Source organism: Heterodontus francisci, chromosome 6, assembly GCF_036365525.1.
Source record: "Heterodontus francisci isolate sHetFra1 chromosome 6, sHetFra1.hap1, whole genome shotgun sequence".
Taxonomy (NCBI): Eukaryota; Metazoa; Chordata; class Chondrichthyes; order Heterodontiformes; family Heterodontidae; genus Heterodontus; species Heterodontus francisci.
This window is the reverse complement of record NC_090376.1, coordinates 51,920,726-52,064,904: the sequence shown is the minus strand read 5'-3', so window position 1 is coordinate 52,064,904 and position 144,179 is coordinate 51,920,726. Positions and strand designations below refer to the sequence as shown.

Here is a 144,179-nt window from a genome sequence, read left to right as displayed (position 1 = left end):
ACACCAAGGTCTAGGTCATTCATATATATCAGGAAAAGGAAGGGTCACAACACTGATCCCTGGGGAAATCCACTACAAACCTTCCTCCAGCCCCCCAAAAAATATTCATTAACCACGACTCTTTGTTTCCGGTCACTCAGCCAATTTTGTTTCCATGTTGCCACTGTCCCTTTTATTCCATGAGCTACAAGTTTGCTCACAAGTCTGTTGTGTGGCACTGTATCAAACGCCTTTTGAAAGTCCATGTACACCACATCAACAGCATTGCCCACATCATTTTGTCCTGCTTCCTTTCAAACATCTATTCTTAAATGTTGAAATGGTCTCTGCTTCCAATTACTAACTAGTGCATTCAACAACCTCACATACTACTCCAGCAGAAAATTCTTCAAAAGGAGTGCATTACATTTGGGCATCTAAAGTGGGGTGTAGAAAAGGAAGAATGTTGGGATCTGGAGAGAAAAGGAAATCTTTGGCAACAATTCCTAAAGAACAACTTACATTTCTATAGAGCCTTTAAAGTAGTAAAATGCTCCAAGGCACTTCACAGGAACATTTCAAACAAAGATTACAAATAACTCCAAGATATTTTTTTCCCTGTAATTGTTATGGAAGCTTTCTCTAGACAGAGATCTTGGCTGGTAATACGAACAAAGGAAACCAAATCACAGAATTTGTAAGAAGGATGGATTCAACACTGTTGTGTAGCTAGAAAGGAATGTCCAATATATAAATTGGAAAAATGAACACAAAATTCATGGTGAAACTGGAAATGCATAAGAAAAGAAGGAATTCATACTTGCATTTATTGCCACAGGGTTGCAGGGGTGGTGGGGTAGCAGTGTGTGTGGTTGGATGCGGGTTTCTGCTACTACTCTATTCAGTTACTGATTTGAACTATGCTGAATTGGGACGGGTCATACATAGACTGCATATCTCTAGTCAAGATGAAGGAAAATTGGAAGGGAGAGCAGTCTCTGATTCTTCTTCCTGACCAACTGCAGGGCATCAACAGTAGCCCAACAGTAAGATTTGCATTTGTCCTCGGCTACAGCCATTTGACAGTGTTGAAGAAGTAAAACTAACGAGTACAAAAAAGTAAACACACACATATACATACCTCTATAAAAATAATGTAGAAATTATTAAAAAAAGTTAATTTTTCCAACTATGTGTAGTTGGGTGGAGACCTATCATGGCCAACAAAGGACAGATCAAGCATGTGATTGGCTCCAGTTGTTGTGAATGGGACTTTTAAAAAAAGACAGTTATGTAAGTGTAGATTTTTTGATTGGTTTCAGCATCCTTCATGTCCTACAGCTACATTGAATTCCATGCCCTGTGACATGCTGTGCAGGCAAGTGCCAGATACCAAATTTTAATTAGAATCATAGTCATTTATGGCACAGGAGGCCATTCAGCCCATCAAATCCATGCCAGGTCTCCACAGAGCTATGCAGTCAGTCCCATTCCCCAGCTCGATCCCCTTTCCTCTGCAAGTCTATTTCTCTCAGGTGGCCATCCAACTACCTCATGAAGTTATTGATCATCTCCACTTCCACCACCCTGGAGGGCAGTGAATTCCAAGTCATTACCACCCACTGCGTAAAATAATGCTTCTTCATATTTCCCCTACATATTTTGCCCAAAACTTTCAATCAGTGTCCTCTAGCAATTGTACAATTTATGAATGGGAAGTTTTTCCTTGTCTAACTTATCTAAGCCTGTAATAATCTTGTACACTTTCATTAAATCTCACCTCAATCTCCTTTGTTCCAAGGCGAACAAACCCAGCTTTTCCAACCTAACCTTGTAGTTAAAATCCTCTAACCCTGGAACCATTCTGGTAAATCTCCTCTGAACGGTCTCAAGGATGCTTACATCTTTCCTGAAGTGTGGTGACCAGAACTGGATGCAATAGCTCCAATTGGGGCCTAACCAGAGCTTCATAAAGGTTCCGCATAACTTCCCTGCTTTTGTACTCAACGCCTCTTATTTATGAAGTCCAAGATCCCATTTGCTTTACTCTCTCAATATGTCCTGCCACCTTCAAAGATTGATGCACATGCACCCCCAGGTCCCTCAGTTCCTGCACACACTACTTAGAACTGTGCCATTAAGTATATATTGCCTCTCCTTATTCCTTCTGCCAAAATGCATCATCTCACACTAGCTAGTATTAAATTCCATCTGCCACCTCTCTGCCCATTCTATTAGCCTATCTATGTCCTATTACAGGTGGTTCATATCATCCTCACTGTTTGCCGCACCTCCACGTTTGGTGTCGCCAGCAAATTTTGAGATTCTATTCTAACATCCAAGTCATTTATGTATAGCAAAAAAAAGCAGTGGTCCCAGCACGGACCTTTGGGGAACACCACTGGCTACCATCCTCCAGTTTGAAAAGCAACCATTTACTACAACTTGCTGTTTTTTGTCCTTAAGCCAATTTTTAAAAAATCCAATTGGATACTGCCCTCCTATTCCATGAGCCTCAATTTTGTTAACCAGTCTTTTATGTGGTACCTTATCAATGCTTTCTTAAAATCCAAATAAACAACATCGACCACATTCCCTTCATCAACTTTCTCTATTACTTCATCAAAAAATTCAATTAGATTAGACAAGCATTATTTGCCTTTTACGAATCTATGCTGGTTATCCTTAATCAACTCAAACCTCTCGAAGTGTCTGTTGATATTTTCCCTAATTATTGTTTCTAAAACCTTACCCATCATTGATGTTAAACTAACTGGCCTGTAGTTGCTAGGACTGTCCTAAAACCCTTTCTTGAATAAGGGTGTCATATTTACGTTCACCAATCTTCTGGCACCGCCCCAGTATCCAGGGAAGATTGAAAATTATAGCAAGCTATCTCCATCCCCACATCCTTTAGCGACCTGGGATGCAAGCCATCTGGATCAGGTGACTTACCTACCCAAAGCATAGGCAGCCTTTTTAGTACTGCCCTCCTCAATTTTTCACGTATCCATTGCCTCTACTCTCTCTGCTTCTGCTGATATTTTATCAGCCTCCATTTCCTTGGTGAACACTAATATAAATTACTCATTAAGTATAATAAAAGCAAAATATTGCAAATGCTGGAAATCTGGAATAAAAACAAAGTGCTGGAAATACTCAGAAGGTCTGGCAGCGTCTGTGGAGAGAGAAGCAAAGTTAACGTTTTAGGTTTGTGACCTTTCATCAGAACTGGCAAAGGTTAGAAAAGAATTAGGTTTTAAGCAAGTGAAGGGGAGGGGGTGGGGGAGAGAACAAAGGGGAAAATGTTTGATAGGGCAGAGGGCAGGAGAGATTAAATAACAAAGCTGTCCTATGACAAAGGCAAAGGGTATGTTAATGTTTGTGGTGAAAGAAAGCATTCATCCAGAGAGAGTGTTAATAGCAATGAGCAGCTCTGACTACACGAAAAGCAGACAGTTGGTTAAAAAATAAAATATTAAAAATATTTTTTTAAAAAAGGCCAGTTATGCTCTGAAGTTACTGAACTCTTTGTTCAGTCCTCAAGGCTGTAGTGTGCCTAATTGAAAGATCAGGTGCGTTGATGTTCACTGGAACACTGGAGCAGGCCAAGGACAGAAATGTGGGCATGAGAGCAGGGGGGGGAAGTGTTGAAATGGCAAGCAACCGGAAGCTCGGGGTCATGCTTTCAGACTGAGCGGAGGTGTTCTGCAAAGCGGTCACCCAATCTGCGTTTCGTCTCCCCAATGTAGAGGAGACCACATTGTGAGCAGCGAATACAGTATACTAAATTGAAAGAAGTACAAGTAAATCGCTGCTTCACCTGGAAGGAGTGATTGGGGCCTGGGATAGTGAGGATAGAGGAGTTAAAAGGGCATGTATTATACCTTCTGCGATTGCATGGGAAGGTGCCATGGGAAGACGACAAGGTGTTGGGAGTAATGGAGGAGTAGACCAGGGTGTCTGGGAGGGAATGATCCCATCAGAATGCTGGGAAGGGAGGAGAAGATGCATTTGGTGGTGGCATAAGACTGGAGGTAGCGGATATGCCAGAGGATGATCCTTTGCATGTGGAGGCTGGTGGGGTGGAAAGTGAGGACAAGGGGAACCCTGTCGTGAGAGCAGAAGTGCGGGAAATGGGTCGAACACGGTTCCAATTTCTATACTCACTTTCACGTGGTACTGGGAGTAAACCAGAGACTACTACTTTTGAGGTCCTGCTTACTAACTTCTTACCTAGCTGCAAAAATCAGTGCTGGAGCCTCAACTCTTTATAATCTATATTAATTTTTTTTAATTGTTTCATGGGATGTTGGCATCGCTGGCTAGGCCAGCATTTATTGCCCATACCTAATTGCCATTGCAAAGGTGGTGGTGAGCTGCCTTCTTGAACCGTTGCAGTCCATATGGTGTAGGTACACCCACAGTAATGTTAGGAAGGGAGTTCCAGGATTTTGATCCAGCGACAGTGAAGGAGTGACAATACAGTTCCGAGTCAGGATGGTGTGTGGCTTGGAGGGGAACTTGCAGGTGGTGGTGTTCCCATGCATCTGCTGCCCTTGTCCTTCTGGGTGGCAGAGGTCACAGGTTAGGAAGGTGCTGTCCAAGGAGGCTTGGTGAGTTGCTGCCGTGCATCTTGTAGATGGTACACACTGCTGCCATTGTGCATTGGTGGTGGAGGGAGTGAATGTTGAAGGTGATGGATGGGGTGCCAATCAAGTGGACTGCTTTGTCCTGGATTGTGTCGAGCTTCTTGAGTGTTTTTGGAGCTGCACTCATTCAAGCGAGTGGAGAGTATTCCATCACACTCCTGACTTATACCTTGTAGATGGAGGACAGGATTTGGGGAGTCAGCAAGTGAGTTATTCACTGCAGAATTCCCAGACTCTGGCCTGCTCATGTAACCACAGTACTTATACGGCTGGTCCAGGTAAGTTTCTGGTCAACGGTAACCCCCAGATGTTGTTAGTGGTGGATTCAGCAATGGTAATGCCATTGAATGTCAAGCCAACCGGATTCTTTCTTGTTGGAGATGGTCATTGCCAGTTCTTGATCGCATGTAGTGAGAGTCAAATTGGCTGAAGACTGGCATCTGTGAGGTTTTTCGTGACTCAGCTGGGGTCACATTGCATCAACCACATTGCTGTGTGTCGGGAGTCACATGTAGGCCAGACCAGATAAGGACAGCAAATTTCCTTCCCTAAAGAACATTAGTGAACCAGATGGGTTTTTTCGACAGTCAACAATGGTTTCATGGTCACCATTACGAAGACTAGTTTTTTCTTAAACCCGTGTCCCCATAGCATTAGCCTGGGCCTCTGGATTGTTCATCCAGTGACATTACCACTCCCACTGCCTCCCCGTTAATGGATTAGATGAAAAGTCCAAGAGTAATTTATCTAAGATTGCAGATGATACAAAGCTAGATGGGAATGTGAGCTGCTAAGAGGACACAAGAGGCTGCAAAGAGATATAGACAGATTAAGTGAAGGGCAACAAGATGGCAGATGGAACAGAATGTTGGGAAGTGTGAGGTTATTTACTTTGGTAATAAGAATAGAAAATCAGAATTTTTTTTAAAAGGCATGAAACTTTTAAATGTTGGTGCTCAGAGAGACTTGGTTGTACTCATACAAAGAACACAGTTAGCATGCAGGTAGAACAAGCAATTAGGAAGGCAAGTGGCTTGTTGGTGTTTATTGCAAGGGACCTGGAGTTCAAGGAAGTTTGGCTACAATTATATAGGGCTTTGGTGAGATCATATCTGGAGCACTGTATGCAGTTTTGGTCTGCATATCTAAGGAAGGATATTCTTGCCTTGGAGGCAGTACAGCTAAGGTTCACTAGACTGGTTCTAGGGATGAGAGTGTTGTCCTATGATGAGAGGCTGAGTAAACTGGGCCTATACTCTATAGAATTTAGAAGAATTAAAGGTGATCGAATTTAGATATACAAGATTCTGAAGGGATTTGACAGTGTTTTCCATTTTGGATTCCGGTGAGGGTGATAGTTCCTCAGAGGAGTGCAGTCAGATCCAAGTTTGTGGCACCACAGGTGGCTCAGCTGCACAGGAGGGGAGGAAAAAGAGTGGAAGAGCAGTAGGTTAGGGGATTCATTAGTTAGAGGAACAGATAAACATTTCTGTGGCCATGGATGAGACCCCAGGATGGTGTGTTGCCTCCCTGGTGCCAGGGTCAATGATTTCACGTAATGGCTACAGGACATTCTTCTGGGGGCTGGTGAACAGTCAGAGGACGTGGTCCATCTTAGCACCAATGACATAGGTAGGAAGGGGGATGAGGTCCTGAAAGCAGATTTTAGGGAGCTAGGAAGGAGATTAAAAAGCAGGACCTCAGAAGCAGTAATCTCAAGATTACTCCCAGTCCCACGTGTGAGTGAGCATAGGAGTAAGAGAATTGAGCAATTGAACACATGGCTGGACAACTGGTGTAGGAGGGAGGGCATCAGATTTCTGAGGCATTGAGACCAGTTCAGGGGCAGTGAACCTGTACAAGATGGACGGGTCACATCTTAGCAGGACTGGGACTAATATCCTCACAGAGAAATTTGCTAGTGCTGTTGGGGAGGGTTTAAACTAGATTGGCAGGGGGACGGGAACCTGAGAGGGTACTCAGATTGGAGAGAATCAAAACTGGTAACTGGTGTGGGAACCAGAAGCAAATATCAGAGAGGAATACCAAGGTGCACAGAATACAGGGGAATATTAAGTTATTAGGTGGGGTCAGAGTAAGGGAGAAAGTAATAAAGTCTAAATCAGGGTTAATGTGCATGTATGTGAATGCATGGTGTGTGGTTAATAAGATTGGTGAGGTACAGGCGCAGACTGCCATGTGGAAATATGATGTTGTGGCTATAACAGCGACCTGGCTCAAAGATGAGCAGGACCGGGTGTTAAATATTCCTGGATACAAGGTGTTCAGGTAAGATAGGAAAGGGAAAAAATTGTGGGGGGGGTGGGGGCGGTGGGGGGAGGTTGGCATATTGATTAAGGAGAGCATTACAGTGCTGGAGACATAGGGGTCGAGGACAAAATCAGTTTGGCTAGAGTTAAGGAACGAAAGGTGCAGTTTGTGTTGTCTATAGGCCACCAGCTAGTGTGCTAAACCTGGTTCTTGGGAATGAGGTGGGCCAAGTCGATCAAGTATCAGTATGAGAGCATTTTGGGTATAGTGATCATTGCATCATAAGGTTTAGGCTGACTATGGAAAAAGACAAAGAACAATCCAGGGTAAGAATAATTAACTGGGGGAAAGACAACTTCAATGGGGTAAGAATGGAGCTGGGGCGAATAAATTGGAGTCAAAAGTTGGCAGGAAAACCAGTAGATGTACAATGGGCTGCCGTCAAAAAGGAGATAGTTCGGGCACAGTCAAGGTATGTTCCCTCGAAGGGGAAAGGTAGGGCAAACAAATCCAGAGCTCCCTGGCTGGCAAAAAAGGTAGAGATTAAGATAAAGAATAAAAAGTGTGCTCATGACAGATGCCAGGTAGAAAATACTGAGAACCGGGCTGTATATAGATGGTCCAGAGGGGAAAAAGCAAATAAGAGAAGCAAAGAGGGAGCGTGAAGAGAGACTGGCAACTAGCATTGAAGGAAATCCCAAAGTTTTCTACAGACATATAAATAGTAAAAGGGTGGTAAAAGGAGGAGTGGGGCCTATTAGGGACCACAAAGGGGATTTACACATGGAGGCAGAGGGCATAGCTGAGGTATTAAATGAAAACTTTGCATCTGTCTTTACCAAGGAAGAAGATGCAACCCAGGCAATGGCGAAAGAGGGGTTTAAAATTGATAAAGAGGAAGTATTGGATAGGCTGTCTGTACTTAAAATGGATAAAGCATCAGGACCAGATGAGATGCATCCAAGGATACTGAGGGAAGTGAGGGTAGAAATCACGGAGTCACTGGCCATAATTTTTCAGTCTTCCTTAGACTCTGGGGTGGTGCCAGAGGACTGGAGAATTGCAAATGTTACACCTTGTTCAAAAAAAGGGTGTAAAGATAAGCCCAACAGGCTACAGGCCTGTCAGTTTAACTTCGATGGTGGGGAAACTTCTAGAAAAAATAATTCGGGACAAAATTAGTAGTTACATGGATAAATGCAGGTTAATTAAGGAAAGCCGGCTTGGATTTCTTAAGGGAAAATTATGTTTAATTAACTTGCTGGAGTTTTGTGAGGAGGTAACGGAGAGGGTTGATGAGGGCAATGCTGTTGATGTGGTATACATGGACTTTCAAAAGGCGTTTGATTCAGTGCCACACAACAGACTTGTGAGCAAACTTGTAGCTAATGGAATAAAAGGGACATGGCACTATGGATACAAGATTGGCTGAGTGACAGGAAACAAAGAGTAGTGGTTAATGGATGTTTTTCAGGCGGCTGGAGGAAGGTTTGTAGTGGAGTTCCCCAGGGATCAGTGTTGGGACCCTTGCTTTTCCTGATATATGTTAATAACCTCGACCTTGGTGTACAGAACACAATTTCGAAGTTTGCAGATAATACAAAACTTGGAAACTTTGTGAACTGAGAGAAGGATAATGTAGAACTCCAAAAGGACATAGACAAGTTGGTGGAATGGGCAGACAGGTGGCAGATGAAGTTCAATGCAGAGAAATGTGAACTAATTCATTTTGGTAGGAAGAACATGGAAAGACAATATACAATAAAGGGTACAATTCTAAAGGGGATGCAGGAGCAGACGGACCTGGGTGTATTTGTGCATAAGTCATTGAAGGTGGCAGGACAGGTCGAGAGCGCAGTTAATAAAGCATGCAGTATCCTGGTATTTATAAATACGGGCACAGAGTACAAGAGCAAGGAAGTTATGTTGAACTTGTATAGGACTTGTTTGGCCTCAGCTGGAGTAGTGTGTCCAGTTGTGGGCGCCGCACTTTAGGAAAGACGTGAGGACACTGGCGAAAGTACAGAAAAGATTCACGAGAATGGTTCTAGGGATGAGGAATTTCTGTTATGAAGATAGATTGGAGATGTTAGGACTGTTTTCCTTGAAGAGAAGCCGGAGAGGTAAATTGATAGAGCTTTTCAATATCATGAGTATTCTGGACAGAGTAGATAGAGAAACTTCCCACTCGTGAAATGATCGAGAACAAGAGGGCACAGATTTAAAATATTTGGCAAGAGAAGCAAAAGTGACATGAAGAAAAGCTTTTTCAAGCATCGAGTGGTTAAGGTCTGGAATGCACTGCCTGAGAATGTGGTGGAGGCAGGTTCAACTGAAGCATTCAGAAGGGAATTAGACCGTTATATGAAAAGGAAGAATGTGCAGGGTTACGGCGAAAAGGCTGGGGAATGGTACCGAGTGAATTGCTCTCTCGGAGAGCCAATGCAGACACGATGGGCCGATTGGCCTCCTTCTGCACTGCAACAATTTTGAGATTCTGGGTAGACACAGAGGTTGTTTCTGCTGGCTAGGGAATCTAGAACATGGGGGCCCAGTCTCAGGATATGGGACCCATCATTTAGGACAGCAATGAGGAGAAGTCTCTTCACTCAGAGGGATGTAAATCTTTGGAATTCTCTACCCCAGAGGGTTGTGGATGCTCCATCATTGAATATATTCAAAGCTGGGATCTATAGATTGTTGATCTGTCAGGGAATCAAGGGATTATAGGAGTAGGCGGGAAAGTGGAGTTCAGGCGGAAGATCAGCCACAATCGTATCGAATGGTGAGCTGGCTTGAAAAGTCATATGGTCTACTCCTGCTCCTATTTCTAATGTTCTTATGTGACTGTTACGGGGGCTCAAATGAGGAAAAATGGGCAAAGTCTCAAAGACATGTCTGCATGTCTATCATTAGACATACATTTATGGGTGGAAGCTCCATTTGAAGCAAATGGGAACTTCATAATAACATTTAATTGGCACAGAAGCACCATTCAGAAATTTGAAGGCCTCACTAAATTATGTAATAAAAGCAAAATACTGTAGATGCTGGAAATCTGAAATAAAAACAAAGTGCTGGAATTACTCAGCAGGTCAGGCAGCATCTGTGGAGAGAGAAACAGAGTTAACGTTTCAGGTCTGTGACCTTTCATCAGATTTAATTTATATAATTTATTATGTATATCACTTCAGGAGCACTCCGATCACAATGTGTTATACTTTACATGGTACAGCATGAAATGCCAAGGTGTTCACCATCCAGAAAAACCTGCATAGTCACAGCCATTAAGATGCCACCACCCTACTGTGGGCACCATTGCAGCCATCTGGCAATGACTATAGAAAAGTATCTTCACAGGGTTTAGGTGGAGAGCTGTACAGTCTTTAGTAACAACATCTCCTTTGAATTTGCATCACAGGCTAACACAAGTGAGAGCATCATTCAGATGCATCCTCAAGCCTGCATATGGGCTATGACGGAGATACATTTCTGTCCCTCCAAGGCAATTTTCTCCATCCTTCCTCTCCCACCCTCCTGTCATCTCCAACTATTTCTCCACCCTCCCTTCCCTGCTCCGCCTGCCTCTGCCATGGTCCAATTATTCCCCTATCCTTTAAGAATATATATTATATAATATATATACGTTTTTATATTTGTATTTTTTATATAAAAACAGAACAGCTTATGTAGCAATTATGGTTAAACCACATGATTAAGTCAAAACTGATTTGACCTGTGTGCTGGCAGATGTTACCTTTTGAACACAATGACCCTCCAGGACAAAAGCTGTAGTTTGGGAAGAACAAAGATAGAAAGCAAATGTTAACTGATATAACAAGGTAGTAGGATATTAGGCAGGACACAAAGTTCAATGATTGAAGGGTAATAAAACACCTAATAAAGTTAACTTCAGCACGAATTAGACAATTTCAGCTTTTTTTAAAAAGGGATTGACCCTGGGAGTCAATGTTGAGGACTTCGGACCCCATGAAGTCTCATGACATCAGGTCAAACACAGGCAAGCAAACCTGATCACTACCCACCGCCCTCCCTCAGCTGATGAAATCAGTGCTTCTCCTTCTCAACTTGGAAGTGCAGGGTTTAGTGTATTTTTATGGCTTATATTCATTGTTCATTTATGAATAATTCTGAAAGGCTAAATGTAATGTCAAGGTTTGACTGTAAAACATATGGTCAGCTTCGCAAAAATATGTCAATTTGTCAATATTGAGATGCGTGTGTGAGGAGCTGCACATAGCCCACACTGGAAAGGGGAAGTCATGCAGCTGGAGAGAGGTCCACATTGCAGGAGCTATAGGCTATGACATATTTTATGCTTGTGAAAGATAGAATGGCTAAACTAATAGAACTAATTATATGTTATATTACTATGTTGACGTCTGTTTGAGCTAATCATGCTTTATGAGCTTTATCATGAAATGGTTTTTCAAGGCTATACTCTCTTTAAACCTTTGTGTAAGAACAATGGGAGAGGTAAGATGGAGACCTCAGCACTTGTTCGTGGGGTTGTGGTTGGGGGTGGGGGGGTGGAAGATGACATAATTGCGAAACTGCAGAATTGAAAAAATAGTTGATATCAACAAGAACATCACCTTTAGGATCCTTGCTAAAAATAGAAAAAAAAGGAAACATCTGTAAAAGCGTGTCGATTGAACTACTAACTAGGGTCTAACAATGATGTCAACCAGGACTAATTCAGAACCTAATATGGGAAGATCCTAGCACCTCAAGAAGGATAAAAAGAGATGGGGTTACAGGACATCGTTGGCACACTTAGAAGAGGATGACAGACCAACAGAACACAGCAAGAGAAAAAGGAAGAGAAGATCATGTCCCAGTGAGTTCGGAAGGGAGAACTGTTGGTGCTAAGTGTTGCTCCATATCTATTGCCGTTGTTAAGTATTAACTTTGTAAATCTTATTTAACTTAATAAACTCTGACTTGATTAAACTAAGTCTCTACCTTGAGGGTCTAAATTTGTCAAGAATCCGAAGGTGAGACGGGTTGGGTATCTGTCTCACTTCTATTCGGGTAACATCAATCTGAAACTTACAGAAGCACTGAGGCTAACGGAGCACTGAATGTACTCTGGGTGGGGGACGTCAATGTCCATCACCAAGAGTGACTCAGTAGCACCACTACTGACCGAGCTGGCAGAGTCCTGAAGGACATAGCTACTAGACTGAACCTGTGTCAGGCGGTGAAAGAACCAACAAGAGGGAAAAGCCTACATGGCTTCATCCTCATGAATCTACCTGTCACAGATGTATCTGTCCATGACAGTATTGGTAGGAGTGACTACTGCACAGTTCTTGTGAAGACCAAGTCTTGTCTTCACACGGAGGACACCCTCCATCGTGTTGTGTGGCAGTACAAACATGCTAAATGGGATAGACTCTGAACAGATCTAAGTTCAAAACTGGGCATCCATGAGGTACAGTGGGCCATCAGCGGCAGAATTGTATTCAACCACAAGCTGTAATCTTGTAGCCAGGCATAATCCTCACTCTACCATTACCATCAAGTCAGGGGACCAATCCTGGTTCAATGTTGAATGCATGAGAACATGCCAGGAACAGTGCCAGACAAACCTAAAAATGAGGTGCCAACCTGATGAGGCTACAAGGCAGCACAGTGGCGCAGTGGTTAGCACCACAGCCTCACAGCTCCAGCGACCCGGGTTCGATTCTGGGTACTGCCTGTGCAGAGTTTGCAAGTTCTCCCTGTGACCGCGTGGGTTTTTGCCGGGTGTTTCGGTTTCCTCCCACAGCCAAAGACTTGCAGGTTGATAGGTAAATTGCCCCTAGTATAGGTAGGTGGTAGGGGAATTGAGGTGGGGATGTGGTAGGAATATAGGATTAGTATAAATGGGTGGTTGATGGTCAGCACAGACTCGGTGGGCCGAAGGGCCTGTTTCAGTGCTGTATCTCTAAAATAAAAAAAAAACTTTGGGCGGCACAGTGGTTAGCACCGCATACTCACAGCTCCAGCGACCCGGGTTCAGTTCTGGGTACTGCCTGTGTGGAGTTTGCAAGTTCTCCGTGACCGCGTGGGTTTCCGCCGGGTGCTCCGGTTTCCTCCCACCGCCAAAGACTTGCAGGTTGATAGGTAGATTGCCCCTAGTGTAGGTAGGTGGTAGGGAATATGGGATTAATGTAGGAGGGGATGTGGTAGAGAATATGGGATTGATGTAGGATTAGTATAAATGGGTGGTTGATGGTTGGCACAGACTCGGTGGGCCGAAGGGCCTGTTTCAGTGCTGTATCTCTCTATGACTCTATGACTACATGCATGCTAAACAGCAGAAGCAGCATGCCATAGATGGTCTTCACCTGAACCAGAGGGGTACCAATATCCTGGGGGGGAGATTTGTTAGTGCTCTTCGGGGGGGTTTAAACTAAATCAGCAGGGGAATGGGAACCTAAATTGCAGTGCCAGTGTACAGGCTGTTGAGAGTAGTGAGGTAGGGGATAAGGTTACAGGGACGCAAGAGGGCACTGGCAAGCAAGAACTTGGTTTAAAGTGTGTCTACTTCAACACCAGGAGCATCCGGAATAAGGTGGGTGAGCTTGCAGCATGGGTTGGTACCTGGGATCCTGATGTTGTGGCCATTTCGGAGACATGGGTAGAGCAGGGGCAGGAATGGATGTTGCAGGTTCCGGGATTTAGATGTTTCAGAAAGAACAGAGAAGAGGGTAAAAGAGGGGGGGGTGTGGCATTGTTAATCAATGAAAGTATTACAGCGGCAGAAAGGACGTTTGAGGACTCGTCTACTGAGGTAGTATGGGCCGAGGTTAGAAACAGGAGAGGAGAGGTCACCCTGTTGGGAGTTTTCTATAGACCTCCGAATAGTTCCAGAGATGTAGAGGAAAGGATAGCGAAGATGATTCTCGACAGGAGCGAGAGTAACAGGGTAGTGGTTATGGGGGACTTTAACTTTCCAAATATTGACTGGAAATACTATAGTTCGAGTACTTTAGATGGGTCTGTTTTTGTCCAGTGTGTGCAGGAGGGTTTTCTGACACAGTATGTGGACAGGCCAACCAGGGGCGATGCCACATTGGATTTGGTACTGGGTAATGAACCCGGCCAGGTGTTCGATTTAGATGTAGGTGAGCACTTTGGCGATAGTGATCACAATTCGGTTAGGTTTACCTTAGCGATGGGCAGGGACAGGTATATACCGCAGGGCAAGAATTATAGCTGGGGGAAAGGAAATTATGACGCGATTAGGCAAGATTTAGGATGTGTAGGATGGGGAAGGAAACTGCAGGGGATGGGCACAAACGAAATGTGGAGCTTATTCAAGGAGCAGCTAATGCGTGTCCTTGATAAGTATGTACCTGTCAGGCAGGGAGGAAGTTGTCGAGCAAGGGAGCCGTGGTTTACTCAAGAAGTTGAAGCGCTTGTCAAGAGGAAGAGGGCGGCTTATGTTAGGATGAGACGTGAAGGCTCAGTTAGGGCGCTTGAGAGTTACAAGCTAGCCAGGAAGGATCTAAAGGGAGGGCTAAGAAGAGCAAGGAGAGGACACGAGAAGTCATTGGCGGATAGGATCAAAGAAAACCCTAAGGCTTTCTATAGGTATATCAGGAATAAACGAATGATAAGAGTTAGAACAGGGCCAATCAAGGATAGTAGTGGGAAGTTGTGTGCGGAATCAGAGGAGATAGGGGAAGCGTTAAATGAATATTTTTCGTCAGTATTTACAGTAGAGAAAGAAAATGTTGCCGAGGAGATTACTGAGATACAGCCTACTAGGCTAGATGGGATTGAGATTCACAAGGAGGAGGTGTTAGCAATTTTGGAAAGAGTGAAAATAGATAAGTCCCCTGGGCCAGATGGGATTTATCCTAGGATTCTCTGGGAAGCCAGGGAGGAGATTGCAGAGCCGTTGTTGTTGATCTTCAAGTCGTCATTGTCGACAGGAGTAGTGCCGGAGGACTGGAGGATAGCAAATGTTGTCCCCTTGTTCAAGAAGGGGAGTAGAGACAGCCCTGGTAATTATAGACCTGTGAGCCTTACTTCGGTTGTGGGTAAAATGTTGGAAAAGGTTATAAGAGACAGGATTTATAATCATCTTGAAAAGAATAAGTTCATTTGCGATAGTCAGCACGGTTTTGTGAAAGGTAGGTCGTGCCTCACAAACCTTATTGAGTTTTTCGAGAAGGTGACCAAACAGGTGGATGAGGGTAAAGCCGTGGATGTGGTGTATATGGATTTCAGTAAGGCGTTTGATAAGGTTCCCCACGGTAGGCTATTGCAGAAAATACGCAAGTATGGGGTTGAAGGTGATTTAGAGCTTTGGATCAGAAATTGGCTAGCTGAAAGAAGACAGAGGGTGGTGGTTGATGGCAAATGTTCATCCTGGAGTTTAGTTACTAGTGGTGTACCGCAAGGTTCTGTTTTGGGGCCACTGCTGTTTGTCATTTTTATAAACGACCTGGATGAGGGTGTAGAAGGGTGGGTTAGTAAATTTGCGGATGACACGAAGGTCGGTGGAGTTGTGGATAGTGTCGAAGGGTGTTGTAGGGTACAGAGGGACATAGATAGGCTGCAGAGCTGGGCTGAGAGATGGCAAATGGAGTTTAATGCGGAGAAGTGTGAGGTGATTCACTTTGGAAGGAGTAACAGCAATGCAGAGTACTGGGCTAATGGGAAGATTCTTGGTAGTGTAGATGAGCAGAGAGATCTTGGTATCCAGGTACATAAATCCCTGAAAGTTGCTACCCAGGTTAATAGGGCTGTTAAGAAGGCATATGGTGTGTTAGCCTTTATTAGTAGGGGGATCGAGTTTCAGAGCCACGGGGTCATGATGCAGCTGTACAAAACTCTGGTGAGGCCACACCTGGAGTATTGCGTGCAGTTCTGGTCACCGCATTATAGGAAGGATGTCGAAGCTTTGGAAAGGGTGCAGAGGAGATTTACTAGGATGTTGCCTGGTATGGAAGGAAGGTCTTACGAGGAAAGGCTGAGGGACTTGGGGTTGTTTTCGTTAGAGAGAAGGAGGAGGAGAGGTGACTTAATAGAGACATACAAGATAATCAGAGGGTTAGATAGGGTGGATAGTGAGAGTCTTTTTCCTCGGATGAGGATGGCAAACATGAGGGGACATAGCTTTAAGTTGAGGGGTGAAAGATATAGGACAGATGTCAGAGGTAGTTTCTTTACGCAGAGAGTAGTAGGGGCGTGGAACGCCCTGCCTGCAACAGTAGTAGACTCGCCAACTTTAAGGGCATTTAAGTGGTCATTGGATAGACATATGGATGTAAATGGAATAGTGTAGGTCAGATGATCGGCGCAACATCGAGGGCCGAAGGGCCTGTACTGCGCTGTAATATTCTAATTCTAATAGACAGTTAAGCAATTCCACAACCAACGGATCAGATCAAAGGTCTGCAGTTCTGCCACATCCAGTCATGAACGGTAATGGACAATGAAACAACTAATCCCCATCCTCAACGATGGTGCAGCCAGCATGTCGGTGCAAAAGACTAGGCTAAAGCATTTTCAACCATCTTCAGTCAGATGTGCTGAGTAGATGATCCATCTTGGTCTCCTCCTGAGGTCCCCACCTTCATGGACACCAGTCTTCAGACAATTTGATTCACTGTACGTGTTATCAAGAAATGGCTGAAGGTACTGGATACAGCAAAGGCTATAGGCCCTGACAACTTCCTGCCTGTGGTACTGAAGACATGTGCTCTAGAACTAGCTGCACCCTTAGCCTAGCTGCTCCAGTACAGCTACAACACTGACATCTACCTGACAACGTGGAAAATTGTCCAGGTACATCTTTTCCACAACAAGGAGAAATTATTCCAATCTGACCAATTGCCACCCCATCAGTCTATTCTCAATCAGCAGCAAAGTGATGGAAGGTGTCATTGATAGTGCTATAAAGCGCTTACTCAGCAAAAACCTGCTCAGTTTGGGTTCTGCCAGGTCTACTCGGCTCCTGACCTCATTACAGCCTTGGTCCAAACATGGATAAAGGAGCTAAATTCCAGAGGTGAGGTGACAGTGACTGTCCTTGATATTAAAGGCAGTATTTGACCGAGTGTGGCGTGAAAGAGCCAAGGCAAAATTGAAGTCGATGGGAATAAGGGGGAAAACTCACCACTCGTTGGAGTCATGCCTAGCACAAAGGAAGACAGTTATGGTTGCTGAAGACCAATCCTCTCAGCCCCAGGACATTACTACAGGCATTCCTTAGGGTAGTGTCCTAGGCCCAACCATTTTCAGCAGCTTCATCAATGACCTTCCCCTCATCATTAGGTCAGAAATGGGGATGCTCGCTCATGATTGCAGAATGTTCAATCCCATTTGCAACTTCTTAGATAATGAAGCAGTCTGTGCTGCATGCAGCAAGACCTAGACAACATTCAGGCTCCGGTTTATAAGTGGCAAGTAACACATGTGTCACACAAGTGTCAGACAATGACCATCTCCAACAAGAGAAAATTTAATCATTTCTCTTTGACGTTCAATGGCAACACCAACATCCTAGGGGTTACCATTGACCAGAAACTTAACTGAACCAGCCATATGAAAACTGTGGCTACAAGAGCAGGTCAGAGGCTGGGAAATTTGTGTTGAGTACTTACCTCCTGAGTAACCCAAAGCCTGTCCACCATCTACAAGGCTCAAGTCAGGAGTGTGATGGAATACTCTCCGCTTGCCTGGATGAGTGCAGCTCCAACAACACTCAAGAAGCTCGATGCTATGTAAGACAAAGTAGTCCACTTGATTGGCACCCCATCCACCACCATAATCATTCACTCCCTCCACCACCGGCGCACAATAACAGCAGTGCCATCTACAAGCTGCACTGTAGCACCTCGCCACGTCTCTTTCGACAGCACCTTTCAAACCCACAATCTCTACCACCTAGAAGGACAAGGGCAGCAGATGCATGGGAACAACCCCCCCTCCCAAAGTCTCACACCATCCTGACTTGGAACTATATTGCACTGTCACTGGAACCTGGAAAACCTGAAACTCCCTTCCTAACAGCACCGGATGTACTTACACCACATGGACTGCAGTGGTTCAGGTGGTGGCTCACCACCACCTTCTCAAGGGCAATTAGGGATGAGCAATCTAGAGTACATGTCTTCAGTACTACAGCCAGGAAGTTGTCAGGGCCCATAGCCTTTGCTATATCCAGCAATGCTCACATCCCAAGAACAAATTTTTAAAAAGTATAAAGGAGAATCAAAGCTTCACTCAGTTGGAACTTTGGCTATCTTTAAGCTTAGCCATGATGAATAGCTCTTGATGGCAGTCGGTCTTGATTTCTGGGAAGTTTCTTGATGGAGGACTTCATGTACTGTTGATCAAATCTATCAAAATGGTAAAGAAATTATTCTCCCAACACCTTTTAACCTCACTTAACCTGAAACCAGCAATTAATCTTAACCACTCTTGTGCAATGCCATGGAAGACCGACAAGTTAAGTAAAAATGTTGAGCTAATTATTGTTTGCAATGTGGGCTTTTTTTAATGCCAGTTCTGGGAACTATTATTTGTGCAGCATTGAAGGGAAATGTTGACTAGGCGCTTTGATGCTGAGCTCAGACATTGTGACCAGATTCAGTTAGTCAATTGGACAGAACATGGCAAATGAGCTTTTCAAGTTGCAGGTCAGTGAAGATTCGTGGTGCAAAAGTCTCCCTGGTACAGCATTACGCCAGTCACAGCCGCTTGAAAAACCTGATCATTGTAAAGGTGAGAAAAAAAATCGTTACTCAAAAAAACTAAGAAAAGGAAGGATTTGGGGAAGGAGAATGCAAGAATAAATAAATATTTTCATGTTAAAAAAAATGCTGAACATTGACTCTAGGGACAGAGTACATAGAATAATGCACATAATTGAGAAGAATAAATACATTTACATACATCTTAAGAAAGATTATAAAGGTAATCACAAAGATTACATAGGATATACCACACAGAAACAGGCAATTTGGCCCAGTCAATGCCAGCATTTATGCTCCACTCCAGCCTACACCTATCTTTCTTCATCTAAGTCTGTCATTGTAACCCTCTATTCCCTTCTCCCTCATGATTGTCTAGCTTCCCCTTAACTGTATCTATACTATTCACTTCAACCACTCCCTGTGGTAGTGTTCCACATTCACACCCACTCTTTGGGTAAAGAAGTTTTTTGAGTTTCTTATTGGAAAAGGAAAGCAATTTTTAAAAAGTCTTTACAGAGAGTTGGTTGGAATGTAGAATTCTCTGTCACAAATTGCTGTTAAAGCACAGTCAATAATTAGATTATTTTCTAAGGGATAGTTACCTGGAAAAGAGAAATATTAATGTGCACGATAACAAAGAGAGTGGGGTTAGACTAGATGGCTCATACAGTGTTGAACTAAGTGGCATTGTATACGATAACATAGAAAACTAGGTCACACCTATCTGTGCTAACTATTGCTGCCTCTCTGTTTTCAGCTTCTTTCCCTTTTCTGTTCATTGCCTCTGTCCCATTAATTCTTTCTTTTGTTTCTCACTCAGTCACCTGCTTCCATCTTTTCTTTCGGGTTGGAGGTACTGGACAGTATTGTGTGGTCTGATGGGAGAAAAGAGGCACCAAGGCTGCAGGCTGTATTTGAAGTTGGGGTTATAGAGAAAATATTGTCCTCAGTGGCTCAGTTCCCAAGCCCTCCCCTACTACAATCACTCCTCCTTCCCCCCAACGTCCTCACTCCTATCGTGACAGCCAACCCTTTTACCTTCCTACCACTCCCATCTCCACTACCCATTTCACCTCTATCTGTCCTAATTCCTTTTGTCTGTCATTCATTTCACCCTTAGCTTTCCATCAAATTTCTCCCACTTACTCCCAAGGATGAGTGACTAGAGGCTAGAAGGTCTCTCACCCTTAGCCAGTTTCTCTCCTCCCTCCTATCTATTTAGTTCAAAGCAACTTTTATTGCTTTCAAAATTCACAAAAAAAAAATCAAATTGAAATGAAGAAATTGCCTGTCTTAGTCTCTCTGGTATCAGAAATTAGAATATCTGTCCCACAGATCGAAGTGATGGTCAACAAAATACCAGTGGAGATATTTATTGTCTTCAAAACTCAATTGTTTTTTTTGGAAGATTGAAATATCAACTGAAGACAGACACATCCCTTTTGTCCCCATTTTCTATCTCTTACCCAGCCAGTGTCTCACTCGCTGACTTCAGTCTTACTCTCTCTCTCTCTCGGGTGTAAAAGAAATATGTAGCATTGACCTCTTCTGTCAATTAGGCATAGGTGAGATAGTTGCCATGAAAATTCAAAAGAGACCACCCCTCAATCTCTCTCACATACTATTTCCCTCTCTCCTTCAGCTTAACATACTTCCTAAGGTTTATAAAATGCAAAAAACCATAAGATCATTTTTACTCACTTGTATACACCGCTTTTTAAAAAATAATTTCAACTTAAAAGCTTTAAAATTTGTCCTAATTTTTCAAAACTATTTTGAATAAAAGCTATCAAGTTAAAAGTACTATATAGTGAAGAAAATGATCAATTTGACTAAATTATACTGAAGGAACCTGGGAAATTAGACATGCTACACATGGTTACACTGCACAATTCTAGGCAAAAAATACTTCACAATCCCAGACTCTTGAGATGCAAAATTCAATAGCCCCTGTGGACAGGTGCAGGAATCACAATGCGCGATTAACCCGCGCCCATTGCTTCTGATGCAGGCAGCACACCAACTTTATGCTGTCTGTTAATTTTCATGATTGCTGTGTGCAGCCAGCACTGAACATGCTGTTAACTGGCTGCATGCCTCAGCAGGTGGCCCAAGTTTGTGTAAGCCAGCCTGCACTTCTTAAAGGGGAGGCACATTCTGGCTGGACCAGTGTTGAAACTGTTTGTGGAAGAGTCTGAGCAGGAGAAAGTAAATTTTGGTACAACAGTGGAGAAAGCGTGCTCCAAGTTTCTCTAATGCTGCACTCGACACCCTGGTGGAAGAGGTAGAGAGGAAGAGGGATGCGATCTATCCACAGGGCCTACAAAGTCCTCCAGACAAACTTTGTGAAAGCAATGGGACCAGATAGCCAGGGCAGTTAATGCTAGGATTCAAGGACATGAATGCAGTGCCCCAAAAAGTTCAATGATCTCACACAATTGGTCAAAATCAGTGAATGTATCTTCAAATCCCAACAACTGCACCACTAGCTTCACATACTGCTCAATGCACCATACCCCATCACTCACCTTCACAGCCATTGGCAATGCCATCCTCGCTCTGCTGAGGTTGTAGTTGTGGCTGCAGCAGGTGGCAGGTTTCAGTGAGGACATCCTTAGCAAAGTGCAGACATCTGACACACTGTTCCCACTGAGGTTCAGGTAGGAGAATTGCTCCCTGAACACCCGAGGTGGATATGGCCACCTTCTCTCTTCGAGTAGCTTATCTTGCTCTGTGTCACCTCTGCTCATCTCCCGGTCATGCTGTAATGCAAGGGGATTGTATACACTGCACCCATCTCTGGGAGCAAATGGTTTGTGCAGAATCCTTGAAGTCAGGACAAAGTCCTTCAGCAATTAGGCGTTAGCAACTTTAAAGAACTTGAGACACCAAACACTCAATGACCGCAGCAACAGCCAGTAGAAATCAATCAACAACTAACCTGTAAATAGTTGATGATCCTTTTCAATAGTGATGGTGGGGAGTCCTTTGTGCTGCTGTATTAGAGGCCTGCTACCCGACGGAAGCAGATGACATGTGTTGGGTTCGGGTTGGGTCAGGTTCATCTTACGGGCATGGTTTGGGTCAGGTCGGGCCGGAATGGACACACATGGTAAGTGCTCTGCTGGTAAGTATTAAAAAAAAAAAAAAAAAAAAAAAAAAAACTTACCTGAGCTGGGAGTCTGGGACGATACTGAGTCTGCGCAGTGAGCGAGTGACATCACTATGACGTCTCGCGCATGCGCTGCAGCTTCTTGCGGGTTCGGTGTCAGGAAGCTAAGTAAACTGATGGTCCGGTTGGGCTTGGGGCAAAATCGGAGGGACTCGAGACAGGTCGGGCTTGGGTGCGCTGCGGTTCGGTCAGGTAAGGGTCGAGTTCTTTTTCACGACCTAAAGCCAGGCCTCTATGCTGAATACAGGTTCAGCTGTGCATCTTTGAGAGCGTTAGGCTCCAAAATGGCAGTGTTGGCTTCAAAGCAGTGTTATCTGCATACTTTGACTGCTTCTGGCAGTTGCTCCCTGTGCAAGGTGCTAATGCCCTCTTCAAAATAGCATCCAGTGCCATTTTCACCAGAAGTATAGCATGCACTGCAGATGTCATTTTGGAGACAAAATGGCACTCGTAGCGCTGAGAAAACAGGTGATACAGAGCTAAATATCGCAGCCATGGGAGGCGCCATGGCCTGCAAGAAAAACTTTAATGAAGGTATGAAAAGGGCACAGAACACAATTCAACAGATACATTTAATCATTTTGTGAACAATGTATTTTTGGATATTTAGTTAGAGAATAACAGTGATGGATGAAAAAAATTTAGAAAGCATTTTGAATGATTTGGGGAAGTCAAGTATGGAGGTAACGAAGGCATGAATGAGGGTTTCAGCAGCAGATGAGCTGAGACAAAGTCAGACAATGTTACAGAGGTGGAAATAGGTAATCCTAGTGATACCGTGAATAAGAGTTTGGAAGCTGATCTCCAGGGAAAATGTGACACCCAAGACTGGTTTAATCTCAGACTGTTGCCAGGGAGAAGGATAAAGTTGGTAGTTAGGGAACAGATTTGGAGCGGGGTTAAAAAACAATGGCTTGTCTTCCTAAATATTTAATTGGAGGAAATATCTGTTTATCCAGTACTAGATGCTGGATAAGCTTATCCAGACTAAGTCAGACAACTTAGCAACAGTGGAGGAGTCGAAGAGGTGGTGGTGAGGTAGAGCTGGGTGCAGTCAGCTTACACGTATAAACTAACGCTGTGTTTTTGGATGAGGGGCAGCATGTTGATGAGAAATAGGAGGGGGCCAAGAGTAGATCCTTGAGGGAACGCCAGAAACAACGGTGCGGGAGCAGGGAGAGAAGCTATTGCAAGTGATACTCTGGCTGCAATTAGATATATAAGAATAGAATCACTTGAGAGCAGACCCCCCCTGTTGGATGACAGTGGAGAGGCGTTGGATGAGGATGGTGTGATCAATTGTGTCAAAGGCTGCTGACAGGCCAAGAAGGATAAGGAGGGATAGCTTACCTTTGTCACAGTCACATCGGATGTCATTTGTGATTTTGGTAAGAGCTGATTTGGTACTATGGCAGGAGTGGAAAGCTGATTGGAGGGATTCATACATGGAGTTCTAGGAAAGATGGGAATAGATTTGGGAGACAACATGCTCAAGGAATTGAGAGAGAAAAGGGAGGTTGGAAATGGGACCGTAATTTGCAAGGGCAGTGGAGTTGTTTGAGGAGAGGGGGATGACGGCAGATTTAAAGGAGAGGGGGTCAACACCTGAAGCGAGAGAATTGTAAACCATATCGGCTAACATCGGACCAGGAGGGGAAATTGATCAGCAGTTTAGTGGGACTTGAATTGAGGGAGCTGCAAGTGAGTCTCATGAACAAGATGAGGCATGAGAGGACACAAGGGAAGATAGGAGAGAAACTACAGAAAGATTTGAGTTCAGGGCGAACACAACGGGAAGCATTAGAGGAAGTTTACTAAAGAGGTTGACTAAGTTTACTATTAGAGGAAGTACTAAATTCAATATGTGCCGTGTGCATTTTATTAAAAACTCAAAAGAGCTGAATTCCAGAGATGAGGTTAGAACGATTGTCAAATGCTGCTTTGATGTCAGGAGCAGAGTGTGGCATCAAGAAGCCCTAGCAAAATTGAGTCAATGGGAATCGGGGAAAACTCCCCAGTGGTTGGAGTCATACCTAACACAAAGGAAGATGGTTGTGGTTGTTGGAGGCCAATTATCTCAGCCCAGGACATCGCTGCAGATGTTCCTCAGGGTAGTGTCCTAGGCCCAACCATTTCCAGCTTCTTCGTCAATGCCCTTCTCTCCAATACAAGGTCAGAAGTGGGGATCTTTGCTGATCATTGCAGTATTCAGTACCATTCGCAACCCCTCATATACTGAAGCAGTCTGTGCCTGCACACAGCAACACCTGGACAACATTCGGGCTTGGGCTGAAACAGGCAAGTAACATTCGTACCACGCAAGTGCCAGGCAATGACCATCTTCAACAAGAGAGAATCTAACCGTCTCCTCCTTGACATTCAACGTCATTACCATTGCTGAATCCCACACCATCAACATCCTGGACGTTACCATTGACCAGAAACTGAACTGGAGCAGCCACATAAATACTGTGGCTACAAGTGCAGGTCAGAGGCTTGGAGTTCTACAGCCAGTAACGCACCCCCTGACTCCTCAAAGCCAGTCAACCATCCATCAGATTCAAGTCAGGAGTGTGATGGAATACTCTCCACTTGTCTGGGTGAGTGCAGCTCCAATAACACTCAAGAAACTTGACACCATCCAGGACCAATCAGCCTGCTTGATTGCCACCCCATCCACCACCTTCAACATTTACTCCCTTCACCACCATGGGCACAGTGGCAGCAGTGTGTACCATCTACAAGATGCACTGCAGCAACTCACCAAGGCTTCTTCGACAGTACCTTCCAAACCCGCGACCTCTACCACTGAGGAGGACAAGGGTTGCGGATGCATGGGAATACCACTACCTGCAAGTTCCCCTCCAAGCCACACACCATCCTGACTTGGAACTATATCACTATTCCTTCACTGTCACTGGGTCAAAATCCTGGAACTCCCTTCCTAACAGCACTGGTGTACCTACACCCCAATGGCTGCAGCAGTTCAAGAAGGCAGTTCACCACCACCTTCTCAAGGGCAATTAGGGATGGGCAATAAATGCTGGCCTAGCCAGCGATGCCCATATCCCATGATCGAATTTAAAAAAGCATGCTCCCATAAATTGATATGAACTATCCAAAATGTACTTACTACAGTTGTTAAAAAAAAGTCACATTTATTTGAAATATTGATACCTTTCCAGTAAACACAGGGAGCAATAATGTGCATAAAGATAATGACCTGGATTCTGTGGTCAGCAGCAAAGGAATGGCACTTGCTCTTCACCTCTCTGATAGCTATCCGCTAAGTTTTGACCGACCTTAGAGCGCAGATTTTCTCTAATCCAGCATCTGTTCAAGTGCAGTGCTGTCTACAGGACATTTGTGGCATCTATGAACAAGGCAAGAAACAGTGAGACTCTTCAACCAATCAGACTGAAGAATCCTCACTGAGTCCACACCAAGAAGAATAAAATAGATGTAGAGAAAGCAAAATACAGATGGGATTAAGGGAGAGAGATAAAAGATAGAAAAAGTGATATTTTTCATTTAAGTCTCCAAGACTAATTTTCTTCTGAGGGCATGAAACTCCACACTTGTACAATTAATTTTTCAGGGCCAGAGAGGTTCAGCAGTAATTATCATTCCATTTATAACACACTCACTCCTGAATGCACCAGCCTTAACTTTTTCATCCATGTTTAGTGGGGAACTGGTGGACAAGATCAGCAAGTTCACACAGTGGCAGTCATTTCAACGCCAAGTCATTTGATGAGGACTGCAACACTTACTCTGTGACAGCAACTTCCAGATTTCCACGTTTAGCTGCACATGTGCTGATACCAGAAGCTGCTGTATGATTTACCCCATAGTAATGGTAAGTGCTATATCCTCACTGTTATTATTACCACAAAATCCAGGCCAACGTCTTTAATGTAGAAAAATGTCCCACAGAGGCCCAAAAGAAAACAGATGTTGAGCCAAAGAGGAACAATCAGGAGGGAAGGCCAAAATCTTGGTCAAGGTAAGTTTTCAAGAAGGATGGGGAAGTAGAGGGGGAGAAAAACATACAAGCGACCAGTGCCAAATGAACAGAAAGTTCTTGGGAGCTGGTCAAAGAAGGTTAGAGAGACAGCGAAGGGCAAAGCCATGGAGGTATTTGGACACAGGGATAAGAGGCTTTAATTTGTGATAATAGGGGACTGGAAGCCAATGTAGATTAGCAAGGATGGGTGATGACTATAAAATATGTTCCTGCTAAATTAACATTTTTTTCCCTTATGATATGCACAGTGCTCCATTTGTACTTTGTACAATTGTTCAACTTCAATACAATGTCGAACACAAAATTAAGGGGAGTTCTGTCCCTTTCCCACATATTTATTGGGACATCCAACATTATGCATTTGCCATAATATAGTACAACTAAAGACAAGTGCACATCCATAGCACAGTTGTCACAGTAAATAACAAGATCTATGTCGTTTTTAAAATCACTTTTGGCTTTTATTCATTCTCTGCATTTATTGACATGGTTCACTGAACAAAAGAGATAGTAGCCAACTTAACTCATGAATAGTCTAGAAATGACAGAAAAAGGAGCTAGACATGCATATTCTGTGTGTAATATATGTACTAACTTTAATCTGGCTATCCTTTGGAGGAAAAACATACAGCTTGTATGTATAAGATGCTAAGTAAAAATGTAATTCATCCTTGTCCACTGGCACTAATTTGGTTACATTGGCTTCAGTTATTAATAAAGCAAATGTTACAGAAACATGGCTGTACTCGGGACAAATTTTAGTTGTCTATAAGCACAAAAGACGGGGGAGAAAAGAAGCTGACAATGATAGAAAAAAAGTGCACACCACTTAGTTTATACTTCAATTTATATTAAACTATATTCAAACAATCTCTACATTTTTATTTGGATAATCTGTTGGTAAACATCATCAATACAACATCTATTGTTGATTTAAGATCAATTGCATTCTTATATAGATTTTTTTTCTGGTATAAATCTATTTGTTCACTTAATACTGTCACAAATTTCATGATTGCAGATGACTTTTCTGCTTAATGCTTATGTCACAGATCTTGTACACAATAGTTAAAAAATACCATAGCAAAATGTCACTTTAGTAACAGGCATGTTTTCATGCTTTTTGTCTGAAGAATGCATCGGAGCCCTGATAAAATAAGTTTAAGGTGAAAAATCCTATGCTGCAATCACGAGAACATACATTACTATGTTAGGGGTGGCGCAGTGGTTAGCACCACAGCCTCACAGCTCCAGCGACCCGGGTTCGGTTCTGGGTACTGCCTGTGTGGAGTTTGCAAGTTCTCCCTGTGACCGCGTGGGTTTCCTCCGGGTGGTCCGGTTTCCTCCACATGCCAAAGACTTGTGGGTTGATAGATAAATTGGCCATTGTAAATTGCCCCTAGTGTAGGTAGGTGGTATGAGAATTGAGGGAAGGTGGAGATGTGAGGGGGATATGGGATTAATGTAGGATTAGTATAAATGGGTAGCTGATGGTCGGTGCGGACTCGTTGGGCCGAAGGGTCTATTTCGGTGCTGTATTTCTCTATGACTCTATGACTCTGGCTGTAAAATACATTCAACTTAGCCCTGTAATGGAAAACAAGTTGGACAACACACAGCATAACACATATACTGAGGATGTGCTATGTGATTGGATCATACACCTTTATAAGCTTTCTCAGGTACCACAATTACTAATTCAAGGTAAGCACAGCAGCAGGCAACCCATGAAGCAATTTACAAATGAATTAAAGGATACAGCATCTCAGTTCTAAATCAGAGTTTCTCCCCCCCACCCACCCCCACCGCCCCCTCTAATCTCACTAGGTGTGCTCATTTCTAATGCATACGATTGTTTGGTTGCGTGTGGATTGCAACTTTTTCAATTTAAAAAAATTACATAGTACTCATATATTGTACATAGCAGTGGTTACATCAACTGTTCAAGACACTGAAAAGTCAAATAGTCAAGCATAAAGTCTACTATAATATATTTTAATCAATCAGCAATCTTTTCCCAAACCATTTCTGAGTTACACCTCTATTGATTGATGACTACATTTACTGAACATGAATGACTACAATGTAAAATTTAAAAAAAAACATTTTATCGGGCATATATAAAAAAAGACAACTAGCAAACAAGATAACTAGCAATCTTGGCCAGAAATAAAAAAGGAAATACTAAAACCTTATGGCATTTGTAAACTATTGTTCATTTGGAGCCGACAATAAATAAAAAGTGTTTCATAAACAGTAACTGTTCTTTGGAGCACAGCAGCTCTGATTAACAATATACATACAAGGACATCAAACGTTAGTGCAGAAAGTCTGTTTTTTAAAGTTTCTTGCATAAATTTAGAGAAGTAATAGCGTACTTCCCCTCAAGATTATTGGCTTTTGCTTGATTAAAGTACAGACCTGCATCAGCAATTGATTTTATGTTACAGCTTGCAGTCATGAACAGTTATTTTAAAATCCTTGTAAGTACAATATAATTTTTACAGCTTAGTCCCTTGCATCCCACATATATGTTGTACATCTGATATATATATTGCTTTTTTAAAAAAAAGTTAATAACTCCTTTCAGTGCCCTTTATATCCCGTAACACTATAACCTGGCAGTAAGTATAAGTTAAAATCAAGTCATCTGACTGATTACTCACATCTAGACATCCAATCATTTAATGAAAATATAGATTTGTGATTGGACATTTCAAATCACAACTGTAGGCTATCTACTGTAAGACTATTGTGTTGCAGGATACAGATTATAATGGTCTTACGATCTGTCCAGACAGACAAAGAGGACTTGGTAATCTAGGACCCTGATTACATTTGTATCATCTACCACGTTGGCATCTGACAGTCCTTTGTATAAAGTTATTATTTAAGATAACAAGCTATGTTGATTTGAATTTATTGCCTTTCTCAACATGGTAGTATTACTGTTAATGTCTGTTTCATAGCACAAAAAATCTGATACACACGAAGTTGTTCATATGTCATCAGAATCAAGCTTCCAACAGAGTTTCCTCATCCAGAGAAGTGAGCAGCATTTCAGTTTCAACATCATGTATCAGAAACATCTAAATGGAAGAACATACACAGTGATTTGACAATAACATATCATTTGCAGGGAATTAATCTATTTAAGGTACTTCAACAGAATTAGATACTGCTTTCCCCTTCCAATTCCCCCATAAGCTGACTGCATATAGTTTCTTTTGTGCTCATTAAGGCAAAAGATGTCAGTATTGGGACAGAAAGAGAAAAAAATGACCATGTGAGAATACCATGTCTTAAAGAGTCTCCAGTGATCTGCCTCATTGATATATTGACCTTATCTGTAGTATTATGAAGCATAAAAAATAACCTCAGCATGGACAGATTGTGCAAAAATATGAAAGCAAATTTTGTACTTAACTTTACAAAACATGATGCCATATGATAATATTGACTGCAGCCGCCATTATAAATTGTGATATTTCCACTATGATCTTATTACAGTTAGAATTAGTAATATTTTTACTATTTTTACCTTCTTTATGTTGAATGTTTTGTTGAGTCCTGGTCTATTGAAACTGCAGCATTTTGATTTGAAACTGAAAATGTTGGAGAGATAAAAGATAAAAGCAATAAAATGAACATTTTGAGCTTCAGACCATTTTTCTCATTTGGAAATGTTTAGGTAAAATATTTAGGCTTAGAAATTTTGGAGCACCCGTTTTTGGGCAAAGTTGCCCCATGCATAAATGAGGTGGTCGGAGGAACCTCAGATACTAAGCCTAGTTACCATGTGGCCAGCACTGTGGGAGGAGTCCTCTGGGAAGAAGGTACAAAGATCTGCAAGTGCTACACTGGCCCTCAGATAACTGAATGATTGCAGGCCGAAGGGAATGGATTTGGGGAGTGGGGGGGGGGGAAACTTGGGGGACTGTCACAATCAGGCAGAGGGAAAATCTCTGGCTTTGGGAAGCCTGGACATCTGGGAAGGCTGGGGGGAGGGGACAGTGTCTATCAAGGCCACAGCCTGGAAGTCAGGAGTCAGGGCTGGCATCAGCAATGTTCCAGATGGTGCACACTTCATAGGTGACTTACTAAATATCAGGCAGCCTGCACCCCTTCTCAGAGGCAGACACCATGGGGCATAATTTGTTGTCAAAATAATGATGAGGCTAATGGTGCTCGCCATCATTTATGCGCAAGTGGTACAGCAATTTCAGGCAAGGGCAGATGCCCGGTTAAATATGGAAATCCAAACGTTGTTGTCCATGATGCTTCGCAAAAACACCACCTTGTTGTCAGGCTCATCATTCAAATGCATTCAATTGCATGAAGTTGTTTTATTTGCAGGGTAGATACGAATTAAGTTAGCCACAGAAAATTCAGTTTTATCCATTTCAGTTTAAGTATTTTTTTGACAACTTGGTAAGTGTTACTTACTGCCAAGCAACCTCTCTGGTGTCAAAAATTAATTACAAATGTGAAGTCTCAATCCTTGAAGTATTAATTGCTACTGTAGACTTCATAAATATAAAATTTTAAGTTAACATTTTTTAAAAAACCTTTCCTTTGTGTCCCTTTTCTCGCTCTCAATCCAATCTTCCTTTCCCCCTCTATTTTTCTTTCTGTATCTGATTTGGCACTAAATTCACCACTCTAATTTACACTTCCTACTCAGTCTTTGTGGTGTTAATTTCATAATCCTTCAATCAGATTGGTTAATGAGATCTGCAGTTATGTCCTATTCATTCAGGTCCCAGATGACAGCTTTCCCTTCACTGCAACTTCATCAGCTTGCATTTTCAACAATTTACGTACAAAATATCATCATGATTAAACAGGCAACGGCAAGTCTAACTAATGGCAGTGCCACTTATTGCCTTGCAGGAAATTAGGACCCGTTGAAGCTACCTTCATAGATATCAAGGATTACCCCCTACCCAGTCCCCCACAACCACCCATTAAAAGGAAGGACTGGAAGAACAGCACTCAAGATGATGATATGAAGTCATGCATTTTGGTTAAAAACATAACTGCAGTAATACCTTGACTGGACACAGGCCTGGTGCTTTGGAAGAGTAGGGGAATTTGGGATGGAGGTTCACAGGTCATTAAAGGCAAAGTGGATTAATAAAGATCTTAAAAAAAGATAATTCAATCACGAGATTTAGAATATAAAAGCCACGAGGTAATGATAAGCCTATAAAAAAACCTTACAAAATCTCAGTTAAAGTACTGAGTGCAATATTGGACTCCACATTATAGGAATGATAGCCAATTTAGGAAGGGTACCAGACAATTTATATTTCTACATACTGGGCAGCAACTTATTGAAATATGAAGGAAGACTTGAAAAATTGGATCTTTTTTCCATCAGAATGATACAGATTATGGGTGATATGATAGTAGTTATGAAAGGATGGGACAGGATAGATAGCAGACTATTTCCACAAATTGAGAGGTGGGGGGTGGGGATAGGGTCACGAATGAGGAACCATAGATTTATGGTTAAATGCAGGAGAATTGAGAAGCTTCTTCAAAGTTGAGTCTGTGGAATTTCCTTTAGGGTTGGCAGTTCAGGCAGAAACTCTGTCAACACAAGATTAGATTGGCTAAATGCATGAAGGAAAAGAGGTTAAAAGGATATGGATGGAGGGTAAATGTGATTATTGCTTGTTTGGAGGACAAACACCAATATGAACCGGTTGGGTGGAATGACTGTGTTGTAACATCAATGTATTTCCATGTAAAATATTTAGAAGCTAGATGTGATTAGAAACCTTAAGTGGGTTCTGATGATCATTGACATTGTATTCAAGGATTATAAGATACAAAGGTGAAATATTTTAGGGAAGCAGACTTCGGTGGTCTGAGAGGAGCTCTAAGGAGGATGAAATAGGTCCCAAATTAATAGGACAAAATAGAACTTTTAATAAAACATTGAGATGAGAAAAAGAAACAGCAGACCAAGACCACAGTGGCTGAACAAGGTCAAGCAGAAATACTTCAAACCTAAACAAAAAGTAGGGTGAAGTTTAAGAGCATATAAAAATTAGTTGAGGACCACTAAAATCAGTAAGAGAGATAAGAGATAATTAGTTAGTTTGAATGTACCAAAAAACATGACGAATCAAAGATTTTTTTTTAAAGCTAGGTTAGTAGCTGATGGCTTGTCCAAGATCTGATGGCTTCTTTTACAGGTGAAAGTAGAAATATTGAGCATCTGGAAATGACAAATGTATGAAATTTTTTTAATATTCTTCTCTGATAGAAATTGCGCACAAATTCCAAATCCAGTCATATTAGTGCAGGAATCTACAGCATGTGTAGATTCCTACAAAGTGTGGCTATGAAGTAACTCATTAAATCAACCATTCATATGCAAGCATACTTCTCTTGCCCTTCCCTAACCTCCCTTTTCTTTCCAAGTCCTTTTAGCAGGTCATTGCTTACTAACTCCATGCCTCCTCTTTCCACAGCTCCCTATTTGAAAATCCCTTCAGTCAAGTTTCCATCATGCTCAGAGCTCACAGACTATAGTAATTAAAAGCACCAATGGTATTCTCTGAGTATGACTGCAGCTCAGTCGTCTCCGTGGTATTCAACATGGTCCTTCTCTACCAGCTGTCCAGCTTCGTGGGACAGTCCTGCATGTTTGCACTTTTAGCTGTGCCAAAGTAGCCAACACATCACAAAGATCGATTTCTCCTCCTGTTTAGATAAAAGCTATTCACTATTCTGCCTCAGTCCCTCACTTACATTCTGACTCTTGGTGACATCATGGGGTAAAGTTTCCACTTGGTTGCATTGGATTTTCAGCACAATTTGCCCTGAATCGGCATAGCACGCAAAAAAATTGCAGAATTTTAAGTGAAAATCGAGTTTCTGCAATCTTTTGTCCTAGTCGAAAAAGAAATCATGCTGGAAGTCAGCAGAGCTGGCCATGCCCCAAGGATGAATTAATCACCACTGGGAGTTTCTGCTAGTTACACTTGCTCGCAGGCCTCAGAGGCTGCTCTAAAATTTAAACTGGTTCTTTTGGGCATACAAACACTAACAGGCATGTTTTAAAAACCTTGGAAAGTAATTTTCCTTAAATGTATTAGGAAACATACCACAGTACCAGCAAATGCTGCTGTATACTTTTCTGGAAAAAGACATTTTAAGTACTTAAAATCAGATTACTCAGGTGGTGGATTGACACTGATTAAAAATGCTCTTTTGTGATAAACCCATTTTCAGCTGTATTAAACTGCATCAAGTTCTCTCTCAAAAACTGCGAGGAATTTATTTTAAAAACATATTTTAAAACATTTTAAGACTCTGCCCTATCGTGCTGCTTCACAACAGATTTTGTGCTCAGCGAGATGCAAAATGAGTTTAAGCAGAAACTTGAGGGGAAAAAAGCACCTCTCAAAACTAGTGCAATTTTGAGTGCAATTTGCACCCAAAGCAGAAACGTGACCCCTATCTGTAGGAATGGGGTCAGGTTCCTTCAGGATGTAGCTGGCACTCAGCCCTATCCCTTTGCTAGGGGTCACATTTCTGCTTTGGATGCAAATTGCACTCAAAACTGCACAAGTTTTGAGAAGTGCTTTTTTCCCCTCAAGTTTCTGCTTAAACTCATTTGCATCTCAGAGCACAAAATCTGTTGTGAAGCAGCACAACATGCAGCGTTTTAAAACTTGTAAAAATTTGTTTTAAAAAATCCTCGCTGTATTTGAGAGAGAACTTGGTGCAGTTTGATTAATACAGCTGAAAATGGGTTTATCACAAAAAAGAGCATTTTTTAATCAGTGCCTTATTCCCACAGCTACTTCTGTGCTATCGACTGTTGCCTGACATTAAATTATGATGAGAGAGAATTGCCTTCAACAGGACAACTGGAAGACTGAAACAATCATTTATGGCCTCTGCCAAAAACTGTGCTAATTGCCCCAAAAGGTATATGCAATCTTGGCATCATGTTCAACTCAGATCTGGGGCTCAAACCGAACAAGCTATCCATCACCAAGATCACTAATTTATCACCTCTAACGTTGCTTACCTCGTCCCCTCCACCAACATAACTCTTATCCATGCTTTCGTAACCTTTAGACTCCTCGAACACTAGTTAGCCTAACATTATTGTATGAAAAAATGCACAAAAGCATATCATTGGTCATCTGAAGGTCTTAAGAGGCCAAGAGTTAGAAGAAACAATTCAAACAAATCTTCTGGAATTCTAAGATGGTGGTAACAAACTTAGTGGATCAGGGCATCTAGTCCATATAATTTAAAGTGGTCTTCTGAAGGTATTTAATAAAAATGCATGTGATACTTGTAAAGACTACAGATTGGTGAATTAAAGACCATTTAGCCAGAAAAACTGAAAACTGGCTTGACAATAGAAAATATCAGCAGAAAACAACCTGTATTTATACAGCACCTTTAACGTAAAAAAATGGCCCAAGGCACTTCAGAGGCATTATTAAACAAAATCGGGCAATGAGCCAAGTAAGGAGATATTAGGGCAGATAACCAGAAGTTTAGTCAAAGAGGTAGGTTTTAAGGAGCGTTTTAAAGGATGAAAATGAGGTAGAGGCAGAGGTGTTTATGGAGGGAATTCCAGAGCTTAGGGCCTGGGCAGTCAAAGCATGGCCATCAATGGTGGATTGAAATCAGGGATGCTCAAGAGACCGGAATTAGAGGAGCGCAGACATCTTGGAGGTTGTGGGGCTGGAGGAGATTAGAGATAGGGAGAGGCCAGGCCCTGGAAGGATTTGAAAACACATGAACATTTTAAAACTGAACATCTACAAAATGAAGGGGAATGCATATGTACAAGAGGTTACTTTTCAAGCCAATTCTTCTTATCCAAGTAATATGTCTTTTAATTCAAAATAAATATATTCTTTATCAACATATATAGCCAACAATGCGTAACACTGAGGAAAATATCACCTTTGGAACTTTCTTCATCTGATTCGTCATCTACCCAGTGCTGTTCAGTCACTCCTAACAATCGATTTTGAGATTCACTCAGCGGTCTGGGAGGAAGCGACTGTCCATCTGCAATACTGTGATAAAGAATATCATCAATTACAACAGCTTGCATTAAGATAGAGCTTTTAATATAGTAAAACACTCCAAGAAAAGAAAGACTTGCACCTTTTATGACCACCGGACATCTCAAAGTGCTTTACAGCCAATGAAGTAATTGTGAAGTGTAGTCACTGTTGTAATGCAGGAAACGGGGCAGCCAATTTGCACACAGCATGCTCCCACAAACAGCAACCTGATAATGACCAGATAATCTGTTTTTGTGATGTTGATCGAGAGATAAATATTGGCCAGGACACCCCTGCTCTTCAAAATAGTGCTATGGGATCTTTTACAATCACCTGAGAGGCTGATGGTGTCTCAGTTTAACTCTTCACCCGAATGATGGCAGATGTCCTCAGTACTGCACTAGAGTGTCAGCCTTGACTTTTGTGCCCAAGTCCTGGCACTTCACAGGAGCATAATGAGACATCTATTGACACCAAGTCAAAGAAGACGACAGTAGCACAGGTGAGACAGACTTCAAGCAATGTGTTAAAGGAGAGTGAGATGAAAAGGTTTAGGAAGGAAATTCCAGAACTTAAGCCACATGGCTGAAGGCACGATCGCCAATAATGGGATGAAGGAATTGGGCGATGTATAAGAAGCCAGAGTTGGAGGAATGCAGAGTTCATAATGGGTTGTAGGACTGGAGATGGTTACAGAAATAGGGAGAGGGCAAAGCCATGGAGAGATTTGAACACAAGGATGAATTCTGATGACGGGTCATTGACCTGAAACGTTAACTCTTTCTCTCTCCACAAATGCTGCCAGACCTGCTGAGCATTTCCAGCATTTTCGGTTCAAGAAGGCAGCTCACCACCACCTTCTCATGGGCAATTAGGGATGGACAATAAATGCTGGCCAGCAACACCCAAATCCCATGAAACGAATAAAAAAAACTGTTTTTATTTGAGGATTTTAAAATTGGGGTTAAAGTACACTGTAGAAGTTGAAAAGAGGCTTTAATCTGCACATGATGTGTGGAAAAACTTGACTAGAGTGCCTGATGATGGCACAAGGCGACCAAAACGAAAACTTCTGCCACTCTTCAGCACTGACATCTCATGTTGAATAGCAAAAAATTATACACAAATATAAGGAAGTGTTAAATACTTTTCACAGAAGATATCAGACAAACGGAGAATTCCAATAATGCCTGCTATTGCATTGCTGTGTAATTCTCACTATCTACCAACTACCACTGATTTTATGAGAATATATGTGAAACACCATGGTAGACAGTCCAAACACCCTGCAACTTCTGGGAACTTAAGTATATATCCTAATCAACCAATGTGGGAAACTGCTGATGGTATGAACTTGCTTGATAAGGATATGGTGCTGGACACCTATGATATAAACAATAATAGTGACAGAGGACAAAAATCACAGGCATCATGAAAACACCATGGAACAAATAGTTACTTGGAAGAGAAGTTAGCATTTTTGAGTTAATTGATTATGGCAAATAATGGAAATCAGGTGTGGAGTTTGCATGACGTGGATGTTTCTGGAACTCGAGTGTCGAGGACAATCTATGGGGAGGGGGGAGCAAAGAGGCGATGCTGTTGAGAAAGGGTATGTGTTACTTATGGGTGGGGTTGCCTCTGCTTCAGTTACAACTGGTAGCCCCAAATAGTCTGTTGATTCCTAGGTATGTAGACAAGAGGATATAATAGAGCAGGTGAAAAAAATTCTGAAGAGGGTGAGCAGAGCAACCCAGAGGAGGTTTATGTTGGAACCAACAATTTAGGAAAGCACAGAATAAAGATTTTGCAACAGAATTTGAGGAGTTAGGCATTAACTCGATATAGTGGTAGCAGCTGAAGGATTACTCCCAGTGTAATGCATGACATCAATTAGGGAGCACATCACAGAAATCCACAATTGGCTTGAGAAACGTGAAGAAAGGGTTTCAGATTTCTAGGACACTAGAAGGCAGCTGGGCAGCGGAGGCTCCAGAAACCAGTATAAGAAGTCCCATTTGTGTATACATAAATATATAGGATTAATCTCATTTAATTGTTTTTTCTTTCTGAAGATGAGGCCTGTGGATTTGTACTGTAGCTAGAAATAATGAAAGTTGTTCATTCCCAGAGTGTTTCAGGGTTTAATTAGTCAAGGTACAATTTAGCTGGTAGATAGATTCTTGATAAGCAAGGGGGTGAAAGGGTATCGGAGGTTGGTGGGAATGTGGAGTCGCGGTCACAATCAGGGTCTTATTGAAAGGCGGAGCAGGCTCGACGGGTTGAGTGGCCTACTTCTGCTCCTAATTCGTATGCTCGTAGCTGACTAGGCTATTTAACGTCTGAAGTACAAGATGTGTGGTTTGTGTCTGACAAAACTTTGTTTATACAATGGGCCTCAAAGATAGGAACAGAGTGTGAAACAACAGGGTCAAGTTGATTACTTAGTTTCCGAAATGGTAAACAAGTTGGTAGCTGGATATTTTGTAGAACTACCACATTTCTGGGGGTCTTGCTCACAACAACACTGGTCATGCCATAATGATTCATCAAAGTGAGTTTGTGTGACTACAGACCTATAAAAATCTTGGAGAAAGTCAGGAGTGACAACAACTTTTATTATGTTAAAGGTGCTGGATAAATATAACATTCCAAGGTGCTTCACAGGAGCATTATAAAACAAAATATATGACACCGAGCCACATAAGAGATATTAGATAAGATGACCAAAAGCTTGGTTAAAGAGGTAGGTTTTAAGGAGTGTCTTAAAGAAAGAAAGAAAGAGAGCAAGAGAGGCAGAGAGGTGTAAAGAGGGAATTCTAGAGCTTAGGGCCTAGGCAACTGAAAGCATGGCCACCAATGGTGCAGCGATTAAAATTGGGGATGCTTAAGAGGCCAGAATTAGACGAGTGCAGATATCAGAGGGTTTTGGGGCTGGCGGAGATTACAGAGATAGGAAGGGGCAAGGCCATGGAGAGGTTTGAAAACTAGGATGAGAATTTTAAAATCAAGATGCTGTTTGACTGGGAGTCAACGTAGGCCAGTGAGCACAGGAGTGATAGGTGAATGGGACTTGGTACAAGTTAGGACAAGGACAAATTTTGGGATGACCTTAAGTTTACAGAGGATAGAATGCGGGAGACCAGAGAGGTTTAGGAATAGTCAAGTCTAGAAGTAACAAAGGCACGAATGATGGTTTCAGCAGCAGATGAGCTGAGGCAGGGGCGACGTCAAGCCATGTTAGAGGTGGAAATAGGCAGTCTTAGTGATGGTGCAAATACGTGGTCAGAGGCTCATCTCAGGGTGAAATGTGATCCCAAGGTTGTGAACAGTGTGGTTTAGTCTCAGACAGTTGTCAGGGAGAGGGACTGAGTTGGTAGCTAGGGAATGGAGTAGAGCTCAAAAACAATGGATTCAGTCTTCCCAATATTTAACTGGAGGGAATGTTGCTCATCCAGTACTGGATGCTAGATAAGCAGCCTGGTAATTTAGCAATAGTGGAGAGTTGGGAGAGGTGGTGGCGAGGTAGAGCTGGCTGTTGTCAACGTAAATGTGAAAACTTACACTGTGCTTTTGAATGATGTTGCTGAGAGGCAGCATGTAGATGAGAAATAGGAGTGTGTCAAGGAAAGATGCTTGGGGGACACCAGAGGCAACGATGCGGAGCAGAAGAAGCCATTGCAAGGGATGCTCTGGATCTAATTAGATAGATAAGAGAGGAACCATTTGAGAGCAGTTCCACCCAGCTGGACAACTGTGGAGAGATATTGGATGGGAATGGCGTGGTCAATTATGCCAAAGGCAGCAGACAGGTCAAGGTTGACAAGGAAAGGAAGTTTATCTTTGTCAGATCACATAGGATGTCATTTGTGACTTTGACAAGAGCCATTTAGGTACTATGACAGGCACAGAAACCTGATTGGCGGGATTCAAACATGGAGTTCTGAGAAATATGGGAATGGATTTGAGAGGCAAGAACGCATTCAAGGACTTTGGGGAGAGGAAAGGGAGGTTGGAGATGGGGTGGAGGTTAGGAAGAATGGTGGGGTCAAGGGTTGATTTTTTGAGAGGGGCAATGACAACAGATTTAAAGGAGAGAAGGCCAACACCTGAAGATAACAGTTAACAATATCAGCTAACATGCGGCCTGGATGGGGAGTTGGGTGATCAGCAGTTTAGTGGGAAAAGGGTCGAGGGAGCAGAAGGTGGATCTTGTGGACAAGATGAGCTTGGAGAGGACACAAGGAAAGATAGGAGAGAAACTACAAAGATGCAAGTTCAGGGCTACAGAAGGGGGAAACGTAAGAGGAAGTTTGGCCCGGTGAGCTCATGGAAGGAAGAGTTGTGACAGAGACGGCAGACCGGACGGTCTTGATCTCAGTGACAAGTCCATGCACTCCTTGCCCTTATTATTGGAGGTTAGGGCAGAAGAGACAGGGGAGAGGGATTTAAGGCTGTCTGCAGTAGAGAAAAGAAGTGGTGGCTATATTTGCATTCCAGAAAGATCCTGGAATATTGAGCAGTTATAGATGAAAGCAGGACCTGAAAGTGCTTTACATGGTCCAGCCAGATCAGACGGTGGATGGCTCAATTAGTTGTCTGCCATATCCTTTTAAGCCTGCCTCCCTTGGACTTAAGTGACAGCAGATGAGGGCCATCCAAGGGGAATCGCCAGGGAGAGAGAGAGTAATGGTTTTTTGGGGGACTAGCGCATCGAAGGTAGAAGTGAGGTTGCAGTTGTGCAAATCAGTAGCTTCAGAAATGTTGTAGCAAATGAAAGGCCATAGACTAGACAGTTGAGATTTTGAAAATGCAGTTGTAAGTGAATTGAGGATTATTTTTCTGGGGTGGGTACAGGAGGAGGTAAGGTTGGGGCGTGGAACAAAGAACAAAGAAAATTACAGCACAGGAACAGGCCCTTCGGCCCTCCAAGCCTGCGCCGATCCAGATCCTCTATCTAAACATGTCGCCTATTTTCTAAGGGTCTGTATCTCTTTGCTTCCTGCTCATTCATGTATCTGTCTAGATACATCTTAAAAGACGCTATTGTGCCCGCGTCTACCACCTCCTTTGGCAATGCGTTCCAGGCACCCACCACCCTCTGCGTAAAGAACTTTCCACGCATATCCCCCCCTAAACTTTTCCCCTCTCACTTTGAACTCGTGACCCCTAGTATTTGAATCCCCCACTCTGGAAAAAAGCTTCTTGCGATCAACCTTGTCTATACCTCTCATGATTTTGTACACCTCAGTCAGGTCCCCCCTCAACCTCCGTCTTTCTAATGAAAATAATCCTAATCTACTCAACCTCTCTTCATAGCTAGCGCCCTCCATACCAGGCAACATCCTGGGGAACCTCCTCTGCACCCTCTCCAAAGCATCTACATCCTTTTGGTAATGTGGCGACCAGAACTGCATGCAGTATTCCAAATGTGGCCGAACCAAAGTCTTATACAACTGTAACATGACTTGCCAACCCTTGTACTCAATACCCAGTCCGATGAAGGAAAGCATGCCGTATGCCTTCTTGACCACTCTATTGACCTGCGTTGCCACCTTCAGGGAACAATGGACCTGAACACCCAAATCTCTCTGTACATCAATTTTCCCCAGGACTTTCCCATTTACTGTATAGTTCACTCTTGAATTGGATCTTCCAAAATGCATCACCTCGCATTTGCCCTGATTGAACTCCATCTGCCATTTCTCTGCCCAACTCTCCAATCTATCTATATTCTGCTGTATTCTGACAGTCCCCTTCACTATCTGCTACTCCACCAATCTTAGTGTCGTCTGCAAACTTGCTAATCAGACCACCTATACTTTCCTCCAAATCATTTATGTATATCACAAACAACAGTGGTCCCAGCACAGATCCCTGTGGAACACCACTGGTCACACGTCTCTCCATTTTGTGAAACTCCCTTCCACTGCTACTCTCTGTCTCCTGTTGCCCAGCCAGTTCTTTATCCATCTAGCTAGTGCACCCTGGACTCCATGCGACTTCACTTTCTCCATCAGCCTACCATGGGGAACCTTATCAAACACCTTACTGAAGTCCATGTATATGACATCTACAGCCCTTCCTTCATCAATCAACTTTGTCACTTCCTCAAAGAATTCTATTAAGTTGGTAAGACATGACCTTCCCTGCACAAAACCATGTTGCCTATCACTGATAAGCCCATTTTCTTCCAAATGGGAATAGATCCTATCCCTCAGTATCTTCTCCAGCAGCTTCCCTACCACTGACGTCAGGCTCACCGGTCTATAATTACCTGGATTATCCCTGCTACCCTTCTTAAACAAGGGGACAACATTAGCAATTCTCCAGTCCTCCGGGACCTCACCCGTGTTTAAGGATGCTGCAAAGATATCTGTTAAGGATGTGGGTAGAGAGTGATACAAGGAAGTGATCGGAGATGGTCGTAAATGTGATTGATACAATGGGACTAGCAAGACATCAAATGGCAAGGTCAAGGGGGTGACTGTGAATAAGGTTTATAAAGACAAAAGTTACATTTCTACCCAGAGGAAACATATGGTAATTGTTTTCATTTCTCTGTATGTAAGAACACATGAAATAGGAGCAGGAGCAGGCCATTCAGCTCCTCCAGCCTGCTCCACCATTCAATAAGATGATGGCTGATCTGATTGCGGCCTTAACTCCACTTTCCTGCCTGCCCCCCATAACCCTTTACTCCCTTGTTAATCAAAAATCTGTCCAACTGCGTAAACACAACAGCCTGGATATTAACGGGGTCAGTTGTGTAGATGGGGCTGGAGTTACGGACAGGAAACCCAGGTTTCCTTGCATGCTGTGGCATTTTAATTCTACAGTGAATGTCCTTTCTCCTTGAAAGGCTCCCTGCCAGGAAGTCAGCCTGATTGACAGGCTTGGCTTCCACTTGGTTGGGGAGAACTCTGCAGCAGGTTGCAGGAGCAAGTAGATCAGATCCCTTTAGGTTGGGGGCGGGGGGGGGGGGGGGGGGGGGGGAGGTGGAAAGCACGCCTGCTCTTATTCAAAATAATAAGGAAAATGAAAAAAGAGAGTTAAAGGTGACAGAAATTGCATAATTTCAATTAACGCTCACATAGAAGCCCAGGCAGCACAATGGGTACAGACACATGATGTAATAGTTCAAGTCTGTACCAGTGGAATACTGATTTGTCTGGTGCAGGGCAGATGAAAATCTCCTCCATGCTCTAGATGAGCAGAGTGGGTAATGAGAGATTAGGGTATGCAGTTACATGGATCTTTATAAGCGAAAACATACAGAAAAATGCAATGGGATTCTTGCTTAAATAGATAGGGGCATTAAGTATAAGGTAAAGTAATGCTGAATTTGTACAAGGCATTAAGCAGGGCATCCAAGCTTTTGCCTTTGATAGAGTCATCGAGTTATACAGCAAAGAAACAGACCGTTCGGCCCACCGTGTCCGCGCCGGCCATTAAGCCCATCAATTCTAATCCCATTTTCCAGCACTTGGCCTGTAGCCTTGTTTGCTAAGGCGTTTCAAGTGCTCATCTAAATACTTCATAAATGTTGAGGGTTCCTGCCTCTACCACTCCTTCAGGCAGTGTGTTCCAGATACCAACCACCCTCTGGGTGAAATTTTTTTTCCTCAAATTCCCTCTAAACCTCCTGCCCCTTACTGCAAATCTATGACCCCTGGTTATTGACACGTCCGCTGAAGGAAAAAGTTTCTTCCTACCTACCCTATCCACGCCCCTCATAATTTTGTATACATAGATATGTACCACAATGCCTAGGGAGGCGCATATAAAACTAATCCTGGCAGTAGCAACAAATAATCGGTTTCCAATAATTACTTCATCCTTTCATTGGGAATCAGAAAAGGTTAATCATCTATAAATGATGTGCTTTAAGAAATATGTCAGATTCAAATAGGAAAGCAAACGCATTTTAATAATGAAAACTGCAACAGTAGGAGAGAAGAAAACCAAATGGATGGGCACTCCTCAATCTTGAGTTATACTGGATTTGAAAGATGGGCCTGTCAATTTTCTATTGCAACAAGTATTTGTCCAATATAAATGTTGCACTTGGAAGCTTGCCTGTTACTGCTTGCTGTATCAGATAATTCTGATATTGCTAGAACATTTTGCTCATAAAAAATTCAATAGACAGCAAATAGAGTTAACTAATGAGAATATTAATAGATATTTATAAATAAAAGTAGCAAATATACTTTTTGGCAGGTTCAGTGTGGTTGATTGTGTTGGGTTGTTCTGGATCTTGACTGATCAGGCGGGTTGGATAAGAACACCCATCACCTAGGCTGAAAAATAAAAACAGTCATATTCAAACATGGATGGAGCATTTAAACCAGTAATTAACATACTAAGTTAGTTTCCTCTTGGGGGAGGGGGGGGGGGGGAAAGAGAGGGGGGTTTAAATCCAATTAGTTAATAAAACGGTAATAAAAACGGAAGTCTCAGTAACGATGATCATGAAACTATCAGATTGTTGTAAAAACCCATCTGATGTCCTTCAGGGAAAGAAATCTGCCATCCTGACCCGGTCTGGCCTACATGTGACTCCAGATCCACAGCAATGTGGTTGACTCTTAACAGCTCTCTGAAATGGCCCAGCAAGTTCTAATACTGCTACAGAAATGTTAAATAAGAAAACCGATTGACCACACAGCATCAACCTCGGCACAACCTGCCAGTCAACCCATCAAAGTCCTCCGCACTAACTTCGGTAGTCTTGTGTCAAAATTGGGAGAGCTGGCAACAGCCTGAAAGAGTCATACTCACAGAATCATACCTTTCAGCTAGTTCCAGACTCCTCCACTACCAGCCCTGTGTATGCCTTGTCCCACAAGAGGTGGCAGAACAGCAGTACACAGTCCTCAACATTGACTCCGGACCCCATGAAGTCTCATGGCACTAGGTTAAACATGGGCAAGGAAACTTCCTGATGATTACTACCTAGAGTCCACCCTCAGCTAGCCAAGTTCTAGGCAACCACCATATCCACCAAGAGAGAATCAAACCCTCGCCCTTGGACATTCAAGGGCATTACCATCGCTGGTTTGCAATGCACATATGTAAATGCACTAAGTGTGGTGAACAAGGTTGGCGAGTTACAAGCACAAATAGCCATGTGGGAATATGATGTAGTGACAATAATGGGAATGTGGCTTAAAATGGTGAGGATTGGGCAATTAATATTCAGGGATACAAAGTGTTCAGAAAAGATAGGGAAGGAAAAACGAGATGCGGGGTGGCAGTACTGATCAGGGCAGACATTGTCGTGTTGGAAAGGGAGGATGCCCTTGAGGAGGCAAAGACTGAATCCTTTTGGTTAGGGTTGAGAAGAAAAAGGGTATGATCACGTTACTGAGGGTATTCTACAGGCCTCCAAATAGAGAGAGAGAGATATAGAGGAGCAAATCTGCAGGGAAATCACAGAGATGTGCAAAAACTATAGTGGTGATATTGGGAGACTTTAATTACCCAAATATCAATTGGTATATCAGAGTAAAGGATAAGGATGGGGAAGAATTTCTGAAATGTGTTCAGAAGAATTGCCTTGATCAGTATGTTCTTGGTCCAACTAGGAAGGTGGTATTACTGGATGCTGGGGAACGAGGTGGGTCAAGTTGACGAAGTGTCTGTGGGGGAACATTTGGGTAAGAGTGATTATGTCATAAAGCTTAGATTAATAATGAAGAGGAGCAAGGAACAATCTAAAGCAGAACTTCTAAATTGGAAGAGGGCTAACTTCAATGGGACAAAAGGGAATCTAGCCAGGGTAAAATGGAAGAAAAGATTGACAGGAAAAACTGTAATGGAACAATGGATGATCTTTAAGGAGAGATTTCAGGTACATTCCAACAAGGGCAAAATGTAAGGGAACCAAAACCAGGGCTACTTGGATGATGCAGAGAGAGAGAGAATATGAAGAAACAAAAAAGAGAGGGTGTATGATGCATGTCAGGTAAATTCTCAAGCGAGAACCAGGCCAAATACAACACGTTAAGAGGGGAAGTGAAGAGATAAATAAGACTGGCAAAGAGAGAATATGAGAATAGAATAGCAGTTATCATAAAAGGGAACCTAAAGATCTTCTACCGACATGTAAATAGTAAGAGGTGGTGTGGGGCCTATTAGGGAAACAGAGGGGCAAGTGTACAGTACTTAACGAGTACTTTGTATCAGTGTTTACTAAGGAAGAAGATGCTGACATATAATTGGTAGAAGCGAAGATGGTAGAGGTAATGGATGGGATGAAAATCGATCAGAAGGATTTACTGGAAAGGCTGGCTATGCTTACAGTGGATAAGTCACCTGGTCCGAATAGCTCATATCCCAGGTTGCTCAAGGAAAAGGGGGTGGAGATAGCTGAAGGCGTTTGCTATAATCTTCCTATCTTCCCTAGATACAGGGGAGGTGCCAGATGATTGGAGAGTGGTACACGTAACACCCTTATTCAAGAAAGGGTGTGAGGACATTCCTAGTAACTACAGGCCAGTCAGTTTAACATTTGTGGTGGGTAATGTTTTAGAGACAAGAATCAGGGACTTAGAGAGGTTTAAATTAATTAAGGAAAGCCAGCATAGATCTGTAAAAGGCAGATCGTGCTCGACTAATCTAACTGAATATTTTGATGAACAGAGGAGGTTACTGAAGGGAAAGCAATGGATTTCAAAAGCGTTTGACAAAATGCGACATAAAAGGCTGGTTAACAAAATTGAGGCTCATGGAATAGGAGATCAGTGTCAGCTTGGATAAAAAAACTGGCTTAAGGACAGAAAACAAAGTGTCTTGGTAAATGGTTGTTTTTCAGACTGAAGGATGGTAAACAATGGTGTTCCCCAAGGGTCAGTGCTAGGACCACTGCTTTTTTTGATTTATATAAATGACTTGGCTATTGGAATATAGAGTAAAATTTCAAAATTTGCCAATGATGCCAAACATGAAGGTGTGGCAGACAGTGAGGATGATACTAATCGACTGCCACTGGACACAGATGGGCTAGCAGAATGGGCAGATGGAATTTAATGCACAGAACTGAGAGGAGATGCATTTTGGCAGAAAGAATAGATACAGGCAATTATAGACTAAATGGCACAGTTCTAAAGATTATACAGGGATTGAGGGACCTAGGGGTTCATATGCATAGACCTTTGAAGTGGCAGGATATATTGAGAGAGTAGTCAGCAAACCATATGGGATCTTGGGCTTCGGAAATAGAGGTATTAAGTACAAAAGCAGGGAAGTTATGCTGAACCTTTACAAAGTTCTGGTTAGTCTACAACTAGAGTATTGTGTCCAGTTTTGGTAATCATACTTTAGGAAAGATGTGAAGATCCTTGAGAGGGTGCAGAGAAGATATACCGAATGGTTCCAGGGATGAGGAATTTTAGCTACAAGGCTAGGTTGGAGACGCTGGGGTTGTTCACCTTAGAGCAAAACGAGATTAAGGAGAGATTTGATAGAGCTGTACAAGATTATGACATGTTTAGATAAGGTACACAAAAAAAAAGCTCTTCCCGTTAACTGATGGCACAAGGATTAGGGGACATAGATTTAAGGTTTTGGGCAAGAAATGCAGGGAGTATGTGAGGAAGAACCTTTCATGCAGCGAGTGGTAATGACCTAGAACTTGCTGCCTATGAGGGTGGAGGAAGTGAAGATGATGAATTTCAAGAGGAAATTGGATGGGCGCTTGAGGGAAAATTTGCAGGGCTATGGGGATAGAATGGGGGAATAGCACTGATTGGATTGCCCTACAGAGTGGTGACATAGTCTCAATGGGCCAAATGGCTTCCTTCTGTGCTGTAATGACTATGACTATTAATCTCCCACAACAACATCCTGAGGTGAGGGGAGGGGGGCAACCAATGACCAGAAGTTTATTTGGACCAGCCATATAAGTATTGTGGCTATGAGAGCAGGTCAAAGGCTGTGAATTCTGCAGCAAGTAACTCATGTCCTGACCCACCAAAGCCTGTCCACCACCTACAAGGCACAAGTCAGGAGTGTGATCAAATAGTCTCCACTTGCCTGGATGACTGCAGCTCCAACAACACTCAAGAAGCTTAACACCATCAAGGACAAAGCAGCCCGCTTGATCAGTACCCCATCCACTACCTTAAATATTCACTCTCTCCACCACTGACGCACAGTGGCAGCAGTGTGTACCATCTACAAGATGCAACACAGTACCTTGCAAGGTTCCTTCACAGCGCCTTCCAAACCTGCGACCTCCACCACCTAGACGAACAAGGGCAGCGGATGCACGGGAACACTATCACCTGTAACTTTCCCTCAAGTCACACACCATCCTGACTTGGAAGTATATCGATGCTCCGTCACTGTCGTTGGGTCAAAATCTTCGAACTCACTCCCTAATAGAACTGTGGGTGTATGTATACGACATCGACTGCAGTGGCTCAAGGTGGCTCACCACCACTTTCTCAAAGGCAATTAGCAATGGGCAATAAATGCTGGCCTTGCCAGTGACACTCATATCCCACGAATGAATTAAATAATAAAGCACTAGATTTTTATTTTTACACATTCAATATATTAAACTAGGAGAATTCTCAATTGAATGCAAGAACATTTTTATTTTTTATTAGCTATTTAAAAACATCACCAGAAATAATAATTGCTGCTTTCTTTTACTCTTGTCACAAAGGTTCAAGTTGTAGCATGGTTCCACAGGCCATTCTTCAAAATTTCTGTGATATAAAGTCAACAGACTTTTTGATCATGGCAGCATCAATCCTAAGCCTGTCGTCAACAGACATCTCACATGCATGTTTCAGGAAGAGGCACTGGGAAATAGCTGACTTTTCTTTCTCTCACTCGGGGGCAAAAAAGTTAAACTGAATGGCCCTGTCACCTTGGGTGAGATCAGTTAATTCCACACAAGTGAAGAACTGAACCTGGGACTTTCCAGCTCTGTATGGCTTTGTACCACACCATGCAGTGTATGTATCCAGTGAGTCATTTCAATCAAGGATAAATTTACATTGTAATAATTCAGAATTCTGCATCAAACCTGTCAACAAATCTGCAGTATAAATTATTTCCCATGACCTAGAGCTTTAAAGAAATTAATCAAATTTCCAATATATATTTAACAGAAATATAGACCATTAAAATTAAAGTTTTCCATTAATATAAAACACATTTGTCCATATATCTAACAATACCAAACTGAACCATTGAGCCTGCTCTGCCATTCAATAAACGCATGGCTGAACTTCTACGACATCAATTCCACTTCTCTGCATTCTTTTAAATACCTGAAACAGCTACACCCAGTAAAGGTGAAGTATGTTTACTTTGTTGTGCAACTTGGCATAAAGCAGGAAGTGTCCAGTTTGGGACCACATAGAGCCACTCGCACCCTGACAATCATTCCTTGAAGCCCAGAATATTCAATCCTACTTATATTTCTTATTTTATTGTTTGTCTTAGAACAACAAAGAACAGTACAGCACAGGAACAGGCCATTCAGCCCTCCAAGCCTGCGCCGATCGTGATGCCAGCCGAAACTAACACCTTCTGCACTTCCGGGGCTCATATCCCTCTGTTCCCTTCCTATTCATATATTTGTCAAGATGTCTCTTAAAGATCGCTATCGTATCTGCTTCCACCACCTCCCCTGGCAGCAAGTTCCAGGCACTCACCACCCTCTGTGTAAAAAACTTGCCTCGCACATCCCCTCTAAACTTTGCTCCTCGCACCTTAAACCTATGTCCCCTAGTAACTGACTCTTCCACCCTGGGAAAAAGCTTCTGACTATCCACTCTGTCCATGCCGCTCATAACTTTGCAAACCTCTATCATGTCGCCCCTCCACCTCCATCGTTCCAATGAAAACAGTCCGAGTTTTTCCAACCTCTCCTCATAGCTAATGCCCTCCAGACCAGGCAACATCCTGGTAAACCTCCTCTGTACCCTCTCCAAAGCCTCCACGTCCTTCCGGTAGTGTGGCGACCAGAATTGCACGCAATATTCTAAGTGTGGCCTAACTAAGGTTCTGTACAGCTGCAACATGACTTGCCAATTTTTATACTCTATGCCCCGACTGATGAAGGCATCATTATCCGCAACTCCACCAACCTTTGTGTCGCCCACAAACTTACTAATCAGACCAGCTACATTTTCCTCCAAATCATTTATATATACTACAAACAGCAAAGGTCCCAGCACTGATCCCTGCGGAACACCACTAGTCACATTCCTCCATTCAGAAAAACACCCATCCACTGTTACCCTCTGTCTTCTGTGACAGAGCCAGTTCTGTATCCATCTTGCCAGCTCACCTCTGATTCCTTGTGACTTCACCTTTTGCACCAGTCTGCCATGCGGGACCTTATCAAAGGCTTTATTGAAGTTCATATAGACAACATCCACTGCCCTTCCCTCATCAATCATCTTCGTCACTTCCTCAAAAAACTCAATCTAATTAGTAAGACACGACCTCCCCTTCACAAAACCATGCTGTCTCTCGCTAATAGGTTCCTTTGTTTCCAAATGGGAGTAAATCCTGTCCCGAAGAATCCTCTCTAATAATTTCCCTACCACTGACGTAAGGCTCACCGGCCTGTAATTTCCTGGATTATCCTTGCCACCCTTCTTAAACAAAGGAACAACATTGGCTATTCTCCAGTCCTCTGGGACCTCACCTTTAGCTAATGAGGATGCAAAGATTTCTGTCAAGGCCCCAGCAATTTCTTTCCTTGCCTGCCCTCAGTATTCTAGGGTAGATCCCATCAGGCCCTGGGGACTTATCTACCTTAATGCTTTGCAAGACACCCAACACCTCCTCCTTTTTGATAATAAGATGACCGAGACTATCTGCACTCCTTTCCCTAGGCTCATCATCCACCAAGTCCTTCTCCTTGGTGAATACTGATGCAAAGTACTCATTTAGCACCTCGCCCATTTTCTCTGGCTCCACACATAGATTCCCAACTCTGTCCTTGAGTGGGCCAACCCTTTCCCTGGTTACCCTCTTGCTCTTTATATATGTATAAAAAGCCTTGGGATTTTCCTTAATCCAGTTGGCCAATGACTTTTCATGAACCCTTTTAGCCCTCCTAACTCCTTGCTTAAGTTCCTTCCTACTGTCTTTATATTCCTCAAGTGCTTCATCTGTTCCTAGCCTTCCAGCCCTTACGATTGCTTCCTTTTTCTTTTTGACGAGGCTCACAATATCCTGTGTTATCCAAGTTCCCGAAACTTGCCAAACTTGTCTTTTTTCCTCACAGGAACATGCTGGTCCTGGATTCTAATCAGCTGACGTTTGAAAGACTCCCACGTCAGATGTTGATTTACCCTCAAACAGCCGCCCCCAATCTAAATTATTCAGTTCCTGCCTAATATTGTTATAATTAGCCTTCCCCCAATTTAGCAACTTCACCTGGGGACTACTCTTATCCTCATCCACAAGTACCTTAAAACATATGGAATTATGGTCACTGCTCCCGAAATGCTCCCCCACTGAAACTTTGACCACCTGGCCGGGCTCATTCCCCAATATCAGGTCCAGAATGGCCCCATCCCTAGTTGGACTATCTACATATTGTTTCAAGAAGCCCTCCTGGATGCTCCTCACAAATTCTGCCCCATCCAAGCCCCTAGCACTAAGTGAGTCCCAGTCAATATTGAGGAAGTTAAAATCACCCACCACTACAACCCTGTTACCTTTACATCTTTCCAAAATCTGTCTACATATCTGCTCCTCTACCTCCTGCTGGCTGTTGGGAGGCCTGTAGTAAACCCCCAACATCGTGACTGCACCCTTCCTATTTCGGAGCTCCACCCATATTGCCTCGCTGCATGACCCTCTGAGGTGTCCTCCCGCAGTACAACTGTGATATTCTCCTTAACCAGTAATGCAACTTCCCCACCCCTTTTACATCCCCCTCTATCCCGCCTGAAGTTTCTAAAGCCTGGAACATTTAGGTGCCAATCCTGCCCTTCCCTCAACCAAGTCTCTGTAATAGCAACAATATCATATTTCCAAGTACTAATCCAAGCTCTAAGTTCATCTGCCTTACCTGTTGTACTTCTCGCATTGAAACAAATGCACTTCAGACCACCAGTCCCGCTGTGCTCAGCAACATCTCCCTGCCTGCTCTTCCTCTTAGTCCTACTGGCCTTATTTACTATGCCCTCCTCATTTACTTCACTAGCTGTCCTACTGCTCTGGTTCCCACCCCCCGCCACACTAGTTTAAACCCTCCTGAGTGACGCTAGCAAACCTTGCAGGCAGGATATTATTATTTGAATGTTGCAGCTTTGGATCAATAGAAGGGACTGTGTCTTTTTGCTAAATTTGTGCACAAATCAGAACACCAAAGCCTGTTAGAATTAGCAAACTGACATATGCAAATTGATTTATTTAAATTTTACACTGTCTCTCAAGACTTCATGGTATGCAACTATGTGGCTCACTAAGACAAAAGCTTGGGCAATCCTGGTATAAAAGATTCAAACATACAGAATTCCTACATTGTTACTGAACATAAGATTGTAAGAAATAGGAGCAGGAGTAGGCCTTATGACCCATTGAGCCTGCTCTGCCATTCAATAAACTCATGGCTAAACTTCTATTACATCAATTCCACTTTCCTGCCCTATCCCCATATCCTATAATTCCCTTTGTGCTCAACAATCTTTTCATCTCCATTATGAATGTATCAACTGAGCATCCACAGCCCTCTGAAATGAGAATTCCAAAGATTCACAACCCTTTCTAATTTTCTCATCTCAGTTCTAAATGGTGAATTCCTTATTCTGAGACTATGACCTCTGGATCTAGACTTTTCAGAAACATGGTTAAAGTTCTATGCAATAAATGTATCTGATTTTCTTTTAGCTATTTTTAAACCAATTAAATTAATAATTTAAGATAGTTAAATTAATAAAGTATTTGTTACGGATTTCTAGTGTCACGAAAACGTGCTCTGTCGAATGATGATTTTTAATCAACCACCTGGAAATCTGAATTAAATTTTAAAAAGGAAAAGGAACAGCTGAAAGGTAACTCTGTCCAAGCAGCTAAAGATGGCCACCATAATTTGCACCACTGTACTTCATATTATAATGAATATTGAGGTGGAGATAGATTGTCTGTGTGACACATCAAGAACAATGACCTGGGAATCCGAGTGAACTACCTATCCAGTTCCCATTCGCAAGGCATCATGGCCATCACCTGAATATTAAACTGGTGGAGACAAACCACTCGAACCTAATCACTTGAACAATGGGTCCCTGGTTATGAGAAGGGAATTTCTAGATACTGATTAAGTTGCAAGAGAAATACACACTTGTAACCACCATGCTTGAATCACTGGCTGACAGTCATGTGACAGGCCCACCATCTCTTTGCTTAAGCTGGTGTTTTCTCTGCAGCAACCAGACAAGCAGCTAGACACTGACAAGAGAAGACCCAAGTGGGGTCCCTCCTTCCCCTCTCTCCCAATCCACCTTGCAAACTTGGAAACATGCCTGTTGACAGTGACCACCTAGGCATATCCCTGCTGTAGACAGAGACTCCTTCCCCATTCTGGAACCTATTTGTGTATTTGTGCGTGAGAGAGAGAGGGATTGAGTGAAAGTTGGAGCGTAGTTTCTTATTTTACTTATATTGGTTTAAGTACAATAAAGCTAACCTCTTTGTTAAACTCAAGAAAACATGCCCAATTGGTTCTATGATCATGGCGCATAAACAGTTAAACACTCACTGAACTGGCAAATATATCTACTTCAAAAATAAATAAACCTGTTGTGGTCAAAAAAGGAGAGGAAAAAGAGGGGAGCCCTTCGACCTCTCCTTACCTGATCATAACACTAGTTTTAAATATTTACTGTCTCTTGCTTATACAAAGCAGCACTCCTTTCCCCCTCTGCAACGAATTCCCACTCTCACCAAATTATCAACTTCCCACTCTGTCTATGAGTCACTCTGTTCACGTTGCGATCTGTGGGTACACTCTCTGCCTTAGCTCTAAACAAAACATACCTTGTAAAAATAGGCAGAAGCCAGTACTTCCCTTGATCTCCATACACCTGTTTCAAATTTTTGGTAAATCCAAGGCTAAATCCATTTTTGTCAGGGCCATTTCGAAACACTGGCGCACGGAAAGCCTCTGGGGGAAAAAGTGCTCAGTTAACCGCAGTACAATATTTTCTTAAAATCAGTAATACCAATACAGAGCAAGATCCTGCTACATAGAATAAAAAACTCTTCTTAGTGTTATTTTAATAGGGCAGCCACAATTTAAAAAAAAAGTTGTCAAATTTCTTTCTTCTCCCTAGCAATAACCTAAGGCAGGAAAGTACCTGTAAAAACCACAACTATGAGGCTTTAATTTTACTTAGGTTAACAGAGCAAATTTGTAACCAGTTTGAAGACCACCTTACCTATTGTAGACCTATTTTTGCTGACCAGCCAACAGTGATAACTGAAGAGTGATAGTAAACTGATGAAAAACATGGCCGCCACAAAGAAAAGAAACAACACATGGAATTTCGCATGAGTGTCTGGCAGATCACCCTATTGGAAGCAAAAACAACTTCAGCTATATAATATTTTGCTATAAACAGGATATCTGATAGTCAAGTAATCTTTATCAAACTTAATTTTTCAGGAATATTTGTTCAAAAAACACGTGTAATGCTTTTTGATATTTTCAGCTTTCAGAAATGCATTAATTCATAAATGTCAATTATTAACTATAATGCCAGAGGCCTGAGTTAGCCATAGCTTTTTCTTGGAACAAAACGGACACCATTTGTCACATAATATTTACACAACACATCATATTCAATACATTTAAAAATCAAAAGTGATACGTTTGCTATATTTGAATCTGCAGATGCATGCAATTATTTCCTTACACGTCTTAATAGGTTTCATCCTGCGCTCAAGTTCACCTTTGAAATGGAGCAGTCAAATGAGCCCCTTTTCCTTGACTTACTAGTTGAGAAATCCGTTATGGGGTTCTCTACCATGATCTACCGCAAACCTACCTTCACTGATCAATACATGTGTTGGGATTCTTACAGTTCCACGCGCTATAAGGTTGGCCTTATCGGCAACCTCGTAACTAGGGCCCAAGCCACCTGCTCACCATGCAACTTGATGCTGTAATAGGGCGAATCAAAGACATCCTGCGTGACAATGGCTACCCTGATCATTTCTCAAAGTATATCGCGAAAACTTATGAATGGGCCTAAGGCCGTCTTTCTCGGTCCTAAAAAGTGCCCAGTCTACCTCAAATTACCCTGGAGAGGTAAGGTATCTCAAAAATTTGAGCAACAGATAAAGCTTGCTTGCAAAACTCAAAACACAGTGTCCAACACTAGATGTGATTCCACGAACGAACAACATTTGCTAAATAATCCACGGTGTGCTAAAAATTACACTGACAACCAACTTAAGATTGTCAGTAGGGCTCGCAGTGTGGCGCATGCATGTGTACTGGAAGCTACATATATCAATACACAGGGCCCTGTTCTTTGCAGACAGAAAGAATACGTACAAACATTGTGCCTGTTTCAGCTGAACAAAATAAGTGACAGCCATTTGCTGGTTCATTCCTCAGGGCCAGAGTCAAGCTGCTTGGTTTAAATTTCAAACAAAGCTTGGCAGTTGACTGTCAGTCACCGTAAACTGGTGCATTCTCCATGGCAACGCCTCTACCAATCAGAGTTCACTTGCCAACCAATCAGCACTCTCTTCTCATGCAGTATAAGTTATTTTCCCTTACATTGGTTATTCTTGCGATTGTCCTGATGAGTGCAAGCTTCGACAACATGTCTCTATTTTCAGCAATACTCAAGTTCTGTACTACTAAATGACAATTCTTTTTAATTGTATTAGTTGATCTTCCATAGCATTGCATAAAACAAGTCAGAGAATATGTAACACTTAGTCTCTAATGCCTTCATGTTGCTGTTTCTCTTCTATTTCACTCTCTCCCTTGTCTTTTCCTGTAAACTACCAACTCAACTCTTGTATCTCCATTTCTCACCTATTCCATTGTCATTCACCTCACCCTTTATCCTGCCATCCAATCTCACTTGCGTTCCCTCCCCACTTCCAGGATGTGCTGAAAGGCCAGTAGTTGCTCAGCCTCTACCACTTTCTCTCCACCCCTCCCTTTTATTTCCCTCAAAATAGTTTGCTTTCAAAGTTCAACTTTTAAAAAATCCAATTAGAATGAGGGAAAAACAATTGCCCACCTGCACCTGTCTCTTGTAATTAGTCGGTTGCATAAGTGTGCACACTTAGCACTGACCGTGCTAGTCAACGAGATACAGTTTGAGATTAGTCAGTCTCAACATACTAGATCGCTTTTTTGAAAATTAAAGTAACATTAAGGGAAGAACACTTTCTCTCTAAACTGTCCGCCTGTCTCCTCAGCTTAATACATTTTTAGTTTACATAACAAAAGCTACATCTGGTGTGCAGATCAATCTCTCTCTCACATACAGCCTCATTTGAAAAAAAAGTCTGCCAGACTATGAGTTTGGGGGGTGGGGGGAGAGGGGTGCAGGACTTACAGCAAACTATGAACTACGACAAACAGAACTCATGACCGGAATTACAGCAAAGTTCCTGCAGAGTTCTTCTGCAAAATGTAACGAGTGGAGGATAGTTATATAATACAAATTGTGTGTGTAAAATCAATCCGAGACACTTATAGTATATATTAAGGGGTAATTACCCAATCATCTTCCTTCTGGTCGGGATTAGTGGTGTCACTAAATACATCCATAAAAATATATAAATTTTACCGCACAGAATCTTTTGAAATATCTTTTATTTTTCAAAATTATTTGAGAAAAAGCTACTGGGCAGAAACTGCTAAATAAAAAACACATCAGTATAGCTGACTGAACAGTACTGATCCATCTTGAGCATTTAAGTATGCTCAGACAGCGCAACTAAATTTTATCTGCGTCAGGCCTCTGGGCAAAAAAAAAATCAAAATCCAAGTCTAGGCTTTTAAGAAAGTCTGAGGCATTTAAGCAAAAAACTTTAGTGATGGCATTAAAATACACAAGAAAAAATGTATTCACTGAGAAACAGTTTTTTAAAAAAATGGTTTAAACTCATGTAACATTTACCTGACATTGAGAAAAACATGGAGGATGGAAAAACAGGTCAAAAAAACACTGAACACTTTGTGGCCAGACTTTTCCATCACAGGTCGATATAGTCGCCCTAGAAAACTGCTATTTTTTTTAAATCACACAGCGGAACACTTAAGATTGAGAAGTTCCATTATAGTCCCAACTACAATTGTAACAGGTACTTGAAATGAGCCTCTCAATGAAACACAAGCTTCACATATCAAATTTAATATTTTTGTAGTTATATGTAATGTGCAAGGTTTGTATTCATTGGGTTGAAATATCTCAAAGCACTTTTGAAAGCGCAGTGACTGCAGCTTTTCATAGGAACAATTCATCCCCTCAAGCCTGTACCACTATTCAATTAGATCATGGTTGATCTGTATCTCAACATCATTTGCCCATCTTCGCTTCAAATTATTCAACACCCCTATCCAACAAAAACGTGTCTACCAAGTCTTGAAAACTTCAATTGTCCCAACATTCACAGCTTTTTAGATGAGATGCCAACTAACCTTTGTGTGAAAAAGTACTTCCTGATTTAATTTCTAAATGGCCAGCTCTAATTTTAAGTTGTGCCCTCTTGTTCCAGATTCACCTGGCAGAAGAAAGTTTCTCTGTATCTACCCAAACAAATACTTTGAGTGGATCACCCCTCAACCTTTGAAACTCATGACAATACAAACCACGTTTACGTAACTTCTCGATTTAACTATTTACATCCTGGTATCATATTGGTAAATACTTGCTGCACCCCAGTAAAGGCCAAAATATTTTTCCTGCAGTTTGGTGCCCAAAATTGAACACAATTCTCTAGCTAGGGTCTGACCAGGATTCCATACAGCTAAAGCATCACTTCCTCGCTTTGAATTCCAGCCTTCTTTAGATCAAGGGCAACATTCCATCAGATTTTTTGATTACTTCTTGTACCAGGGCACTTTTAGTTATTAATGTAAATAGACACCTAAATCCCTTTACTCTTCCATAGTTCCTAGTCTCTCATCAAGAAAATATTACAAATTGTCTTTCTTGAATTAAAAGCGGATGACTTCACACCTCCACATTGAACATTATCTGCCACAGCTTATGCACTTAGTATGTCTATGTTCCTTTGCAACTTCCTGTTTCCATCCGCACAACTAAAACATTTTAAAAGAAACCTATAATTTTGAGCTAGGACAATGAACCTTGAAACGATTCAGTTTTTTTTTCTTGCAATTCATTTCTGGACACTGGGAAAATCCAGCTGCTGAGCTTGCTTCCCATTGCCATTTACATTGATTTACCTATCTTAAGATTCTGGTTCAGCACAAACATGGGATGGGCATTTTATATTCCAAAAACACTCCTTTAGACTTTAAATCACATGACTTTATTACTACCAGATCTGGTGTTGCGCGAACATGAATGTGAAGAAATAAATTTAAATGAAAGAGTATCCTCATTGTGCAAGATTGTGGCTGCAAACAGTGTCATCTACAAATTTGAATATACAACTCTCTATTCCTTAATGCAAGTCATTAATATATATTGGACACACTAAAGCTTTTTAATCTGCACCTGCTGAATATATTTTAGCCTAACTAGGAACATAGGAGCAAGAGTAGACCATTCAATCAAGACTGCTCCACTATTCAATATGATCATGGCTGATCATCCACTTCAATATCTTTTTCCCCACACTATCCCCATATCCCTTTAGGTCATTGGTATTTAGAAATCTGTCAATCTCTGATGTAAACAAACTCAATGACTGAGCTTCCACAGCCCTCTGGGGTAGAGAATTCCAATGATTCACAACCCTCTGAGTAAAGAAATTTCTCCTCATCTCTGTCCTAAGTGGCTTCCCCCTTATTTTGAAATTGTGAAATTTTTAATAATGATTTGCTTGCCTCCACTCATGTAAACATCCTATTCAGAAAATATGCAAAAAATTCTGAAGGCACATTTAGGTTAAAAATGTTGATTATAGCAATCAGGAGAAATTAGCCTGGAGTTTCCCCCACATTTGTACAGATACACCAGTCATCTGGGTGCAAACAAATTACATGGCTTAAAAGATTTCAGAATTTTAAGTGCGAGAGTGTTACGGGCATAATGACAGGACGCCCAAGTCACTTTGATCTTTTTGTATGCCCATCAAACCCTCCGTACAAATCACTGCACATAAAACTGACCACGGCCCTGACTCTCAAATGAGAATATCCTCTTGTTCGAAGTGCTGTGGAGTATTAGTACCTCGTACTAGTACTTAAGCACAGCAAGAAGCAATGTAATTTCTGGTCTTTTGATGGTAATTTTTTTTGGAGCATTTTGAAAAACATTATACTACTGAGACTTGCTCTGTATTTTCGATTTCTTTTAATGTATTGTTATAGCACAAGTCACATTAAAAATTGAAAATCTTCCTCAATTGCAGGTTCTTAAACACCCATTCCTAATGTGCATCAATGATGGCTAAATGAACTGAAACTTAAATTTTAAGGCTCAAATGAAAAATATACTGATGTGAATTCATTACTTTATGCCCGTTTTAAGTTCAGGTGAGAATACTAGGGTCCTGGGGCATAACTTGACATTGTGAAAATGGGCAATGCATTGGACACATTTTTTGGTCTAACATCTAGGTTGTGCCCAAAGAGGAAACTCCAGGCCAATGTATTTATAATAATAAACATAATAATATAATGAAGATTATCCAGTCATTTACATTGAGAAGTAATTATTTTTGTAAATAATGCTCCAGCTGCACAATACAGAACATTTATAAAGTCATAGAACTATTCACCTCCTGCAACAACATACTGAAAATCACATGCACTGTACAACTTCAACTCCATTATTTTCAATACTAGAAGTACACCAAATAAGGAACGCATTGGCATTTTACCTTCGGGCAATTCACTGATGATTTCCTGCGACAAAGCTATATGCAAATAAAGACACTTTAATGAAAACCAGATTAATTCATTGATTCATCTGCCATGCAAAAAGGCATGGATGGGATGGGATGGCTATGAATTTGTCCAAGTACAACTATTCTATTTGTACACAAAAAGCCATTTGAAAATTGAACCACCTATTGTGTCACCTGTTTTTGGAGGTAGGATTCTTTTCTCCTACATACGTAAGGAAGTTTCATTAATAATCATAGGAACTGTAAATCAAAATTTCTGTACATATATTTTATCTGTAACAGTATCATTCAGGGAGTTATTTACAGGCTTCAGTTTTAGGTAATATTGCATTCATATAGCACATTATCACAACACGATACCCGTCCTAAAGCACCAGAAAATAATTATTTTCTGAACAGCAAACACAGCAGCCACAGGATCCCACAAATAAGTAGTTGGATAAATTATCAGTTTAATTTGTTTTAGATGTTGTTGTTGATCAGGACATAATCAGAATTATTTTGTGCTCTTCTCTGCATAGTGCTGCAAGATCTTTAATGTCTACTTGAACATAAGAACAATTGTGACATTAGATTAACAGCTCATCTGGAGGACAGCATCTCTGACAATAGAGCACTTCCTTAATATTCCACTGGAATATCAGACTATACTGTACAACTTCAACTCCTAGTGTAGATATTGAACAGACAATGCTGACTCATGTGAGAATGCTACCAGCTGCTACTATGGCGCAGCACAACAAAAAAGCCCACTAATTCTCTAGCCCAGGGGCACAGAAGCCAATCATACTGCTCCCACCGCCACCCTGACTGAGATCAGCTAACATGATAAAACAGGATTTGAATGCAGAACCTGTAACAATTATATAGTTCAGTATCACATCGTACGGTGCATTTACCAAAGAAGCCCTCCTAATGTCATCTGTAAACTTTTAATTTTCAAAAAAGTTATTTTATCTTTTTGTTTTCCCCTTCCAATCCATACATTCTTGGACAAGGCTAACAGGCAACATGCTCGCAAGTCTGTCAATATTTTTCTGTTACCAGACTTTGGAAAGAACACAAGAACTGGAACAGTAAAATGGTCTCTGAATTTCTGTCCCTCCCACTGAAATAGCAGCTAGTGCTCAGAAACTCTCTCTCTAGTATGGTCAATACTGGAAACTCAGTGCATAGAGTGTGTAACCTTGAACTGACATTCTGGTACTCCACATTTCCAAGAGTATCCGCATCTTTTCTTTGCTCGAATTGTGTGACGTGGTTAAACTTGTACTTTACTTGAACAGCAACTAAATTAATGTTAGTATCAACCAGAAACTATTTTTATAAAATCATAACATTTCAGTACCAGAAATTGGTAATACTGCAGACATTCTGTTTTGTCTTACATTTTAAAGAGAAAAGTATACCTTTAACAGATGGTTAAAGTAACAGATTTCAGCGGAAAAGTTGGGTGAAATATCTCTGAAATTGAAGCTAGCTGAGATTTTTTAAAGTGTCATTTTAATGTTATTTCCTAAATATTTGAAGAGTCTTTAGCACAAATATTTTTCATGTGTTTAATCACAATCAGCAAATTTATGGATTGTACTGTGAAGCTTTCATGGTGAAACTATCCTAACCAATTCTTGTACAAGATCACGATCCTACACAACCCTGCAACTTGCTGATTCAATAAGCTCGATATCTGAAAGCCTCAGAATCATTCAGCATAGGAGGCCATTCAGCCCATCGTGTCAGTGGCAGATTTCTGAAACTACCAATTAGTCACACTCCCCTACTCTTTACTCAGTCACACATTTTTTTCCTTTTTAAGCAGAAATCCAATTTCTTTTTGAAAGTTAATATTGAATCATCTTCCACCACCCTTTCAGATAATGAATTTCAGATCATAACTCTGAGTAAAAGACATTCTCTTCCTTTTCATCCTGCCCTTTTTTTTGCAATTTTAAATTGGTGTCCTCCAATTACCAATCTTCTGCGAGCTGGAATCAGTTTTTCCATATCTACTCTATCAAAAAACCCCCATAATTTTGAAACCTCTAATAAATCTCCCCTTTAACATTCTCTGCTGTGAAGAGAAGAACCCCAGTTTATCTAGTCTCTCCAGATAATTGAGACCCCTCATCCCTGGTATCATTCTAGTAAATCTTTTCTGCAGCCTCTCTAAGGCCTTGACAACCTTCCTAAAGTGTACGCTTAGAATTGGACACAATACTCTAGCTGAGGTTTAATTAGTGATTTATAAAAGTTTAGCATAACTTCCTTTATTTTAATACTTTATGCCTCTATCTATAAAACCACTGATCCTCTAGACTTTTTTTTAAAAAAGCTGCTTTATCAACTTGTCCTGCCACCTTGAGATTTGTGTAAGTAAACCTCCAGGTCTCTGTTTCTGTACCCCCTTTAAATTGTAGTGCAGCTCAATTTTCCTTTCAAAATGCATCACTTCACACTTCTCTACAATACATTTCATCTGCCACGTGCCTGCCTACTTCACCAGTCTATGCCCTCCTGAAGTCTGCTACCATCCTCCACACTGTTCACAACATTTCCAAGTTTTGTGTCACCTCTGTATTGCTTTTACTTTTTTTCTTTTACTACTTAACAGTCAATAGGATTTAGTGTTTATAACAGTAAAATAGGTTTCTGGAGATATGCAACAATACAGCAAATAAAAATAGGATGGCTTTCTGGGCACAACTGTCAGTATTTGTAGCATAAATTCAACTAATTTCTTTTGAAATAGCCCACGCAGATTTAGTTATGCTCTTTCCATTTCTTCTGTTCAAGTTAATTTTGTATTACAGCTTCATACCATCGCCAATAGGTGAATATTTTCACTTTACGATCAATGAAAATTGAGAGGTGTATGTAGGGGTGATCTTATATAAAACTACAGTGGGCACTGGTGGATATGCAATTTCACTACATTAACCCTGTTTTACCAACTGAAAATGAGACGAACTTTCAGGAAGACCCATCTGCTTATCAAATGATTTTTGAAATTTGACCCTTAATAATATGGTTTCTCTTACAATAAGAATAAAGACTGCAATTCCAGGTATATAAAAGAGTCAATGTATGGCATTCTGAAAATGTACTGAAATGCAAAGGATTACTATGTCTATGTATACGCTAATTAAAAAGTATAAATCAAACAGGTGACACTCACAATTTTCGCTGCTACGTGACTGAGGACTAATATCTGATGCACAACACTATAGGAACACACGGCAAATAAGCTGAAGTCATGAAATGGTGATAATGAGGATTGCAGAATAAATTTTATATCCTTTTTGGGAGTAACGAAGGAAGCATTAGTTATACAGTAATAGGATACTTTAAAAAAAGGACTGAAAATTCTAGATGCAATCAGCTGAAGAGCTGTCACGTGTAAAAAGCAGCTTTCACCATTTCCCCAAATGACTTCCACAGTTTGTCTTCAGAACAGAGTTAAGACCGCCTCTACTGGTACCATAAAGTAAAATTTCAGTGAAAATGTTTACTTTCTTTCCCTCTCCTTTTGAAGACAGTGACATGCTCGTGTATGGTTCCAAGGATTCCAGCACCTCTGGTATCTGAACCAACTGGTTATTCTTCACTTGTGTGACTCAACATTAAGCATGAAGGTTGTTAAATGATGCGAGGCATTAAAGCTAAACTCCGTCCTCACCTTTCCTGATATCCACACATGTACACTTCCAGCAGGAGTCACTGAGATCAAAAGCATTAATTCCCCAGGAACACAGAGGTCATTATTAGTGCCCTCATTGCCATTCTCGAGATGAGCTAATCCAGCTGATAACATTGATGTAACCTGGAATCTTCCCAGTCTATCTGGTTTAGTACCATATCATGCAGTGCATTCACTTACTGAGTCATCTGGGGAGCTGGGTTCACCTGTTTTTAAAATAATCTTAGCTAAACAAGATACAAATGAAATATAATATTTTCAGGTGAGAAATGGAAAACTATTGGTCTGAGGTTACTGAGGTACATTAAATTGTAAAAATATTGCCACCCACGTTATGGTGCTCTGTCCACTTCTGTAAAGCTTACTGTCTTCCACTGCAGACAATATTTGTATTGCATACTTAAAAACTAGAAGGTGTTCCAGTGGATGACCGTGGTTAGTTGGTGACCTCTGATTAATGCAGAATAAGCTTATGTCTGGTTTACTCAAATTTGTCTGACATTCACTCCACACACCCTGCAACAACTCAGGGGTGCTTATCTTGAATGTCAAGATACAAGACCTCCAATAAAATAACCAAATTAAAGAGCAGGTTATATATATTTTCGACATGCAGATTTCCTAACGTATCTGAATATTTTCTAAGATCTTCATGATTTTATTTGTTGCTCATGTAATTCCAAAGTAAAGAATTATAAAGGAATTTCAATGAAATACTTTTATGCAAACATGTAGACTTATGAAAATTAAGGTGGGTCTCACCACCAGCACCCCTTTTCAAAATAAAGCCCTTAAAAAGTATTCCTCCAATCGCTCCAATGGCATGATTGCCAAATATCTGACTGAAAAATATAATCTTCACATCAAATTCCAAAAAGAAAAAGTGAAATGGCAATTTTGCACAAAATAGGAAACCATAGCCCTTTGACAGGGTCTGGCTGTGCGGTAGCGTGAGTTTACCACCTCCTTCTGAACACTTGTGGAGCACATTCTATGGCTTTATCAATCATTCATTAAGAATTGCACATACTTATAATATCCTGACTGTTCTGTTATTCATTTTGTAATTTTTTTGATCAAATGTCAAGATTGTTACAGTGGGAAAACTGGCAAGGAGGAATTACTGCCCAACAGCACAAGTCCATGGAATTGGCATACCCTCAGTTCAACTGAAATTTATGAACTGTTCTAGGTTACTGACTACTCTTGATGATTCAAGTTCATTCATATTACTGGGGTCAGGAACTCCTCTATGGCAGTTCCCTACTCTCCCAATATATGCTAATGACTTCAACAAAAACATGGTTAACTAAAATCACAAGTTAATTTGTGATGGTTTTTAATTTTGCAATGGTACTGACAAGACTCCCTCTAAATAGGAAAAGTATAGCTGATTATTCATCTGTATAAAAGCAACTGTCACCATTTTTAGATTTGAAACACAAATTATAAAATCAATCCTTCCATTTGCTCAACTACTTTTAAACATTGCATCACTCCAGGTGATAACTGTCAACTTTCACTTTTGTGATTTTTTAATACAGAATTTACCTTACAGTACAGATGATCTGAAATTTGAGATATATTTGAAGACTGTAAATGCATGAGAACATGAGAGCAGTAAATGCTAAAATGATGGGGCCAGGAGAACAGCACTGAAAGTGGCAATGAAAGGGTTAATACAGACCTCTTACAAGAGAAATTTATACTGAAAAATGATGAAATAGCTAGTACCTAATGGCCAACAATAACAAATTTAAAAATAAGGTTTTAAACTGAAGTTTCCACTTAGTAGATAGTATCATTAAAACTGCAGGGATAATCTCATTTAAAGCATTTGACAGAAAATAACTGGGAATTCACAGGCTGTTATACTGAGAATAAAAAAGAAATTACAAAAAATATAGTAGCTAGTTTTCTATTTAATTGAAAAAATATGCTTGACGTGTAATAGCTATCAATTTTTTTGTTGCTGTACTTTAATAAGAAATGTACAGATAAACCCAAGACCAATAAATGCCAACAACATTTAAACATCCAGTTTTGGTGATACCAACCACCAACTCCTCAGACACAAGAAAAAATGGATATGGAGTACAATTTCTGATAAGACATATTTCACAATTTAAAAAATTGGCCATGTAGTTGATAGTGAGCAGGATAGCTGTAAATAGCAGGAAGGAATCAATGAACTGGTCAAGTGGGCAGGAAAGTGGCAAATGGAACTTAACCCAGACAAGTGTAGGGTAATACATTTGGGGAGATCAAACAAGGCAAAGGAATACACTATAAACGGGAGGATACGGAGAGGTATAGAGGAAGTGAGGGACCTTGGAGTGAATGTCCACAGATCCCTGAAGATAGCAGGACAGGTCGATAAAGGTGGTTAAGAAAGCATATGGAATCTTTTCCTTTATTAGCTGAGGCATAGAATATAGGAGCAGGGAGGTAATGCCAGAACTACATAAAACATTAGTTAGGCCTCAACTTGAATACTGTGTTCAGTTCACCTCATTACAGAAAGAATGTAATTGCACTAGAGGGGGTACAGAGGAGATTTACGAGGATGTTGCCAGGACTGGAAAATTGTAGCTAAGAGGAAAGATTGCACAGGTTGGGGATGTTCTCCTTGAAACAGAGGAGACTGACAGGAGATTTGATTGAGATGTACAAAATAGTGAGGGGCCTGGAGAGAGTGGATGGGAAGGGCCTATTTACCTTAGCAGAGAGGTCAGTGACTCGGAGGCACAGAATTAGTAACTGGTAGAAGGATTAGAGGGGAGATGAGGAAAAATGCTTTCACCCAGAGGGTGACGGGGGTCTGGAACTCACTGCCTGAAAGGGTGGTAGAGGCAGAAAACCATATCTCATTTAAAAGGTGCTTGGATGCGCACCTGAAATGCCGTAGCCTGTAGGGCTAACGAACAAATACTGGAAAGTGGGATTAGACTGGGTGGCTCTTTTTTTCCATCCGGCGCAGACCTGATGGGCCAAGTAGCTTCTTTCTGTGCAAAGTAGCATCTTTCTGTGCCATAAACTTTCTGCGATTCTAAGTGGAGGATACCCCTTACACATGGGTAAATTAAGGTCTAACAGTTTAGACGGAGGCATTTATACAAAGTTTAAAATATTATCCATGCAATCTGTGCTACATCACTCCAGTTAACACTGGGCTCGATTTTACCTTAGGCAGACGGGAAATCGCCACCGATGTAAAAGTCGGTGGCAAACCCACTTCCACCTAGCCCAGGGATCTGTCCTGCATTTTACGGATCCCCAGGCTTCAATTGTCCAAAGGCGGGACTTCCACCCACTTGAGGGAGGAAGTCCCACCTCAGTGAGCTGCTGGCCAATCAGCGGGCTGGCAGCTCTTAGTCCCAGCAGCGCCACTGGGAGTGGTGGCCACTGTTGGGACTGCAGCCCAGCCAACCAGATGGAGCCAGGAGAAGAGGCAAGTTGGGCATGCCTCACCAGGGAGAGCGGTCCTTCCCTGGTGAGGCTGGAGTGGTCGTTTGGGGGGAGGGGGGTGTCTTGGGAGGCAGGGGTGACCCTCAATCAGGCACCTTGTGCCTGACTGCCATTGCCCCCAGGGGCGCGGAAAGGCCGGCAGCTATCGCTGGACGGCCTTTCACGTCCTCAGCACGACCGCTTGTCACGGGTAAAATACCCATAGAGGTGGGCGAGGGCCCTTAGGTGGCCATTTAAGGACCTTGATTGGCCTCGGGCGGGCGGGCTGGCCGTTCCCCCCACACCCCACAACCACCGTAAAGTCAACCGGAGGCGGGAGTGGGGCGACTCGGCCTCCTGAAGCCTCCCGCTCAATCTTACGCTGCCCCCATGCCACCATCTGACCCACTGGGGCGGCGTAAAATTCAGCCCAGTGAGTCCCAACGGAAATAATAAACACAACTAAATGTAGGAAGAACAATTACTGCTGAAACAAAATCATTCAACAGAGAAACACTGGCTGAAGTTCCTGAAACAAAAGGGCAAAGCAAGAAGCCAACTTAAAATCAAAAACTAGCCCTTCAGTAAAAATAAGTAGATTGTTCAGCAGTAAACTGCTGATTAAGTTAATTACATATCAAGTAACAGGAACACAGCTAAAATTGGATGAAATATCTCCTCCCATCTGGTCATTTTGTTACTACTGCTGAATAGCTAAGAAACTGATTTGAAATACTTAAGCTTCACATTTCAAAAAGGAAATAATCCTCAAATTGATATTTTTATTGATATTTTTACTAGAGAGAACGTATAACATTTTTGAATATACTTTGTTGTACAAGGCAACTAAGGAGGTGTCTTTCACATTTGATCCTAGGAACGCAGGTACTTTGTAGTGCTGGTTCAGCAAGTTTCAACTTCCTCTAACAGGAGGAGATTAACAGGTAGGATAAGCATCTCTTGTAGCCGAGTGCCAGTTCATTCCAAATATTTGGATCAAAGCAAACATGGCCTATGAAATCAGGAGAAATTATATTGGGAAACTGCCCTAAACATCTCAATATTTTGCAAGCATTTTTCTATTTTGGACAGGTTTTGGGGAGCAAGGGAAAACTTAAAATGTATCTAATGCTCACTGGAAACTGTTCATCTATTTGGATCAAACTTTTATACTAATCACATAAATCAGTATCCCTTATATTTCAGTAAGCAGTCAATGACTTGAAAGCAGTCCTCCCAGAAGGCTATGTAAATGAGATTCTCCTAACAGTTCATACATTTGTAAATTTAAAGGGCATGAATGACAATTAGGTACTAGAATTTGATCACTTACTAAAATCTGGTATATTTTAATGTCCTCTAAATATAATGGAACAATTTATAGAATGGATTTTACAGCAAAGTATTGCAAAATCAACTATCCCTTTAAATAAAGACAACCCTAGATAAAAGCATACCTAATCCACATTTAGAACTCTGATGTGTAAAATAAATGTATTTCCATTCATACCCATTGTTTGAAATTCTTGAAAGAAAAAGATTTGCATTTATATAGTGCTTTTTCATGACCACTGGACATCTCAAAGCACTATACAGCCAAAGAAGTACTTTTGAAGTATAGTTACTGTTGTTATGTAGGAACCAATTTGCGCACAGCAAAGACCCACAAACAGCAATGTGACAATGACTAGATAATCTGTTTTGTGATACTGACTGAAGGATAAATATTGGCCAGGACACCAGGATAACTCCCTGCTCTTCTTCAAAATAGTGCCGCGGGATCTTTTACATCTACCCGAGCAGCCAGATGAGACCTCTGTTTCACATCTCATCCAAAAGACGGAACCTTGTGACTCAGAGACAAGAGTGCTACCAACTGAGCCACAGCTAACACAACAAGAGGGCTGATTCAAGAGGGCTAGATGGAGCAGTAAGTTAGTACATACTTCTTTCACCTCTAGGACCTGGGCCTGCATCCAGCTTAGCCTGATCTCCTCCGTCTGCACAAGAGGAGAGTCTATAGCTTCAGTTCAATTCCTACCGGTTGGCAAACCATCCATAATTCAGCAGCAATCGCCAATCTTAAGTCTGTCTGGTGCACCAAAAAAAGTTGCAGTGGCACAATATCAGTGCTCATTAATTTGGATTAAGGTACAATGTTGAAGCAGGGTAGAGAGATTTAAATCCATTCTACACGAGATCCTGAGGTGCTTGAAGCTGGAACTATGTACAAAATGTGGAAAAGTGTTTTGATCAACCACCTTTATCTCGGTGATCATTAAAATTCATCAACATAGTATTTTAAGATTGATCCATGGCTCAAACCAATGTAAAATATTACCTAGCTATACACTAACTTTTTAGCATATTAAATAAAGCAAATTCAAAAATTTCACGGACAGCTGTGCATTTCAGAAGAGAGGAAGTCACTTGTATAAAATGTGTTGTTTAATATATGCCTTGTTGTGTGCATACTGCATTTCTGCATAATTAAGTGGGCTGTAATGGAAATAGTTGCCAATAGGCTATGTTAACCAGTGCATAGGTTATGCATTTATCAGGATTGAACTGTATAACCTTACAATTATTTAGAAAACAAAACTTGAGGAATATTCTTTCAATTATGCTGATATAAATATCAAAGTAACTGTGCAAGTTATTTTAAAAATTGGATAAGACTTTAAAAATATTGAAATGATTCAAATCAAGCTTACAAATACATTAGAACCTAAATTATCCATGCTCCCATTGTATGCAAGGAAGGGCATGTGCAAATTATCAGTTGCACTCACCTATATTGGTCCTGTCAGATGATCTGCTAGTCAAATCTCCCCCACCTACTAATGCAGCAGTTGGACCTGCTGGTCAAAAATGCTCAGTGATGCAACAGTATACCCCCAGCTACTGCAGCTGCATGCTCACCTTCAGCAACCCTGTCAACAGTCTCTACAGCACTTATTTCAACAGAGTTACTAACTTGAAAAAGTCTGTTTAAATATTGGTCACATGGTTAAAAAGTCAAGTTGTTTGGATTTTAAATTTGGCAGTTGTACTTAGAAAACTACGGGCTGCCAACTGAATTGTGTGTGATTACATACCGCATTCGACCTTTAATTCTGTTACCCAGATGCCAACAATTGGCATCAGGAGCAAATTTAGTTAACTATTTTGGTCTTTTGTTGACAAGCAAGTTAGCAGATAGGTTGAACTTGCGAGCAAGCTAAACAAAAGTGTGTATTACTGGACAGAACTGAGGTAGGCTGGCAAGGTAAATGCTGCAAAACAGATGGTAGGGAGCGGTACAACATTCAAAGTGCAAAGCAACATTCAGTGATACAAATTGAGACTTTTGAATATGCGCTAATTTTTATAATTTTCTAGGGAGTGGGACTCACCGCTGCTGTGGATAATTGAAGTTCCAATCTAAACAGTTTTTCATCAAGACTTCAAAGCATTTTTGGATTTTTAAGGAAAATAAAAATGCTATTTTCACACATTCATCTCTACAGAACATGCAACAGAAAAGATGCAATGACAAAATAAAGATGAACTTACTGTCCAAAACTTGATGAAATATTGTAGCACAGTTGCCGCAATGAACAAACAATATAACAAAGAATATGCCAAGAACAGCATAAAATATTTGTAGTTCGCAAATCCCACACAGTTATTCACCCTAAGAGGAAAAATTTGCATATTAGGTAATACATAGTGTATATCCATACACGGATTTACTACAAAATATAATAGTCCATAAGCATAGACTTCCACAATAATTGCCAGTAATCCATATTTTAATCTTTAAACACAAACCTAGGACAAGGTGTGAACAAAATGTACAAAATGTATGGATGGCATGGAACCATTTTTATTGTGTATTCTCCACTTTAATTGTTTCGCCATTTTTCCATCACTTTTTAAATTTACATCTTTAGTTTATTTCTGTTAAGTTTAGTTAGTCTAATAAACAGAGACATGGCAGCGCACCTCAGTCCCGCCTGATGCACTTCTGGTCCATGTGGGAACTTCAGGATGCTTCTTGTGTTTTGCAGGAACTGTCGTCAGCTGAAAGACCTTCAGCTCCAGGTTTCAGAGCTTGAGCGGCAGCTGAAATCACTGTAGTGCATCAGTGAGACTGAGTGTTTCCAGAGGGGTCCCCCCACAGCATAAGAGTGTGCAGCCAGAGGGGGAATGGGTGACCGTAAGACAGACAGTCAAAGAGGACCAGGCAGGTAGTGCAAGAGTCCCCAGAGTAGATTCGCTCTCCAACCAGTATTCACATCTGAATACCGGTGAGGGCGATGGCTCCATTGGGGAGCACAGCCAGAGCCAATTCCATAGGTGGCTCAGCTGGACAGCGGGGCAGGAAGGAGGTTGGGAAAGCAATAGTGATAGGGGATTCTATAGTTAGTAAAGCAGACAGGCATTTCTGCGGCCACAGACGTGATTCCAGGATAGTATGTTGCCTCTCTGGCGCCAGAGTTGTTGAGCAGCTGCAGAGCAATGAGGGGGGAGGTTGAATAGCCAGAGGTCATGGTCCATATTAGTACCATTGACATATATGGAACGAGGGATGAGGTCCTGCAAGCAGATTTTAAGGAGCAAGGAAACAGACTGGCAAGCAGGATCTCAAAGATTACTCCTGGTGCCACACACTACTCAGTACAGAAATAGGATGGAACAGATGTATGTGTGGCTGGAGAGATGGTGCAACAGGGAGGGCTGTATATTCCAGGGACACTGGGATCAGTTCTGGGGAAAGTGGAACCTGTACAGAACTGATGGGTTGCGCCTAAACATAGCCAGAATCAGTGTCCTTACGGGGTGGTTTACTGGTGCTGTTGGTAAAGGTTTAAGCTAACTTGGCAGGAGGGTGGGAACCAGCATGTAGAATTAGAAATAATAAACAAGTTGCACAAAGAATTGGTAGCAGCAGATAGCACTAGAGTAAGAAGACTAAGACGTAAGACAGTAAGTTCTAAATTAAGTTTACAGCACATATAGGGGCGGTGCCAGAGGACTGGAAAATTTCAAATGTTACACTCTTGTCTAAAGGATAAGCCCAGCAATTGCAGGCCAGTCAGCTTAACCACGGTGGCGAAAAAGCTTCGAGATAATAATCCAGGACAAAATTATCACTTGGACAAATGTGGATTAATTAGGGAAAGCCAGCACTGATTTGGCAAAGGCAAATCATGTTTAACTAATCTGATTTGAGTTTTTTGATGCGTTAGGTTGATAAGGGTAATGCAGTTGACAGTTAGCCATGTGACTAACTGGTCTGACCACATCTGTTTGTGAATTTAATTGGAGCAGGGAGTAGCTCCTTTGTCTACAAGCACCGTCGGTTAATATGCAAAAATGTCTTTCCAGCCAGGGGCCTGGCAACCCCTTGTAACAGGCCTTTTCTTCCCAGCAACAATTTGAAATCTAATGTCCATGTGGTGAAATTAATGTGCCTCATTCTTGCCAGGTGGGGGCCTGCATGACAATAGACTTGCCAGTAAAGTTGAATCCCATGGAATAGAAGACAGTGGCAGTATCGATACGAAGTTGGCTCAGTGACAGGAAAGAGTTGTGGTTAATAGTTGTTTTAGGGACTGAGGAAGGTGTGCACATGACTTGAATGTGCAGGGCACAAATTCAAAATGTGCAGATGACACAAAACATGGAAGTATTGTGAACTGTGAGGAGGATAGTGATAGACTTCAAGAGGACCCTGACAGGCTGGTGGAACAGGCAGACACATGGCAGATGAAATTTAATGCAGAGAAGTGTGAACTGGTACATTTGGGTAGGAAGAACGAGGAGAGGCAATATAAAATAAAGGGTACAATTCTAAAAGGGGTGCAGGAAGAGAGAGACCTGGAGGTATATGTTCACAAATCATTGAAGGTGGCTTGGCAGGTCGAGAAATTGGTTAAAAAGGCATACGGGATCCTGGACTTTATAGAGGCATAGAATACAAAAGCAAGGAAGTTATGATGAACCTTTATAAAACTCAAGTTTGGCTTCAACTGGAGTATTGTGCCTAATTCTGGGCACTGCACTTCAGGTTGAACATGAAGGCTTTAAGAGAGGATGCAGAAAAGATTTACAAGAATGGTGCCGGGGTGAGGGACTTCAGTTATGTGGATAGATTGCAGAGGCTGGGGCTGTTCTCACTAGAAAAAAAAGGTTGAGAAGAGATTGGATGTTAAAAATCATGAGGGGTCTAGAAAGAGTAGGTAGAGAGAAACTGTTCCTATTGGCAGAAGGGTCAAGAAACAGAGGTGATTTTGGCACTGTGACATGTGGGAAAGCTTTTTACGCAGCGAGTGCTTAGGATCTGGAATGCATTACCTGAGAGCGTATTGGAGGCAGATACAATCGGAGCTTTCAAAAGGGAATTGGATAAAAATTGGCAGGACTACGGGAAAAGGGCAGGGTAGAGGAACTAGCTGAGTTGCTCTTGCAGAGAGTTAGCATGGACACGACTAGCCAAATAGCCTCCTTCTGTGATGTAACCACTCTACGATTCACTTGGTCTCCCAAGATTATGCATGACTGATTTTTCCCTTTTAGTCTACAAAGTTCATGTACAACACACTTAAGAAATATAGAAATATAGAACATTTACAGCACAGAAGGAGACCACTTGTCCCAACGGGGTCTGCGCCAGCCGACAAATGAGCCGCCCAGCCTAATCCCACTTTCCAGCATTTGGTCTGTAGCCCTGCAGCTAATGGCACTTCAGATTCACATCCAGGCACCTTTTAAATGAGATGAGGGTTTCTGCATCTACTACCCTTTCAGGGAGTGAGTTCTATACCCCCATCACCTGCTGGGTGAAAAAGATTTTTCCTCATCTCCCCTCTAATCCTCTACCAACCACTTTAAATCTATGTGCCCTAGTCCCTGACCCCTCTGCTAAGGTAAATAGGCCCTTCCCATCAGCTCTATCCAGACCCCTCACTATTTTGTACATCTTAATCAAATCACCCCTCAGCCTGCTCTGTTCCAAGGAGAACAACCCCAGCCTATCCAATCTTTCCTCATAACTGCAATTTTCCAGTCCAGGTAACATCCTCGTAAATCTCCTCTGTACCCTCTCTAGTGCAATTACATCCTTTCTGTAATGAAGTGACCAGAAATGCACACAGTACTCAAGGTGTGGCCTAACTAATGATTTATACAGTTCCATCATAACCTCCCTGCTCTTATACTCTATACCTCGGCTAATAAAGGAAAAGATTCCATATGCCTTCTTAACCACCTCATCGACCTGTCGTGCTATCTTCAGGGATCTGTGCCCATTCATTCCGAAGTCCCTCCTTTCCCCTACACACCTCAGTATTTTCCCATTAACTGCCTATTCCTTTGCCTAGTTTGACCTCCCCAAATGCATCAGCTCACAATTCTCCAGGCTGAATTCTATTTGCCACTTTTCTGCTCACCTTGATATCTTCCTGCAGTCTACAGCTGCTGATTTTTTTTCCTAACATTTAAGTCTATCTACTAAGTAGAAGCTAAAATACCAGTAGTCGACAGGTGGTTACTCGTTTGTTCATTCTATTTATAACCATTTTATTGTGTTTATTTCACTTCCAATTCCAGCACCCTACCCATGTCCTGTTCAACATGTGCAGAAAGTGCCACCAAATGCAAAAACTCGAGCGCCGACTCTTGGAACTCGAGGAGCAGCTGGTGTCGCTGAGGTGCATTCGCAAGGATGAGAGATACATGGATAGCACATTTCAGGAGGTGGTCAGCCCACAGCTTAAGTGAGCGAAGGTACAGGCAGGTAGGTAGTTCAGGAGTCCCCGGAGGGCGTCCCACTTTCTAAGCAGTATTCAATTCGGAGTACCAGTGGGAGAGAAGGTTCCTCTGGAGAGTGCAGCGAGAGTCATGACCAGAGCACCATGGGTGGCTCAGCTGAACAGGGAGGGAAGAAAAGATAGGAGAGCAATAGTGGTAGGGGATTCTATAGTTAGTGAACAGACAGGCTTTTCTGTGGTCGAGACATGATTCCAAGATGGTATGGTGCCTTCCCCAGTGCAAGGGTCATGGATATCACCGAGTGGCAACAGAGCATTCTGGAGGGTGAGGGTTCACAACCAGAGGTCATGGTCCACATTGGTACCAATGATATAGGTAGAAAAAGGGATGAGGTCCTGCAGGCTGAGTTTAGGGTTAGGAAAGAGATTAGCAAGCAAGACCACAAATGTAGTAATCTCTGGATTACTCCCAAGGCCACACACTAGAGAGTATAGAAATAAGGGAATACACCAGATGAATGCGTGGCTCGAGATATGGTGCAGAAGGGAGGGCTTCAGATTTCTGGGGCATTGTGATCGGTTCCAGAGAAGGTGGGACCTGTACAAGCCGGACGGTCCACACCTGAACAGGACTGGGACGAATATCCTTGCAGGAAGGTTTGCTGGTGCTGTTGGGAATGGTTTAAACTAGATTGGCAGGGGGATGGGAATCTGAGGGCAGTTTCAGATAGGATAAATTCATAGAAAGGAATAGGAGGCAGAAAACTAGCGAGTGACTCTCGAAAGACAGAAGAAGCAGGTTAAAATATGTACAGCACAGGAATTTGGCAGTGTTAAAAGGTATTTATTTAAATGCAAGGAATATAGCAATATAAAGCCAATAAGCTGAGGGCACAGATAGACACATGGCAGCATGATATCATTGCTATAATGGAAACTTGGCTTAAAGAGGGGCAAAAATGGCAGCTCAACATCCCTGGATAGAGTTTTCATGCAGGATAGGGAGGGAGATTTAAAAAAAGGAAGGGATGTAGCATTATTGGTTAAAGAATCAATTAAAAAATGAACCTTTATTTTCAAAAGTGAACAGAGGTCCGAAATGGCAGCAGAAGCAAACCTTTTGCATATTCAAATAGACTGATAAAGACAAAGGACAAATTTTCAAAGCCAAAGGTGATAATGAAACCCATCTCACACCTGTCATAAAAACATTCCAAAATTGAATGACTTCTTCTAAAACAAAGGAGGTGTGAAGTCGCCACACTGGGCCATTGTGCAATCACCATGGGTAAGAAACCAGAATACCTCCTAACATATGGTGAGGAGTGACAGTTTTAACTTTAAAAAAGACAGCTAGAAAAAAGAGAGAGACTGACTGAGAAGGTGAAGCTACTTGTAATTGCTGGCATTCCAAGAAGCCAGAAAGCACATACCCAGCTGGAAAAGATTTGACATCTACATCATACAGCAGATAGAGCTAGAACTGACCCACCAACTTCAACCGAACCTTCGATCAAGAAAGAAATCTACAATCACCACAGGCCTGCAACTACCTGGATTTTGAGTCTCAAGAGAATTCAACAGGTTTATCGTAACCATTCTCCCCCACAAAAACCTACCTACCACTTTCCCTTCTCTATCTGTTTCTTGGTGTGTGCGTGCATCAATGCGTGAGTGAACGAGGTTGCGACAATTTCACGATAAGGCATAGCGATAAACAAACAATTGACTTTCTGTTATTAAAAAGAAAACCTGTCACTGTCTGTTTATTTGAAAAATAAAACACAAAAGAGTTAAATTCTTAATACAAGTACATTTGTTGCGGTCAGGTGGGGGGTCGAACAGTGGGAACCACCTACGTCATACCATCTGGCCGTAACAATCCTTAATGTCACACTGGACAAAAAGAGAAACTCAGATCAGGAAATCAAAATTGTGTTCCGCTACTCCATTGTAATGCACACTATTACTCAAACATGCTACTCCACTGCAGTTTTACATGCAATAATACATTACAACCAGAACACAGCTGTAGTTGTAGAAAAGTTATAAAATTGCACATCCATAATGAAAATGTAGGTGTCAAAATTAAACTACTCTTGTACTGAAAGCATCAATGTTTGATCATATTTGTAAAAACAATGAAACAGTGTATTCTACTCATGATGCCACGATATCATGTACTACATTTATTTTTGATAAATCTTAGCATTTAACACTAACATAAAAATGAAAAGTTAGATGTTGCAACAGTCATACTGGATTTTTTGGCCAACTAAATTGTACATTTTCTTTCTCGGTCTCCTTTGAAATAAAACCAAGTCCTGTCCCCTCCTGCATACAATGTCAATCCCCCTTTTGTGAAAGGAAAATGTTTCACTAATTGCATTGTTTCACTTGTTACTTTAAGTATAACCAAAATGTATATTGTATGACCATAACATACCAAGGGCAATGATGATCCATTTTTAATACACACCTGAAAAAAAAACAAAGGTTAGCACAAAACTAATCGAATTTTTTCACCTGAAGTAAACTAGCAAACTAATATACTCGACGCATTCTATAAGACTGTCTTTGTGACTAGTGAGCAGCTTGTGAATTTCTTCCCTTGAGATGTAACCTTAAATGGGGTTTCTGGTTTTTGGCTTCATTTTCATCAATTTTAGTAGTCATTTTATTATTTTAGCCATTTCTCAGTTGCAATGAACCCAGATATTATGTGAGCTTTCAGTATTTCCTTTGGAAAGTTAACATTGGTGCAAAATCAGGTGAAATCTCATGTATTGATTCTGAAAACTGAGAATGTCTCCAACTGTATGATACTGTTTATGTGCAATCTGCAAGCAGTGTGTTCTAACAGTTTAAGTACACAATATTCCAATTTAGATGGCATTTTCTAAATGTGGTAATTCAAGAGATCAAAATATACGATTGGAACAGTCCCTCTTCCTCTATATTTCCTACATTGTTCTTTGATTTCTACCATGTGAAACAAGGAAGAAAAGAGAACTTGCATTTATATAGCATCCTTCGCAACCTGAAGATGCGTCAAAGCACTTTACAGCCAACCTTCTGAACTGTAGTCACTTGTCATGCAGGAATGTGGCATGCAAATTGTGCATAACAAGTCCCACAAACAGTAATGAAATAAATAACAAGATCATCTGTTTTAGATGTTGGTTGAGGGATAAATATTAGGCAGGACACACAAGGAACTCCCAAGCTCTTCGAACAGTACCATGGAAACTTTTACATTCAACTAAGTGTTGGTGTTAGAGCAATGTTGGACTCATTATAAATAAGTATATCAGATCTTCATGGAAGTATTTGGATATTTGCTTTATTTGCAGTTTTGGCAAATATATTTATTTAATATTCATGCGATGAAAATAAACTATTTTTGTCTATGCTGCATTATTTTTGGACACTTTGTTGATAGTCACAGTATAGACTAGTATCTGCCATGTTTGCTTTAACTTGTTATTCTATTCAATTTAGTGAGCACGACACCTTGGTTGAATATAGACAAGCAGGTCTGAATTTTACTGCAAGTAGCAGCTGTTAATTGTATGGGCAAAATTTCCATGTAATGAATGAGTGAATGGCTGATTACCTAATACAGTTATGAGATACAGTACCTTGACATCGTTTGTTCAGATCTTCAAAAGATTTTGGATGTATCTGTGGCAGATTTTCCCCCAGTAAGCAGTTAGTCTGAACTCATTAAGGGTTCAAAGATATTCTGAGGCACTGTGGTAGCACTTTGCTCTATAATTGAGTTACCATGTTTCAAGGATCAATTTTAAATTGAGAGTTAGTGCAACAGAAGTGTCTTTTCTGTTTTGTTAATAGGGGAACAGTAATTATGTAATTATTGTAAATATACTGTATGTATTAATGTTCATTTATATTTTTAATGTTAAATAAATTTGGTGATTTACTTACAGCTCGAGTTTGAGCCGATAAAATGCATATTCTTCTGTCTTCCAAAGTCAAGGCGATCATGTGGTGGCTTATGATATTGTACAGTTACAAGCCAGAGTACAGCAGCAAGGTTTCTCTGTTCAATCCCTAGGTCTAACTACATTTACCTAGATAACGAACAGGTAAAGGCACAACCTGGTTCGTAGATGCAGTGTCCGCCTACAGAAGTGAACCATGATAATGAACATGCAATGTGAAAACTGATAGATTTAGCAAAATAAAAATAGCAAAAATAATCAATTTAAAACGTTACAGGGAAAGAAGGGCTAAATATCAAGTTTTAAATCTGTTAAATCCAAAAACCAGAAACCTACCAATACAGTGAAAAATGTATTTTGCATTTTAAAATGTTTTCCAAAGAGTTGTCAAATAGAAACTCTTGCACATCTTACAAAACTTTAGCATGATCAAATTACGCACACACACAAAATTTGCAGGTAGAATCAATGTTCAATATTTATATACTGCACAACAAATCCTCTTTAAAAAGATTCTCACCTCCAACATAACCACTTGGCATTTGACTCAGTCAATAATGCATCCCACATAAAAAACAATCTCACTGTAGGCCTTTTCCTTGTAAAGCTAGCCTTATAAATAGAATACTGCAATTGTTAAATACAGTTTACATTCTATGCATTAAAGAGGCTGCATAAATTGAGTGGAAAAAACATGCTTTAACTTGCAATGATAATCCCAAATTTTATTGTTATAATGTACAAATAGTTGTCATGACTGCAATGTTGCCACCCCGATTGTACTTGCACTGTTGTGACTCCATTCAGCAATTACTTACATCCCACCTGCAAAAATTAAACATTTGGATACAGCGTTTGAGTGATGCATTTCCATTGTTCTTCCTTAAATATGAAAGAACTGCACCTCAAATTATGGAAGGTACTGCTAAGTTCTAATTTTAAACCATAAAGTCTATTTGCAATGCTGTGGCTGGGACTTGCTGTGCGTGGCTCCTGCTCAATCTGCATTGGGTAGGTTTGTACTGACACTGTAGCCCTACCTGCACACTATGCCTAGTGAGCAGTAGCCAAAAAGAGAGTCTCAGCCCCAACATTGCAAGAACAGTACAAGATTCAGAAATGCAACATATAGTGGACACTGATCAAGTATGAGGTGCACTTCATTCATTTTCAAGAAATAGCCATGAAAACATACTGCACCTTAAAGCTGAAAGTTTAAACTCCACCCCTAATTAGCAATGAGCAGCTGAACACAGAGCAAGTCCCCACAGCATTGCAGTCAAGTCAAAGTACAGAAATGCAAAGGAGAAGCGAGACTAATTCAGTCTAGTGAACACCCTGTTATGACATTTCCCCCAACCCATATATTATACTGAGGCAATAGCATGGTTGTAGCACTGCTATGTTCACATAAATTTGCATCATGATTGTAATTATTTGAAAAATTCAATATAATTTATTAAAAAATTGGAAGAGTTTGTCTCCACTTTATACATTACTTTTGTCCAAGTTTGTAAACTTATCCAGTGATGTACCAGAGGCACAAAGCTACATCTCACCTTGCCATGTATTTTATAATGTTAAACCCAAATGCAGTGCAGCCAGATTAGCTTTACAAAGATAGCATAATACAGACTATGCGTTTGTGGGGTTTGGGGGCACACATTTCTAAATGTTTATTTTCTCAAAGCAAAAACCCCTAAACTTACAAATGTATAAAATCAACTTACATGTCACAGGCAGAGCAATGATGACATCGGTCGGGTTTAATTATTTGACACCTATCACAGTACCTGATAACTGCAAAGAAGCAAAAAGTTGTTTGAATATGGATCAACACAGGTATCAAGAAATATATCCAACATACAAGATGTGTTTTCTAGTTATACCTTATCAATGGAGAATCTACATAATGCATCCTCTACATCTAATCCATCATTCTTTTATGATTACACACATAAATTATGTTCCATTGTCTTAATCATATCCATGCAGCTCATCAGAACTTGTTCAAGACTGAAAGTCAGGATGTGACATGCTACTGGTCTTTATAAGGCTGCAGTGTTCAAAGCATAAGAGTTGGAAAAAGAAATTGCATACTGATAAAAGCCACAAGTTTTAAACAGTGCGCAAGGTTATTAATATTCTCACTGCAAGAATGCCATCCAAATTTTGAAATCTAACCCAATGTGACTTCTGAGATGCTTAGTACTCATCATTCCCCCCTCTTTTTCTCACAGCCCCGTCTCGTTCTCTCTCCTTTCAATCATTCCGTCTCTCCCCAGTTCTTCCATTTTTATCATTTTACTTCAAATGGGATAGAGGTACAAATAAATATCATGCTTATCAAAAAAATTGTTTTTGCTCTCACTACTCAGTCACAATAATTACATCATAGTTTAGGTTATCTTCCATTCTTCAACCAAAATAATGGATATTAAAATATGAGAAACATATTGGTGATAATTTAAAACAGATCTGCATAGGATAATGCAAAATTACTATTAAATATAAATAGTGACATGAGTACACAGTAAATCAGATTACAGATTACAAAAGTCAGATGAAAATAATTTATAGAACAGGAGTAAACTATTCAGCCCCTCAAGCCTGTTCCACCAATTAGACATGGCTGATATGTACCTCAACTCATTTATCTGCCTTTGCTCCATATATCTTGACACTCTGACATCAATCTATCATTCTCAGTCTCAAAAATTTCAACTGACCCAGCATCCACAGTCGTTTAGGGGAAGGAGCTCTCATTTTCCCTACCTTGTGTGTGAAAGGTTTGTGTTATTTGTATCAGATAGACAGTGTTATCCTGTAGTAACCAAGCTGAATTATTTTCAACATTTAATGATATAATTGAATTTGCAGTACTTTCAAAACCAATAGAGTGAACTTGAGGATTCAGTTGAAATGAGCAATCACTTTCCACTCAGGTGACTGAAGTGTTTCTTCCTGAATGCTTAAACTGTCTTTCCCACACACACAGCCATTATGTGGCTGATGTTGTCCTTGCCTATTCTGCATTCCTCACATTAGGGCCATGTGAGAGAGAGGGAGGCAGTGCAGCAAAACAAAGCATTCAGAGAACTGCAGCTCAGCCACAGGCCAGCTGCACATGACTCTCAAGTAACTGGTTGGCTAACATGTACAATGCTTTCTCTATATCTATTAGACAATTTACCTTAATCTAAACTTCAAAGTATTAATAATATTTTCGCTCCTCGCATAAGCCATAAAGATATTGGCTACTTAGTGCAAAATTATGATCACCATGGATGCTACACCTATAAGGAAGATGGGAGATTATCCAGGACTAGTTGAATCTGGAGGTGACAAAGGCCTGGATAAGGGTTTAACTGGTAGACGAGCTAAGGCAAGGGCAGCAGTGGGCAATGTTATTTAGGATGAAATAGGCAGTCAGTGTGATGAAGTTGGAAACTCAGCTCGAAGCTGAATAGGAGACCAAGTCCGAGAGTAATCTGGTTCAGCGAGAGGGGAGATCGGGAAAGGGATAGAACTGATGGTGAGAGTACAGAGTTTATGGTGAGGGTTGAAGACAATGGCTTCATTCTTCTCAAAGTTCAACTGGTAGATATTGCAGTTTATCCAAGACTGAATATCAGACAAACAATCAGACAACATCAAGGCAGTGGAGGGGTTGAAATTGATGATGGAGGGACACAGCTGAGTGCCATTAGCATAATTACCTTCCAGGAGAGCAGGAGGGGGGAGTGGACCTGCGGCAGAACATGGAGCGAGGAGCGGATAAATAAAGCCCGAGGATCGCAGCCTAGTGCACTTACCTTCTGGGAGAGTAGCGAGAGGAGTCCAGGCATACCGGAGTTTGAAAACAAGTGAGCAGTGATGTCACAGGAAAGCTGGAAGGTGATTGGTTGGGGAGTAACTGCTGTTAGGGAATAACTCTAAATACTGGGTTAGTACACTACTGTTAGGGTGTGTGTGTAAACAGCTTAATAAGGAACAAGTGAGTAGCTGGTTTTTTTTTGAGTAAGGTTTATTTTAACTAGTGAACTGTATTGATTTTTAGTCGGATTGATCCGACTAAGGTTTTATTAATAATTCTAAGCTGTTGTAGTATTGTTAAGTTTGTTTTTTTAGCAGGAGCAAAGGGTCAACTAATAAATAAAGGAATGGCAGGGTTGCTTCAACCTCGAGAGTGCACCTCCTGTACTATGTGGGAGCTCCAGTATGCTTCCTGTATCCTGGAGAACCATTTGTGCAGGAAGTGTCGTCAATTGAAGCAGCTTTAGCTCTGTGTTTAGGAACTTGAGCAGCAGCTGGCGACACTACAGTGCATTCATGGGGATGAAAGCTACTTGGATAGCACGTTTATAGCTGTGGTCACCCCACAGCTGAAAAATGGGTGACCATCAGACAGTCAAAAAGAATCAGGCAGGTAGTGCAGGAGACCCGAGTACATCTCACTCTCCAACAGGTATTCAGTTCTGAATACTGAGGAAAGTGATGCTTCACCTGGGGAGTGCAGCCAGAGCCAAGTCCATGGCAGCACGGGTGGTTCAGCTGCACAAGGGCTACACGGAAGACTGGAAGAGCCATTGTGATAGGTGAATAAATAGACTGGCGTTTCTGTGGCCGCAGACATGAATCCAGGATGGTGTGTTGCCTCCCTGGTGCCAGGGTCAAGGATGTCACTGAGTGGCTGCAGAGCATTCTGAAGGGGGAGGGTGAACAGCCAGCAGTCATGGTCCACATCGGAACCAACGACATAGTCAGAAAGAGGGATGTGGTCCTGCAGTCAGAATTTAGGGAGCTAGGTAAGAAATTAGCAAGCAGGACCTCAAAAGTAGTAATCTCCAGATTACTCCCAGTGCCACGTGCAAGTATGTACAGAAATAGAAGGATAAGAGGTAAATGCATGGCTGGAAAGATGGTGCAGGAGGGAGGGCTTCAGATTCCTGGGACATTAGGATGGGCTCTGGGGGAGATGGGACCTGTAGATGGGACCTGACAGGTTGCACCTGAACAGAGCCGGGACAGAGTTCCTTGTGGGATGTTTTGCTAGTGCTGTTGGGGAGAGTTTAAACTAGTTTGGCAGGGGGATGGGGACCTGAGGGTAGACTCAGCTGGGTCAAAATCAGAAATTAAAATGGAAGGCGGAAAATTAATGGATGAATCTGGAAGACTGAGAAACCGAGGATTAGAAAACAGAGTTTGGCAGCGCTCAAGGGTATCTATTTCAATGCAAGGAGTACAGCAAAAAAAGCAGATGAGCTGAGGCACAGATAGATACTGGCAATATGATATCATAGCTATTACAGAAACATGGCTGAAGGAGGGACAGGAGTGGCAGCTCAACGTCCCTGGTTACAGAATTTACAGACTCGATAGGGAGGGGGATAAGAAAAGAGGGGGGGGGGGTAGCAATTTTGGTCAAGGAAACTATTACAGCTGTGAGGAGGGATGATATGTTGGAAAGTTCATCAAATGAGGCCATATGGATTGAACTAAGGAACAAAAAAGGGGCAAACAGCTGGGAGTGTACTATAGACCCCCAAAATGGTCAGAGGGAGATAGAAGAGCAGATATGTAGGCAATTCTCTGAGAAGTACAAGAATAGGGTAGTAATAGTAGGGGATTTTAATTACCCCTATGTTAACTGGGATAGTTTTTGTGTGAAAGGAATTGAGGGAGCAGAATTCTTGAGGTGCATTCAGGAGAATATTTTTACCCAGTATGTAGTAAGTCCAACAAGAGAGAGCACAGTTTTAGACAGTTTTAGGAAATGAAGATGGGCAAGTGGAAGGAGTGGCAGTGAGAGCGCATTTTGGTAGTAGTGATCATAATTCAGTCAGTTTTAACATAATTATGGAAAAGGACAGAGATAGAACAGGAGTTAGAGTTCTCAATGGGAGCAAGGCCAATTTTACTAAACTGAGGAGTGATTTAGCGAAGGTGGACTGGAAACAGCTACTTGAAGGCAAATCGGTGTTATAATACTGGGAGACATTCAAAGGGGAGATTCAAGGGGTTCAGGGTAAACATGTTTCCACAAAGAAAAAGGGTGAGACGGCCAAATCTAGACCCCCATGGATGTCAAAGAGCCTACACGGCAAGATATGGCAGAAAAGGAAAGCTTACGTCCAACATCGAGAACTCAAGACGACAGAAAATCGAGGGGAGTATAGAAAGTGGAGGGGTGAAATCAAAAAGGAAATTAGGAAAGCAAAGAGAGGGCATGAAAGAATATAGGCAAGCAAAATCAAGGTGAACCCAACGATGTTTTATCAATACATTAAAAGTAAGAGGATAACTAAGGAGAGAGTAGGGCCCATAAAAGACCAAAAAAGGTAACTATGTGTAGCAGAAGATACTGGTATGGTTCTTAATGAATACTTTGCATCTGTCTTCACAAAAAAGGGGGACTGTAGTTAAGGAGGAAGAGTGTGAAGTATTGGATGTGATAAACATAGGGAGAGAGGAAGTATTAATGGGATCAGCATCCTTGAAAGTTGATAAATCACCAGGGCCAGATGAAATGGAGCCTAGGCTGTTAAAAGAAGCGAGAGGGGAAATAGCAGAGGGTCTGACCATTTTCCAGTCCTCATTGGTTACAGGTGTGGTGCCGGAGGACTGGAGAATTGCTAACGTTGTACCTCTGTTTAAAAAGGGAGCGAAGGATAGACCGAATAATTACAGGCCAGTCAGTCTAACCTCAGTAGTGGGCAAATTATTGGAATCTATTCTGAGACACAGGATAAATTGTCACTTAGAAAGGTACAGGTTAATCAAGGATAGTCAGCATGCATTTGCTAAGGGAAGATCTTGTTTGACCAACTTGATCGAATTTTTTGAAGTAACAAGGAAGATAGATGAGGGTAGTGCAGTTGTTGTGGTCTACATGGATTTTAGCATGGCTTTTGACAAGGTTCCACATGACAGACTGGTTAAAAAAAATAAAATCCCATGGGATCCAGGGAAATGCAGCAAGGTGGATACAAACTTGGCTCAGTGGCAGGAAACAAAGGGTAATGGTTGACGGGTGTTTTAGCGACTGGAAGGCTGTTTCCAGTGGCATTCCACAGGGCTCAGTACTGGGTCCCCTGCTTTTTGTGGTGTATATTAATGGACGTAAATGTAGGGGGCATGATCAAGAAGTTTGCGGACGACACAAAGATTGATAGATAGTGAGCAGGATAGCTGTAGGCTGCAGGAAGATGTTGATGGTCTGGTCAGATGGGCAGAAAAGTGGCAAATGGAATTCAACTTGGAGAACTGCGAGGTGATACATTTGGGCAGGTCAAACAAGGGAAAGGAATACATGATTAATGGGAAAATACTGAGAAGTGTAGAGGAAGTAAGGGACCTTGGAGTGAATGTACACAGATCCCTGAAGGTGCAGGACAGGGTCGATAAGGTGAAGGCGGCATATGGAATCCTTTCTTTTATTAGCCAAGGAATAGAATACAAAAGCAGGGAGGTTATGCTGGAACTGTATAACTCATTAGTTAGGCCACAACTTGAGTACTGTGTGCAGTTCTAGTCACCTCATTACAAAAAGGATGTAATTGCACTAGAGAGGGCACAGAGGAGATCTATGAGGATGTTGCCAGGACTGGAAAAATGCAGCTCTGAGGAAAGATTGGATAGGTTGGGATTGTTCTCCTTGGAACAGAGAAGGCTGAGGGGAGATCTGATTGAAATGTACAAAATTTTGAGGGGCCTGGATAGAGTGGCAGTGAAGGGTCTATTCACCTTAGCAGAGAGGTCAAGGGGCATAGATTTAAAGTGATTGGTAGAAAAATTAGAGGGGAGATGAAGAAAAACTTTTTCATCCAGAGGGTGGTGGGGGTCTGGAACTCATTGCCTGAAAGGGTAGTTGAGGCAAATACTCAACTCATTCAAAAGGAGTCTGGATATGCACCTCAAGTGCCATAAACTGCAGGGCTATGGACCAAATGCTGGAAGGTGGGATTAGAATAGGTGGATCATTTTCAGCCGGCACAGACACGATGGGCCAAGTGGCCTCTTTTTCTTCCTTAAACTTTCTATGATTCTAAGTGTCGCCAAGGGCAGAATGTAGGAGGAAATCCAGGGGAGAGCCTTAGGGGTGTTTGGAGGCAATGGTGATGGGGTGGGAAGAGAAGCGAAGCCACTGCTAGAGATGCTCTAACTTTGATTGGACAGATAAGTGTGGAAGCAAATGAGGATAACTCAACAGAGCTAAACAATGGAACAAAAACATTGAATGAGGAATATGAGGTTGATCATCTCAAAGAATGCAGAGAGATCGAGGAAAAATGCATTGTGGTTTCAATTACAGGATATCATTTGTGACTTTGCTTAGTGTTGTGGCAGGAATGGAAACCTGATTGAACAGACTCAAGCACGAAGTTTCAGGAAAGATGGAAGCAGGCAACATGTTCAAGAACTCTAGAGACGGAAAGAGGGTTGGAGATGGGTGGTAGCTTGTGAGGTCAAGAGTACTTTCTTTCTTGAAGAAGGTGCTGGCAGTTTTGAAAGGCAGGGGAGATTACCCGAGAAATAGGAGCCAATTACAATGTCAGCTAGGATGGGGACCAGAAAGGGAAGACTCAACATTTAAATATCTGCATAAGTTCATGTTTACACCTAAAACCGCAATCTCAAGATGACATCGATATCACTTTTGTTTTGGAAAAGTAATACCCCGTTCCTTATTTTCCCAAATATTTTTCTTGAGCTAAATATCAGCAGGCATACACAAATGTATCCCAATGTAAACTGCTCATTCAATTTCTCCCTCCCACCCAGTGCAGTCAGTTATCTGGTTACTCCTCACAGTAGGCCAGTTGAGATTAACAACCAGCAAAGTGAGGGACTGAACTTGTGTTCCAACACATCATCACCCAGCATGTTTATGCTCCAGTAGTGTTAAAACACAAGAAAATTGAGCCATTTTTAAAAAATGACAAGTTTTCTGTATCACCAAATATTTCTTTAATTTTTTTCTAGTTTGTCTGCTTAGGCCAATACCTGGTTACCAAAAGGCAGGTTCAAAGTGGCAATAAAAGCAATACACTGCAGATGCTGGAAACCTGAAATAAAAACAAGAAATGCTAGAAATACTCAGCAGGTCTGGCAGCATCTGTGGAGAAGAAGCAGAGTTAACGTTTCAGGTCTGTGACCCTTCTTCAGAACTGGTAAATGTAAGAGTTTGCAACGCTAACGGATGTAAGTCCCTGACTCGCCTGTTTAAATTGAATGACACCTAAAGATGAAAATATTGTGGAATCAACAAAAAGCCCCACTCTTGACCGTATGTTGAATGACCTTCACTTCATGAAGCAGCTGTAGTTCGGCCAAGGATACTTCCCCAAGTAACTCCTGCAGTAGTGTCCTGGAGCTAATAAGATTGGCCTCTAATAATTACAACCATCTTCTTTTGCATCAGATACATTTCCAGCCACCTGAAGGTTTTTCCCTTTGCATTGCTAGGGCTTTTTGGAGCCACACTTGGTTGAATTCTTGATTTTGAGGGCAGTTACTCTTGCCTCTTCTTTGGCATTCAGATCTTGTGGAACCTGAACTGAGCATCAATAAGCAGGTTATTAGTGAATGGATGTTGCTTGATGGCATCACTGATGACTCCCAAGAGGTTAACAAGGAAGTAATGGCTAGGTTAGAATTATTGTGTTTTTATGGAGAGGACATGTTTGGGTAATCTTCTACATAGTCTGGCAGGTGCCCATGTGATAGATCTACTGGATGAACTAATTAAGGAACTGGTTAGCTCTGGTGCACAGATCTTCAGCACTACAATTAAGATATTGTCATGGTCTATACCTCTTCTCTGTCTTCTGCACTGAATTGCCTCTTAATGTCACTTGGAGTGAATGGTATTGGCTAGGCACTAGCATCCGTGATGCTTGGACCTCAAGAACATTTGTCATTTTTGGCTGAAGCTGCTTGCAAGCTCCAGTCCCATCTCTTGCACTTTCATTCTGGGATTTATCGTGGGGATATTCATGGAGCCAATTCCTCCTCCTGTTAGTGAACTGGTTGTTCACACTATTCTTGACTGGATGAGACATCACTTAGCTCTGTCTACAGTTTACTACTTTTGGTGTTTAGCACATAGGTTTCCCTGTGTAGTAGCTTCACTCAGTTGATACCCTATTCCAATGGATGCCTTTTGCTGCTATGGCACCCACTTGCACGCTCCCCAATAATTTCGGTCGTGGTCTCCCAGCTTGATGGTGATTCAGAAGTGAAGGATGTGCTGGGCCACAAGGTTACAGACAGGTCTAAAAATTCTGTAGTTACTGAACATCCACAGCATTTCTATTGTCCAGTGATAGATCTGTCCTTAGTTTGTCCCACTTAGCATGTGTTACGACCAGGTGAGGAAGGAGTCTCAGGCTGCCCTTTCGCCTCTGGTCTGACCGCAACAGAGTTTATTCTTTTAACACAGTAATTTAGTTTACCACCTCAGTGAGCACTTGCTCCTGTTTCTCTAATTATATGTACAAGTGAACCAGACAGGTTTTCCTAAGTTTAAACAAGAAAGATGTAAGTTTATTAACCTTATCACTCAGAACCAGATACAATTACTAAAATATCCACGCACCTATGCTCACATTCATACGAGAGGCGCGCGCGCACACACACAAATAGATTAGAGGGGAAAAACAGAGTTGGAGGTTGGAGTAGAGTCCTTCATAAAAATGGAATTTAAATACTGAGTTTGTGTCTTTAGTTGAGATTAAACTCTTGAAGTCCTCACTGGGCCATGTGCACAATTCGGGTTTGCTTCTCTGGTTTCAGAAGGCCGAAGAGAGGCTTTATCCGTCCTCTTTGTTGCTGTCTGTGAAGATCTGTAGATTTGATGTTTAGTAACTGCCATCGAGGCTTCCCTGGGACTTTGCCGGAGAGAGAGAGAGAGAAAGAAATAGAGGTCCTTTCTTGAAGTTCAGTTACTGTCTTTCTGAGGCACAATTCACAAACTCAGTTACACAGGCAGTCATCTCATGTGACCACCTCTGTTTGAAACAGCACCTCCTGGAATGATGTTTGAAATTCAAGGCTGTTCAGACATACTTAGTAGGAGGGGTTTGGCTCTTTCAAAGTCAATGAGTGTCAATAGCTTTTGATGATCAACATTAACAAAACCATTCTAGGTAACTGAATCAGAGAGCACCCCCATTGTTCTGGCTAGACTGGGTAATCACCTCTGTCCAATTGGCCTTTGGCTTTTCATGTGCAAATTCGTGCGTGGCCATCTTTAGCTGCTCTATTCTGCTTTTTAAAAAATTGTTTGTAATAATATCCAGTAAAAGTCTCCGGTAAAGTTCCATATGACGAAATTAATACTTCCATGTGGCATGTGGGATTTCCATTACACATGGTAATAGTACCGTAGTACATGATGAAACATGTCATCACTGAAGACAAGACATGCCTTCACAAGAATCCTGATAGTCACTCCTACCAGTGCTATGGCAGTGGTGAACAACTTGTTTTTCTCAGAGCTTGCAAGTGATGTTCAACATGGAGGAGCACTGATTTGCCATTTGAGAAACACCAGTAGGTAGGGATCAGCAGTGGGGTTTTCTTGAACTTTAGAACACCGCCCGCTTAAGAAAAATCTAATACAAATACAATAACCAACATAGGAACAAAGTACAGTATGTGACTTTCAGAATGTAATTTTCTAAAAATGAATTACCTTGCACACCTCTCACTACTTACTCTATTAATATCTCATAACTGGAATGGCAATATACCTCCATTTGCAGTTCTGGTGTAAATAGGCAAGTCTTTGGCAGCTCTTCTGAGAATTTCTTGCTGTGCTTCTGGTCTTTCTTCCCGATCATACTGTTCCTTATCGGTTTTGACCAATCTGAACTGCAAGAAAATGGACTGCCATTACATTCAGTTCTAAAATTTGCCATTATCTTTTTCCTCAGGATTCACTTCAAATTACTCCAAATTTCAACCATATTTCCGCTTGCGTCATTATTATATCTTTCAGCAAACCTGCTCACAAACTAATTTTTTGAGACCTCACCAATTCCTTAGTATAATTCTACAACCTATTACACATTAATCTGGTAGTGAGAAACCAGCAATTACAATTTCATTTAGTTTCCCATAAAGATGCAATATATAATCTTCCAAGCACAATATGTAATATGATGCTTCATATAACACAAACATTCAGGAACCCAACATCTTGTTACATTCATTCACTATAATATGTCTATCTCATGCCTGGAGCATTTATTGGTAGAATACATTGCTGTCTGCTTTATTTTTTCATTATTACAGTCACTGGTTCAAATGTAGTTACTAAAATATTGATGTTGGCAACTCTTCAGTCTACCAGCATCCACTTGCCTTGACTTTGACACCAATCTCTCAAGCTAAGTCTGAAGTTTGGAACATTGGCATACTGCTCAACTCCATTTCTATTCTATTAACAAGATCATTTTCTTTCATCTCTGCCAGTGAAATATTGGGTTAGTTTTTGTTCCCACTATTTCATTAAAACTACTTTTTCAACCACTACACCTGGTCCTCCGGCATGTCTTTCTAAAGTCCCTCTCTGACTTGCCACCTCTTCCGGATTTCAAAAGTCTCCTAAATTCCTTTCTCTTCAACTTTAATTTTGCTCAGTCTCAAATTTTCCTCTTTTATTCCTTCCTCTTGCTTGGCATCCATTGTTTTTTCTCCAGTCCAAAAAGTGCTCAAAGAAGTGTCTCTGTATACGAGGAACACGAGAAGCGTTGCAATATAAATTGTATTTACGTTTCGTAAAACAGATTTATTGAATAGTAATTCTAGGGGTGACTTGCAAAGCAAATTTCTGTCAATTAATCAATTATAGGAGATTAGAATTTCCAGCATGCTGAGATCCAGCAAAAAGATGACAACCAACATCACACTACTAGCACAACGTGCTAGTGGGAGAGGGAAATTGTGTCCATTATGGATCATTATTCAAGATGGAAAGGAAGCAGATTCCTTTTTTTAGTGGTGGTGTTTCTACAGCATTCGAGTTTTTTAAAATTTATTCTCAGGACATGGGCAATAGCAGCAAGGACACATTTATTGTCCATCCCTAGCTGCCCTAAAATAACAGTAATGGGCTTTCTCCTTGAACTGTTGCAGTCCTTGTGGTAATAGTTAGTTGTTTTATAATTAACCACTTGAGAGTATTAAGCAACAAATCACATTGTGGGGCTGAAGTCACATGTAGGCAAGACCAGATGGGGATAGCAGATTCCCTTCCCCAAAATACATTAGTGAACAAGGTGGAATTTTACAACTATTGCGGCAGCTTTCATGGTAGTTTTTCTGGGGATAGTCCACAAAGTACCACATTATTAAATTCAATTTCACAACTGCCTGAGGTGGGATTTGAACTCATGACCTCTGGATTGTTGGACCGCTGAAGACTACCATCCAAAAGACAAGTTTCATTGAGTAAGATGATTTACAGTTTTGCACCATGTGCATTTGCACTGAAAAGAGCAGTTGTTACCTTGAAAAAGGAGTTCTTAGAAGAACTAGCAGACCTCGGCATTTTGGGCAGCGCACTCTGCCCGTTGTCTGAAGAAACAACTGGAATGGGTGGAAACAGTGGGTTTACATGTGGAGGAGAATGGGAATATGGCTGGGATCTTACTGCTGATAGGTTATTACATGTTATTGTTCTTGCTGCTGATTGGTCAGCTATTGTGTCTTGTGGGTAAGTCGATACATACTGTTGTTATGGTTGGGGTACATTGGCTGCAAAGCAGGTGGTGCTGTGTTTCTTGAGCAGGGGTAGCCAGGTATCACTGTTGAGTAGGCCACTGTCTTGGGGGTGGTGTGATGTTGATAGATCTCAGTCTCCCTGATGGATCTTGCATGCCAATGTGTAGTGGATGAGATGAGTTTGGAATTGGACCATTTGATGTGGTGGTTTTTGAGGTGAGCGTGCTCGACGATGGCTGACTTGTCCCACTCACTGTGTTTGAAGCAGGCTTGATGTCCCTTGATATAAAAACAAAAATTGCTGGAAATACTCAGATCTGGCAGCAGCTGTGGAGAGAGAAGCAGAGTTAATGTTTCAGGTCAGTGACCTTTCATCAGAACTGGCAAAAGTTAGAAATGTAATAGGTTTTAAGCAAATAAAGAGGGGGTGGGGAAAGAGATAACAAAAGGGAAGGTGTTGATAGGACAAGGTCACAGAGAATAACTGACCAGGTGGTCATGGAGCAAAGGCAATTGGTATGTTAATCGTGTGCTGAAAGACAAAGCGTTAGTGCAGAGAGGGTGCATCTGCTCTGATGATGCTACCTTCCACGACAGCGCTTCTGATGTCTTCCTTTTTCCTCAACCAAGGATTCCCCCCTGTGGTTGACAGGGCCCTCAACCGTGTTCAGCCTATTTCCCGCACCTCTACCCTCACCCCTTCCTCCCAGAACCGCGAAGAGTTCCCCTTCTCCTCACTTTCCACCCCACCAGCCTCCACATCCAAAGGATCATCCTCTGCCATGTCCAGCGTGATACCACTACCAAATGCATCTTCCCCTCCCTTCCCATGTTAGCATTCCGAAGGGATTGTTCCCTCCACGACACCCTGGTCCACTCCATTACCCCCAACACCTCATCCCCTTCCCACGGCACCTTCCCATCCAATCGCAGGTGGTGTAATACCTGCCATTTTACTTTCTCTCTCCTCACTATCCAAGGCCCACAAACACTCCTTTCAGGTGAAGCAGTGATTTACTTGTATCTCTTTCAATTTAGTATACTTTATTCGCTGCTCACAATATGGTCTCCTCTACAATGGGGAGACCAAATGCAGATTGGGTGACTGCTTTGCATGACCCTGAGCTTCCAGGCTTTCAGTTGCTTGCCATTTCAACAATACCCCCCCGCTACTCTCATGCCCACATATCTGTCCTGGGCTTGCTGCAGTATTCCAGTGAACATCAACGCAGGCTCAAGGAACAGCATGTCATTTACCGATCCAGCACGCTACAGCCTGCCGGACTGATTGAGTTAAATAATTTCAGAGCATTTTTTGTTTTTTATTTTAGTTTGTTTCATCTTTCATTTTTTTTTAACCATGTGCCTGCCCACTGTTTTTTTTTCATGTTTGTGTTTTAGGCCAGGGCTGTTCATTTTTCTATTAACACCCTCTCTGCACTAACGCTTTGTCTTTCAGCACACGATTAACATACCGTTTGCGTTTGCTCCATGACCTTCTGGTCAGTTATTCTCTGTGACCCTGTCCTATCAACACCTTCCCTTTTGTTATCTCTTTCCCCACCCCCTCTTTATTTACTTAAAACCTATTACATTTCTAACTTTTGCCAGTTCTGATGAAAGGTCACTGACCTGAAACGTTAACTCTGCTTCTCTCTCCACAGCTGCTGCCAGACCTGATGAGTATTTCTAACATTTCTTGTTTGTATTTCAGATTTCCAGCATCTGCAGTATTTTGCTTTTATGATGATGTTCCAGGGGTCTAATGGATAGGCTGAGGCCCGTTTCTCCGATGTAGCTGACCAATCAGTAGCAAGAACAAGTAATGAACTATCAGCAGTAAGATCCTACCCACATTCCCATTCTCCACACACAAACCCACTCTTTCCACCCATTCCAGTTATTTCTCCAGATGATGGGCAGAGTACGCTGCCCAAAGCATTGAGGCCTGCCAGTTCTTCAAAGAACTTTTTTTCAAAGAAACAACTGCTCTTTTCAGAGCAAATTCACATGGTGCAAAACCATAAATCATCTTACTCAACGTTACCGCTCTCCTCATGAAAACCTTCAAACAAGGTAAATTGCATTTTTTGACTTACCTTAATGTGGAGCCCAGAAGAGCAGAAGCACTCCTTCTGGCTCCACATTAAACTGACCCCTTTCCTACAGGCTTGCATAAAGCCTTTGACTGGTGTCTGAGCTAGCTGGTCTTGCTGCCCCCTGTTATATAGAAGAAATTTCTTGTTCTGATACAAAAATCAGGCCTAGAAATATGGAAACTCACCCAGCTTAAGATTTGTACATGTTTTTAAAAAAAGTTTCAGTGGCAGCATCAACTCCTCTTTCATTACTAAAATGAAATCTATCGGTCTGCATTCATCTGAAGGGAGCAGAGACCCAGGCCCCAATATTTACAGCAAGATGGAAGGGAGTAGGAGAGTGTTGGGAAAGCCTGGCAAGGCCAAGGATACAGAGGTCCACCTGAATTTAACGGCAGGCCACGATAAATTACTTTTTTTGCCCGTTTTCCGCAATTTGACAAGCTGCTGGCTGCCAGGCTGGAAAACCAATTCCAGGGTACCACAGCTGGGAATCCTTGGGAACAGTCTCCAGCAATCTCCATTGTGGGGCAGCCTTCAGTCGGGAGGGGGTGGGTGGGAGGGAATCTCAATCATGGGAAAGGCTTCAGATCAGGCTGGAGTAATGGGGCTCGATGACTATGATAGAGACTAGAGAGAAGCTGTGTTTCGCAGAAGGGTGGCTAAAGGTTTGTTTGAGAAACCGGGGTTTGGGGGCGGGGGGAGCACTCTTGAACTTCCTGGCCCACAAGGAGTGCTATAAAAACCTTCTGGAGCCAGCAGCTCCCGGTTCTATTGTGCTGCCAGGTTTCCCGAGCTCTGGGAAACCAGGCCCAGGCCAGCAGCAGCTAAATTTAAAATCAGGCTTATGCTCAGAGAGTCTGTTTTAAATATAATAAAGTATCCTGCCTCTCCAAAACAGACACATGCATGCTTCACAAACTGATGCTGCAAAAATGGCAATGGGCATGTATGCGCGATTTGAGGACATGTCCCCTTTTTTTTTTTAAGGTCAACTTCAAACCAAACCTCCTTCCACCCATCATGGTGGTGAGGTAAGGTGGGTGGTGGGATGTTGTGCATCAACAACAAAGCCCCAGTTTTATTTTTCTGGATCCACCAATTTGCCACTTACGTTCAGAGAATGCTCCCTGACTGACCTTGTAAACATCTCAAGCTGACCTAGTCTGCCAGAGTGCTTACAACAGAACCCTTATGCAAGCAAACTGATGTGCAGGATCAGCTCAACATCAGTTTTTCACGAATACCTTTCTGTTACAGCTGTTAAACGATCAGAGTTCCAACAGAAACCACCATATGCATAATGAACAGAAGTCAGCTACAGGTTACTGCATATTTGTGAGGCAGAGAAACACCTTGTTCGCTCTGTGGAGCTCAAGTCAAGGTAAAAACACTTCAAGGCATGGGCGATATTCAGTAGGCTACTGTAGTCAAAAAATGTCAAACTAACAACTAGATCTATTAAACCAGTTTCATAATGAAGATTCTTCTCATCACTTCTTCATAACTTAAAAGGAGTTGAGAATAAAGTACTTCAGAAATTCAGTTGCATAACCCAGAATATTTACTGAAAAGACTTGCATTTATATAGTGCCTTCCAAGACCACAGGACATCCCAAAACGCTTTATAGCTACAATTTTACCAGACAAGCTATGCAGAATTTGAGTTGAGACTCCCTATTTTTCTAAATTTTAATCTCTATCTGCACCACCTCCAAATGAAAATATACATTAACAGACTGCAATAGCTGCCCTTGAGAATTCATATGTGGAGATCCGACTGGCAGGACTGGAGTAGGCCCACTAGATTGTGGCTGCTCTCTAAACAGATATTTGAGTAATTGAGTTTCTGCAGCTCACTAAAACTGGAATCTTGTAGTGCAAGTATCCATAATTTCCTGGCTATATTTTTTTCCACTGGTTTAAGGGGTGTAGCTTCTTGCTTTTCCAATTTGCAAATTACAGGAAATTTGTGTGGCTCAGATTCTTTATTGTCTAAATGATTACTCTTGTGGATTAGCCAATTAGAGTGCTCCAAGTCAAAGAGAATCACAGATTTACAATTACTGCACTTCAAACTGCAACAGCTCAAACTAACCTTTCTTGTTAGGATTTCACCGTCACTGAATGACACGGTGCTTTGTTTTGTTACACTACAGGGCATGCATTTAAATGGTCCATTTCCAACAATGGACATAAAATACATATACATAACTAGAACAAACAATACCGACCCATTTACTGCAGGTAAATTTGTTGAATGACACACTTGCTATCAGAAAATCTGATTATAATCCGGTATTTGATGAAATTGTGTTCTTCTCCTAAATGGCCTAGTTCAAATTTTCAGACCATGTCCCTTCATTAAGGATTCTCCCACCAGAGGAAATGATTTCTCTATCTACCCTACCAGATCTTTTTTTTTTAAAAATATTTTAAACATCTTGATTAGATTATCCCTCAACCCTCAAAACTTATGGGCATACAAGCCATTTTTATGCAACCTGTCCTTATAATTTAACCTTTTAAGCCCTGGTATCATTCTGATGAATCAGCATGGCACACCTTCCAAGGCCAGTAAAACTTTCCTGAAGTTTGGTGCCCAAATCTGAATGCAGTTCTCCAGAAAGGGTCTTACCAAGGCTCTGTACAATTGAAGCATTGCTTCCTCACTTATAAGTTCCATCCTTCTTGAGATAAAGGCCAATATTATATCAGCTTTTCGATTACTTTCGGTATCTGTGATGTGTACCTGGACACTCAAGCTTCTTCATTCCCCTCTCACCATTAAGAAATTATGATTTTCTTCCTCAGATCCAATGGGGATAACCCCACACTTCTCTCCACATTGAGCTCCATGTGTCATAGTTTTGCCCACTCACTTAGTCTTTGTATGTTCCAAAGTAACTTCCTACACCAATCCACAATTTACTATGACTCCCAATTTATTGACATCTGCAAACTTGGATAGATAATTCTATTCCATTATCCAAGTCATTAATATACATTGTGAAAAGTTGAGGCCCCAGTACAGATCCCAGGGGAAAACCAGTTGTCACATCCCATCGTGCAGAGAACAAATCCTTTATCCCTCCCACTCTCAGTCTCCTAACTATCAGACAACATCCATAGACACTCCTCTATCTAACATACTAGTGAGCTCAAAGAATTCAACTAGATTAGTCTTATGAAAGAGGGTGCCCAGCACTACTCAAATCTGAAACTCAACATCAATTTAAATTTATATAGTGCCTTTAATGTAATAAAAGATCCCAAGATGCTTCACAGGAGCGTAATCAAACAAAATATGACACTGAACCATATAAGGAGATATTAGGACAGGTGACCAAAAGGTTGACCAAAGAGGTAGGTTTTAATGAACTTCTTAAAGGGGACAATAGTGGCAGAAAGGGGAGGTTTAATGAGGAAACTGTAGAGCTTAGAGCTGAAGCAGCTGATATCATGACCACCAATGATGGAGTGAAGGAAATTTCAGGAGTACAAGTGCCCAGAATTGGAGGTATACAGAGTTCTCAGAGGGTTTTAGGGCATGAGGAGGTTCCAGAGATAGAGAAGGGCGAAGCCATGAAAGGATTTAAATGTGAAGGTGAGACTTTTAAATTTGAGGCATTGCTGGACCAGGAGCCAACTTAGGTCATCGAGCACAAGAGTGACGGGTGAACGGGACTCGGGGAGAGTTAGGATATAAGCGGCAGAGTTGTGGATGGACTGACGTTTCCAGAGGAAAGATGATGGGAGGCCGGCTTCACAGCATTGGAATAATATTTCATCACAGATGAAATTTATGAACGTCAACAAGCAAGTTAATAGACTCAGTTGCAAAGAACATTAGAACAGTGTTTTACTCCACCTCTCTATCCCCTTCTCTTGCAGCCTTATCACGATTATCTTGTCAATAACTTTTCTTGCATGTTGTCTTGGTCACAATGGCTTAGATTTCGCGGTCAGCAGTGAAGTGATGGCACTCACCGCTGACCTCAAAGAAAGCTGCCCACAAAGATCTAGCAATCTCTGTAGCGTGGATTTTCCCTTTCCTGACATTACTTTGATTCCTGCATCAGCTCAAGGGGATCTCCCATGTCCAGCAACAGTGATGTCAAGTAGGCTAAGCAACCAATCACATTGAGGAATTCTCACAGACAGCAAACAAGGAAGTAAAAGCCATTGATTATCCTTCACTTTTCTATCATTTTACAGGTAGTGAAATAAAGATTGGGACATACACACGGGATTAAGGTAGAGGCTGAAATATCAAATTAAAAAAAAATAAAATCTATGGATTTATCATAATGAAGAAATTATGACTTAGTACACCATTAAAAACCCGTTTACACCTCATTCCAAAAGGCGCACCTTTTCCAAGCATTTTTACAGCGAGACTAAAGAGTAAAAGTGGAATTTACATCAGTATAATTGATTTCAGAAGATTTCTGCCTCTGGGGACTTAACAGCACACTGTGGAGAAACAGAGAATCACCGACAGCAACTTCTAGGGTCCACATGTGCCAGATTCTGTATTTCCGTATTTAACTGTGAATGTGCGGATGCCAGAAGTTGTTGTCAGTTTCACAGACCTAACTATGGCGAACGTAGACAGTTTTGTCGTCTTTACAACAGCAAAATCCTGGCCACTATCTTGATTGCTCTCCCATCTACAGGGCTCCCTAATGTGCATATATTATGCTGCATTAACAAATTGATTCTATCATAAGACTAAAGGATCAAATCAAACATTCTTGCTCTCTGCAGTAAATAGTTTTGTGGGGAAAAATAATGCAGTTATTTTAATCATTGAACAAAATGGATTAATGGCTATTATAGCAAGATTGGGAGGGGGTCAATACCACATAGCTTAAAAAGACATTTTGCTCCGTTTTCTCGTCCTCTTAACTTCGAACCCTTTTCTCTACTTAACTGAAGAACAACTTAACTATAACAGTTGATTCAGATCCAGTTAATGAACTGTCACAAAGTTTTCAAAAAATTGGTTCATGTAGCTTTGTTACAGATTTCCATGTAAACAGTAGGGAACTGTATAAAATCAATTTAACTTAATGCAAGTAAGCTTTTGAATTTATGTCCACTTTTGTTTCTTCCCTGTTTTCAATTTCTTCAATCATCACACCTTCTTAACTGAGCAGACGGGAAGGGAGCTCTACCTACCCCACATGGACTGCAGCGGTTCTAGAAGGCGGCTCACCACCACCTTCTCAAGGGCAATTAGGGATGAGCAATAAATGCTGTTCTAGCCAGCGATGCCCACATCCCATGAATGAATAATAAAAAACTAGTGCAGGCTGTGTGAACTCTTTTACTAAATTGAAAAATTTCCAATGGAGCCATATGTCCATTTACACAACATCGCCAAAAGCTAGTGGGATACAAAAAGTAGTCAAAAATGACAAGTGGAATATTGGCCTCAATGGGTTGGAATTCAAAGGGGTTTGGGGGAGAGTTATGCTTCAGTTGTACAAAGCCTTGGTCAGACCTCATCTGGAGCACTGCATTCATTGTTGGGTACTTTACTTCAGGAAAGATGTTTTAGCCTTGGGGAGGAGAGCAGTGCTGATTCACCAGAATTGTACCAGAGTTAAGAGGACAGATTGCACAAACCTGCATGAAGTGGTTTGTATTTTCTTGATTTTACAAGATTGGGAGATAATCTAATAGTTTCTTGATTTTACAAGATTGGGAGATAATCTAATAGTTTCTTGATTTTACAAGATTGGGAGATAATCTAATAGTTTCTCTGTACTGATCCTACTTCCTCTGGTGGAAAATCCAGGACAAGAGGGCATAATCTTAAAATTAAGAGCTAGCTATTTAGGAGTAAAATCAAGAAGCTTTTTTAACATTAAGAGTAATGGAAATTTGCAACTTTCTTAGAGGCTGATGTTGGGTTAATTGAAATTGAAATTAGCCAGGCCAATCTCAACTTGCTTGCACCTAATGAAGCAGCATGGGTTGATGCAACCTTAGGAGAGGATGAAAGACAGACCACAAAAATAAACCCTTCATTCAAACAGGTATTGAAATCAAAGATTTCCTTGATATGTCACCATTTTTGAGAGCACAAAATAACAGCATTCAGCAGTTACAAAGATTGAGGGTGTCGAACACAAGTCAGATGCGATAAGGATTAGAGGAATATGGCAGTATGACCGAAACAAAACTTGGACATGAGGAAAATAAACAGGGTGGGGAAAAAAGTCAAGCTGGAAATTACGCAGGAATGATTCCACAGGAGCAAATGACCAAGGAGGCCAAAACTAAGTCCAGACCAAGACAAACAAAATCAAACTGACTGAAATTGCACTGTGTTGAGCTCTAAAAATTGAGTTGAACAGTTTTAAGCTGGAAGTGTGCTTTGCAGTTTATAAAATATGCATGTTTACTGCCATTTAAAACTTGTAGCATTCAAAGAAATAAAACAGCTTGAAAAATTGCATATACTAAAAATACTTTCAACAATATATGCAATCTTGCTGAAATCATGTTCTATATATCACACTGAAATGTCATGCACTTTTCAAGGACTGGCAATGACCAGTCACAGAGATAATGTAATTCCTTAAAGTAAACTGAAATGCACTTTACAATGAATCATTGTACACAGTCCAGTGAAGATCAAGATTGCATTAATCAGATATTTAGAAAAAGCAAGTCACCATTGCACACCAGTAGAAGAGAGTTGACTTTAAACATCAAGGCTTCCACAACACAAAATCAGAGACCTATAGTGCCACAGGTTTAAAAAAACATAGAAACCATAGAAAAGTTACAGCACAGAAAGAGGCCATTCAGTCCATTGTGTCTGTGCCGGCTGAACAAACTAACCGCCCAATCTAATCCCACCTTCCAGCACCTGATCCGCAGCCTTGCAGGTTACAGCACTTCAGGTGTCGGTCCAAGCACCTTTTAAATGAGTTGAGAGTTTCTGCCTCCACCACCGATCTCTGGTCTTGGATTTCATTTAGGATCACGTTTTACCTTGCTGCTTTTTGTCTCATACATCTAACTAAAGTTGGTAGTCATGTTATTTTTGTGTGAACCTGACTGCATACATTAGATTTCAGAGTAAAAATAAAACCAAAATATTCAACATATATTGAACAAATAAACCTCAGCATTCCCCATTTAAATGCTGATGAAGGCTGTCATCTTTTCAGAAAAGACAGTATTTTTCACACCATTTTTCCCTCTTCTTCAACAACGTTTCTGCTCAGTATTACGAACACAGCTGCAAGTAACATTCCCACCGAGTACATTTCCCAATTGCTAGTAACAGAAATCTCAACATATAAAGCCACTTGATGATTGACTTATTGCTGGGCTACAGTTCCTGGGAACCAAATATCCTCTGTTGTCTCACCCAAGATGTCAGGGCGGCACAGTGGCTAGCACCGCAGCCTCACAGCTCCAGCGACCCGGGTTTGATTCTGGGTACTGCCTGTGTGGAGTTTGCAAGTTCGCCCTGTGACCGCATGGGTTTCCGCTGGGTGCTCCGGTTTCCTCCCACAGCCAAAGACTTGCAGGTTGATAGGTAAATTGGCCATTGTAAATTGCCCCTAGTGTAGGTAGGTGGTAGGAGAATTGTGGGGATGTGGTAGGGAATATGGGATTAATGTAGGATTAGTATAAATGGGTGGTTGATGGTCGGCACAGACTCGGTGGGCCAAAGGGCCTGTTTCAGTGCTGTATCTCTAAATAAAATAAAAAAATAAAATAAAATAATCAAACCTATCCAGACAATTCCTGCTGGAAGTGCACAGAAGCAGGAACCCTGGTTGAGTTCATATGTTGAGTTCATAACCCATATGCTGATGCCAACTGTAGTACTGAACCTGAGAAAACGTCTTTATTCATTGGGGAGATCTAGAGAGAATTTTCATGAGGAATTGAGATTTATTTATGCATCATTCTTATTAAATAGAAACAGAAATACATTTTTATGAAGCTGCATGGATACACTGATGCTTTAAAAAATTGATCTGCAGTGAGATATATACATATTTTCAAAACAGCATGTTATTTCAAGTGAAAACTGGGAAAAGAGTACTGATTATATGAATGTGCATTTTACAAATGAACATTCAAATCTCAAAGCACGCAGAATTCAGTACCATTTAAGAGTACTTTAATTATTTAGACTTCAAGAAGCTATATTACACAAAAAGTTGCAATAGTTCAGTTGGACAGTCTAGTATCTGGTTTCAGCTTTGTGAAGACAGTGGATAAAACACAAGCATCTGGTTCACTGAAATACAGTGCACTTCATCACCTTAAATTTCAATAACTATCTGGAGATTTAAACAGTCCAGATTTTACAGTCAGCAGTGAAGGAATAGCGTTCACCATTCACTATGCTGACAGCTGCCCAGTTATTGTGAAATTTTGAGCACAGACTTGCTGATATCCAGTGCAATACACTCTTACAGGGGGATCTGTGGTGTGTGAGGAGGACAAGCAACAGTGGGGTTATTCAACCAATTAGATGGAAGAATTTTCATCGAGACAGGCAGGGTGTAATTTTAAACACAATAATCAGGTGGGATGTTAAAATTTTCAAAATCTTAAATATGACCCCATCTTCCCACTTCCAGTTTTAATGAAGGCAGGATGAGGGTTGGGGTCGGGGGGGCAACCAACCTGCTCCCAGGAGGTGGGCTGACAGTTTAAATATTATGAGATCACCACCACTGACCCCGCCCCCTCACACCCCAAACGCAGCTACTGGTTCCCTACCTGCTTGAGGATGCGGCCTCCTACAGATCGTTTTCCCCCCACCCATCACGACCCTCCCCCCCGCCCCCTCCGGGCAGGGAGCTAAGCCTGTTAATCGGACTGGCTTCTGGGTGGGGAATCTGCTAGGAAAAGTAAAATATGTACTCTAATCAGGACTACCAGGTTTTCTGAACAAAACTCCTCCCTTATCTCTCACCAGGCTCATGGAACTTGCCCCAGTCAATATCAGAGCCGTAGACTCTAATTCAGGAAGTATAAACCGGAATTATAAATCAGGTTTAAATCATGTACAGAAAGCAAAGTAATGATTAGGAAAACAAAGGGATTAAAAAGAGCACGTGATAAAAGAGAAACAGACAGTAAAAATAAAATCTATAATAATAATACGCAGTTTTTATCTCTCCAGACGGTTTTGATTGGTCTGTTTAAAGGGTGCATCAATTGGTGGGTTTATTCGGTGGGCTGTGCCTGGCGCACGAGACTGCTGGATACACATTGTTTTTGTCTTTAGGGAGAGTTAGCAACAATGCAAACTACAGAGGATTAATGACCTTTTATTACATATTCTCTCATGCAGCTAAGAATCTTACAAGGAGGGCACTGACTGGCCAGCTGAGTGCAAAGGCTGTAGCATTAATTCAGAGTAATATGTTTATCTGACAGAGGTGAAAAATGTTCTTTCACAGAATAATAGAACAGTTACAGCACAGGAGGCCATTTAGCCATTTGTGTTTGTGCCAGCTCTCTGCAGGAGCAACTCACCTAGCCCCACTTGCTCGCATTTTCCCTGTAGCCCTGCGAATTGTTTCTCCTCAGATAATTATCCAAATCTGATCAAAGCAACAATTAAATCTGTCTTCACCAAACTCAGGCGGTGCATTCCAGATACTAACTATTCACTGCGTAAAAAACCTTTTTCTCGTTTCGCCGTTGCTGCTTTCGCCAATCAACTTAAGTTGGTGTCCTCTGGTTGTCGACCCTTCCACCAACAGGAACAATTTTTCCCTATCCACTCTGTTCGGACCCCTCATGATTTTGAATGCCTCTAACAAATCACTCTTAATCTTCTCTTCTCTAAGTAGAACAACCCCAGCTTTTCCAATCTGACCAGAAAACTGAAGTCCCTTATCCCTGACACCATTCTCGTGAATCTTTTCTGCACCCTCTCTTAATGCCTTCACATCCTTCCGAAAGTGCGATGCCAGAATTGGAAACAATATTCCAGCTGAGGCCAAACCACTGTTTTATAAAGGTTCATCATAACGTTTTTGCTTTTGTACCCTATGCCCCTGTTAATAAAGCTCAGGATCTCGTATGCTTTCTCAACCTACCATGCCACTTTCAACGCTAGAGCAAGTTACACACAAAAGCAAAAACTTGCATTTAAAAACTGCCTTTAAAATAATAAAATGACCCAAGGTCCCACAGAAGTATTAACAGAACTGAACATAGAGAAACAGGAGATATTAGGGCAGATGAGTAAAGGCTTGGTCAATAAGGCAGGTTTTAGGAATCGACTTAAGAGAAGAGAGAGGTAGTGAAGAGAAGTTTAAGGCAGGAATTCCAAAGCTTTGGGCCTGGGCAGCTAAAGGCATGACTATCAATAATGGAGCAATGAAAATCTGGGATGCTTAAGACAACAACATTGGACGAGTGTAGAGATCTCAAAGAGTGAAAGGGCTGGAGGAGGTTACAGTGATACAGCAGGGAGGGGACATGCAGGGAATTGAAAAGTAATGTGAATTTTAATATCAAGGCTTGATGGACCAGGTGGGATGACTGGTGGAGAACAAAAACAGCAGAAGGTAAGGGGATAAAAGCAAAATACTATGGATGCTGGAAATCTGAAATAAAAACAAGAAATGCTGGAATCACTCAGCAGGTCTGGCAGCATCTGTGGAAAGAGAAGCAGAGTTAACGTTTCGGGTCAGTGACCCTTCATCAGAAGGTAAGGGGAGCCTAACATAAAGTTATCCTGGCTGGAGACATTATTTCTGTGAGAGATGGGGATGGCAGGGGAGGAATGGAAGGAATGGGATGGGGATACCATGGGAGGGATGGATGAGATGATGGAATTGCTTAAGTGTGGGAAAATGGTGAGGATAATTATTTGATACAAATTATTCGAGAGCTATTTTTGGTGCTAAAAATTAAGATTCACCACATTTGAATGAAAAAGTTTTAGAAAAGCTGTCAAGTGAATTAAAAGAATACATCAGTGTTGATTCTATAGACAAACATGATGATAATCTATAGCCTCCAGAGTTTCTACACAATCTAACTCCAATGGGCATGCCACCTCACAAACTTAGACTAAAGGAAGGAGCAGTTATAATGTTACTACAAAACTTGAATCGTAAACAAGGACTTTGTCATGGAACAAGATTGGTAGTTTGGAAGCTGTTTTCTTCGATGATGGACGAAGGCAGATTGCAAGGTAAGAGGCCGGAATTTTATGCTGCCCCAGCGGGTCGGGTGGTGGCGTGGGGGCAGCGTAAAATTGAGCGGCAGGCTCCAGGAGGCCTACCTACCCCGCTTCCGCCTCCGGACAAGTTTACAGCATCGGGCGGGGAGGGGGAGGGGGGTTGGGGAACGGCCCACCCGCCCGAGGCCAATCAAGACCCTTAAGTGGTCACTTAACAGCCACTTAAGGGCCCTTGCCCGCCTCCACGGGTATTTTACCCATGGCAAGCAGGTGTGCTGGGGACATGAAAGGCCGCCCAGAGATAGCTGCTGGCCTTTCTGCGCCCCCCGGGGGGGGGGGGGGGGGGGGGGGGGGCATGGCAGTCGGGCACAGGGTGCCCGTCTGAGGGACACCCCCACCTCCCAACCCACCCCCCGGGACCCAAGACACCTCCCTCCCCCCAAACGACCACTCCAGCCTCACCAGGGAAGGACCGATCCCATTGGTGAGGCATTCCCCTACTTACCTTCCCTCCTCGATCCATGGCATCGGCTGGGCTGCAGTCCCAGCCGTGGCCACCGCTCCCGGTGGCGCTGCTGGGACTAACAGCTGCCGGCCTGCTGACTGGCCAGCAGCTCACTGAGGCGGGACCTCCTCCCTCAAGTGGGTGGAAGTCCTGCCTCAGGACAATTAAAGCCCGAGGGCCTGTAAGATACTGGACGGATCCCTGGGCTAGGCTGAAGCGGGTTCACCACCGACTTTCACATCGGAGTCTGGCTCCCATCCATCCACCATAAAATTCCGGCCAGAGTGTTTGTTCCTCGAATAATATTGAGCCAATTAGATGTAAACCTGCCTCTTGAACTCAGGAGAAAACAGTTCCCAATTAGACTTTCATATTCTATGACTATAAACAAGTCACAAGGCCAGACTCTTGACAAAATTAATATTTATGCTCCTAGCCCTATGTTTACATTTAGCTTTATGTAGCTTTTCCAGAAAGAAATTTTGATTCTGTTGAAGTCTTGGTAAAAGAATAATTAGAAATCCTGTAGCTAATGAAGGACTATTGCAAAAAAGATATAATTTGACCGCCAAAGTTTTACGGGTCTCAGCTAGTTAATTTAAATTTTAAAAAAATCTCTGACACTAATTAAATGCTGAAAGAATGAGACTCCACACTTGTAAAATTACATTTTCAGGGCCAGAGAAGTTGGTTGATAATAATTATGACTGATCACACCATTAAAAATTCACTTACACCTGAAAGCACCTGCCCTAACTTTTTCTGCCATTTTTAGTGGGTTAGCTATAGCAACTTCACACCCTTACATAGACTCAGCATTGAAATCAATCAACGAGATACTGTTATAGTGCAACATATGGAGCAGCAGGGTAACTCAGGCCACAAACTCTGGGTTTCTGCAATTAACTGCACACATGTGGACTCCAGAAGTTACTATCCGATTTACTCCATAATAAAGCTGAGCACCGAATACACTCACCATTATTCTCAACACAAAATCTGGGCCATTATTCTGCAAAATACTCACTTATTCATACATCCCTCAACATAAACACAAGCAGTCCATGTCTTTTTCAACCCCCTTCCTTTCTGTTAGCTTTGCTGATGTGCTATTGACACTGTAGTATTTGGTTGTTGCTATCCTGGCTCTGCATTTTATCTTAAATGGAGAAGTTAAGAATACCAGGAGGTTACCTTCAAACCATCTGCCCAGGCAAGTTCAAAATATTGTTCATCAAAACACCCACATCACAGTTTCTTTTTAATTGAAGGTGACTCTCCTCAGAGAAACTGTCAATTTGGATGCCCAAATTAAACCCAATTGATATTGGATAATCTGCAAGGTGAAGTCTAGAGATTAAATTTGCATTAACATGTTTTCTGATAGTGATGAGGGGTGTATAAAGGAGGAAATTTCAGTAGCAGTTGAGGTCACAGAATCACAGCATGATTACAGTATAGAAGGCGGCCATTCGGCCTGTCGTGTCTGCGTTGGCCCTCCAAAGGAGCAATTAATCTAGTGCCACTCCCCTGCCTTCTCCCCATAGCCCTGTACATTCTTCCTTTTCAGATAACAATCCAATTCCCTCTTGAATGCCTTGATTGAAGCTGCCTCCACCACATTCTCAGGCAGTGCATTCCAGATCCTAACCACTCGCTGCATGAAAAAATTTCTCCTCATGTCGCCATTGCTTCTTTTGCCAATTACCTTAAATCTATGCCCTCTTGTTCTCAATCCTTCCACCAATGGGAACAGTTTTTCCTTATCTACTCTGTCCAGACACCTCATGATTTTGAATACCTCTATCAAATCACCTCTCAACCTTCTCTTCTCCAATCTATCATAACTGAAGTTCTTCATCCCTGGAACCATTCTCATGAATCTTTTCTGCACTTCTCTAATGCCTTCACATCTTTCCTAAAATGTGGCGCCCAGAACTTGTTGCAATACTCCAGCTGAGGCCGAACGAGCATCCCATACAAGTTTAACATAACTTCCTTGCTTTTGTACTCTATGCCCTATTAATAAAGCCCAGGATGCCGTATGCTTTATTAATCGCGCTCTCAACCAGTCCTGCCACTTTCAATGACTTACGTACATATACATCCAAATCCCTCTGCTCCTGCATCCCTTTAGAAGTGTACCCTTTATTTTATATTGTCTCTTTGCTTTTCCGACCAAAATGAATCACTTCACACTTCTCTGCATAAAATTCTATCTGCAACTTCCAATCCGTCCATTCCATAATCCTTCGATGTCCTTCTGAAGTTCTACACTAACCTTCTCACAGTTCACAATGCTTCCAGGTTTTGTATCATCCACAAATTTTGAAATTGTACCCTGTACACCAACACCTAACACCGACCCCTGGGGAACTCCACTCCAAACCTTTCTCCAGTCTGAAAAACATCCATTAACTACTACTACTATTTCCTGTCACTCAGCCAATTTTGTATGTGTTGCTACTGTCCCTTTTCTTCCACGAGCTATAACTTTGCTCACATGTCTGTTGTGCGGCACTTCATCAAATGCCTTTTGGAAGTCCATGTACACCACATCAACAGCATTACCTTCATCAATCCTCTCTGTCACCTCATCAAAAAACTCCAGCAAGTTAATTAAACAGGATTTGCCCGTAACAAATCCACACTGGCTTCCCTCAATTAACCCGCATTTGCCCAAGTGGCTATTAATTTTGCCCCGAATTATCATTTCTAGGAGTTTCCCCACCAATGAGTTTATATTAATTGTTTGGCCTATAGTTGCTGGGGTTATCTTTACACCCTTTTTTGAACCAGCTTGTAACATTTACAACTCTCCAGTCCTCTGGCACCATCCAAGTCTAAGGAAAACTGGAAAATGATCTCCGCAATTTCCACTCTCACTTTCCTGACTATCCTTGGATGCATCTCACCCTGTCCTGGTGCCTTATCAACTTTAAGTACAGATAGCCTATCCAATACCTCCTCAATATCAATTTTAAACCCTTCAAGTGTCTGAATTACCTCTTCTTTCACCATGACCTGTGCAGCAGCATCTTCCTTGGTAAAGACAGATGCAAAGTAGTCATTTAATACCTCAGCCATGCCCCCTGCCTCCATGCATATATTCCCATTTTGGTCTCGAATTAGCCCCACTCCTCCTTTTACCACCCTTTTACTATTTATAGAAGACTTTTAGATTCCTTTTTATGTTAGCTGCCAGTGTCTTCTCATATTGTCTTTGTTTCTCTTATTTGCTTTTTCACTTCCCCTCTAAACCTTCTATATTCAGCCTGGTTCTCGGTTGTATAATCCACCTGACATCTGTCATAAGCACATTTTTTCTTCATTTTAATCTCTATCTCTTTCATCATCCAGGGAGCTCTGGATTTGTTTGCCCTACTTTTCTCCTTTGTGGGAATATACCTTGACTTTTACAACTACCTCTTCTTTAAAGGCAGCCCATGGTTGAGTTACTGTTTTGTCTGCCAACCTTTGATTCCAATTTATCTGGGTCAGATCCATCCTTACCCCATTGAAGTTGGCCTTCCCCCCGTTAATTATTCTTATTTTGGATTGTTCTTTGCCCTTTTCCATAGCCAACCTAACTAAACCTTATAATACAATGATCACTGCCCCCTAAATGTTCCCCTACTGACTTGACCCACCTCATTCCCAAGAACCAGGTCTAGCAGTACCTTCTTTCTTATGGGACTGGAAACATACTGTAGAACATTTTCTTGAACACATACTAGGAACTCTTTTCCCCTCTCTGCCCTTTACAATACTACTATCCCAGTCTATATTCGGATAAAGTCCCCTCATTATAACTCCTCCATTATTCTTGCACCTCTCTGTAATTTCCTTGCAAATTAGTTCCTCTACATCTTTCCCACTAATTGGTAGCCTATAGATTACACCGAGCAATGTAACTGCACCTTTTTCATTCCTTAGCTCTAGCCAAATAGAAGGACTTGCCAGTACTGAAGTCTCTCTGCTTGAATGTGTCCAAATCAGCATCCAGAATCAAACAAACTTGCAATCTGCATTAATCCCCCTTCGAGCCACTTTCTGGCCGATCCTATAGCCTATATGAAGCACGAAAAATAAAACATTCCTAATCTGTCAAGAGTCTTTATAAAAGTTTTAACTGTACCTAATTTATGGAAAATGAAATGAGAATGAGAAACTATCTTAAATCTTAAAAGAAGGTACGTTAAGTCTATTATTGAATACCCAATATTTCTAGAAAGAAAATATTTATTGACAAATAGTTGGATTTCAGACTTAACCTCTAATGTATTTAGATAGAATCTGATGCAGCTTGCCATTTTTATTGATTCTCTCAAAATTCAGACAGCAGTCGTTTATTGATAAATTCCCAGTCTCCATATTTAACAAAGCAAATTGATTTTCACTTCTTCATTAGAATTAGCATTTTCCAGAACTTAAGGAAAATCATAGAACTCAAATACATGTTCTCGAGCAAATGCAACACTCACCTCTTTTGATGGATTGGCTGGGGATGTAAAAATAGTCTTCCAATAGGACCACACAAACATGACAAAAGATAGATGGAACACCACAAGATAGACAACTGAAACAGAAGGAAAAAAGAGCATTTTAAAGTTAGCAAAAATTACAATGCACTGTTGTTGGCAATACATTTGTTGCAGAAATCCAAACTATAGCAGGATTATAGAACCACAGAAATTGACAACACATTTGGTGCATAGTGGCTGTGCCAGCTCTTTGCCAACACATTCTAAAAATAATCCTACTGCCCCGTGCATTCCCTCTGAAAATAATTATCCAAAATTCCCTTAAAAATGTAACATTCCATGCTCTAACAACTCTATAAAGAAATTTATCCCAAGACTTACATTTATGTAGCTCCTTTAGCATAGATGATCTAAAGTGCTTTACAGAAACCAAAAGGAAACAAAATTAGGATAAAGAAATGGAGGGGGAGTCTGGGGACCATAATTGAAAGTTTATTTAAAAAGATGGGTTTACTGTATTTTTTTTTTTAAGAAGTAGAGAGAGATGGAAGCACAGAGGGGTTTAGGGTGGGAGGTCCAAAGAGAAAGCCTGAGGTGACTGAAGGTCTTCCACCAATGAAGAGTGAGGGGGTTGGAAGGGGGTGCATGAAAGGTCAGATTTGGAGGACTGAAGGATATAAAGTAAAAGAGTGGGGAAAGGCACTGGAGGGATGGGAAGAGAAGTCATTGCTGGAGATATGCAGGCTGCATTTGGACAGGCAGGAGTTAAACCCCCATGCAATAGTAGTCCCACAAAGCTGGACAGCAGAGGAGAGGCAATGAAGGATGATTTTGTCTAATGCTGTGTGAAAGTCAAGGCGAAATAAAACACCAAGGTCAGTCATAAAGGATGTCACTCAAGACTATAGCTAGGTTAGTCTTGGTGCTGTAAGTAGGGTGGAAACTAGACTGGGCGGCACAGTGGTTAGCACCACAGCCTCACAGCTCCAGCGACCCAGGTTCAGTTCTGGGTACTGCCTGTGCGGAGTTTGCAAGTTCTCCCGGTGAATACATGGGTTTCTGCTGGGCGCTCCGGTTTCCTCCCACAACCAAAGACTTGCAGGTTGATAGGTAAATTGGTCATTGTAAATTGCCCCTAGTGTAGGTAGGTGGTAGGAGAATGGTGGGGATGTAGTAGGGAATATGGGATTAATATAAGATTAGTATAAATGGGTGGTTGTTGGTGGGCATAGACTCGGTGGGCCGAAAGGCCTGTTTCAGTGCTGTATCTCTAAATAAAATAAAATAAATAGACTGGAGGAATACAAAGAGTGAATTTTGGGGAGGTCATGTGCAGGTAGGACCTGACAATCTTAAAGGAAATGTAGATTAGAAATGAGGTGGTAGCTAGAGAGGACAGATAAATCAGTTTTTTGAGGGGCTGATGATGACAAAGTATTTGAGGGGGAGACTGATGCTGTCTGAAGAAAGGGAGCCCTTTAAAATGTTGGTTAACATGCAGACTAGGAGGCATAATTCATCAATCAAGAGTTGAGTGAAAAGGGGATCGAGGGAACAGGGGGTAGGTTTCATGAAGGTGATGTGCTTGGCGAGGGCAAAGGTTGAGAAGGGAGAAACTGCACAGTGATAGAGCATTTGCTGAAGTGGATGGAAGACTGTGGGATGTCACATGCATGGGGATGGGGAGAGCAAAAGATTATAGAAGAGATGTAACTGCACAGAATGTCACAAACTTGGAGATGAAAAATTCTATGGCTTCTTCACATCTCCCAAATGACAGCAGGGAGAATGTTTGAGGAAACGGTTGCCTCTTAGAACGTGAGAGCCAAGTTGTCCTTGCTTTCACGATTAGTTTGAAGCAGAAGGCAGTTTTGACCGAGGAAAACAAGGCATGGTACTTGCTGGGTATGACTCAGCTGCATCTGGCGAACAAGGCGGCTGGTTATGCACTCACCCTTCCAGTGAGGATTTTAAATCATCACTAACTCCCCCAACCAGAGAAAAATAATCTTTCCTTATTCACCCCATCAAAATTCTCCATAGCTTTTATGTACTTTCTATAATGTGGTGGCTGAAACTGCACACAGTACTCTAGATGTGGCCTAATCATTGCCTTACAGAAATCTATTACCCACGTGCTTTTGAGCACTGTCTCTATTTATAAACGATCCTAGAAAATTTTGTCTTAACCTTTCAAAATGTTAGTTGCAACATCCATTTAATTTTCCTATCTTTTCCCATTCATATTTCCAGACTGCACTCAAGAATAACATTCCTCATCAAAGTAAACATAGAAAAATAAGCAGTGTAGGAAGAGTTGACTATAAACAGACAAATCAGAACACTAAGCCCTCTGCAATCTGTGGAAGCCAACTCCCAGATGACAACTCCTAAGTCTTTTAATTGAGTTGTACCTCCACGTCTACAGCATTATATGGAAATCCAAACAGCAGAGGCTGATGCTGTACATATTTCAGACTTAAAAAGAAATTCTTACATAAGACTCTGATAATTCAAGTGTCCTTTGCAATGTACACTACCATAGCCTCTGGCAAGTCCATTTTCTCTATGGTACATAGGGACTTCTGGCACGACAGGAACCGATACAAATGTCAATTAAAATCTGGCACTGCAAATGCCACTATGCAAAGTAGTGGATTAACAACAAGGTGTCAAATATAATTCAGTGGTTTCTATCATATGCAATGGAAGTTTGTGAAATAAATCATTTTAATTGATGGGAATATAGGATCCATAGCTTGACAGAGTGTGTACACTTCAACACTATATATATTACATTTATTTTCAATGTAGTATATTAATTATAATGACCATGGGCAAATGTATTATAGCTCACCATAGTGAGCTACAATAATAACCTACTCCTAAGTGATCCTTAATCATCAGTAACTAGAAACAAAAATTAGATTTAATCCTTGAGAAATGATACTCTAGAATGAGCAAAGGAAGTTAATTCCTCTAGGTGGACAGTTTAACTCATTGACAAATAAGTAGTTCAGTTAATAAGGTTTAAGAGTCAGTTAAGCAGAGGTTAAATTCAATTTACTTCTATAACCACAATTGAGTTGATTTAGAAAATTTCATCTGAACAAAAATTTGTATTGACCCAGAGGGAATAAAACAGGAGAAAGCCTTTCACCAAAAGTACTGCAACACAACCTTTTTTGAAATTGTATATTACAGAATGACTACTGCTTCCTTGTACAAATTCCTAGCCAGCACTAATCACTACATCACTAATACAATATTCACTATTCATTTTTGTGAAACAAATTTGCTCGAAAACAAGGTCTGCTGTGATTCTGTGCCCTTTTCAGATGCTGAAGTCAGATCTTGCGACTGTAAGATTTGAAAGCTGAAATAATCTGGAGTTTAAGGACATAAAATGTAATATATGCATCGATAGTTTTGCCCCACTCTTTTTCACTGGGGAAGGCTAACCTGCACGGGCCAAACTGTTGGTCTGTATAGACCTTTTCCCCACAGATAGTGGGAAAGATCCTGATCAATGATAGTCACAAATGTAGATTGCTGCAATTGTGCAACCCTAACTCTAATCTCTGCACTCCTATTAAAGTTGTGTACATTACTTTGGAGCATCTGTTTTGCGCATATGTAATTGTCCGCATTGCCGAATAACGCTGAACTGGAAACGGGGCAGTATAGCAGGAAGGGAGCCAGTGGAAACAGCTCTTTATATAAAATTAACCCACAATATGCATCCCCCACATAGAGGGGGCATGGAGAAGTGGGAGTGTAAGTGCAATGCTGAACTAGAGAAAAGTACCAAGAGCATAGGAATTATTACTTTTTTTTTTGAGAGATACAGCACTGAAACAGGCCCTTCGGCCCACTGAGTCTGTGCCGACCATCAACCACCCATTTATACTAATCCTACACTAATCCCATATTCCTACCACATCCCCACCTGTCCCTATATTCTCCTTACCACCTACCTATACTAGGGGCAATTTTTAATGGCCAATTTACCTATCAACCTGCAAATCTTTGGCATGTGGGAGGAAACCAGAGCACCCGCAGCAAACCCACGCAAACACAGGCAGAACTTGCAAACTCCACACAAGGCAGTACCCGGAGTTGAACCCGGGTCGCTGGAGCTGTGAGGCTACGGTACTAACCACTGCGCCACTGTGCCACCCAAGTGCTGACTAAGATCCTGCTTAACTGTTCAGATTACAGATGACATCAATTATGCAATACGTTACAAGCACTTTGTAGCCTCAGTCCATAGATTTACTCCCAAGTTCCACACCTTCTATACATTTGATAGCACAAGTTAGTGAGGCAAAAAACAGATACATTTAAGTGAAGTTTGATAAGCACATAAGGAATCAAAGGGTATGTTGACAGGGTTAGATGAACTAAGTTGGAGGAGACTCGTGTTGAACATAAATACAGGCATAGACCTTTTGGGCTGAATGGCCTGTTTATGTGCTGTAACTTCTATGTAAAATGAAGAATGAAGGTGCCTCCTGGTGTTCCATGATTCTGTGGCTGCAAAAGCCACCATGAGATCTGCCCCTTGTTTTTTTTCCTTGAGTGCCGTTGCCAAGATCCATTCTTGTTTAGCACCCAATTACTGTACTTGCTTTCTATACTTGGGAACTGTACAACTTTGAAAGTACAATCAGTAAGTGCAGTGGGCCAGAGCCAAGTAGAGTGAGTTCCGGCAACAGAAGTGCAAAAAAATTAAATACTCGACCATTCAAGTTCAGTGAGTTTCCAGATGAAATCTGGGTTCTGAGACTATTGGTGGGTAGCGAGAGAGGGTAGGTAATAAAATCTTTGACGCAAAGAAAACAAATCTCCATTGAAATCCTCTGTCACTTCCTTTATTATAAGTTAAATTGATTGCCCTGTGTTCTAATATTGAATGCCTTTATAAATATAGTAGTGTTTGCGAAGTATGATACCTTAGATAAATGTTGCATCAATCTTTAATATCAACTATTAAATTTGGAGCACTTGGTTTGTTTTATAGTCCTGAATTGTGATGCCAGCTATCCAATGGAACGTGGCTAATACTGTTACAGAAAAAGTTGCTTGTTGAGGAGTTACATTTGTTTCTTGTAATCTGTTAGGCTGTCAGTATCTAGTAGTTTGAATTTCTATAGTATGGAATTTGGCAAAGCTAAATCCTTTTTGTAATTTTAGCCCAGTAAGGATAGGATGCAAGGGCTTTTATGGAGATGAAGTAGCAGATTGTCTAGGTTAATATGCTGCGAAGTATACGGAATATATTAACATCGTACTTTTGTGATGGTAGATCAATATTATTGAGGGAACAAGATATTGCATAATTGATGTCATCTGTAATCTGAACAGTTAAGCAGGATCTTAGTCAGCACTAATTCCTATGCTCTTGGTACTTTTCTCTACTTCAGCATTGCACTTACACTCTCACTTCTCCATGCCCCCTCCATGTGGGGGATGTTCTCATGTTGTCTAGTTTCTTATTTAGGTGACAGCTGTGGCCTTCTTGCCTCTGAGGCAGAGGAATCATAGAATAGTTATAGCACAGAAGTAGCAATTCAGCCCATCATATCTGTGCTGGCTCTCTACAAGAACAACTCACCTAGTCCCACTCCCCTGCTTTTTCCCCTTAGCCCTGCAAATATTTTCTGTTCAGATAATTAGCTAGTTCTCATTTGAAGGCCTCGATTGAATCTGCCTCCACCACACTCTCAGGTCTGTTTCAGTGCTGTATCTATAAATAAATAAATCGGTGTCCTCTGGTTCTGGATCCTTCCACCAATGTCAACAGTTTTTCCACATCTACTCTGTCCAGACCCTTTATGATTTTGAACGTGTGTATCAAATCTCCTCTTCTCCAAGAAGAACAGCCACAGCTTCTCCAACGTCTCCATGTAACTGAAGCTCCTCATCCCTGGAACCATTCTCATGAATCGTTTCTGCACCCTCTCTAATGCCTTAACCTCCTACTGAAAGCATGGCATCCAGAACTGAACACAATACTCCAACTGAGGCCGAACCAGTGTTTTATACAGCTTTATCACAACTTCATAGTTTTTGTACTCTATGCCCCAATTTATAAAGCCCAGGATCCCACATGCTTTAATAACCGCTTTTTCAACCTGCCCTGCAACCTTCAATAATTTGTGCACATATACCTCCAGGTCCTTCTGCTCTGGTACCCCTTTTAGAAATGTACCCTTTTATTTATATTGCCTCTCCTCGTTCTTCCTACCAAAGTGAATCACACTTTTCTGCATTAAATGTCATCAGGTTGTGGGTTAATTTACATAAAGAGCTGTTTCCGCTGGCTCCCTTCCTGCTATACTGCCCCGTTTCCATTTCAGCGTTATTCGGCAATGAGGACAATTACATATGCACAAAACAGATGCTCCAAAGTAATGTACACAACTTTAACAGAAGTGCAGAGATTAGAGTTAGGTTTGCACAATTGCAGCAATCTACATTTGTGACTATCATGGATCAGGATCTTCCCCACTATGTGTGGGGAAAAGGTCTATACAGACCAACAGTTTGGCCCGTGAGGGTTAGCCTTCCCCAGTGAAAAAGAGTGGGGCAAAACTATCGATGCATATATTACATTTTATGTCCTTAAACTCCAGATTATTTCAGCTTTCAAATCTTAGTCGCAAGATCTGATTTCAGCATCTGAAAAGGGCACAGACTCACAGCAGACCTTGTTTTCAAGCAAATTTGTTTCACAATGAACTAGTGAATATTGTATTAGTGATGCAATTATATATTTTTACAGTAGTGTCTTTATCCAACTCCGAATTAGACAAAATAGAAATTAGAATGTAACTAATCTTTTATAGATTTTTAAAATAAATATACTCCTTTCAAAGTTACAATCTTTTCTGTCTAATGGAGCTATTTAGTATACTATCTTTTCCTGCAAAATTTTTAATTGCTTTAACTTCTGGTTATTCAGTTTAATGAGTTATTCCTGCCACTCAAATATCCTTTCACTGGCTGCTGCAGCTTGTTTGGAATTTTAATAACTGGCAGTTGGGTTTAAAACTTAGCTTGCCTACAGTTTAAAAGCCAGTTTGAACTGATCTACAACATATGCATCAAAATAAGCTAATAAGGGATCAGGGCTACAGTAGTTTTTTTTTTAAAAAAGCATTTATGAAGATACCAGATTTAAACAAAAAACTAGAAGAAAGTAGTTCACCACAGAAGCCTTTCTGGTCACAATATTAAAATCAGTTCAAAGTTGCTTCTGCCAGGGCTCTGGCTGGAGACAACCCTGCAAAGTAACTGTAATATGACACTAACACGAATTCATAGTCCTAAATTACTACAATTTGATCTTATGCATCACACATTCCCAAGAACAAAAAAAAAATCTAAGGTATTAAAATGAGGGTTAATCTACAAAGCAACAACTGCCCCTTTAACTAGCACAGCATAAATAACATGATGCTTTTTGTATTCATTCATGGGATGCGGATGTTGCTGGCAAGGCCAGCATTTGTTGTCCATCCCTAACTGCCCTTGAAAAGAGGGCAGCGAGCCACCTTCTTGAACCGCTGCAGTCCATCTGGTGTAGGTATACCCACAGTGCCGTTAGGGAGGGAGTTCCAAGATTTTGACTGAGCAACAGTGAAGGAATGGTGATGTATTTCCAAGTCAGGATGGTGTGGGGCTTGGAGGGGAACTTGCAGATGGTGTATGTTCCCACGCATCTGCTGCCTTTGTCCTGCTAGGTGGTAGATGCTGTTGAAGGAGGCGTGGCGAGTTGCTGCAGCACATCTTGTATATGGTTCACACTGCTGCCACTGTGCATTGGTGGTGGAGGGAATGAATATTTAAGGTAGTGGATGGGGGTACCGATCAAGCAGGCTGCGCTGTCCTGGATGGTGTCGAACTTCCTGAGTGCTGTTGGAGCTGCACTCATCCAGGCAAGTGGAGAGTATTCCATCATGCTCCTGACTTGTGCCTTTAGATGGTGGGCAGGCTTTGGGAAGTCAGGAGGTGGGTTACTCGCCAAAGGATTCCTAGCCTCTGATCTGCCCTTGTAGCTACAGTATTTATATGGCTACTCCCAGTTCAGTTTCTGGGAAATGGTAACCCTCAGGATGTTGATAGTGGGGGATTCAGCGATGGTAATGCTGTCGAATGTCAGGGGGAGATGGTTAAATTCTCTCTTGCTGGAGATGGTCATTGCCTAACACTTGTGTGGCACGAATGTTACTTGCCACTTATCAGCCCAAGAATGAATGCTGCCCAGGTCTTGCTGCATATGGCCACAGACTGTTTCAGTATGAGTTGCAAATGATACTGAACATCGTACAATCATCAGCAATAATCCCCACTTCTGACCTTATGATGGAGGGAAGGTCATTGATGAAGCACCTGAAGATAGTTGGGCCGAGGACACTACTCTGAGGAACACCTGCATGAATGCCCTGGAGCTGAGATGATAGGCCTCCAATAATCACAACCATCTTCTTTTGTGATAGATATGACTCCAACCAGTGGACAGTTTTCCATGATTCCCATTAACTTCAATTTGGCTAGGGCTCCTTGATGCCACATTCAGTCAAATGCTTGAGCAGTCTACGGGACCAGTTTTCCTAACTTTGGCATGTCTCCAGATGTGAGAGGACGACTTTGCAGGGTCAACTGGCTAGGTGCTCTTTTGTTGTGTCCAAATCCAATACCTAATTTGAAACCGAAGGGTCCATTTGTTATTTTCTTCTTATCCTTCTTTGTAGTGGTTTGATTCAACTGGGTGGCTTGTTCCGCCATTTCAGAAGAAAGTCAACCACATTGATGTGGGTCTGTAGTCTCATATAAGCCAGTCCAGGTCAGGATAGTAGATTTCCTTCTCTAAAAGGACAGTAGCGAACCACTTAGCTTTTTAATAACAATCCCATAGCTTTATGGTCACCATCACAGATACTATTTTTTTTTTGTTTTTTCTGAAAAAATGTGAATTCAAAATCATAACCTGGTGTGGTGAGATTTGAATTATGTCTCCAGATTATTAGTTCAGGCTTCTGGATTACTAGCCCAATAACATAACCACTACATTACCTTGTTACTTCAAATCTGTGATTTATGTTTAACATCTCACCAACCAATGGAAACAACTACCACTATTTAACTTTCACAACTTTTCATAATCTTGAAGATCTCAGAGGTCAACTGTTTCACCTTCTCAGCCCTAACTTCAAGTCTCTCAATAACTCCTCATCCACGTATATACGCATGCAACAAAACTGTCCTTGCAAAATAATGTAAACTGCTCTACTGCAATGCACTGAAGAAGCTAAATACTATTTTGTCAAACAGAATATGGCCATTTATGAATAGTTACTTATGATGGGAGGGGGAAAAAAAGTGAAAACTCCCTGTACAGTGGCTTAGGGACATCGTCTTTTTATCTTTGGTACTGGAGTTCAAATTCAGGACTGACTGAACAAAATAACTTTGTTCTTGACTGATATATCACAAAACTGACAAAATGCAGCAATAACTATGACTAGCTTATAATTTCAGAAAAGCAACAAAAATGGCTGATGTGCAAAATTAAAAATTTATACCCTAGGAGGTACCTGTTGACTTCTGCAGTTGAGATTCAGAAACCTTTACTCTCCGTTGGCCTCATTCTGTAATTATCCTAGAATGTTAAGTGGTTAATTGTTCCTTAATCTATTAATGTTAGCCCGCCCATTGATGATTACGGAAAATATGCATGGCAAAATGAAACCATCGTCACATCACAGGGAAAGCTCTATGTTTACTTAAGCAATTCACATTCAAATGCAAAACATTTTTAAAATCATGTTACTTTTGAGATCTCAAAGCAAAGTTTGCTAAAGATAAATCCTCACCTTTTTCTCCAATACTCTGGATGGTAACTGCAAGATAGAAAAATAAATTGTTGAAGCTTGGAACACCAGAAGATGCAAGCTTACACGTTCATCAAAGCTCACGTTTCAGTAAGTCCAAACCATGACACCCCCATTAATAGGTAGCCAAAACACAATGTCCCATTTATTTTACAGCTATGCCACCAACGGCTCTGATTTTAAGGCTTGTAAAATACATAAAGTGGCACTTCTGCCTCTGAAGGTGCAATGACCTACAGAAGGGTGATCTACCCAATAGTGATTTTCATGAATGCCTCTGAAAACAGCCCCATTTAGTGTCAATATAAACACTGCTGCTGGAGTCAAAGGTCATTGCCTGTATGCACCTTCCCCAAACCAATGAAACAAACTCACAAGCTGTGACTTTAGAACAACTATACATGTAACACAATTCTGTTTGCAGTTTTTAGCGGTGTTGTAATGCTATGGGCTGTTTTGCAAGGTAAACAGGTGGCTTTCACAGTACAAAAGCAAAATACCGCAGATGCTGGAAATCTGAAATAAAAACAGAAAATGCTGGAAATACACAGCAGGTCAGGCAGCATCTGTGGAGAGAGAAAGAGTTAACATTTCAGGTCTGTGGCCTTTCATCAAGACCTAAACATTTCCAGCATTTTGTTTTTATTTCTGTCTTCCAAAGTAATTGGGAGCCTAGGGCACTATGGTAGAATTGTTTCTACTTCGATGGATAAAGCTGCCAGGCTTAAATGAGACCTTTTGAAATAGTTAGACTCTCTTTTTTTGTTTCTTTTCCCCAATTTTACCCTCTCCTCAGTCTGTTAACTCCTGCTTGAGAATGGTTTCACAGACACTGGTTGCTCACCAATATGTTACTCAACTGGTCATCCTTATGTGGTGACTGCTGGCAAGCTATGTGAATGCACGGATGAGACATCATAATCAAGCCCAGATTTTGTCCTCACCCAGCATCTACATGTGCACTTTCCATCAGGGGTCACTAGACAGCAGTCAGGATTCAGAACGCTGGATGTTTGCCCCCTTGTTCGCACCTTTTAATCTGATGATAACTGAGCTGCATGGGAAGCCAGGAACTCCAAGTCTTAGCAAAACATTTTTTTCAAAATTAAGTAAGCTCAAGAAAAGCTTTCAAAGTGAATCTGAACTGGATTACACATTGAAGTACAATAAAAAACTAAACAGCGTGCATAAGGATTTGTCAAGTTTTGATATCCCAGATTTATATACCGTAGTAATACATTCAAACAATAAACACCACAAAAAAGCATCTAAATATGCAAGATGATACAAATCATTAGGGAATGAAAAAAATGTAATTACACTTTTCTTTCCTGGCATAATTTGTACATTACACCCTTAACACATTGAACAAAAACAGTTTCCATGTGCTGTACCCACTGCTGCCAACTAAGAGAAAGCATAAAAGAAACAGGACAAAATTGCAAGGTTGTGCAATAATCATGCTCTATATTAGTTGCTTAGTTTGTCAGTTCATGATTTCCTTTATTTTAACGTAACTAGTTAAAAAAAGCAATTACAATATGGTATTACCCCCTATTTCCTCATGAAAATCAGACCACAGTACAAGTGGCATTTCTTGGAGGGAAGCAAACAAATCAGGAGAAGTAGGCCATTCGGCCCCTTCAGCCTGCTTCGCCATTTGATAAGATCATGGCTGATCTGATTGTGGCCTCAACTCTACTTTCCTGTCTAAACCCTATACCCTTTGACTCCCTTGTCAACCAAGAATCTATCTAACTCAGCCTTAAAAATATTCAATGACCCTGCCTCCACACGAGAAGAGAGTTCCACAGATTAATGACCCTCAGAGAAAAGATTTCGCCTCGTCTCTGTCTTAAATGGGAGACTCCTCATTTTTAAACTGTGTACCCTGGTTCTAGTCTCTCCCACAAGGGGAAACATCCACCTTGTATCTACCCTGTCAAGTCCCCTCAAGATCTTATATGTTTCAATAAGATCTCATTCTTCTAAACTCTAATGGATACAGGTCCAATCTGTTCAACCTTTCCTCATACGATAACTCCTTCATCCCAGAAATCAGTCAAGTGAATCTTCTCTGAACTGCTTCTAATGCAATTATACCATTTCTTAAGTAAGGAAACCAAAACTGTACACAGTACTCCAGATGTGGTCTCACCAATGCCCTGTATAACTAACAAAACTTCCCTACTTTTATATTCCATTCCCCTTGCAATAAACGACAACATTCCATTTGCCTTTCCTAATCACTTGTTGTACCTGCATACTAACATTTTGCGATTCATGTACCAGGACACCCAGATCCCTCTGTAGTGCAGAGTTCTGCAATCTCTCGCCATTTAAATATACTGCCTTTCTATTCTTCATCCCAAAATGGACAAGTTCATATTTTCTCACATTATACTCCATCTGCCAAATTTGTGCCCACTCACTTAACCTATCTATATCCCTTTGCAGACTCATGTCCTCTTCACAACTTACTCTATCAATATTTGTGTCATCAGCAAACTTAGCAACCATACATTCTGTTCCTTCATCCAAGTCACTGATACAGATTGTAAATAGTTGAGGCCCCAGCACTGATCCCTGTGGCACTCCACTAGATTCTGCCTGCCAATCCAAAAATGATCCATTTATGCCTGACCTTGTTTCCTGTTAGCTAACTAATCTTCTACCTATACTAATATGTTACCCCCTACACCATGAGCTCTTATTTTGTGTAGTAACTTTTGATGCAGCACCTTATCAAATGCATTTTGGAAATCCAAGTACACCAGATCTATAGGTTCCTCTTTATCCACATTGCTCGTTACTTCCTCAAAGAACTCTAATAAATTATTCAAACCCGATTACTCCTTTACAAAACTATGTTGATTCTGCCTGATAGCATTAAGATTTAAGTGCCCTGCTATAACCTCCTTAATAACAGATTCTAACATTTTCCCTATGTCAGATGTTAGGCTAACTGGCCTGTAGTATCCTGCTTTCTGTCTCCCTCCCTTTTTTTTTTTGAAAAGAGGAGTTACATTCGCTATTTTCCAATCTGATGGGATCTTTCCAGAATCGAAGGAATTTTGGAAAATTACAACTAATGCATATACTATCTCAGCAGCAACTTCTTTTAAGACCCTAGGATGCAAGCCATCAGGTCCTGGGGACTTGTCAGCCTTTAGTTCTAATAGTTTTATCAGTACCCTTTCTCTGGTAATTGTAATTGTTTTAAGCTCCTTTCACCTCATGATTTACAAGTATTGCTGGGATGTTATTTGTGTCTTCTACAACTCAATTTAAAACTATTTCTGTCATGCAATTATTGCACAGAATATAGTTTATCCATTAGATAAAGACGCAAAAAAAACAAGATATCACAAATGCTGAAAATTTCAAACAAGGACAGCTAAAATCACAGGTCAGTCAACATTTTTGGAGAGTATTGACATATTGGGTATGTACATTATTCAAAATTGAATAAAAAACAGACAGGCATATTAATATGACTGGAAAGAGAGAAGGGGAAATATAAAGGCTAAAAATGCTAACGGAGAGGGAGCAGCAGTGGAATATATAATCTCAGTCAAGTAACAAACAATAATATTGATATTTCCAGAATTAAACAGGTTGTGAATAGCTAAGAAAGTGAAAGACCAGGGGCAAGAGAGAAAATTTATGAAATGGGTAGCCTGAGTAGGGGAGGGAGGGTAGGCGTAAAATTAAAATAAGTTTAAAGATGTGGATGCACATAAAGCCTTAAGTCAATTTTCAGATCTGAGGGCTGCAGTGTACCTAGGAGAAAGATGAGACACTGTCCCTTAAGCTTCTGATGAAAGATCATTGACCTGAAACGTTAACTATGTCTCCCATCCCCAGATGCTGCCAGACCTGCTAAGTTTTCATTGAATCATAGAATGGCTACAGCACAGAAATGGTCATTTGCCAGCTCTCTGGAAGAGCAACTCACCTTACCCCCTCCATAGCCTTTCCCCAGTAGCCCTTCAATTTATTCAGATAATTATTCAATTCTCTTTTGAAAGCCACGACAGAATCTGCGTCCACCACACTCTCAGGCAGTGCATTCCAGATCCGAACCACTCTACGTAAAAAAAAAAGTTTTTCCTCATGTTGCCATTGCTTCTTTTGCTAATCATCTTAAATCAGTGTCCTCTGGTTCTCACCCCTTCCACCAATGGGAACAGTTTCTCCCTATCTACTCTGTCTAGACGCCTCATGATTTGAACACCTCGACTGAATCTCCTCTTAATCTTCTCTTCTCCAAGGAGAACAGCCCCACCTTCTCCAATCTATCCACGTAACTGAAGTTCCTCATACCTGGAACCATTCTCGTGAATCTTTTCTGCACCTTCTCTAATGCCTTAAGGATGGTGCCCAGAATTGGACACAATACTCCAGTTGAGGCCAAACCAGGGTTTGATACACATTCAGCACAAATTCCTTGCTTATGTCATCAATGGCCCTATTTATAAACCCCTTATGCTTTATTAACTGCTTTCTCAACCTGCCCTGCCCCTTTAGTGATTTGTGCACATGTACTTCCAGGTCCCTCTGTTCCTGCACCCCTTTATTTTATATTGCCTCTCTTCGTTCTTCCTATCAAAATCACACTTAACTGCATTAAATTTCATCTTTGTCTGCCCATTTCACCAGCCTGCCCAAGTCCTCTTGAAGTTCATCACTATACTCTTCACAGTTCACAATACGTCCAAGTCTTGAGTCATCTGTAAATTATGAAATTCTGCCCTGTATGTCAAAGTCTAGATCATTAATATACATCAAGAAAAACAATGGTGCCAACACTGACCCCTGGGGATCCCCACAGTATATCTTCCTCCGGTCCGAAAAACAATTGTTCACCACTACTCTGTTTCTTGTCACTCAGCCAATTTCGCATCCATGCTGTCACTGCTCCTTTTATTACATGGCTTTAACATTGCTGAGAAGCCTGCTTTGTGAAACTTTATCAAATGTCTTTTGCAAGTCCACAAACACCACAATAAACAACATCACCCTCTGTTACCTCAAAAAACTCAAACAAATTAAACACAATTTGTCCTTAACAAATCTATGCTGGCTTTCCTTAATTAATCCACATGTTCAGCATTTGTTTTTATTTCTGATTTCCAGCATCCACAGTATTTTGATTCTGTAGCAGTCTGTGTCCCTGGATAGTATCAGAGATGGTGAATGGGTAGGTGATATGTCTGCATTTGCACGGGAAGGGGTTTGGACCTGGAAGTTCAGTTGGTGGAAACAGTCTCTCCAGAAAGCAGTGAAGTGAGGGGAGGGGAAAATGGATTCCAAGGTATGATTGTGCACACCAAATCATTTGCCATTTCTGCCACCTACAAAATGATCCCACCATGCTACACATCATCTCCTCCACTCTGCTTTTAGAGGGCCAGCTCTCTTGACAATAGTGATTCATTTTTCCAACACCCCAACTTCCAGCTCCCATTCTCCTGGCACCTTTCCATGCAAATACAGGAGATGTATTAACTGTCCATTCACTTCCCCCACACAGTTGTTCAGGGTCCTAATGCTTCTTCCTCTCATCTAGAATATTGTGTTCAATGATCACAATACAGTCTCTTCCACAATGGGGAGACCAATGCAGACTAGGTGACGGTTATGCTTAATGTCTCTTCTTTGTCTGCAAGTGTGAGACTAAACTGGTAAAAACAGAGGGGGAAGTACTAAAAAGGCTGGGTAGATAAGTCAGCTAGTCCGGATGGCTTGCATCCCAGGTTGCTAAAGGAAGTGGGGGTGGAGATAGAAGAAAGGCTTCCACAATCTTCCAATCTTTCCTGGATACAGGGGAGGTGCCGGAGGATTGGAGAGTGGCAAATGTGATACCCTTATTCAAAAAAGGGCGTAAGGACAGTCCAAGCAACTACAGGCCAGTAGTTTGTCAGTGGTGGATAAGGTTTTAGAAACAATAATCGGGGGGGGCGGGGAAAAAAAATCAACAGACACTTGGAGGTTCAAGATAATTAAGGAGAGCCAGTATGGATTTGTAAAAGGGAGCTCATGCTTGACTCATCTAATTGAATTTTTTGATGAAGGAACAGAGAAGGTTGATGAAGAGAATGCAGTGGATGTTGTTTATATGGATTTTAAAAAAGCATTTGATAAGGTACCACATAAAAGGCTGGTTAACAAAATTCAGGCTCATGGAATAAGAGGATCAGTGTCCAATTGGATAAAAAATTGGCTTAAGGACAGAAAATAGTGAGTCGCAGTAAGTGGTTGTTTTTTCAGACTAGAGGATGTAGACAGTGGTGCTCCCCAAAGGTCAGTGCTAGGACCACTACTTTTTTTTGCTATATATAAATGACTTGGATCTTGGAATAAAGAGTAGAATTTCAAAATTTGCCAATGAGACCAAACTTCGAGGTGTGGCAAACAGTGAGGATGATATGAAAAGCCTGTAACAGGACAGATAAGCCAATAGAATGGAGAGAGGTAGAGGTGGCAGATGACATTCAATACTGACAAATGAGGTGATGCATATTGGCAGAGGGAATAGGAAGAGGCAATAGATACATAATGGCACAGTTCTAAAGAGCGTGCAGGAACAGAGGGACCTGGGGGTGCACGTGCACGATCTTCGAAGGTGGTAGGTCATATTGAGAGAGTGGTTAGTAAAGCATATGGGATCTTGGGCTTCATAAATAGAGGCATAGAGTATAAAAGCAACAAAGTGATGCAGAACCTTTATAAAGCTCTGGCTAGGGCACAACTGGAACACTGCGTCCAGTTCTAGTTATCATACCTTTGGAAGGATGCGAGGGTCCTTGAGAGGGTTCAGAGGAGATTTACCGGAATAGTTCCAGGTATGGAGGATTTTAGTTACAAGGTTAGGTTGGAAAAGCTGGGGCTGTTCTCCTTACAGCAAAGGCAATTGAGGGGAGATTTAACAGAAGTGTACAAGATTATGACAGACTTAAATAAGTTAGACAATGAAAAATTGTTCCCATTAACTAATGGTAAAAGGTCTAGGGGACACAGATTGAAGGTTTTGACAAGAAATGCAGGGGGAATACGAGGAAGCACTTAAAAAAAAAAATACAGTGGGTGGTAATGACCTGGATGGAACTCACTGCCCATAAGGGTGGTGGAAGAGGAGGCAATCAATGACTACAAAAGGAAATTGGATGGCCACTTGAAGGAAATAAGCTTGCAGGGCTATGGGGGTCCAGCGGGGTAGTGGAACTTATTGGATAGCTCCATGGAGAGCCGGCATGGTCTCAATGGGACAAATGGCCTCCTTCTGTCCAGTAAATGACTATGATAAACTATCAGCAACTCACTAATCTAAATTTTCTGCCAACTTCCCCCCCAACCTTTCTCATCAGATCTCCTTCACTCCTGCCTCATCTTTCTCCTAGGTGTCCTACATTGCTATGGTTTTCCCCCATTGTTTCCTTTTCTTTGCAAGTTTTGGTTTTAGTCTCATTTTCCCCTTGTTTCTTCTTTGAGATGGTAGCTGTTCATCACTCTGCCATTCCACCTCCTCTGGACAAATCCTTTGATTCTTTAGTTGTCCCATTACCACTCCCTTTGACCCTGCACCACCAATTCTTTTGTCATTTAATCTGTCCAATATTCCACTCTATCACAGACCTTCCCTTTTGTTCTTTTATCACCCTCCCCTTTTCACTTGCTTTAAACCTATAACATCTCTAACTTTTCCCAGTTCTGATGAAAGGTCATCAACAGGACAAGTTCTGTTTCTCTCCACAGATGCTGAGTATTTCCAGTATTTTCTGTTTTTATTTGATTCTGTATTCACTCATTAACCATGCAGCTTCAGCAGAAATCACTAGATAGAAAATTTACAGCACACAAGCAAGCCATTCAGTCTATCGTGTCTGTGCCAGCCAAAAAAAGAGCAATCCCATCTAATCCCCCTTTCGACCTCTTGGTCCATAGCCCTGTAGGATACAGCACTTCAAGTGCATATCCAAGTACTTGTTAAATGTGATGAAGGTTTCTGCCTCTACCACCCTTTCAGGCAGTGAGTTCCAGACACCCACCACCCTCTGGGTGAAAAAAAATCTCAACTCCCTTCTAATCCATCTGCCAATACTTTAAAGCTATGTGCCCTGCTTATTGACCTCTCTGCCAAGGGAAATAGTACCTTGCTATCCACTTAAGCTAGGCTCCTCATAATTGAATACACCTCAATTAAATCTCCCCTCAGCATCCTCTATTCCAAAGAAAATGACCCCAGCCTATCCAATGTTTCCTCATAGCTAAAATTCTCCACTACTGACAACATCCTCGTAAATCTCTCTGTACCTCTCTAGTGCAATCACATCCTTCCAACAATGACGTGACTAAAACAGTACGCAATACTCTAACAATGGCCTAACTACAGTTCTAGCATAATTTCCCTGCTCACATTCTATGGCTTGGCTAATAGAGGAAAGTATCCCATATGTCTTAAGCACCTTATCTACTTGTCCTCTCCCTCAGGGGTGTGGAGATGCAAATGTTCCTTTACACGCCTCAGTGCCCTATTTATTCCCTTCTCATATTTGCACCCCCCACCCCCCACTAACTCTCAATTCTCTGGATTGAATTTCACCTGCTACTCTTCTGCCCACATGACAAATCCATTGATATCTTCTTGCAGGCTACGTCATTTTTCCACAGTCAACTATTTTTTGTATCATCTGCAAATTTCTTAATCATGCCCGGTACATTTAAATCTAAATCATTGCTATACATACCACAAAAAGCAAGCGACCATGTACGGAGCACTGCAGAACCCCACTGGAAACAGCTTTCCAGTCACAAAAGCACCCATCGGCCACTACCCTTTTCCTGCCAGTAAACTAATTTTGGATCCAACTTGCCACTTGCCCTTGGATTCCACGGGCTCTTACTTGTCAAAATCCATGCAGACTACAAACACGCTAACCCTCACCAACCCTCCTTGTTACCGCCTCAAAAAATTTAATCGAGTTAGTTGGCTAGTGTTCAGAAGTGGCGGCCAAATGTCGACTGCAGCACTGTGGTGCTATCCTGAGAACACAAGTAGCGATTCTGGGACTTCCTGGTCTGCGAGCATCACTTTACCAATCGAACCAGAGAAAACCACAGAAATTTAATTAAGTGAAAGAGTTTACATAATCTACACTATTTTCTTCCATTTATCTACTTAATCAAAAGAGTAAATCTTATTTAGATTTAATGATTAGATCGAAGTCAACAACTTTTTGTCTTGCTCTTTAAGAAACTGTACAATCATTTCCCAACGCCAATGTCATTTATTCATGACTAAGTACGTAGTTTGAAAACAACAAAGCGATTCTACAGGTGGCGATGATTACAATCAAAATCGATTCGACTACAAGTTACATCCTTTGCTGGCCAAGTTCTTCAGTTTAAATTTATCATATCCACAGGTTTGTTACTGTGACCACTGACAGTCACTGGAAGTTGCTGGGGACCGAGGGGCAGATGCAGCTATCTACAGATGGTAAAACATCTGTGTGAATGCGCATTGCCTCCTCTAAACTCCGGTTGAGCCTGAGCCGAGTGCCCGGAGAGCCTCCTCTCCGCCGGCTTTGACTGGCAAACCCGCAGTCAGTTGCTCCAGCTCTAATTCCACTTCTGCCGCGCCTTTAGAGCAAGATTTTTTTTAAAGAGGAACGACGACACATCGTGCGTGTTTTTATCATTTACTCACAGATACATAATTCTACCACATAAGCGTAGTAAGACCAACAGGCAACGAGCGTGATAAAAATGACGGGGATCCAGCCGACCACCCGCTGACAACACCTCAGAAAATGAGACGGCGCCATCTTCCCTCCCCCCCCCCTCACTGAGAGCACGGCCAACTACGTAATCACGCACAGTTACGTCACTGAGAGGCGGATCCGGCTCTTGTTCTCAGTACCGTGGGGCAGAACCTCAGGTGGGTATCTAGCACGTGGTCTATTTCTGGTGAAGTAAGGATTGGCATGGCCATAGTTCATTGAGTTCTTCAAATTTTTAGACCTGGCAGCTTTCTGGGACTGGTTTTATTTTGCTTTAAATGTCAAAATAAAACTTCCATACATTGTAACAGTGACCACACTTCAGCAGTAGTTCACTGGATGTAAGGCTCTTTGGGACCCCCTGAGATTATGAACAGGCTTATCTTAATGCAATTTCTTTTTCTTATACAGGAAATCTGTTGCTCATAAATGCCGACCCGGGAATGAGTTTTAGATGTGCTTTTATAATTTCACTGAAAATGTCTTTACTTTTATATACGTATCCATGAGCTCCAATTCCTTATCAAATAATTCTAATATGTTTGTCAGCCATGACCATTCCCTTCATTACTCTGATAACTTCAATTTCTCTAACTGTTTTACATTTACCCTTCTTAAGAATAGCGGATAGCAGACTCATTAACCTGTTATTAATGAGCAGACTCATTAAACTATATGGCCCCTTAAGCCTGTTCCGCCATTCAATATGATCATGGCTGATCTGCCTCAACTCCACTTTCCCACCTGCTCCCCATAGCACTTGATTCCCTGAGAGATCAAAAATCTACCTATTCCAGCCTTGAATATTCAATGATGAAGCAACCACAGACCTCTGAGTAAACAATTCCAAAGATTCACAATCCTTTGAGTGAAGAAATTTCTCTGCATCTCAGTCCTAAATGATTGACCCCTAATCCTGAGGTTGTGTCCACATGTTTCAGATTCCCCTGCCAAGGAAAACAACTTGTCTACCCTGTCAAGCCCTTTCAGAATCTTGTATGTTTCAATGAGATCACCCCTCATTCTTCTAAACTCCAGAGAGCATAAGGCCCAATTTACTCAGCCTCTCATCATAGGACATCCCTCCCATCCCAGGAACCAATCTAGTGAACTTTCTCTGTAGTGCCTCCAAGATGTTGTTCCTCTGTTATGGAGACCAAAACAGCACACAGTACTCCAGGTCTGATCTCACAAAGCCCTCTGTAAATGTACCAAGATTTCCTTGTTCTTGTACTCCAGTCCCCTTGCAATAAATGGCAACAAGCCATATCTGCCATCCTAAAGCTTGCTGTTCCTGCGTGCTAACCTTCAGTGTGTTTTGTACGAGTACACCCAAGTCTCTCTGAACATCAACATTTAAAAGTTTCACACATTTTAAAAGTTATTCTGCTTTTCTAATCTTATTGCCAAAGTGAATAACCCAACATTTCCCCACATTATACTCCATCTGCCACCTTGTTGCACACTCAGTTAATCTTTGCAGCCTCTCTGTGTCCTCCTTACAGCTTGCATTCCCACCTAGCTTTGTATCGTCAGTAAACAGCATTACTCTCAGTCTCTTCATCTAAGTCATTAATATAGATTATAAATAGTTGATGCCCCAGCAGTAATCCTTGTGGCGCTCCACTAGTTACAGACTGCCAACTTGAAAATGCGCCACTTATCCCTATTCTCTGCTACTTCACCAATCTTCCATCCATGCTAATATATTACCCATAACTCCATGAGCCTTGACCTGGCATATTAACCATTTGTGTGGCACCTTATCTAATGCCTTTTAGAAATCCAAATATACAACATCTACACGTTCCCCTTTATCTACCTTATTACTTACATGCTCAAAAAAAACTAATACATTTATCATAGTCATACAGCACTGAAACAGGCCCTTGGGCCCACCGAGTCTGTGCTGACCATTAACCGCCCATTTATACTAATCTTACATTAATCTCATATTCCCTACCACATCCCCTCCTACATTAATTCCATATTCCCTACCATTCTCCTACCACCTAATTACACTAGGGACAATCTACAATGGCCAATTTACCTATCTATCAGCAAGTCTTTGGCAGTGGGAGGAAACCAGACCACCCGGCAGAAACACACGCAGTCACAGGGAGAACTTGCAAACTCTGCACAAGCAGTACCCAGAACTGAACCCGGGTTGCTGAAGCTGTGAGGCTGCGGTGCTAACCGCTGCACCACTGTGCAGCCTGATGATTTCATCATGACTTCCCCTTCATAAAACCATGTTACATAGAAATATAGAAAATAGGAGCAGGAGTAGGACATTTGGCCCTTCGAACCTGCTCAGCCATTCATTATGATCATGGCTGATCATCCAACTCAGTAGCCTGTTCTGGTTTTCACCCCATGCCCTTTGATCATAGAAACAGTTGACTCTGTCTGATCATATTATAATTTTCACCAATGGTGAGACGGGTGTGCAGCTGCCAGTGTGTGCCCTAATGGATGAGGGTAATACACCCTCTGGCAAGCAATAAGCATAGTGCTCATGTGGCCATCATTGATCACAGGGGATGCAGTGGCGTAGTGGTGCTGTCACTGGAATAGTAACCCAGAGATCCAGGGTATTGCTCTGTGGACATGAGTTCAAATCCCACCAGAGCAGAAGGTGGAATTTGAATTCAATTAATAAATCTGGAATTAAAAGCTAGTCTAATGATGGCCATGAAACCATTGTCAATTGTTGTAAAAACCCACTTAGGGTTTTTAGGAAGGAAATCTGCTGTCCTTACCTTGTCTGGCCTACATGTGGTTGACTCTTACATGCCCTCTGAAATGACCTAGCAAGCCACTCAGTTGTATCTAACCGCTACGAAGTCAGTAAAAAAGAATGAAACACGGCAGACCACCCGGCATTGATTTAGGCACCGGAAATGACAACGTCAAACCCAGCCCTGTCGACCCTGCAGAGTCCTCTTTACTAACACCTGGGGGCTTGTGCCAAAGCTGGGAGAGCTGTCCCACAGACTAGTCAAGCAACAGCCTGACATAGTTATACTCACGGAATCATACCCTTACAGACAATGTCCCAGACACTGCCATCACCATCCCCGGGTATGTCCTGTCCCACCGGCAGGACAGACCTACCAGAGGTGGTGGCACAGTGGTATACAGTCAGGAGGTAGTTGCCCTGGCCATCCTCAACATCGACTCTGGACCCCATGAAGTCTCATGGCATCAGATCAAACATGGACAAGGAAACCTCCTGCTGATGAGTCAGTACTCCTCCATGTTGAACAGCACTTGGAGGAAGCACTGAGGGTGGCGAGGGCATAAAATGTACTCTGGGTGGGGGACTTTAATGTCCATCACCAGGAGTGGCTCGGTAGCACCACTACTGACCGAGCTGGCCGAGTCCTAAAGGACATAGCTGCTAGACTGAGTATGCGGCAGGTGGTGAGGGAACCAACAAGAGGGGGCAACATACTTGACCTCGTCCTCACCAATCTGCCTGCCGCAGATGCATCCGTCCATGATGGTATTGGTAGGAGTGACCACTGCACAGTCCTTGTGGAGACGATGTACCGCCTTCACATTGAGGATACCCTCCATCATGTTGTGTGGCACTACCACAGTGCTAAATGGGATAGATTTCGAACAGATCTAGTAATGCAAAACTGGGCATCCATGAGGCGTTGTGGGCCATCAGCAGCGGCAGAATTGTACTCAACCAAAATCTGTAACCTCATGGCCCGGCATATCCCCCATTCTACCATTACCATCAAGCCAGGAGACCAACCCTGGTTCAATGAAGAGTGCAGGAGGGCATGCCAGGAGTGGCACCAGGCATACCTCAAAATGAGGTGTTAACCTGGTGAAGCTACAACACAGGACTATCTGAGTGCCAAACTGCATAAGCAGCATGCAATAGACAGAGCTAAGCGAATCCATAACCAACGGATCAGATCTAAGCTCTGCAGTCCTGCCACATCCAGCCGTGAATGGTGGTAGACAATTAAACAACTAACTGGAGGAGGTGGCTCCACAAATATCCCCATCCTCAATGATGGGGGAGCAGAGCACATCAGTGTGAAAGATAAGGCTGAAGCATTTACAACAATCTTCAGCCAGAAGTGCTGATTTGATGATCCATCTCGGCCTCCTCCTGAAGTCCCCAGCATCACAGATGCCAGACTTCAGCCAATTCGATTCACTCCGCGTGATATCAAGAAACAACTGAAGGCACTGGATACTGCAAAAGATATGAGCCCTGACAATATTCCGGCAATAGTACTGAAGACCTGTGCTCCGGAACTTGCCATGCCCCTAGCCAAGCTGTTCCAGGACAGCTACAACACTGGCATCTACCCTGGAATGTGGAAACTTGCCCAAGTATGTCCTGTACACAAAAAGCAGGACAAGTCCAACCCGGCCAATTATCGCCCCATCAGCCTGCTCTCAATCATCAGTAAAGTGATGGAAGGTTTCATCAACAGTGCCATCAAGTGGCACTCGCTTAGCAATAACCTACTCAGTGAAATTCAGTTTGGGTTCTGTCAGGGCCACTCAGCTCCTGACCTAATTACAGCCTTGGTTCAAACATGGACAAAAGAGCTAAACTCAAGAAGTGAGGTGAGAGTGACTGCCTTTGACATCAACATCCCCCACTATCAATATCCTAGGGGTTACCATTGACCAGAAACTGAACTGTAGTCGTTATATAAATACCGTAGCTACAAGAGCAGGTCAGAGGCTAGGAATCCTGTGGTGAGTAACTGCCCAAATCCTGCCCACCATCTACAAGGCACAAATCATGAGTGTGATGGAATACTCTCCACTTGCCTGGATGGGTGCAGCTTCAACAACACTCAAGCAGCTCGACACCATCCAGGACAAAGCAGCCTGCTTGATTGACACCCCATCCACAAACATTCATTCCCTCCACCACCAATGCACAGTGGCAGCAGTGTGTACCATCTACAAGCTGCACAGCAGCAACGCATCAAGGCTCCTTAGACTGCACCTTCGAAACCCGCAACCTCTACCAACAAGGGCAGCAAATGCATGGGAACACCACCTCCAAGTTCCCCTCCAAGTCACACACCATCCTGACTTGGAACTATATCGCTGTTCCTTCACTGTCGCTGGGTCAAAATCCTGGAATTCCCTTCCTAACAGCACTGTGGGTGTACCTACCCCACATGGACTGCAGTGGTTCAAGAAGGCAGCTCACCACCACCTTCTCAAGGGCAATTAGGGATGGGCAATAAATGCTGGCCTGGCCAGCGATGCCCTCATCCCATGAATGAATAAAAAAAACACTATCATCCAGTGAATCCCAGTGCAGCTAGGTGGATTTTCTCACGTACTTGCAGCTGCTTCTATGTGGTGCTGCCCCTGCAATGTCAGCTGAGGTGGAGGCAGGCTGCTGACCTTTCAGTTCCATGGCTTTCAATGGCCGTGGCTGTTGTCCTCCGGTTGCCTGAGGCCTAGAGGTCTCCAGCTTATGGGGGTACCTCCTGCACCTGTAGAGAAGCCATTTCTGTCTTCGTGGCTTCATGAGGTATTAGTGTCACAATCAGAGGAGATGAGTACCTGCCATCCACGCCAGGAGCGCCCTGAGAGGAGCCCCCAGGTGCTTCAGGCAGCAGCTCCTTTACACTTTCAGGATATATTTGTCCGTTCCTGCTCACCTGAGGAGCATGAGCACCTGGCAATGACCCCAGGTGACTTGAACCCCTCTTGCCCAACCATTGTTCCACACAGCTCATGGAGGAGGCAATGGCATGCAGGTCAGCACGCATCGCCGACATCCACTGAGTGGTTTTCTGGATGTGACTTTCCACGAGGGTTGCCATTCTCTGAATGGAGGATGCCATGTGCGCATAGTCCAGAGACATGGCTGCATTCATGGCCTGGATGGACTCTTCCATCGTTCACGCATGAGTATGAAATGCCTCTGGAAGCTCAGCCAGATTTCATGCACCACACACTGCAGCTCCAGAATCTGTCGCCTTGTTGTTGACGCAGACGGATGTTATCAGCCTGAATTTGAACATCGCCATGCCCTCCCACAGATCTCCAAGTGTGAGTGGCTGCAACCGCCACTGCCTCTGTCAGCTGCTAGGGTGCCTCTGTGCTGCACTCACCAGATTGTGCCTTTGTTGCTACACACATGCGACGGCCCATCGACTTGACAGTATGCGCTGGTGGAGGATGCGGGGGAATGATGTGATGCTGCATACTCTGAGTTCTCCTCCTCCTCAGAGGTGGAAAACTGTCCTGCAGGCTCGGCAGCTGCCTCTTCTTCTACTTGACCTGTGAAAGAGGGATGAGAGGGGACTGCACATTCCATCATCTCTTTCTGACAACTTATCCTCTGGAAATGCATGTTTTTTTTTATTCATTCATGGGATGAGGGCATCGCTGGCCAGGCCAGCATTTATTGCCCATCCCTAATTGCCCTTGAGAAGGTGGTGGTGAGCTGCCTTCTTGAACCACTGCAGTCCATGTGGGGTAGGTACACCCACAGTGCTGTTAGGAAGGGAATTCCAGGATTTTGACCCAGCAACAGTGAAGGAACAGTGATATAGTTCCAAGTCAGGATGGTGTGTGACTTGGAGGGGAACTTGGAGGTGGTGTTCCCATGCATTTGCTGCCCTTGTTGGTAGAGGTTGCGGGTTTCGAAGGTGCAGTCTAAGGAGCCTTGATGCGTTGCTGCTGTGCAGCTTGTAGATGGTACACACTGCTGCCACTGTGCATTGGTGGTGGAGGGAATGAATGTTTGTGGATGGGGTGTCAATCAAGCAGGCTGCTTTGTCCTGGATGGTGTCAAGCTTCTTGAGTGTTGTTGGAGCTGCACCTATCCAGGCAAGTGGAGAGTATTCCATCACACTCCTGACTTGTGCCTTGTAGATGGTGGACAGGCTTTGGGGAGTCAGGAGGTGAGTTACTCGCCTCAGGATTCCTAGCCTCTGACCTGCTCTTGTAGCTACGGTATTTATATGACTATTACAGTTCAGTTTCTGGTCAATGGTAGCCCCTAGGATGTTGATAGTGGGGGATTCAGCGATGGTAATGCTATTGAATATCAAGGGGAGGTGGTTAGATTCTCTCTTGTTGGAGATGGTCATTGCCTGGGACTTGTGTGGTGTGAATGTTACTTGCCACTTATCAGCCCAAGCCCGGATATTGTCCAGGTCTTGCTGCATTTCTACACGGATTGCTTCAGTATCTGAGGAATCACGAATGGTGCTGAACGTTGTGCAATCATCAGCGAACATCCCCACTTCTGACCTTACGATTGAAGGAAGGTCATTGATGAAGCAGCTGAAGATGTTTGGGCCAAGGACACTACCCTGAGGAACTCCTGCAGTGATGACCTGGAGCTCAGATGATTGACCTCCAACAACCACAACCATCTTCCTTTGCGCTAGGTATGACTCCAACAAGCAGAGAGTTTTCCCCCTGATTCCCATTGACTTCAGTTTTGCTAGGGCTCCTCCTTGATGCCATACTCGGTCAAATGCTGCCTTGATGTCAAAGGCAGTCACTCTCACCTCACTTCTTGAGTTTAGCTCTTTTGTCCATGTTTGAACCAAGGCTGTAATTAGGTCAGGAGCTGAGTGGCCCTGACAGAACCCAAACTGAATTTCACTGAGTAGGTTATTGCTAAGCGAGTGCCACTTGATGGCACTGTTGATGAAACCTTCCATCACTTTACTGATGATTGAGAGCAGGCTGATGGGGCGATAATTGGCCGGGTTGGACTTGTCCTGCTTTTTGTGTACAGGACATACTTGGGCAAGTTTCCACATTCCAGGGTAGATGCCAGTGTTGTAGCTGTACTGGAACAGCTTGGCTAGGGGCATGGCAAGTTCCGGAGCACAGGTCTTCAGTACTATTGCCGGAATATTGTCAGGGCCTTTGCAGTATCCAGTGCCTTCAGTCGTTTCTTGATATCACGCGGAGTGAATCGAATTGGCTGAAGTCTGGCATCTGTGATGCTGGGGACTTCAGGAGGAGGCCAAGATGGATCATCAACTCGACACTTTTGGCTGAAGATTGTTGCAAATGCTTCAGCCTTATCTTTCACACTGATGTGCTGGGCTCCCCCATCATTGAGGATGGGGATATTTGTGGAGCCACCTCCACCAGTTAGTTGTTTAATTGTCCACCACCATTCACAGCTGGGTGTGGCAGGACTGCAGAGCTTAGATCTGATCCGTTGGTCATGGGATCGCTTAGCTCAGTCTATCGCATGCTGCTTATGCAGTTTGGCATGCAGATAGTCCTGTGTTGTAGCTTCACCAGGTTGACACCTCATTTTGAGGTATGCCTGGTGCTGCTCCTGGCATGCCCTCCTGCACTCTTCATTGAACCAGGGTTGGTCTCCTGGCTTGATGGTAATGGTAGAGTGGGGGATATGCCGAGCCATGAGGTTACAGATTTTGGTTGAGTACAATTCTACTGCTGCTGATGGCCCACAGTGCCTCATGGATGCCCAGTTTTGCATTGCTAGATCTGTTCGAATTCTATCCCATTTAGCACGGTGATAGTGCCACACAACACGATGGAGGGTATCCTCAATGTGAAGCGGGACATTGTTTCCACAAGGACTGTGCAGTGGTCACTCCTACCAATACTGTCAAGGACAGATGCATCAGCGGCAGGCAGATTGGTGAGGATGAGCTCAAGTATGTTTTCCCCTCACCACCTGCCGCATACCCAGTCCTTTCGGATTTGGCCAGCTTGGTCAGTAGTGGTGCTACCAAGTCACTCTTGGTGATGGACATTAAAGTCCCCCACCCAGAGTACATTCTGTGCCCTTGCCATCCTCAGTGCTTCCTCCAAGTGCTGTTCAACATGGAGGAGTACTGACTCAATGCTGAGGGTGGGCAGTAGGTGGTAATCAGCAGGAGGTTTCCTTGTCCCTGTTTGACCTGATGCCATGAGACTTCATGGGGTCCGGAGTCAATGTTGAGGATTCCCAGGGCAACTCCCTCCTGACTGTATACCACTATGCCGCCACCTCTGCTGCGTCTTCCTGCCGGTGGGACACGACATACCCGGGGATGGTGATGGCAGTGTCTGGGACATTGTCTGTAAGGTATGATTCTGTGAGTATGACTATGTCAGGCTGTTGCTTGACTGGTCTGTGGGACAGCTCTCCCAACTTTGGCACAAGCCCCCACAAGTTAGTAAGGAGGTCTTTGCGGGGTCGACAGGGCTGGGTTTGCGTTGTCATTTCCAGTGCCTAGGTCGATGCCGGGTGGTCCGTCCGGTTTCATTCCTTTTTTTTGATTGACTTTGTAGCGGTTAGATACAACTGAGTGGCTTGCTAGGCCATTTCAGAGGGCATATAAGAGTCAACCACATTGCTGTGGTTCTGGAGTCACATTTAGGCCCGATTTCCTTCCCTAAAGGACATTAGTGAACCAGATGGGTTTTTACAACAATCGACAATGGTTTCATGGCCATCATTAGACTAGCTTTTTTTAATTCCAGATTTATTATTTGTATTCAAATTCCACCTTCTGCTGTGGTGGAATTTAAACCCATGTCCCCAGAGCAATACCCTGGATCTCTGGGTTACTAGTCCAGTGACAATACCACTACGCCACCACCTCCCCCGTGCAGGTTGATGTCACCTTGTTCCTTAATTGTGAATAAAGAAATATGTTATGCTGCACCACAAATTGGATCCTTTACTCATTTATCCACTATTGAGCCATTAACAGTTCAATTGTTCTTGCAAAGAGTGTGAAGGAAAGGTTCACACCACATTCGGTCAATGCATTACCCATGCTGTGACCTAATGTCATGAAGCATCCGTGAGATAGTGAGGACATTCAAGGAAAGCACCCCACGGCTGTAGAAGGTTAGAATATTTATTTGTTTGCATGGGTGTCTAAGGAATGCTCATGAGAAAAGTGCCTGTATTAGTGCTGCGCGAGCCTCCCTTGCGCATATTTCATTGCGCCTTGCCTGCAGTTCCTCGAGTGCATCGCCATGGTCCACCTGGTCAACAGCCCCCTCCAAATCTTCATCCTGGAAGAAGCATCTCACACGAGGATGACCTCATTGTCCAAAGCTTCTCCCCTCTGTAGTGCCAGGTTGCCCAGAGCACGGCACACCACCACGTTACAAGAGACCCTTGATGGGGCATATTGAAAGGCTCCAATAGATCTATGAAGGCATCTGGACTGCATTTTCATAGCCCAATGCTTGCTTCTATTGTTGGGTGGCACCTGTTGTATGTCTCTTCTGCATCTGTGCTGGGGTTCCATACAGGCATAAGGAGCCATGTCTTCAGTGGGTACCCCTTGTCACCCATTATCCAACCTTGAAGGCATGCTGGGAGGCCTGAAAAGCTTGGGCACCTGGGACTGCCAGAAAATGATGATGTTGTGACAGCTTCTAAGGAACCTTGCAGAGGCCTGAAGGATCTGTTCACAATGGTCCTGTTGATGAAGGCTGTTGCCAGGTCTGTGGGAATCTTGATGACCACATATATGCAATCAATTATACCCTGCACCTGGAGGAATCCAGCGATGACCCTGAATCCTGCAGCCCTCTCAGCATGAAGCTCCAGATCAGTGCAAAAGCGCATGTATTGGCCAGTCGTTTTGAGCATGGCAGTTGTGGCCATTTTGATTCAGTGATGAGCCGCAGACTGGGAAATCCCACTGATATCTCTAGAAAATCCCTGGAATGATCAGTGCCACTGGGACCTTCACCACCTCAGGCAATGGGTGCCCACCACTTCCCATTGGGCTCAGATCCTCCTGCAGCATGGCACACAGTTTGGAGACTGCCTCCCTGAAGAGGTGCAGACTTCGGCGACACTGTTGCTCCGACATTTGCAGGAAGCAGATCCTCTGACAGTAAAACCCATTTGGTGGTAGCTTCTGCAGACAGAAGGCTGGTTGTGTGCCCCTCTGTGCCCTCCTCGTCCGTGCCCCTTTCCAGCCTTATGATCCTTATGCTCCTCTGGGTGCTGCAGCCCCATTCACGGTGGCTGCAGCTCTCTTCTTCTCTGATGCTCCTCCTCACTGGAGGTCTCAAGAGTGAAGTGAATGAGGCCCATTGTAAATTGCTGCACTATCTTCTCAGGGCCTCTCACTCCCTTTACTCTGCATATATAAGTTGCAAGTCTGAGAGGACACTCAAGCTGAATGCTTCCAACGTGCTCATAAAGTTTGGCTAGCTTCCAGATTGCCGATACCACAGTTTACTTTCTCACCCTCCCTACTCTGCCATGTTACTTCTCATAATGGCTTCCAACTACAGCAGGAACTGACTTTCCACTTAGCTTCCGCCTCCTTATACATGGCGAGGCTCTGAAGGTCCGTTGTTCTCGTGCACAAAATTGTGAACAGCTCATAAAATTGCTGCCAATTGCCTGCCCGCTGCCTTAAAGCATAGCCTCCACCTGCCAGCCCAGCCACCTCCAGGATTATCCCCTAGTGGCATAAAGACATCAGGCTTCCATCACAATGCTACCCACTGGCATTTTGCCGCCCCCACATGCAGCCTGTCACTGCTGTGACAAAATTCTGCCTTAAATTCAATGTCTCTGCCTTATTCCTCATGATAATTTCTCCTGTCTCTGCCTCTAACAGATCAACATTTACTTTAGCTACGCTCCCTTTTATCTACTTACAAAAGCATTTACAATCCATTTTTATATTCTTAGCAAGTTTACTCTCATTCTATTTTTCCCTTTTTATTAACTTTTTGGTCACCCTTTGCTGGTTTATTAAATTCTCCCAATCCTCGGGCATACTACTATTCTTTACAACATTATAAGCCTCTTCTTTTAATCTAATACTATCCTTAACATCCCTAGTAAGCCTCGGATGGATCTTTCTCTTTGAGGTTTTGTTTTTAACTGAACATTTTGAATCATTTCTTTAAATGTTTCCCTCTGTTTATTTACCACCATACCTTTTAGACTATTTAGCTATTCAACCTTAGCCAGCTCTGCCGTCATAATTATGTAATTGGTTTGTTTAAGCTTAAGATTCTTGTTTTGGACTCAAGTATGTCACTCTCAACCTTAATATGGAATTCAATTGTATTATGATTATCTTTTCCCCAGAGGATCTTTTACTAATTAAACCTGCCTCATTACACAATAATAGATCTAAAATAGTTTTGTCCCTAGTTGGTTTCACACCATATTATTCTGGGAGGCAGTCACAAAAAGCATTTTACAAACTCATCTTCCAGACTACCTTTGCCCATTTATTTTATCCAGTTTATATGAAGATTGAAGTCCCAGAATGATTATTACATTGGCTTTGTTACAAGCTCTAATTATTTCTTGCTTAGTGTTCTGTCCAATGGTATAACTGCTGTTAGGGGGCCTATAAACTACTCCCACCAGCATTTTCTGACTCTTGTTTTCCCTAATCTCCACACTTACATGATCTTCTGAGCCAAGATCCTTTCTTACTATTGTTGTTATGTCATCCTTTATTATCAGGTCCATTCTTCCTCTTTTTACAGTTTTCCTGTCTTTTTGAAATGTTGTGCACCCTGGAATATTTATTACTCAAAAAGAACAAAGAAAATTACAGCACAGGAACAGGCCCTTCCGCCCTCCAAGCCTGCGCCGATCCAGATTCTCTATCTAAACATGTCGCCTTTTTCTAAGGGTCTGTATCTCTTTGCTTCCTGCCCATTCATGTATCTGTCTAGATATATCTTAAAAGACGCTATCGTGCCCGCGTCTACCACCTCCGCTGGCAACGCGTTCCAGGCACCCACCACCCTCTGCGTAAAGAACTTTCCACGCATATCCCCCCTAAACTTTTCCCCTCTCACTTTGAACTCGTGACCACTAGTAATTGAATCCCCCACTCTAGGAAAAAGCTTCTTGCTATCCACCCTGTCTATACCTCTCATGATTTTGTACACCTCAGTCAGGTCCCCCCTCAACCTCCATCCTTCTAATGAAAATAATCCTAATCTACTCAACCTCTCTTCATAGCTAGCGCCCTCCATACCAGGCAACATCCTGGTGAACCTCCTCTGCACCCTCTCCAAAGCATCTACATCCTTTTGGTAATGTGGCGACCAGAACTGCACGCAGTATTCCAAATGTGGCCGAACCAAAGTCTTATACAACTGTAACATGACCTGCCAACTCTTGTACTCAATACCCCGTCCGATGAAGGAAAGCATGCCGTATGCCTTCTTGACCACTCTATTGACCTGCGTTGCCACCTTCAGGGAACAATGGACCTGAACACCCAAATCTCTCTGTACATCAATTTTCCCCAGGACTTTTCCATTTATTGTATAGTTCACTCTTGAATTGGATTTTCCAAAATGCATCACCTCGCATTTGCCCGGATTGAACTCCATCTGCCATTTCTCTGCCCAACTCTCCAATCTATTTATATTCTGCTGTATTCTCTGACAGTCCCCTTCACTATCTGCTACTCCACCAATCTTAGTGTCGTCTGCAAACTTGCTAATCAGACCACCTATACTTTCCTCCAAATCATTTATGTATATCACAAACAACAGTGGTCCCAGCACGGATCCCTGTGGAACACCACTGGTCACACGTCTCCATTTTGAGAAACTCCCTTCCACTGCTACTCTCTGTCTCCTGTTGCCCAGCCAGTTCTTTATCCATCTAGCTAGTACACCCTGGGCGCCATGCGACTTCACTTTCTCCATCAACCTACCATGGGGAACCTTATCAAACACCTTACTGAAGTCCATGTATATGACATCTACAGCCCTTCCCTCATCAATCAACTTTGTCACTTCCTCAAAGAATTCTATTAAGTTGGTAAGACATGACCTTCCCTGCACAAAACCATGTTGCCTATCACTGATAAGCCCATTTTCTTCCAAATGGGAATATACCCTATCCCTCAGTATCTTCTCCAGCAGCTTCCCTACCACTGACGTCAGGCTCACCGGTCTATAATTACCTGGATTATCCCTGCTACCCTTCTTAAACAGAGGGACAACATTAGAAATTCTCCAGTCCTCCGGGACCTCACCCATGTTTAAGGATGCTGCAAAGATATCTGTTAAGGCCCTAGCTATTTCCTCTCTCGCTTCCCTCAGTAACCTGGGATAGATCCCATCCGGACCTGGGGACCTGTCCACCTTAATGCCTTTTAGAATACCCAACACTTCCTCCCTCCTTATGCCGACTTGACCTAGAGTAATCAAACATCTATCCCTAACCTCAACATCCGTCATGTCCCTCTCCTCGGTGAATACCGATGCAAAGTACTCGTTTAGAATCTCACCCATTTTCTCTGACTCCTTGGTCGCTTTGTAACCATGGACTGGATTTTGTGCTGGAGGCAGGGCTCCCGGTGCCAGCTGAAAAGGCGTGAGGAACCCCACCTCTGCCTTTTTGCACCCCCCAACTCCCATCGCCGGAGAGATCCTCCAGTTTTTTAAAATCAAAGTTTCAGGAGGCGGGATCCCCGTACCTTTAAAGATGGGGATCCTGCCTCCATGAGCTGCCAGCCAATTAGAGGGCCGCATCACCACTGGGAGGCCCAGATAATAGGTAGTTGAGGCGGGTTCACCGGGGCCAGTCTGGAATGCCCCAGTATGGTCGGGAGTGGGGGTGGGGAGTTGGGGGATGGTCTTGCAGTCCGGTGGGGGGGCCCGGGGAGTGAAATGGTTCCTGATGGGGATCCTCCATGGACTGCAAATTGCCCACGG

At 42.1% G+C, this 144,179-nt stretch overlaps 1 protein-coding gene across 1 annotated transcript; it reads right to left on the bottom strand.

The window, feature by feature from the left end:
* Window positions 1–26,260: 26,260 nt before the first annotated feature.
* LOC137371299 (palmitoyltransferase ZDHHC20-B-like) lies at window positions 26,261–129,554 on the bottom strand. Its single transcript, XM_068033642.1, has 13 exons — window positions 129,428–129,554; window positions 119,698–119,724; window positions 109,817–109,911; window positions 89,563–89,683; window positions 79,537–79,606; window positions 76,288–76,320; window positions 69,640–69,760; window positions 53,306–53,438; window positions 52,905–53,031; window positions 43,094–43,183; window positions 34,774–34,889; window positions 29,366–29,429; window positions 26,261–28,913 (listed from the first exon to the last, which is right to left on the bottom strand). Exons 1-12 carry the CDS (start codon window positions 129,543–129,545, stop codon window positions 29,371–29,373), a joined length of 1,110 nt encoding a protein of 369 aa, XP_067889743.1. The 5' UTR covers window positions 129,546–129,554; the 3' UTR covers window positions 26,261–28,913; window positions 29,366–29,370.
* Window positions 129,555–144,179: the final 14,625 nt, after the last annotated feature.

Bases quoted from the DNA above. Each gene is read 5' to 3' on its own strand.
- LOC137371299 (XM_068033642.1), bottom strand. From the start codon at position 129,545: ATGGCGCCGTCTCATTTTCTGAGGTGTTGTCAGCGGGTGGTCGGCTGG. The intron at 119,725-129,427 runs GTGAGTAAATGA...TCTATCTTGCAG, and splicing joins TGTGGTAGAATTATGTATCT to TTACCATCCAGAGTATTGGA. The intron at 79,607-89,562 runs GTATATTGCCAT...GCTTCTTTGCAG, and splicing joins CACCAGAACTGCAAATGGAG to TTATCAGGTACTGTGATAGG.